At 53.7% G+C, this 142278-nt stretch overlaps 1 protein-coding gene across 1 annotated transcript; it reads left to right on the forward strand.

Annotated features, from left to right (window-relative positions):
• Nucleotides 1-20306: 20306 nt before the first annotated feature.
• Nucleotides 20307-81665, forward strand: HS3ST4 (heparan sulfate-glucosamine 3-sulfotransferase 4). The gene is made up of 2 exons (XM_065685000.1): nt 20307-21041; nt 77828-81665. The coding sequence occupies exons 1-2, from the start codon at nt 20392-20394 to the stop codon at nt 78462-78464; spliced, it is 1287 nt and encodes a 428-aa protein (XP_065541072.1). The 5' UTR covers nt 20307-20391; the 3' UTR covers nt 78465-81665.
• Nucleotides 81666-142278: the final 60613 nt, after the last annotated feature.

Consider the following 142278-nt stretch of genomic DNA (forward strand, 5'->3'; position numbering starts at 1 on the left):
ATGTCCGATATTTATATAACTAACCACTGGGCTAAGGCGCACTGAGCCCTCAGCTCAAACAAACACGTATTCAAGGCTAGAGGTTTAATAACCACCTTTGAAAACATAGCTGTTATTTGCTGGTTGTATTTCAGAGGCAGGCAGTGGCTGCAGACGGGGCCTGCTGCAGGTTTGCTCCTGTGCTGCTGGCACCCCCCGATCAGCCCCGGCCTGCAGAGCCCCCCTCAGCGCACAGGTCAGTCCTTGCTGAGCACAGGAGATGCTCCAGGGCAGTCTTCCACTGATGGGAGGTTTTGTTCCTGCTGCTGGTTTCAGAGCAGAGGCAGGCACGAGGCAGGGACGAGGCACAGGCTGGGACCTGCTCTGAACGGGTGTCAGAGTGAAGGATGCCCCAGCTCCTGATGGGATTTTGGAAGAAGCTTCTGCACCGGGGTTTGGCAGAGGCAGAGTGGCACACGAGGGTGCTCCTGCTGATGTCCAGGGCTGGCTCCTGAGCAGCCCCCAGAATATCCCTGTGAAGGTGCCCTGCGGGAGGCTCCATGGGAACGCTCACAGCCCCATTGCTGCGATGCTGGCAATGGGGCAAAGTCTGCTGCCCTGCGAGCAGGCTCCCCCTGCGCAGCTTGCAGGGCTGTCCCTGCCATCCAGCCCGGTCACCAGCTCCAGCACAGCAGCTGCAGCGCCTGGGGGCTGCTGCTGACACCAGCACCCCCCCAACGCCCCTCTCAAAGCAACAGGGCAGCGGAGCAGCTTAAATTAATTAGGCCTTAAATTGTACGACAGCACAGCCAGGAGTGCAGTTTGTTTGTGTGTAAACGGGGCACATGTCACAGTAAATGCCAGCAGTCCCAGTGCTTGGAATAATAAATGTGCAAACAGCAATTAACAGTTTGCGTCTTCTGCTCACATGCAAAGGACATAATTAGCTAGTTCCATCTGTTAATTATACCTGCCACGGATCAGATATTCATATCCCAGCCACAAACTGGAGGAGGAAGGTGAGCTCGTGCAAGCAGAACTCCTCACCCAGACATGAGCTCCAGGGAGCTTCAGTCTCTCTTTGCGGCTGCTCAGAGGCACCGTGTGGGGTGAAGAGGGTAAAGAGAACCTTCTCCTTCCGCCGTGCTCCAGCCCCTCGCAGGGTCCCTCGCAGGGTCCTTGTCCTTTCACCTCTTTGGGAAGCCCCAGCAGCGGCTGCCTGCAGGGCCCTCGGTAGGAGGTATCCAGAGATGACGTCCCCAAACCCCTTCGAGCCTGGGTTTGGATGGACCTCTGCCAGGGCAGAAGTCAGAGCTTGAGCCCAGCGCGGCAGCAGGTTCAGGCAGACCTGGGCCTTGGTGGCTGAGGAGGCTGAACCCAGCACAGGCTGAGCAGAGGCTTTAACACAGCGCCTGGTGCTTGCACCCCTCCGCTTGAATTCTTACTGCAGGAGATGAAGGACGGATGCTCCTGCCTCACCATGCACCAGCCATGGGGAGTGGTGGAGACAAGTGCACGGCACCACAGAAGGGGCTGGGGACAGTGCTGAAGGGCAGAGCATGAGGGATGCTTCCAGTTGAGGTACACCAGTCCTGCTCCTCAGCCTGGCCCAGTGCCAGTCCCTGACCCAACTGGCCCCCAGCATCCAGCCCTGCCCCTGAGTGTGCATCTGGTCCTGTTGCTCATCCTCCCCTCCTGTCCCACTGCTGCCCCTGTCTCACCCTTTGCAAACAAGGACTCATTCTACTCTCCCCACCCTGCCCGTGCCTGTTAACAGCCCTCATGGACGCCCTGGCAATCCTGCAGGGAGAAGGGCAGCACAGGCCGTGAGTGGCTCCCTCACCATTGAGGAGCAACTCCAAATCCAAGTGCGGGCGGTGAGGACTGAGCCCTGGCTGCCAGACGCATTCCTCTATGCTAATTTCAAACAGACTTTCAGGATGAGCTCTCGTGGATCTGAGCAAGCAACAGAATCTTAACTATCAGAGCTCCTCGCTGGCTGATAAAATATGGATAAAGGAGCCATCACTTTAGAACAGCAGGAAGAAAAATAATTGCCAAGGTTGGCTCTCATTTGAATATTCTTTCAAACCCTCGTAGCATGGAGATGGTTGTTGCTGTTTCATTCTGCTTGTGTGGATAATTTTGCTGGACAAGATCTGTACTCGGCGCAGCCTGAGCAGCGGTAATGAGGGGCTCTGCTAATTGCTGCACTGGACCCAGGCAACCCATCTGCTCCAGCACGGGGGGAGCCCCGGGGGTCCCACTGCAGCCTCCTGTGCAGGGCCCCGGGGGGAGCAGCAGCTGCAATAGTGTGAGCAGGAAGGAATGAGCTGCAGAGAGAGGAGCTGCATGGCAGGGCTTGGAGGGTTTGGGTTTAACAGGGCTCTTTTTGGTGCTTTCCTTTTTTCCCTCCCCGGGCTGGTGCAGAGGCTGACAAGGACGGTAAAGTGACACTGACTAATTGAATTCTGAACTAGCAGGAGCAATGCAAATATCTGACAAATTGATTTAATTGCATTCACGTACAATAAAGCTGAGATCTAAAAGGTCAGCTAGAAAATGGAAAGGGTCCCTGGAGTGCTAACAGGAGGAAGCTGACTTTAATACACATTCATCACATTTTATCATCTAATTAGTTCACACAATGCCAGGCTGATAGACAGAGGCCCAAACAAAAGTATCGATTGATTATTAGCCACATATCTATCATATTGCCTCCAGCCGGCTGTCAGGGTGCGCTGGCAACTCCTGTCCAGTGCATCAGCAGAGGGGGGGCACTTGATAAATAGTTTTTCTATAGCAGAATTTAGACTCTGGAAAATGTTTTACACAGACACTGAATGATAAAGATCCTTGCAAGAGCTCTCAGCAAACCCACGATCAAACTCCAGCCAGTCTTGGCTGCATCGGGAATATTTATGAGCCCGCGGGCAGGCGGCTCTGCTCCATTGGGAGCACCCGGCCCTGGCATCACCAACACCAGCTCTGCAGCCACGCTCACCAGCATGCTCAGCAGCTCCCCAGAGCACTGCTGCTGCTTCCCAAGACATCCACCCCTAGCTCTCGGGACACTCACCTCTGCCATGGGGGAGCCTGTTGGTGCTCATCCCACAGCTCCATGCGGAGCTGGTCCAGGACCTGCGAGATGCACAACACAGAGTGGCAGCCGAGAAGCATCTTGGCACCCCAGTCCTGGGAGATGACTGCAAGGCCTGTGCAGTCTGCGTGTCCCCTCGCAGGCAGGGATGTGCAGCCTCTCCTGGGCCACGTGGAGCAGCTACATACACAAAAGCTCTTCCATGCACACAGCTGCAGCCGCTGCACAAGGTTTGGGATGCAGCTGGATGCTGCCCCTGCCTCCCTCTATTTCCCCATGGTGCCAATATGCTCCTGAGAGACCTGAGCTCCTTGCATGTGCTGGTTCAGAGAGATTGCTTCCCCTTTCCAGGCCTTCTAGCTTGGTGTCCCCAGAAGCTGATGCTGTGGCAGAGACCTTGCTCAGCTCCCCCATGCACCTCAGCCGCTCCCAGGGAAGGCTCTGGGCGCTGACTGTGGATCTGTAGCACAGCAATGTCATGAGTGTGATTTCATCATGCAGGAAGCGGTTGTGGCTCCCCATCACCTGGCTGCAGGACCTGGCAGTGGGATGGAGCCCCTGTTAACACCCTGCCAGAGGTGAGGGGTTAGTTAACAACACACATTCCATGCATTGGCACAACCTGGCGCTGTGCAGCTTGTGCTGGAATCAGCCCGGAGCCAGCACCAGCAGGAAGGATACCCATTAGAGAGGGAGCATATTCCAGAAAGCAGCATGGGATAAACACCGGTTTAACCACGTGCCTTAAGAGTGCGTTGGTCCTCGCCACACATCCACAGCTGCATTGATTTGCATTAGTTTTGTAAGAACATATGGGATGAGACCTTGCTAAAATGGCTTGTTTTTCCTTTTCCTCAGGCTTTATTCATTTGTATTCTGGATTATCTAATCATTCGGGCTTTAAATACCTACAGTTAGAAAACAGAGAGTTGACTATGGCCTAATTCACTGGAATTGGCTTCTGTTAAGACTGACACGTTCAACAGCTGCCAAAATGCCATCAGCCTTAGAAAGAGAATGTCTTCACTTTTTTATTGTTAAAAAGTGAGCAGAGTTAATCACTGCAATGGAAGCATTTAACTGGTGCACAGGATGTGCTCAATCTATTTGGCAATTTGGCTGCAGACTGGGCTTTAGCAGCAGCGCTGTTCTCAGCGGAGGCTCTTCAGGGGCCCACAGGAATCTTGTCCAGATCCAGCTCCCCCAAACCAGTCCTAACGCAGGGAAACCTGCCCCAGAGCCTTCCTCTGCCTCCTGAAGCTCTGCAGCAACACAGGGCTGAGCTGGGAGCATCCGCAAAGCCTTCAGCACCCCTCCCCACGTTCCCCTGCCCACTGAGAGATGCAGGCAAGGACTCCCCTTCTCTGGGGTGCTTGTACTGCACTTGGCAAAATGAGACCTACCATAGTACAGGGGCAGCACCAGCTTCATCTCCCACCGTCATTCCTTCAGTATCCCCAAATGCTGCGGGAGGGGAGGAGAAGAGAAGGTCCCGAACACAGTGGGATGCACAGGCTCATGTATAGGGCTGGGGCTTCAGCTTGGCTTAGCCTCAGTTAAGTCTCTGACCTAGAGAAGGCTTCTTACATTCCGGTGGTTATCCCAACTCTAATTATCTCTCTGAACAGCCTACACATCTAATGCATTCTGAACAAAGCTAGAAATAGAAGGATAATCAGATTATCCCAAATGACAGCTGCAACATCTGTATTTTCCAGTACACAGGCACATTTGTTGTACAGAATATTGTAATGAGGCCGAAACTCGTCAGTGTTACTTCTTTTGTCCCTTTCTCAAAGGAGCAGTGGTTTGCTGTCCAAAAGAATATTAATTGGTGCAAAATGTGGGAAACTGCTTTTCTGCAGCGAGGTTTGTTTGCTCCTGCCTTTCTGCAGAGGCACCTCTCCCCGCAGCAGCCAGCACACACATCCCTGTCCCTTCCACAGCTGCTCTGGGACCCTTCACATCACTCAGTCCTGCCTCCTCCCACATCAGGACACGAGGTCCCTCCTGCTCTCCAGGTCTCTGCAGAACACCCCCTCCACCCCCCCATCAGCACGGCCACACAAAGCATTGCTCCACAGAAGACACCAAAACCACTGCATCATCTGCTGAGGCCAACCAACAGCCCGAGCATCACCCAGCCCCTGCCAGAACCCCAGCCTGGGGCTCTGCTGCAGGAAGCAGCTCCCCCATTGATATTTTCAGCAGAGACTTCTCACGAGGGGCTCAGAAGAGCTTCAAGGCAGCAAAGCTTGGAGAACAAAACCAGATTCTCTGTTTATGCTCATTTTGCTCTCAGCCTTTTAGCTCTGCTCATTCTGCAGGGGATTACACGCTACTCACCAGGCTGTGGCTCCAGTATTTTAATTTCTTTTTTAGCTATAAACCCATTTTCCACTCTCTTTCAAGGAAAGCAGCAGGTACCAGAGTGCTGCTGGCAGGTCCAGGGCAGCTCCCTGACCACGGCCAGAGCAGGACCAAACCCTGGGTGCCCCTCGGGCACTGGTATGTGCAGCTTTGCCAACTGTGGGAGTGAGAATCTTCCTTAAGCCCTGATAACACTCAAGCAGTGGTCCCCACCGATGGCTCCTGTTTGAGCATTTCCCTTTCCCCAGATCACTGCTGCTCATATCCAAGTTTTTAGTGCAGGGTTAGCTGAGCTTCCTGTTAAGACTGAAACCATCACAAGAGCAAATCTATACCTGAAGCTAGTCAAACCACTAACAGCAAAAGCTGCTGTCTTAGCAGGTACTCTCTCTTCTCCATCCAAATCCCTATATACAGTAAACCCACTAATTCAAACATTATAAAGTGCTTCAAGGAAGACCCTGGTATGGTGCAGCCTTCCCTCCCACCCCAAACACAAGAACAGTCAGCAGGAGGCAGCTCGGATGCTCTGTTCTTATCCCAATCAACAGTTACTGCTCCCACCCGAGTGCCCAGCTGCAGCTCCTTGCCCTTAATATAAATACCGCAGGTCCTGGCTGGCTATCTTCTGTTACTTGAGGAGTTCTGTTTGGTTGTGAGCTTGCATCTTGCTCTTTCTTTCCTTCCTTCTATCCTTCATACCAGCTCCCTATAGAAGGCACTGGAACCATGCTGGAGCACCTGCTATGTGCTGGGGACCCTGCCAGGTCAGCAGGACAGAGCTGGGTGCTGGTCTTGGGTAACAATCCTTAATTTGCTAATTTTCATTTAAATTGAGCTTTGTGCTGCTTTGATGAGGGAATGTATTAAAGCCAGCGTGGCTGACGTTTCTTAAATAAATTCCAAGATGAATTCCATGCATATCCTGCCTTAATGTGGAAGGTGGAGATAGAGGCCGGGGTGAGCTGAAGCAGAAAGTATACTGTAAATTGAAGCTTGGCATTGAATATAAATGGCAAAGGTTGCTGAGTGCCAATAACAGTAAATCAGGCTCAAGCAGTGCATGGTGATAAGTCTGGGGATGGATTGTCCTGCGGCCGGGGCTCTGCGGGGCCCTGCTGGCAATGGGGGTGGTTGCTCACCTCAACCAGCAGCTCCCGGTGAGCAGCCTGGAGGGCTCCGGGTTGTTTCTGTTCTACACTGGCTGATCTGCTTTGGGATGTAATGGAGATAATTAATGCTTCCCCCGGCTGGGGCTGCTCTGCCCTGTCTGCTCCAGCCCATCCCACGGCTTTGCCAGCTGTTACCAACTGGAGCCCTTCTGCAGCTCTTGGCTTGCAAGGGAGGATGCTGCTTTGCAGCAAACCCATCCATGTGCCACGGTAGGAAAGTTGAATGTCTCTCCTGAGGCTGCACCTCGTGCATGGGAAGGGGCTTCCTGCGGTAAGCTTCTAAACTTGTACCTCTCCCAGGGAAGACGCAGGGGTTAAGGAGCTCTCCCAGACAGCATGTTTAGGGAAGGGTAATTTGTATTGGCAGCATGAGGGGAGAAGGAAGATGACCACAGAGAGACAGTTTGAGAAATGAGAAGACAGACCAGAATGTTTTTATAATGAAGAAGGAACCTGTGCAAAATTGTTTTCGATTAATCTGCAGCTAACTGAGCTCATTAAATGGGAATTATTTCATACGGGACCGGAGAGAGCGCCTGCGGAGCTGCTGCTGGAGAGCAGGGAGCTGCCAACGTTGCCCTGCTCGCGAGGGCTGGCCTCAGTGGGTGAGCAGGAGGCACGAGGGGGAGATCGGTTGTGCTCCTGCAGTGGGGAGCTGCCCTTGGGAAACATGGCTCCCACTATCCCAGTGCTTGCAGGGTGCTGGGTGGACCGGTACGTGTAGAGGGAAAGGTGACCACCTGGCAGCAGCCAGATATAACAGGATGGCTCAAGAATGTAGAGGTTGTGTCGGGAGTCTCCGGGCCCTTACTGAGACCCTTTGTTCACTTGTGTCAATGCCAGCCCCAGCAGGGCTGAGTTGCCCCTGCAGGTTTTTCCTGGGGCAGCTGAAGGAGCAGCAGGAAAACACTGGAGCTCCCCACACTTGCAGAAGAGCAGGGAGGAGGGCGGCCGGCTGGGTCCCTGCTGTCCCCTGGCACTGCTCATCGTCCCCCGCTTGGGTATTGCCCAGCGTGGTTCTGCAGCCCAGGAACGGGCCTGATCGATGGCAGCTCAGCAGCATGAGAGCTTTCGCCAGCCGGAGCTGAGGACCTGAACTGGCTCCAAGCTCCTCCTGGAAATCCATCCGGAGCGGGGTGCTGCAGGTGGCGCTTGGCTGCGGCGCTCTCTCCTGAAAGGCAAAGCAGCTTCAAGGTTACACACGCGGAAACCTGCGTGGCCCAGTGCCCGTGCTAATCCCACGTCTGCTGCTCGGGAGCAAGTCCTGGTTTTGTACAAGTATCACCCGTACCATTGCTGTCTGCACTCCCTCCCCAGGCCGGGTTTTGCCCTGACAGCAACCCGATTCCTCTGACCTGAAGGATTATTCCAGATTTACGCTGGGATGTGAGAAAAGCCAGGATTGATCAGGCCTGGTTGGGAACAACAGAAGGCGAATCCCAGATGTCTTCCTAACATGTCCCTAATAATTAAAACCTTTTAACATGATAATTTTGCAAGCAGATTTGTCTCAGACAGGTCTGGCAACCACTCTGCGTGTGGAAATTATCCTCCCAACCCCAGCCTGCAGGAATCCATGGCACTGTCGGGAGGGTGAGTCCCAGCCTCCTGGTCTTGCTGGTGCCTCTCCCAGGGAAGCAGCAGGCACTTTGGATCTGTGGGGCAGAAATGGCCCCGGCCTCTCCTGGGTTTTGGGTGGGCAGCTCTCAGCTTGCAGGTGTTTTCCCCTTCTGGGAAAGGATGAGCGTTCACTGGGAGTCCATGGAGGTGCCATTGCTCTGCTACTCGAGGATCAATTTCCACCCTTATCACCACAGTAATGCTCTCTGCAAGGCAATATGATTTTCTTCTGTGTAAACAGCAATAACTTCAGAATTACTTGGGAAAGATGGAGATCTCAAGAGATGTTTAAATTACTGGCTATATCTCATTAATCAAACACAAATGCAAGACTAGCAAAGACTCCAGTTGCTGAGCTGGAAAATGCTTAAATTCATTTATTGAGGCAGCAGGGAAAAGGGGATCTCTGCCAAGTGCTGAGGGGTCTGAGTGCCAGGAGATGACTGTGCCCAAGGGCAGCTCTCGCTGCAGTTGTTCCTGGAGGCTCTGCCAGTCCAGGACCAAATCCATGCCGTGGGTTTGCTCCTGCCTCGCCTGAGCCCAGCTCGGCCCTTTGGCCACATGGAATCCGTGCCTGGGAGCCGCTCTGGTTGGGCTCTTGGCACCGTCTGCCCGGAGCAGCAGGAGCGCCGGCACGGCGGAGCGGGGCTGTCTCCAGCCGGGAGAGCTGAGCCGGCTGTGCCATGGCTCCTCCCGGGTTGCCATGCCAACCAAGAGGAGACAAGCGCCGCTTTAATTTGCAGAATCACCCTCTTGACACAAAATCCAAGCAGCTTGTGAGGAGCAGGGCGAAAGGTGTCAGGGGAACAGGGGAGATTCTCTGCGCCTCCCCACAGCCAGCGTGCGGCTGTTTCCTCTCCCATTCTTCAACACCTACGTTTCAGAACTGGAAACACAAGAGCCAGATGCAAGCCCACAGGGAGGTCCCTGGCCAGTCTTCAGAAGGCAGCAGGGAATCCACTGGATATCTCAACACAGAATACCTCAGCATGCTCTTCTGATACGGCATGGCTGGGTCACAAATGGGAAGCACTGTCCCAAGGGCATGGAAATGCCTTTGCCTCGTGCTCCTTCCCCACTGTAGCAAGGAGGAGAGACGTGGTGGAAACTGCAAAACCGTTTCTGCTCTTTATCCTCTTATTTTCATGCTTGAAGCCAGCTGGGTCTGTAGATGATGAAGATGCAGCACCATTTCTCTCTGATCAGCTTCTGGCTGGACCTGCGAGGCAAGGAGGCTCATTCACTAGAGAGATGTCCAAGGATAAGGGCCAGAAATGAGTGTGTCTGCTGTGTGTCTAGCTCAGGAGCTGACAGTGTGCATGTAGCATGATATATCATGTCTGGCCATCCCTGGAGCCCTTCAGGTCTGCCCTTCCAACTGCATGTCATGTTGGTATCATAAAAACTGACGCTGGAGACACCAAGAGCTCCACGCTGAGCTGCCAGGAGCAGGGCATGCCCCAGTGTTGTTCCATGGTCAGAACAACCCATGCAGGGCATGGGGCTTCCTGTGTTGCATATTTCCTTGTGCCCAGCTGCGGGTGGCTGCACACAGCGAGGTCACGGATGTAAAAAAGGAAAGTATCCAGTGGTGGTGCTGCATCTGCCTCTGCAGCAGCCTCTGCTCCATCCTTCTCCATGCATTCACCATCCTGCCCAGGTTAAAATCCCATTAATGAGACCCCACCACCCAGTGAGGGGCTGAGCTCCTGCCTGTGGTTCTCCCACGGCAGTGTGACAGACGTGGCAAACAGCGGTAACGGCGAGATCAGAAGCATATAGATTGTTCTGGGAGGGGGGGTTGGAGTTTGCGTGATCGTCTGGAGCACCCCGGATCACAGGATCTGGCCAGATCTCAGCATCGGCTGCCATCATCACCTATCGCTATCCCAAATTCTGTCTTTGTACCAAAGGAGCTTTGCTAATTTTCATGGATCTCCTGTGTTTCATGCCCTTGGTGTCCTGTCATGCACTGATAGTTTTAGTCCACAAGCTAGAGTGCAATATGCTTATGAGTAATAGCATCTTATTGGAGTGTAAAGATGTTCCTATTTCACTGATTTATCCTGCACTTAAACTAATTCAAAATTCACTTACTTCAAAAGTACTGGAAGCAAAATGCTTTCTGTAAATAGCTTAGCTTTTTCTGAACTGATATTGCTGAAAGGGAAGACGGAATAACTCACACTATCTATTTTCTCTTGGAGGTAGCACCACTGTATTATTTTGACTGTTTTCCATAACAAGGGCCATAGTTGATTCTTCTCTGTAAGAGAGGCTCCTGGGCTGGCAAGGACTGTTTGACCTTTATATCCGAGTCTTTAGAAACTCCGTCCAGATGAATCTGAAGTTTGTTTAAGCAGCTTGTTAGGCAGCCACTTGGGTTCCAGTTCACTGCACGGTGCATTTCTGAACCAGAGTGCAGCAGCCCAGGAGAGGCTGGTGCAGCCCTGCTGTGGTCCCTGACAGCCTTGAGAGGTGATCCCGGGAAGCAGGGGCTATTCCCCTCTGCTTCAGCTGCCGATGATGCCCTGTCCTGACACGCACTGACGGGAGCTCGCTGAAGTCGCTCAGCTGGCACTCTGCAGGGGTTTCTGCTCCCAGACATTCCACATGAGTCAGTTCTACCTAGAAATCACACCTACGGCTGGGTGAATACACTTACTGCACGTGGCAGAGGGCAAGCTTAGGCTGCCGCGTTCATCAGAGGGCTGTATGCAGCTGGTGCAAGGGTGACAGGCACCCACTCTGTTTCCTGGCCCTTTTCTTAATCCCTTGGTGTTCTGTACTCCAGAGCAGGACTGCTCCACTGTGTGCAGCTGTGGGATGTGAACCGTCATCCCTAGGGAATGCCACCTGAGTGCTTGTGAGCAATAAGGGTTTCACTGAACTAAATTCTCCCCAAAGCCCTGGCTCCCTTCTTGCTTCCTCTCTTTGTTGCCTCTGTCAAATGCTCAGATGCTTTGAGACACCCATGGGGAGGTGCAGGGATTACCTTGCCCTGCTGCCCCTGGGGGATGCTCTGGTGGGGGTGAGGGTCGTGTCCTACCCCAGTTTTGGGAAGCATTGGCAATGTCACCTCGTGCTGCTGTGGCTGGTGGTGCCCTGCCTTGGTTGGCAGCAGTGCGTGTCACAGGAGGTCTGGGGCTGCGAGCAGGCTCTGGTCCCACACCAGCAGCCGGATGGTGGCCGGGTGATGCTGAAGCTGCTCCAGGCTTGTAAAATGTAGTGTCCCAACAACATTTCTATCATGAGAGAACAAGAATTTCCCATTTGATAGGGAAGAAATGAATTCAGACTTCGCTAAGCGCCATCCCAGGGTACATTAGCGCTGACTTGCTCGGAGCCCACTGTTTAGCTGGTTGTATAAGGTGCGCAGTTCATTTCCCACTTGGAATTCAGGCATTACTTATGTCCCAGCAGTTAGGGATACACCATCAGAGGCTTCTTTTTCTAGACTACAGAGTGTATCAGGAACAAGGAAGGCAGGTGTGGCACCAAAATCTAGCAAATGAATAGTCGTGATCACTTATTAACCCTATTTCAATCCCAAGTTAAATCATTCAAAATCCTAAAAGAAGCAGTCTTGAAGCAGTCAAGAGAGCAGAGCCCCACAGAGTAGGTGGCATGGGTGTTTCTGATGAATAAATCTCAGTGGGAGCACGCTGGGTACCTCGTTACCAGGCAGAGAGTGATAAATCAGGCAGCTCACAGAAGAGCTACAGGAATGATGAGGGAGGTGGAGGATCCATCTAATGAGCAGGGATTAAATTACTGAAACTGGCAGGGCTCGGCTGAGTGACAGGGGAGGAGGAACCGTGCAGGGAAGGGAAAGGGTGAGTAAGATGGATGATTTAGAGACTCACACTGGGCATAGCTCCTGCTAGTGAAGGGCGGCTGATCCAGGGGCAGGTCCTGGGAAGCCTCATTGTCCCTGTAAAAACTGATGCTGATCCAGGGGCAGCTCCATACGGTGCAGGGTGGAAGCCTGAGCACTCGCTGACCTGGGCTGGGGTGTGGGGCAGCAGATGCAGTGAGGTCCCTGTGGCCGTCCCACACTGTGCGATCAAAGTCATCAGAAGCTGAGTCATGGCTGAGGCGACACTGGGGAGTTGCAGGTTACGGCACAGGATCAGGCTCTGATGCCAGAACAGGTTTGTCAGCTCTAATTTAACAGTTTAAACCAGCAGCATTGCTGGCTACCAGGAGGTTTTCAGCAGCGAAGGGATGAAGTGAGTGACGTGTCACTGCCCAAGCATCAGTGTGTGATGGAGAGGGAGAGGATGAGCATCTCAGCTGGTGGGGCTCTGGGCTGAGGCTCAGGAAATGTTCATCCCCTTGGACACATGGCTGCAGAGGCCCTCCAGGCAGCCCAGCCAGCCGCTGTGATAATACATGAGGAGCACCTTAGAGCACAGCACAGCTAGCTCCCTGAGGTGGGGCAGGGGGGCTGGCATGTCCATGCTGATTCAGTGGAATCTTGCCATGGACAATCACCCCTACCCCGTGAGCAAGGGCAGGAGATGTCCTGTGTCAGAGGGGGTGATGCTCTGCAAAGCTGCAACACAGTGGCCCAGCCCCCTCCTTGGGCAACCAAGCCACCCAGGCAGTGCATTCTGCTCCTGGAGTGGACCACGCAGCTGGTGAAGGGCAGCTTAGAAAGCACAGAGGATGTTGGCAGAACATCTCTAATCTGGCCTCCGGATGCAAAGCTGGCAGCAGGCTGTGCTGCAGGTGAGCTGTCTGTGAGGCCCTGGGCTCTGCCATGTTTGTGGGTACAGCCTGCTCCTTCCCAGTTGACTGCAGAGACTCTTCCAGCACCAGCAGCATCAGCTGCGGGGCTCAGGTGGCGAGGTGCAGAGCGCAGCCGGTCTCCCGGCTCCCCTGCTAATCTCTCGCCCTTGCTGGCCGGCTGCATGATGTCAGGATGGCTCGGAATGAGCTCACTGCAGCCAGCAGGGCTGTGTCTGCACCAGCAGCAGGACACGTCCGTGCCCTGGTCACAGATGCCCTGGAGGCAGCTCTGTCTGCAGAGCCGCAGCAGCCGGGGCCAGGCACAGCCAAACAGAGCTGTGCCTGCACTGGGACATGGACAGTGCCTTCTAAGAGCAAAGTCCCTTTGTGAGCATGGGTGGATCTCTTCGTCCCTGCCTCCGTTTCCCCTCCTGTAGCCAAGCAATAGTGTACTCGGCCGCCTTGCAAACATAAGACAGCATCTCTACAACTGCTGCCTTCATCTTCCCTGCCGTGGTCACTACTTGAGCACAGGACAAATGCAGCCAGCTGATGCTGTGTTCAGCCATGTCATCCTGTCACGCAACCAGCCAAGGGCTGCCTTTGCAAGCCCTGGTCCTTGTCCTGCGACAGCTGAGATTGGAACAGGAGATTATCTCCTGGTAATGTGCAGATAGAGCCACTCACTTGCCAGTAAGACCACGGGCAGCTGAGGGGGAACTGGAGGCTTCAGTCCTGAGTGATAACTGGGGCCTGCAGAGGGGGAGCAGGCTGTGGGGAGCAGTGGGAGGTTGGAGCCTCTGGCTGTGGCAGAGCATCACCTCAATGTGCAGCCCCCCCAGTGGGACACTGGTCAGACTGGACCCGTGCAGCCTTGTTGTGTGGGGCTGTGGCTCTGTGGATGCCAGCAGTGGGACCATGGGGGACCATCCAGTTTGTTCCTATGCCTGTGTCACCTGTGTTGCCCCTTGTCTAACCTCTCCTGTTGCCTCTGCCAGGAGGTAGGTCCCAGACAATGGCTTTCCCTCTGGCTACATTTTCAGAACTATTCCTTGTATAAATCATGGACCACAAGGTATTTGTGGCACATACACTTTTCCAAGTGTAAGAACTGTTCCCTCTTTTATAGCAACTGTGAACAGTGCATCAGTGCAACAGGGGATTGGTTTCTGAGCAGCTTGCCCAGAGATGCTCTTCTTCCTTCTTTTGTTAATTCTAGGCAAGGAAGATGGATGTAGGTTCCTAGGCTGTATAGTTTAGATCACAGGAGCCACTATTAAAAGCTATCAGAACAAACACTTATTCTAAACCCGAAGCTGTTTCCATGAATGAGAAAATGCTTTGACGGTGTGGAATGCTGCTGCAGAACATCTGGAGTGCCTTCTTGGGCTAGAGTTTAAATGTCATTGCACGCTCGCTGTTTATTTTCTGTCTGGTATATGTTTACAAACTTCATTCATTCCCTGAAGGAGGTAGAGCACCGTGTGAATTAATCTAGCTCTTTCCAAGGTGTTTCACTGCTTCTGATGACAAGTAAATAATGAGGAGGAATTATGGGAGATTAACCTCTGATGCTCCCTGGAAAACAGATTTGTAGTGTCTGTAAAAGTCAGGACACAAAGGTGATAATTGCTGAAGATTATTTCTTAGCCGAAGCAAATAACTGGGGCAGCAGCATGCAGCGATACACAGGCCAGAGCCTTCCCTACACGGACCCATCCCACTTCCAGCCCGGTCTGGCAGCAGGACCATTTCTTTCAAGAGACTTCCGATCGCACTGTAAAGCCTTCCAAGGCAGGAAACCTCCATATTCCTTCACAAATCACTGCAGAAGGAAATGACTGTCCCTGATAAAGTATACACTTCCCATTTCACTCAAATGTGTCTAATTCCAGCTTCCCATCAATGGATATTGTTAAGCCTTTGGTAGATTAAAGAGCCCTTTCCTGTCAGAGGTCTTCTTCTTAGACTGGTGCTTGTGAATCACAACAGGAATGTAGAACTGGAAGGGACAGCTTGGGCCATCAGATCCCATTTCCCTGCAATTGCTGGCAGCCATGTTATAAAGTCCATTTCAAACTCAATTTTAAAGCTAATTGCATGCCTTGCCCCCAATACTCCTCTCAGGAATCTGTTCCAGAACAGCATTTCTCCCAGTCAGAAACCATCTGATTTCCAGCCAAAACGTATTTGTGCCAATTCATACCTCTTTGTTTTTGTGCCAGTGCTGCCTGTTCTCTGAGGCCATTTCCCTCCTTCCTTGGTGCTCATCTGCTTCTGCTTTTAGAGCGAGGGATGAGCTCCCTCCCCAGCTCTCCTCTCACTTGGCTAAATATGCCCCAGGCCCCTCAGATGGGCTCTTCAGTCTGGAGGCTGTCCTTGGAGTCTGGCTCTGCCCCTGCTGCTCTCCCAGTTTATGTTCCTGGAGCAGAGCTGATGGGAATAGTGGGCATTCCCATGTCTAAACAGAGCCAGCCTTTACCTGTCCCTGCCTTGGACCAGAGTCCTGCTTCCCCTTCATGAGCCTTTGCATGGTCCCAGACAGACCCTTTTGCTTCTCGGAGGTGCAGCAGCATCTCCAAAAGGGCTTTCCAGTCTATTATGTGGGAAACCTGGCTCTGATTAGGGCCTTGCCTTTAGCATGTGCAGGTTCGGGCCCTACCAACTGGTGTAAGGAAAGGCTCCTTGCTGCCTGCCATGGCTTTAGAGACGAGAGCATCACAGGCATGTCCCCCAGTCCCACCAAATGATGGGGACTTAGGAGGAGCAGTCTCTGAGGAGGCTGCTCCATGGCTGCCCACTGCAGAGCTCCTCCGCCTTTCTCCAAAGCAACAGATCTCGACCCCTGCCAAAATCTGGGGCATGAACTAGATGACCCCCAGAGGGACCTGTCCTGGCAGTTCACACACAGGGCTAGCAGCACCAGTTGGCCTCTCTAGGCTGGACACTTCCTGAATGCTGGAAGTGCTGAATGCTGGGGATGCACTCTTATTGCTAATTAAGGTGAATAAAAGCGTGCAGATAGGCAGTGTAAATACATAAGCCTTTAAAAGCAGAACTGTCAAATAAAGTGTTACACTCCATCAGCTCCTATTGCCTGCACTGGCTGAACATCACCAGACGCTTGGATAACACTCCGATCTGCTCATGGATGCGTTTGACATCCATGCAGGAGAAATACACATTCTATGATGAATAAAAAGAGTCAGAGCCCAGGCAGCAGGCATTTAAAGCTAAACCATTTGTTTTAGAGGGCTTTACATTCAGGTTGTAAAATTTCCTCTGGGCTGGAAGCTGGTGCCTGAGAAGAAATAGTCTCTGTTATGTATGATTTGCCGCAAATCCTATTAGTCTTCTGTGCAGCACGTCACAGGAGAAGAGACACAGGGATGTCAGACCAGGGCATTTTGCTAAGCACTGCAGTTCAGATGTGTGCTCAGTGTAAGAAAGACCAAAGCACTGTGACTCTTCATTAAATGGTGTCTGTTTTGAGGGTTATCTTATATTTTTGGAACCAAAAACAATTTCTTGGGTTTTATTTTTATGTGATGTTGGGAAAGTTGAGAGCAGGCTTGTGGATGCCAGCAGACTCTGTGGGTTCTACAATTTGGAATACCTGTGTTTCCATATCTGAGGAGGGCTCATCTCTCTCAAGTTAGACTTAGGCATAACAATGATATGCATTGTGTATGTGAAAACTCATGTATATGTGAAAGGACAGATACATGAGCGAAGCAGAGCAAACCCATTCTATGCAGGGCTTCCCGTGGACGCCAGTCTGTCCCCACCTGAGGATGTCACCCCCAGTCCTGCACATGTGCCCCCTCCCTGCTCCATGACCCAAACTTCAGCTACTCAGGGTTTTCATTTAAGGTTCACTGCTGGCTGCTGGACCTGCAGCACCCCCTCTGCTCCCCTGTGCCCTGGTGGGCCCCACAGAGCCCCAAGGACACCTCAGGCAAATGCCTGCCAGCATCCCAGCTCTGCAGCCTCCTCTGGGCACCGAGCAGGGCAGGAAGCTTGGGAGGGGATGCGAGGATTCACTCCTGTCAGCTCGAGTTAGTCCCCAAACGTTCACATTACCGTAATGCAGTTGAAAAGGAGTTACAGGAAATGATTTAGAGGACACAAGACACTGCATTTCAGAGGTCTCATGTGTGCCATAAAAAATATATTATGAAGGAATAATCTCTCTTGGAACTGGCGCTGCACAGAGAGAACACACGTCCAGCTGAGAGCAGCATTGAGCTTTTGTTCATTATGGGAAAGCCTGTGCTCTTTCTCTCCTTCAATGAATATTTTTCCCAGCTCTGGGTATGGAGTTCATATTGGAACTTAATTTTTTTCTTCAGATGATGCTTTTGGCATGATCACAGCGCAGCTGAGACTCCAATGGCACGGTGCCCGGTGCAGTTCACAGTCCCAAGGGATGTGGGTCAGATGAAGAGTAAAGTCAGGGCCCTGCGTTTTTGCAAAGTGAACTGCCAGGAGCTGGGCAATGGAACCCCCTGGAAAACTGCCCTCAGGGACAGGGGAGCAGAGCAGAGCAGGCAGAGCCTTAAGGACACTTTCTGTAGAACAGAAGAGCTCTTGATGCTCAGGTGTAAGAAATCAGGAAGGGAAGGCGAGAGATGAACATGGAGTCAAGACTAAAAGGCAGGAAGGAAATGTACAGGCCATGGTAGCAGGGACAGGTATCCTGGGAAGAGCATAGGGACACTGGCTGGTTGTGTAGGGATGGGGTCAGGAATGCCAAGGCACTGCTGGAGCTGAACTTGGAATGGCTGCAGATAATAATAAGGGCTTCTATAGGTGTGTCAGCCAGAGAAGGAAGGTCGGAGAAAACGCATCCCCTCAATGAGCCAGCCTGGCAAACTGGTGACAATGGATGGGGAGAAGGCTGAGGTACTCACCAGCATCTTCCTGTCAGGCCTCTCCTTCCGCAGCTCTCAAGTGGATGGACAGCAAGACAGGCACTGGGGGAGCAAAGTCCTTCCTGCTGTAAGAGATCAGGTTTGAGATCCATGATCTTCCCAGAGCTGGGGGAATTGGCTGATGTATCTGCCAAGCCTCTCTCCATCATATCTGGTAAGTCCTGGCAGTCAGGTGAACTTCCCTGGGACTGGAAAGGGGGGAACACTGCGCCCCTTTTTCTAGAAGCTAGAAAGGGGGCCCCTCGGAACCTGCCATCCTCAATACTGTGCCTGGGAAGATCATGGAGCAGGTCCTCCTAGAGAATACCTTCATCAGTGACACAAACAGCAGGATCAAGTGCACCTTCTTCTCTCTCCCCCTCTGCTGTGCTCCAAGGAGACCCCGCTGCAGTCCTGATCCACTTTGGCACCCACACAAGAGGGACATGGAGCTGTTGGAGCGAGTCCAGAGGAGGCCACGGAGATGCTGCGAGGGCTGGAGCAGCTCTGCTGTGGAGGCAGGCTGAGAGAGCTGGGCTGGGGCAGCCTGGACAAGAGAAGGCTCCTGAAGGGGAGACCTTACTGCGGCCTTTCAGTATTTCCAACCCAAACCGTTGTATGATTCTGTGTTCCCCCTAAGGTTCACGCAGTAACAGCAAGATTTGGAGCAATCCCTGGACTTCCCCCATGAAATCTAGCTCATCAGCTGGGGGAGTACGATGGAGCTCTGCCAGCTTCCTCCCATCCAGCCCTTGCCCAGAGCACCTCTGCATGATGGGATGCACAGCTCTGTAGTTTCCCAAAGCAGAGAAGGGTGACAGCCTCCAAATACTCCTGCTCACAGCTCACCAGTGCTCACAGCCACGCAAGGCTGGAAATGTACTCTGCACTTTTCCAGTGCCTGCTCACAAGCCCAGCAGTGGCCCTCACACACGTCAACAGGCAGCTCTGCAGCTTCTGCCATGAGGATCAGGTGCTGGCTTTTTGGGTGATCTGCAGCATTCAGATGCTGGTGGTTTGGGGGCAGCAGTTCAGGTGCAGAAGATGAGGTTGCTGCTGGTTTAATTGAGAGGGCATTAGCAATGGCTGTGCTCCTCAATTCGTCTCTGTACTACAGCAATGCCAGCACTGGTCTGCTGCAGGGGGGACCATGGTGGCCAGGATGCCAAGAGCTGTGATGTGCCCCAGTGTCACAGGGCAAAACCTATGAGGAAGAGACTCCTGGGAGATCCCAGAATGAGGGAGAGGAGGAAGCTGAGAGACACTAAAGCATTTCTTCCCTTCATAAAAATCCTTCCAAAAGCCAAAGCTGAGAACTGGAGGTGGGAAGTGCCAAAAATGTGGAGCTGAGAAGAGGTAGTGGCTGCTCCAGAAAAACTGTGAGGAGGGAGACTCAGCCCCAGCCTGCACGCTAAGGCATGGAGCTCCTGGAAGAGCAGCTTGTGAGGGTGTAATTGGTCTCACCTACTAGTGCAGCTCCTGGCACCTAAACTATGAACCCCCCTTGCTGCAAATGGCCCTTAGCTCCACCGTACCCGCAAAGAAGTTGCTTCCTGCCCCTGCCCACGGTCTGCCACCTCTCCCCGAGCTCCCAGGAGACAGCAGGCTGCCCTGGGGAGCCTCTCCCCCCTGCTCCTGGGTCTCAGAGGGCCACAGACAGGAGACCTTGCTGCAAGGGGCTGTTCCAGAGGGCTCGTCCGGACGTTCCTCGGGGGGAGCTGGAGGATTTCGGCAGGAGCCGTGGGCGGGGGGCAGCGGGTTGGGAGGGTGGTGGTATAGAATGCACGGGGGGGAAGCGGAGGGGAGCAGGGCAGGGCAAGGGGCCGAGGAGCTGCAGCACGGCGGTTTCTGCTGAGGGAGGGGAGCAGAGTTGGCAGAGGCCGTGGGGCGCTGCCTGCCGCCCTGGCCCGCACTCTCCGCTGCCGGGAGCGCTGGCAGGGGAGGACGCGGCCCCGCGGCTGAGTCTGTGGGGCGCGGGGTCTGTCCCGGGGAGCCGGGGGGTGCCCTGCGCGGCCCGGCGCTGCCGTGCCCGGGGCCGCCCGCGGGACCCCGCGCTCCCGGCCGCCCCCGCTGCTGTCAGCGGTGCTGAACGGGCGCTGTCCGCGGTGTCGATCGGCAGCGGCGCTCGGCGGCCCCGGCGCGCTCCCCGCGCTCTCGGCGGCGGCGGGGGCGGGTCCTGCCCTCCCCTCCCCTTCCTCCCTCCCTCCTCTTCCTCCTCTCCCCGCGCCGGGAGCGCGCTCCCGCCTCGCACCCGGCACAAAGTTTAGCAGCAGGAACTCGGGCGGGAGCAGCGCGGAGCCCGCGGCCCCGGAGCGCAGCCGCGCCGAGCCCAGGCCGCCCCGGTGCCCGGCGGGGGCCGGCGGCGACCGTGCCATGCGGGGCTCCCCCTCGCCACCGGCGGCGGCGGGGCGGGAGGGCAGCGGCGCCCCATGCGGCGGGGGCGGCCAGGCGGCGGCTGACACCATGTGCGCCCGGTGCCCGGGGCGAGGAGCGGGGAGCAGCCATGGCCCCCCCCGCCGCCCAGCCGGGGGTGCCGGGCGGGCGCGGCTCTAAGGTGCCCCCGGCGCGGAAGCTCCTCTGCATGTGCAGCCTCTCCCTCTGCCTCACCTACCTGTGCTACAGCCTCATGGGGGGCACCGGCCCGGGCGCTCTGCGCTCCCCGGCCGCGCTCCCCGGCACGGCGACCCCGCGGTCTGCGGCCGCGCTCCCTGGCACGGCTCTCCCGGGGCCCCCGCGCTCCCCCGCCGGCTTCCTGGGAGGCTCCGTTGCTCCGGACCCCTCGGCGGCCCCGGCGCGGGCCGGCAACAGCAGCCAGGAACGGGCGGCGGGGGCCTGGCCGCGGACGCCGCTGGCCCCCGGGGAGGTGATCACGGCGCAGAGCGGAGCCTTCGAGAGGGACCCGCAGGAGTCGAGCACCACGGACGAGGAGCTGAGCCGGGCTGGCAGCCCGGGGAGCCGCGGCGGCGGCAGCAGCAGCAGCACCACGCCGGACTACGGGGAGAAGAGGCTGCCGCAGGCTCTCATCATCGGAGTAAAGAAGGGGGGGACGCGGGCGCTGCTGGAGGCCATCCGGGCGCACCCCGACGTGCGCGCTGTGGGCACCGAGCCCCACTTCTTCGACAGGAACTACGAGAAGGGGCTGGAGTGGTACAGGTGAGGGCGCGGGAGCTGCGGGGCAGCGCGGGGCCGCCGGGGCGCGGGGTGTGTGTGTGCGGGGTGTCCGTGCGCAGGCGGGGCCGGGGGTCCCGCAGTGCTCGGGGGGTGCCCGGTTCTGCCCCAGGCTGGCCCCGGTGGGTGGCTGGCGATGGGGCCCGGACCACGGCGCAGTGGGGCCCGGGACCGGTGCGTGGGTCCGCGGGGAATCGACGGGAGCGGAGCCGGGGCAGGCCGGGCTCTCGCGTGGATCCCTCGCCTGGGCGCGGTGGTGATTTGGAATGCGGCGTTCTCGTGTGAGGGCAGAAGATGTGCGGAAACATCCTCCTCTAAGTGCCGTGCACTGAGAGCTCGGGCAGACCCTGGCAGAGCCACTGCGCTTGGTGTAAACCGCATCTAAATGGGTCAGTGATTAATAATTACTGAAATACACAAGATCGCGAGTGGCTCGGGGATGGATGGTCGCGGCTCCGAGCGCCGGAGGAAGCCTGCCTTCATAGGAGCTGCAGGGCTCGCTTCGCAAATAAGATTTACTCTTTTATTCAACAAGTTCCGCGTCAGAAAGTTTTTTTTTCCATTGACAAGATCTGGTATTACCCGTGCAGAAGCCTCTACGGGTTCTTGTCTGACTCAGGGCAACGTTTTAAGGGAATCTTCTGCTAGAAGCCCTGATTGTTAGAAAACAGCGGGCTGCAGTAATGAAGTGTTAAGTGCCTTGGCAGGTTTAGCAAATCAATGAACTCTGAGGGCTCCGGCTTTCTCTCTGGCTTTTAAAAACGCAGGGCATCCGTGGAACCTGCAACGTACCAGCAGTTTACCGTTAAAAGCAACCCATACTAGTTTCTTTTTAAGAAACAGTCTATGGCTGGGCTGGTGAAGTTCTTTTTGCTGCACTTAGTACGGTATTTGCTCTGAAATGAAGGGAAAATAAATAGAAGCAGCAAGTTAGTTACTGCTTGAATTATCTGGTCACTCTGTATCAAATAGACTACACAGTCTTCATGTCAATGGCATTTAAATGTGAGGAACTCCAGGCGATTTTCTGTGGCAACTGTGGAAGCAAAGTCTTCATAACACTTATTTGCTCCAGTATCTGCCTGGCTGTGTTGAAATGCTAAGGGATTTTTGGGGGGGGGATTTCAACAAAGTGGACATCAGCCCTGAGAGTGTGTTTGTCTCCAGGAGTGTGCTCAGTGTGCTCTATCAGCATGGGGAAGGAATAAAGGACTGACTGTGCTGCTTGTTTTTATAGGTATCATTTCAGACACAGTATCTTATTTCACTGAATTTTCTTGCAGGAAAGGTTTGCCTTGAAAAATAAGTCTAGAAACTTGCTGGAACAGGCTAGAAAGTGGCATATAAAAAGGTTTGGGTTTATTCAAAATAGGCAGAAGATCAAGCACTGAGTATGGCAAGCAGCTGCCTTTTCATCTTCTAAGTCATGCTACAAGGAAAGGGCTGGAGAGTGGGTGTAACTCCTCTCGTGGAGTGAAAGGCACACACAGGTTTTCCTTCGCAGATGCATTGTGAAATCTTTCCTCCCTGCAGCAGCAGCTCTGGGGTTTGTTGAGCTCATTTCCAGCACAGGCACTGCGCTGCGCTGGTGGAGGCGTTGGGTCAGGGCTGGTCTGTGAAGGTCCAGGGCACAGGAGGCTGGGGTGCATTCTCCGGCTGTGTATATAGGCTGTATGATCGATTATGCTGCTGTGTATCTGCTGTTGTGGCTTGAGAACGTGCCCTGGTTGTTTCACCTGAAGCCATCTCTACACCTTCCCAACCCCAGCAGTGTTTTCCTCTCCTTGCACACGCCTGTCAGCCTCGCTGGGACAGGACACCAGGTCACCCGTGCTGGTGGCCGCACCTCCAGGAGCGACAGGTTTCCCCCAGAGCCACACCGGCACCGGGCTGCTGTCCTGGCACAGGAGGCGAGTGCGCTCGGTGCTGTACATGCACAAGGGAGGGGGAAGGTGGCCATCCCCACCGGCAGCTCTTCCTTCCTGCCCTGACTGAGCTCACCCAAGGTGCCTGCTTCCAGCTGCAGCCCAGGATTGCTAATTGGAGAGGTTTCCTACCCACAAAAATACCAATTTTCTTGAAGTAAAGAAGCAGCTCTTGACGTGTTTATAGCAGCATCTCCTTACAGCCACCTTGTTTACGTTTTGCACATAACACTTCTCTGTATGCCTTATAAACTGTTAGCTTTTAATGCTGTCAGGTTTTCCCTTATGTAGTGAAATAAGGGAAGAGCAGGCCCCTGGAGTTCCTCGTCTTGTCATTCAGTCCTGAGGATGTCTTCTGCTCCGGCAGAGCTGTAGGGAAGAGAAGCAGCTTCCCCAGCTTGGTTTCTCTGCCCGTAAGACAAAGGCAGCACCCAAACACTATCATGTCCTCTCATGTGTCCCATGCTGCGTGCTGTGGGTTCGCTGTCTTGGGACAGTCAGCTATGAGCCCGGTGCCTGGGTCTGTGTGGGGACAGTAGTCAGAGGCTGAAGTTGTGGTGCAAGCAGAGCCCCAGTGCCAGCTCTCCCCAGCCTGTGCTGCTTTCCCAGTATCCTTTAGGGAAAGCTGTGTTCTGGCTCTGCGGTCAGGGTTTATGTGGGAATTAGTGACCCGAGGTCTTCCGGCACACGTATTTATGCGCACTGGGTCGAAGGCTTGTTTCAGTTGGTTGGTGTCGTGCTGCCAGAATCATTTGTGTAATTGTAATTTGTGATTCTGCACATCCTGGTGTTGGGCTGTCTGAAGGACAAGTGCAATGATGCCGCTTTCCTTAAACCGCACTTAATACCCCCGTGTACATTAACTCTCGTTGATAAATCTCCTAGTGTGTCTATTTAACGCAGAATGTAAGCTGACTGCTGTTAAGCAGTGTGCTAAAGGCTGAGTGGGAAGTGACTTTTAACCTTTCCCTCTGTTAGCAGGCTGGCAATGCTTCTCTCTGGTGTGTTACTGGCATAGCTTCTTCGCTCTCTCGAGTTGGGGACACTGGTACCTAGCAGTAAATATTATCCCTGGTGATGAACTTTGCTGACTTCATCCCTTTCACTGTGCCTGGATGTGGTCCCACTGTGGATGAAGGTTGTGGCCAGGGGCCGGTACTGCCTTTCCTTTGGAAGTTGCTGGCTGCTCTTTTACCCGCTGTTTCCTTCTAAATGATGGGACGCACTGTCCTTCCCTGCAAGAACCGCTGCTGATTTCCAGGCAGTGCCTGAGCATCCTCCTGCTCCCTCTTGTGCCCAGGGCAGCTCTCAGTGCCCACCTACCCCAGGCATGGGGTGACCCTCACATGCAGCAGGGCTGGACCAGAGCCTTTTGCACAGGGATATGCTCTCTCCAGTGTGATGCTCGTGCCTCAGTGGGCATGTCCCATGCCATGAACTCTGCCCTGAGCTGTCCTGCAGTTGGAAATGAATTGAGAGCCTTTCTGAGCCGAATGATGGGGGGACCTGGAGGCCTCTGAGCACGGAAGGAGTTCAGTTTATATCTGTGAATATGAGAAGTGGTCGGTGCTTCAGACCTCAGGCTTCAGCATCAGAGCTCTCTGAGCACAGTAGAATAGCTCAGTGCTCCAAGTCCGCTGCTCCCACCCACAGGCTCAGCGCCGTGTGGTGCTTCAGCACTGTCCACACTTTCAAGGCTTTTTTGCCATCCTGTGGTTAGCAGAAAACTGGAGATTTGTAACAGTATTTTGAAAACAAAATTGCGGTTTTAACGAAAATATAATCCCCACAATGCAAAGAGAGCAACTGATAGTGGTGGACTTAAATTGTGGAGCTTTCAAGCTCACTTATTTGAGGATTATTCCAAATAATCGGGAGTTCAATTCTCCGTGTACCTGCACACCGCTTTACTCCTTGTTTCCCTGTCGGTGGAGCCTTCACAGAGAAGCTGCAGCAATGTCTGTAATGAGACCACGTTCTTGCTCTGCCCTAGGCCTCCGTGTGTTAAGCACTTACACAGGGGCACAGCTTTCTGCGTGGAGCAGCCCCATCGCAGGCAGTGCAGGAGCAGTCACCATGACAGGCAATGAAGTGGTTTGCATGTCTAACGCTATTTTTGCTGCCTGTCTGGGTCTTTTGGAGCGCTCTCGCTAACCGTCAGGCCTGTGCCTCGTGCTGTGAGCTGCTGCCCCCATACAAATCATGGGTAACACCGTGACAGGGAGCTCTTCTCCTGGTAACAAACACGTGCTCTGGAGCCAGCGGTTCCAAGGAGCAGCTGTGGCTGCGGAGCCAGTGCTCACACTTGTACCCCTTTGGGCACTATTGCTGGTGTTGGGAAGCGCCTGTCACACACTGCTGCGATGGGCTCAGCTCCCCCTGCACTGCCCTGGGGGCTGCGTGGTGAGGCTGTCCCTGTGCACCGCGGTTGATCCTCCTCACTGCTATTGCCGTGTCTGACAAGTGTGATGAGACCCCCCTGCAGCATCCCTTAACAGCTGTTGGACAGCGATAGCTTGGGGCCATTTCAGCTGCGGTCCCACACGGTGTGACCCTCGCTGTGAGCAGTAATTGTGTGCCTGGGTAGTGCCTGTGCCTCTGATCTGCTTGGGGTATTCAGAAAATCAACCCCCTTCCATCATGCTGCGAGGCTGTGCTGATGGGCACTACAGAACACCTGCAGCGGATGGATAGATCGGGGCTTGCTGCTAATGAGTGGCACCACTGCCGAAGGCTGGGAACTGCTGTATTTCTCTGCAAAAGGCCTCCCCAGCGCACAGTGCCCTCCGCACTCTCGTAACTTAGGGAAAGTGTATTGATTTCTTTTTATTTCTATTTTTTTTTCCCTGGGACCTGCTGTGAGTTGGCTTTTGCTGAAATGCGGTGACTCAGCTGCCCTCTCTCCTCCGGATCCGATGCATCAGGATTAATCTGGGTTGAAGACTTTACAAGCATTTCCATGTCACAGCTCTTTCAACACCTTGTCCCCTTGTGCCTGTCCTAAACCTTTCAGTCTGGGTTAGATCCTACCTGTGCGCTGGTTTTCCCAGCCCAAGACTTCCACGACTCGGAAGCGCACACCCCCCCCTACAGCGCTGGCCTCCCACTGGTGCCGAGGTCTGGCTCCCAGTGAGGCTGGTGCAGGGTCGGGGCTGACCCGGGTCCCAGGCTGGAGGCTGTGGCAGGGGCCGAGGTCTTGCCTGGGCTGTCTCTGTGCCCTACCCATCTGGGGGCTGAAGAGAGGTCAGTCCAGTATCAGGCACGGGTTTTCTTCCACATCCAGAGCTAAAGGAGTGAATTCACTGTGTGCCAGGGCTGGGGGCCTCCTGGCTGGTGGAGACCACCCTGCTCCCTGATGGGCAGCAGACTTCTCCCAGCCTTTCTGCTCGGTTTCAGCTCAGGGGATGGATGGGCTGCAGGAGTGATGCAGGCCTGTTTGCAGTGTTTTATCACCTGATGATGGTTACCCACAGGCTACTTGACTGTAGCCATGGGAATGGCAGCTCTTCACAGCGCCCGCAGCCCCTCCATGCTGTGCCTGCTCTTCTTGCAAGGAGTGAGGAGCGTGAGGGGCCGGAGAGCCTGCAGAGCTGCTCAGTGCTTCCACTGCTGTGTAAACCACTTGCAGCTGAGTGTGTAGCGTGGGGGGAGGTAGCACGGGTAGGGGACTCCATGGCCATGTCCCACCACCGCAGCCCCTGGGTCCTGCCCTGCTGTGATCAGCAGAGTTATGAACCCAGGGCTCAGAAAACCAGCCAAGGGATGCAGAGATGCTCTCAGAGCATCCCTGGAGCATGTAGGGACCTGGCATAGTGCTTGAAATGCTCCAACTGTTGCACTGTGTTTTCAAGAATGTTTTCTGTGAGATTTTGCTCAATAATCCACTAAACAGACACTGCAGTGCTTTGCTATTAATGGATTAAGTGTTATTTGTAGTGTTACAGTTTGTGAGCTTCGCTCCGTGTGTGAGTGCAGCATCCCGCAAGCATGTAGATGCTACAGAAATCCCAAAATAGGCCTGAGGAAAAACAGCTCCTTGGAAAAGAGGAAGGCAAACAGTCAGTTGGTTGTGTTCATGGGTTTAACTGACGAGCCTGACCCTGCTTGGTTCCTAATTTAGTGAGGTTCGTTCTGCTCTGCTCAAAGCCCAGACTAGCAAAGGTGTGCAACAGGTTCTCAAAGGAAGTTATTGACAAAGGCTTTTGATTTTCAAAGTGAAAATTCCAGTACAAATTGGTGACACCGTGTATCGAGAGAGGTCAGAGCCTTTTGCTTTTCATGGCTTTTTCTTGCCTCTTGTTGTCATGGGGACTTCTTTTCCCTTACTCTCTATCATGCACTTCAGCAGAAATTTTATTGCTTTGGGGGCTGGAGAGGCTCATGTGGGACATTTCTCACTGCTCATGGTGCAATACACACAGGTAATTTCTTTCAAATGATTTTTGCTTGAAGTGGTTTCAATGAATAGCGAAGGGTGCGAGTAAGAGTGGATGGCTGCCTGTTTGTACTGGGCTACGGTGAGGAGCATGAACCGTCAAACTTTCCAGAGCGTTAAGTGTGGATATTATCATTTCACTGTGGTATGTCTGCAGGCAGCAGTCCATTTTATCCTGTTTATTTACTTTTTAAAGTAACACTTAGGGTTTGAGGTAGTTTAGATTGGTGTTCCTCCCTTTTAAAAAGGTAAAAAGAAAATGGTAAGTTATAGGAGTCTTTTCTAAGCAGCAATTTCTTGCTGTGATTGAGCAAAGGGGCACAGGCATCTCTGTGGGAGCAGCTTCTCACACCTCAGCTGCACAGGTAGCAGGGCTTTGAGCTGCTTCAGGGGATACCGGTGCGTGGTCGGGGTCTTGTTCCGCCCCCCGAGCCAAGGTGAGCATCCCCCAGAGCCCCACGTGTTCAAGGCCAGGTTGGATGGGGCTTGGAGCAAGCTGCTCCAGTGGAAGGTGTCCCTGCCCATGGCAGGGGTTGGAACTGGAGGAGCTTTGAGGTCCCTTCCAACCCAAACCAGGCTGGTTCTGTGCCAGGGACCTCCTTTGCACACAGTCCCTGCCTGGCCCTCTCTTTGCTCATTCAGGCAGCTGCTGTTTCCAAGCCGAAGGAGGGCGTTTAAAACCCAGTTGTTTGAAAGATGTGGAAAGGATTCATATTTATGGGGGGGAAAAAAAGGAAGAAAAAATAAACCAAAACAACCTCAAAACCCCTCCAACGTGTTTTTTCAGATCTCCCATTTGCATCCCCAGAGTGAACACACCAATTTAGTAAATGTTGCAAGGCACACAATTTTCCCCCTTGTCATATTATACATCCAAGCATCAAGGATGGATCATAAACTTGCTCTTTATGGCTTTAACATTTCAATTGCTAGTCACATTTTATGTAAATGAAGGTATTTACCTTGACAAGCTCTCCTGTGAAGTACAGTACTTCTTTAAAGAATTTATTTGGCAACATAAACAGGCCAAATGCTGAGGGTGGATGCAAAATTCACAATTGATTTTTACAGCTAAATAATGCAGGGTCCTCTCAAAATATACCTGGGATTGCCTGCTCCAATCTTGTCAGTGCCTTGGAGAAACTGAGGCAGCAGGACCAAAGGAATGGAAATAGAATAGCAAAGGGACATCAGTTATAGGCACAGACCTACTAAACAGAACTGGCTCTGGGTAAAAATAACTCCAGCTGCCAGACTTTATTTTGTATTACTGAGATTGCTGTAACACATTTCAAGCCAAAATCTGATTTCCATTCTCTCCAGAGCCAGGCTGGAGAGGACATGGCCCCCTCCTTTAGTAGCAGGTAATCATTTTGGATCTGAGCAGAGCAACCTTGCTCTGGGAGCCTGAATTTGCAGCTCTCCTTTGTTTTAGAGCATATTTCCTTTCATCTCGCATTGAGATGGGCGCAGTAATATAATACACTTTCTATTAGTCTTCATACGCATCTGCAAATAACTTTATTTCAGCCTCAGCTCTGCCCTTTCTGTATTTGTTCTTGATGGACATTGATATCATTAAGCTGAGCAGGGAGTGCGCCCATGGAAAGTCAGCGTCAGGGCTGCGCTCAATTCACATTTGGATTCTGCTGCCAGCACAAGCTGCTATGGCCCAGCCAGGGCACAGACGAAGCCACCCAACCTGTGCGAGGCCAACGAGGAGAAGGCACCAGCCACAGAGGCTTTGGGGCTCCCTGGCTGTCCCCAGGGGGTTCAGCTGCTGCCCCTGCCCCTCCATCCCCATGGCTCCCAAAGGGTTTCCTTGCTCATCTGTGGGTGTGAGGAGCTGCACCCCTGGGGCAGGTCATTACCTGGGTATTACTGGGCTCCAGTCCTGTTTATTGCCTCCAGAGCGCTGACCTGTGAAATCCCAGTGGTGGCCCATGGATGCTGGAGCCCTTGCTGCTGGAGGGCTCAAACTGGCCTTCAGTCCATCGCCACTTGCTCTGTCCCCTGGGGAGCAGCAGCACTGATCCGGCAGCTGCTCACCTGCACCGTCAGCACTCTCCCCTCCGATCTCATTTCTGGGCTGTTTATTTGAACTGTGTTAATCCCAAACCACCACCCCTGCTGCTCCGTGGGCCAGGGGACAGCACCAGGTGGTATGGGAGGCACAGAGGTACCCCAGGAACAGGCTCTGCCTCTTTTACCCGAGCTGCTAAAATCATCCAGGAAGGCAAATAGCTGCAGCCCAGAGCTCAAGAGGCTCCAGAGGAGCTGGATGGGGTGATGGGGAGGTGTGATATCTGGTGTGGTGATTGGGGCTGGCTGTGACTTGTGCCGTGGGCAGGAGAGGATTAAACTTGCCTGTCAGTGGAGAGCAGCTCCTGTAGCATTCTTGGTTGCCATTCTTCGCTAACAGTTACCCCAGACAGATTAAACGTCTGGCCAAAAAGGAGCGATCCAAGCTAGCCAGGCATCTGCTACGATTGCTGGTATGACCGTGTACATGTGTCTCTGGGGAGCTGTCAGGGTCCGATTAGGAGAAAACCCCAGTGTCGGACCCTGTTCCAGTTCACGATCCAAGAGTGAAATTAAGGCACAAATGAGGTCAAGTACCAGAATCGACTGGTAAGTTTATTACAAATTACAGAACGAGAGTTATTATAAAAAAGGGAAATTATTGTAATAAAGGGGATAGTGATAGGATAGGCTGGAAAAAAAGGTAGAAAGTGAAGCAAGGATTCTCCCAGGGAATTGCCATTGGAGTTTTATCTCAACTCCTCCCACCCATCTCAGTCAAAAGATAGGTGGAATTCCATCTCGGCTTCTCAGACCAATCTTTGGGAAAATGGACACAGGAGTCTGATTTCAGATCAGTCTCGGCAGGAGCTGGGCCTGATGGGACAGACGGTGGGGGCTGAGGGCAGCACTGGCGCCCTGGCACCATGAGCAGGGACTCCAGACCTCCCTCATGAGGGGCAGAGACCCTGGTCCCCGCTGAGAGAGGGCTCTGGTCTTCTCTTGCATCTGCTTCTTGGGATGCTCTTCTGCCTGTGCCGCCGCATGGGAGGGAGGCTGCCGAGGCTGCTGCACATGCCTGGATCAGGAACAATAACGGCTCCTTACTCAAGTCAAAATCCTCCAGAAACCCCCCAAAAGAAATCAAAGCACTCTGGAAGAATGCCCGAGGCAATAACTTCATTGGTAAACTAAAGCACTGAGAATTTCTTAGACCCAGCAAATCATAATGCAATTTCCTATGCAAAAAGGGTTTATCTCTATCTAAATATTATTCTGCATCGTTACTCATTGTAGGGAAGCTATTGCTCTCCTAGGTTAACTGATTGAACTTTGGAAATAAAGCTGCAAGTTTATCATACAGACGAGAGCTTGACTTCTATTGCTCCTAAATTGTAGTGATATTGTTAGATGTGAGTAAATGTATACTCCATTAGAAAATATTAAAGTTTGATACTACTTTAGAATTAAGAAGATTAAAAGAAACATTTCTGCAGTCTAGCCCACCATGAAATTGGAATCTATTTGGTATGTAAAACATGTAATACAAATAGCCTAACAATTAATGGCAAAGGAAGAGCTGGTATGGATTTAAAGCTCAAACTAACCTGGAATTCTTGAGGCTGGAGTAGCACCAGGGGAAATGCGTTATCAGATCATAACAGGCTTCTGCTAGAGCCATCGCTGGTGAAGTTACACCAAAGTGTGTTACTTTTACCCTGTGCCCACATAATACTCTTAAACACTCTCTTCTTGGAATGGGGCTGTCTCTGTGGGAGCCCATCCACCATGTGGGAGCCCATCTCCGCCATGGACCGGTTCATCTGGAGAACCCGAACAGAAATTCCTCAGCCATTTTTTGCTATAGGCAATGATGTAAAAGTGCCTTCCCCTTGCCTGCGTGTGGAAGGAGCTTGTTTATTAATGCTTGAGTTCAAAGCGGCTGACTGCAGTCGGGGTAATGCATTCAGGAGCCGGGTCCCCGCATCGCCGTGGATGCGGAGCCTTCAGCCTCCCGGCCGCATCCCTCCGAGGCAGCCGCTTCCCGGCGCCGCTCCCCCCGTGCCCCCGTTAACTTCTGCTAATGCTGGAGCGCAGCGAGGCGGAGGAGAGCCTCAAGCCCCTTGCGGTGCCCAGAGGGTGAGGATGTGGGATGCTGGCGCCAGGGCTCTGCCGAGAGCTGGATTTCACCTTGCATCCTCCTGTGACCCCAGGGGCTGCTGAGCCCCGAGTTGCCCTAATGTGGGGTGTGCAGCACTCCACAGCAGCACGGGTGGGGGGACCTGAGACCAGAGTTGGGTTTTCCTAGGGGAAAGTAGTAGATTGCAGTACCACAGGCCGTTTGTGATGCCTTTGGGATGCAGATTCAGGGCCTGCAGTTGTGGTGGTGCTGCCGAATGAATGTTGTGTGAAACTTCAGAGTATAAATTGCCTTTCTAATCCAGTTTTTCTCCCAGAGAACCCCCTTGCACCTCATGTAATTTTGTATGTTGGTCCTCTGTGCTTAAACGTGCAGTGCAGAGTATGTAACTCCTTCATTAACAGGAGTTATGTCCTTGGTGTTTCTTGCTGGATGACTTAGTATTGTAATGAAGAACATGAATGCTGTCTTAATTAAAATGCAGCCTCCTACATGAATATATACGTTGTCGCTGAAAATGAAGGTTCACTGGAAACAGTGAGTTTAAAAGCTTGTGGCAGATTTAACTGGCAGCATGTGCAATGGGAAGTGATGGGATTTGGATCGCCCCAGCTCTGCAACCCAGCCGTGCAGGACTGTGCTCACAGGGACGGGGATCTCAGCTGCCTTCACAGCCTGGTCCTGCAGGAGCTGCCTGTCCCTGACTGGCAGCAGAACTGTCCTGGGGTGCCCGTTGCCCTTGAATGTGGCTCTGCAGGGCTGTTGCCCACCCGCTGGCAGGACACCGGCAGGATGCAGGCAGTGTCAGCACCGTGCCATGCCCGTCCTCACGCTGTGCTGAATTGTGCCTGGGAATTGCTCCAGCTAGAGCTCTCACTCCGGGCGGGTTTGTTGTACCAGGGAGGTGCAAAGCAGCTTTAATGAACCAGAGAATTTGTTTCATAATATTGCTTAAAAAATATATATTGTAAATGCAAACAGTGCCAGCTCCTGTGAGAACACGGTGCATGCATCGCCGTTGGCAGTATTATCAGTTATGAAGATATTTTGCATTCACGGATTTGCAGTTTCTGGGTCCATGAATATTCAGGCTCCAGTTTGCCCTTTCTGTCTGTGCACTGCACCGATCCCTTCCTTTCCTCACTCCTTTATTTTTTTTCCAGTGGATTCAATTAGTTCTATTTGCTGCTTTAGCAATAAAACAATTCCCTCTGTGGTATTAAAATGAGTTTCTTGCATTATTTCATTTGGCTTCTTGCTGTATGTTGAAGGAAGGCAAGGGGGCTCTGCTCATCCTCTGCCCTGCTTCGCAGGGGCAGGCTGCCAAGCCAGGGAGGACATGGAATGTACTTGGGGCTGCGTTAAGCATTAATGAAGGGCACTTGCTAGCGCAGAGGTGCAGGATCCTCACTGACAGAACTGTTCTCAGAGCCACAGGTAGAATTTGACTGATCCTAAAGACTTCCAATAGGACTTTGTCACCCTACTCACTGTGAGCTGGCCTTGAACGTGCCAAGCTTCTGAAGAGGTTCAAAGAGTTGGGTTGGATCAGTGCAGAGCCTTTGCATCAGCTGTTGGTAATGAAATGCACAGGCTGAGCATTGAGAGTACTGGGTTTAGCTGAGGCACAAGTTGATCTGAAAACACCAATTTAAACCCAGCAGATCAGCTCATGGAAACAGTGTGGGCAGTGCCTGGTGTGTGGCATTGGGCTGGAGCTGGTCAAAGGTCCTGGTCCTATTTTCTTCCAAAGCAGAGCCCAGCGTGGCGTACAAAAAGCACGCAGGCATCGTGAGAGCCGAATAACAGTGATTATGTGGGCAGGGTGTACAAATAATTACACGTAATGCCAGAGCCCTCTCGTCAATCTGCTCTTGGAGTGCCCTTTCGGGGGGTTGAGATGGCGTCAGGTAGCCGTGTACTGCTAACAGACCCATAAATCATTCTTGTTTCACACTGCGCTACACACAAATCATATTAGTTACAACACTGAAGAGCATCTATGTAGAGAGAAGAGAACGACAAGGTAGAAAGAGGAAACTGGATTTAGACCTGATTGCTTTTCTGTATGTGTTTGGCTGGGACAGGGTGCACGTGGCATGGGCAGAGGTGGGAGCCTCAAAAGGCCGACACGGGTGTTAAGGGTGGATGAGAGGAGACATGGCTTTGTGAATTCAAACTGAGGGGGGGTGTGTGTGTTAAATTACTTTTCCTCCTCTCTGTGTCTGGGGAAGGCTGAAACAGTTGTGCTGGTTCCAATTTCCTTTTCATTACGAGATTAAATCTAGACCCAAAAGAGAATTTCCAGGCTGGCACAGTGGCTGCGCCCCCCTGGGGCTGACAAGTGCCTGAGCTTTGGGAGGAAGAGGTTTGTGCTTTTCCTTTCCCCGTGACATAGACCCGAGCCCTGCTGTAGCGGGTCACCCGCTGCCTCCACGAAGTCTGGGATGGGATGGGTGCCCGCTGGTCCTGGCCCAGGAAACCCTTCACCAGGGGAATCAGTCAGTAACAGCGAGTTTCACTGGGACAGAGTGAAGGAGCTTAAACAGGAAATATGTCTGTCTGGCATGGAAGACCATTTTAAAAGGAAGAAAAATTAGAGTGTACAGGAGGGTAAGTAGGACCGCAAAGTCAAGTAATTAATCACACTGGTTGTAACTTGGAAAGGAAATAAACGTGATAAAAGGATTTGTCTGAGTGGATTACAGACAAATTAGAAAAAAAGGAGGGGTCATCATGGACTTGGGAATTGCGCTCCTCAGAAATCTTCAATCATCCTCACAATCAATTCTGCGTTTCCTTAATAGCGGTGTGAGACACAGCTCGCTCCGCATTGTCCTAGATTAACCGCTAACTGCAGCCCATACATTAAATGAGGTATTGAATATTTGTCTCTCAACAATACACTTGGAAATTGTTTATTTCCCTACCAGGCCTTCTGCAGTGCATCTGGGTACTGTAACCTAACAGTGCAGTGCATCTGGGTACTGTAACCTAACAGTGCAGTGCATCTGGGTACTGTAACCTAACAGTGCAGTGCATCTGGGTACTGTAACCTAGCAGTGCAGTGCAGACAGGCAGTACCTGCACTTGACACCCTCCACTGGCATCCGGGGCAAGCGATCACAGGAGCTGCTTTCTCCTAAACTGATTGTTTGTTTCTGGAGACAATTACACTGAGTTTATTATACATCGTATGTTTCTCTGCAACAAACAATCCGCTTTATGGGTTTTCCTAGTAAAATACCAAGTCGCTATGCTCACTAATATGATTCAATTGTATTGTGCTATCTGACCTTTAAGGAACTTGCAATCTATAATAACATGGTTCTACAGCCAATCCACTAGTAAAAAGCCTGGGCTTCTGGGAAATTCAGTCTGCAAATAAGTGGAGCCCAGGTATGAAAGGAATAACAAGGCACTTTAACCCCTTGGCTGCCTGCCTGCCTGTGGTGGTTTTGCCATCCCTGTGACGAGGTGCTGTGGGGATGTGCGTGCACAAGGAGGCTGGGAGCATGGTGCAGTGGATCCCATCCTGGAGCATCCAGAGCTGGTGTCCCTTGTCCCTCTACCCGGAGGCGTGGGGATGCAGAGAGGATGTGAATGGGACACAGAAGGGACCTGCTCTCTCGGCTATGCTGAGGGCAGGTCACCCGTGCCCCGGTCCAGCGCGCGGTGCTTGGCAGCGACGCAGGCTGGGCGCTGCTGCACTCGTGAGCGGTGGCACGGAAGTGATGAACACCGGGCTCCTTGCAGCCGCCCAGTGCTCCCCTCTGCCCGCTCGCCCCGGGTGCGCTGCCACGCACGGGAGCACCGTTGAGCTCCGCTGCAGCCCAGGGACCCCCTGCCCTGCCCCTTGCCCTGTGGTGGCACAGGGGTCCCATCACCACCAGTGACCCCAGGACCCCGAGTGCTGGCTGTGGGCTGCTGCTGGAGAGCACGGCACAGCCCGGCCTCCGGCTCCCCCTGCTCCCCTGAGCTGTGATTCTGAGAAAACTCCAGGAACAACCTCGCCAACAGAGTTTCAAGCTGACAAGCAGGTATTCTTTATTGCGGCGCAGGGAGACACGGGGGATAGCTCCTCCTAACGTGTGTCGCCGTATTGCTATACAGGCCGTCCTTATGGTCACTGGGCATTCATAGAGTCATAGAATCATAGAATAGTTAGGGTTGGAAAGGACCTTAAGATGATCCAGTTCCAAGCCCCCTGCCACGGGCAGGGACACCTCACACTAAACCATCCCACACAAGGCTTCATCCAACCTGGCCTTGAACACTGCCAGGGATGGAGCACTCACAACCTCCCTGGGCAACCGATTCCAGTGCCTCACCACCCTAACAGGAAAGAATTTCCTCCTTAGATCCAATCTAAACTTCCCCTGTTTAAGTTTTAACCCGTTACCCCTTGTCCTATCACTACTGTCCCTAATGAAGTGTCCCTGCCCAGCATCCTTATAGGCCCCCTTCAGACACTGGAAGGCTGCTCAGAGGTCTCCATGCAGCCTTCTCTTCTACATATGTATTTATGAAGCTACACATGAATTACATCATTTTCCAGAAAGTTTCCCGCATGCATACAACAATGTGATGGTGGTCCTTAAGGGTCCTTCTCCCAACAATCTTCATAACTTCTGGCAGTCTTTGAAGCACCAGCTTAATTGACATTATAGACATAGCGGTCATCCTGTCCTTGTACTTATCGGTTAGTGTAACTGTGCCCATCCTGGACATCTAGTCCTGCATACTCCCCAGTATATGTTTACACCAGCTTAATGGGTTCATTAACACCACAAACATAGCAATCATCCTGTCCTTCTACTTACCAGTTAGTTTAACTGTGCCCACCCTGGACATTTGCTAGTCCCGGATACTCCCCATCCCCAGGTCCTGTTTCTCTATTCTGCTTTTCTTACACCTTTTGTGCTAAGGTCCTAAGGACCTGAAGCCGTATCAACTACCTTCAAGCGGTTATTTTCCATTACAAAGCCATCAAACTTAACGTTACTTAGAACTGATTACATTGTGCTGCTGTGCCTCCTTGTCTCAGCTGGCATTGCAGCCAGTTGACCTCATGGCACAGTGGAAGCTCAGGAGCCACATCCCCAGGTGCCCACATCATTCCTTAGCCCAGACTGTTCTCCCGCCTGGAATTTATTCACAAGGTGCTTAGAAGAGGTCTGCAGGTTGTGGTCTCGGCCAGGGCTGGGGTGAGCCCCGGCTCGTAGGTCAAATAGCCCAGTCCCCCCCGGAAGGGATTTGCCATTCACCAGCTCATGCTGCTGGTCCCTCTCTGCATCTCCGCTGCCATGACCAGCAGGAGCAGGGGCCCCTGCAGGGTACAGCACTGCTGAGGAGGCCTGATGGGGACAGAAGGGTCCCAGGGCAGTGTCTTCTGCACCCAGCAGACAGCCACGGGGTCTCCATCCCTGCTCTGTTTGGATGCCTTTCCAGCCCACTAATCACTCTCTAAGCATCCTGATTGCTTTTGTCTGCCCTCCCTCCAGGGCGGCAATGCTTTTCCTAACAGGCATTGGAGTGGTTTTATTTAGCTGAGTGAAAGATGGGGATAGTTGGGAATGTGCTAGACCCGGGAATTGGCAAGAGACTGGGAAGCTGAGCAGAGAAAGAGCTACCTCCGAAGTGTTTAACGATCCCTCTCTCAGAGGCCAGCCGGTGCCTGGCTCTGGGTGCTGGGTTTTTAAGGAAGTTTTCCTGCTGCATTGACTTTTGGCAGAGATCTCTGTGAAACTTTTCCACCGAGGAACAGGAGATCAGAGAACCGCTCCCTTTAACGCTCCGGGGCGCACGAACTTGCAGGGATATCGTTTGAGGCTCTGCTCACCTTGTTAAAGGTCACCTTTTGATCCCATCAAATACCCTCTTTACCTGGAGATAAGATTTAAAAATGAAAGACGAAAGAGAAAGAGCCGAAGGAAGAGGGAGAACCTGGATGTTCACTGAGCACACCCGCGCCTGGCTTGTGGCAACGGAGAGATTAAAGCAGGCACTGGTACGGCCAAGGAAGGGCTGTATGGGGTGGGAATGGGGCAGCTGGGCCATCTCAAGGGCTGTGGGGCAGCCCCATGGCACGGCTGGGGCCAGGCACACTGACTGCCCCCTGCCACTGGTGCTCCCCTGCCCTGTCCTGCCGGAGCCTGTCACCGCCAGCGCCGCGGTGCGAAGGAAGCGGTGCCGGGCCAAGGTCGCGGCTGAGGTCAATAAATAATACATGACAATTAATCTTAGCAACCTGCAGCTGGGGGAGAAGGGCGAGGACACTGCGGCTCCTGCGCCGGGCTGGCAGGCGGTGCCTTGGCTCCGTGTCAGCCCAGGCAAGGCAACGGAACACAGGCCTCTGCCGCGATGCTGCGAGCGGGTCGGTGGCATGGCCGGCACAGCCCCGGTGCTGATGGAGCTGGGTACCACGGTGTCCCCCGGTGCGCCGGGAGGCGGGCGGCTGATGCCTGCTCCCCACAGGGCACTGGGCTGGCTCCCAGGATGTAATCCATGGGAGCCACGCAGCCTTCCTGCGTTCCAGCTAGCCGTGAGCCCTCTGTGCTGGCGGGGTTCAGCAATTGTTTGCTTTACAATCAATTCCCATTTGAGATGTTTTAATATGTATAACTGTCTCCTTGAGACTACAGCATTCCGCAGGTGGTAACACTCAAAGCTTTTTTTTTTTTAATCTGTAGTAAGGATTTACAAAGGAAACCTTGACTTTTAGATTGATTTTTAAATAAGCATATATTTAGCTGTTAGTGCTTGAAGTACATATTGGATTATATTCTTCTGCAAACAGAATATTCTAATTGATCTTGCTAATAAATAATGAAAGCCAGCCCTGCTACATATAATTCAAGGTTATACTGCATTTGTACCAGCAGCGCTGGGGAGTTTTTTAATGCTTAAAAGATTATTTCTTTTAAAAAGGGAAAAACCAGAGGGGGAGAGACTAAGTGCTGAGCTTTTCTCTAGAATTTCCTTTTGTTATTCTCTAAAATGCAATTAACAAGTGTCACCGTTGGAGACCCTGATATCCATATAGAACTGAACTTGAAAGCCTTTCTCTCTCTCTGCAGCCGCCCTCTCGGGAGCGGCTCAGCGCCGGTGCCTGGCTGGTGGGTACAGAGCAGCAGTGAGTTTGCAGAGCCATGGGGAGGAGGGCACTGGGCGCTGCTGGAACGTGGCATCGGCTGCGGAATCAATTTTAATGTTCAGCCTTGTATTGACCAGTGATGGGGCACTTGGCTGTGGCCGCCGCACTGGGATGGGCACTGTGTGCTCAAGGGATGTGGAGCTGCCAGGGCTGGCGCTGAGGTCTGGTACCGCACTGGGAGCCCGGGCTCTCTGCAGGGCCGTGGAAACCAGGCTGTGGGCCAGGGGCCAGGCAGTCAGTGCTATGCATGGCACACAGCAGGTGCTGTGCGTGGCACACTGCTGACGGTGCCGTGCATGGCATGCAGGCGGTGCTGTGCGTGGCACACAGCTGACGGTGCCGTGCATGGCATGCAGGCGGTGCTGTGCATGGTACACAGCTGACGGTGCTGTGGATGACATGCACGCAGTGCTGTGCGTGGCACACAGCTGACGGTGCCGTGCATGGCATGCAGGCGGTGCTGTGCATGGTACACAGCTGACGGTGCCGTGCATGGCATGCAGGCGGTGCTGTGCGTGGCACACAGCTGACGGTGCTGTGCATGGCATGCAGGCGGTGCAGCCCAGTGCATCACATCATGACCAGAGGTAACTCTGGGGCTAGGTGATGTCTTGGGCATAGCCACAGCTCCTGACACTGGTGCAGAACATCCTTTGTCATGAGTCCTGCTGCAGTCATGTTCTGGCACATCTGGAGCCCACCCTTCATGTTGTCTCCCCAGGCCCCAGCAGTGGTGGGCTGATGGGGACGGAGACTATGCAGAGTTTAGTGACTTGGGGAGCTGAAGTATTACGGTCTGCAAATGTGGTGCAGGCTCTCAGCGTGTAGAGCAGGCATTAATCACTCAGTGACATTGCAATTACCATAAAGGATAGGGCATTTATTTGGCATTTAACTTGTAATTAGCGGAAATAACTATTTCTTCCCCGTGCTAAGAAAGAGCAAGTTGCAAATGGGCAGATTTGACCTAGTGAGTTTGTGCAGCTCAGCTGCATTGGCTTTGCCACAGGGCAAACAGCTCTTTTGTCCAGCTGAGGTGAAGTCTGCTATTAAAGCTGACATTCGTAGCAGTCATCCCTGCTCTGTACAAAAAGTCTCCCTCGTGCTGGAGTGATGGCAGTGGCTGAGCAGCAGGGAGGGCAGGACCCCTGGTGAGTGGTCGTTATGGGGAAGGTCACTGAGCCCAGTACCCTGCTTTTGGCCACAGGCAGGTCCCCAGGGACACAGGGCAGGGCATCCCTGTAGGGGTAATGTATTGCTCCCTAATATGTGGGGTATTTCTCCCTAATAATCTCAAATATCCCCAGCCCAAGGATTAGGAGAGAGGCCAGCTCAGTACCCAGTGCAGGGCAGTGTGCGGCTGGGTGGCTTTATCCTTTGCTTCCTGATGGCTGCTGGAGGAAGGGAATGGTCTCTGGGGGCAGGGCAGCCATCCCAGCTGGGGTTCTGTGATGCAGAAGGCTATATCCAGTTCCACTACTTTGAGACCAGCAAAGCTGCTCATTTCTGAGCAAACCCCTGTATATCTTGTGGCTGGATGTGCAGTTCTGCTTCCTGTTGGGGACAGGGCAGCAATCTGTGTCTGACCCTCTAGCTGCCATCCTGCTACCCACTGCAAGAAGCCATTCTTCTGTAGAGCCAGGAGCAGTGCCCAGGGATGAGCCAATGCAGGTCTTGAGGCAAGAGAGGAAGTTGCTATCTTCCTTTTCCTGTAGGCAGCTGGCAGCCACTCTCCCTACCAGCTGGAGTGACGATCAGCCAGCAAATACTAAGGAGCTGCTGACATCTTTTGGGAAACTCACTTTTATTTAGGTGCATGTCTGTGAATTTTTCTGCTTCTTCCCCCCACCCTTGCTCCACAGAGAGCAGTGCTGGAGTGAAGACTGGGTGGGATTCTGTGGCTCTTGGTGGGGAGAGGACAGGGATGCAGAGCTGAGTGCACAGAGCATCTCGGACCTCTCCTACCTCTGCAAGGCTGCCTCATGCCCAGCATATGATGTGGAGCCGGGAACAGCCCGATGTGTTGCTGCAGGGCCCGTGGGCTGCTCAGGGCGGGTGTCCCAGGCAGGAGCAGAGGGACAGACACAGCGGGGCAGCCAGGAGAAGAGGACAGACGGACACTGCTGCCGCCGGGCAGGACCGAGAGCTGCAGCCAGCGGCTGTTTATTAGCAAAACTACTCCCGTCTTTGGTGTTCGCTCTCGGGAGTCAGGATGAGCACGGATGAGGGTGCGCAGGCGGTGGGGTGGTTAATGAGCGTGGAGTCCTGGGAGCGGGAGCCCCCGGGCTGTAATCACACCCCGGGGATGGAGCCGGTCCCGGGGCACCTGCGAGAGGTCCCGGGTCGTGCGGCGCGGGGCTGCCTTCCGCTCTCTGCAGCTTTAATTGCGCCTGCCCCGCAGGCGCTGTGCGAGCCGCAGTTAATTAACGCTCATGAAGGCGCTCGGCACCCCTGGAGAAGAGCAAAGTGTCACCGCTGCCGCTGTGATTTGCAGGCGATGCAATTAGTTCAATTTCAGGAGGTTCCCAGCCAGGCAGCCCTGCCCGCAGCCGCTGTCCCTGTCTGGGCACGCTCGCGGGGAGCCGGCTCGCAGTCTGCCGGGGAGGAGACAGCAGCACTCGGCGTCTGCTCCTGCCACCACCTCTTCCCCTCTGCGCCCTCCCTGGCTCTTGAATCATCCCCAGTTGCCACCCTTTTGTCCCATTAACGGCCTGATGTCATCGTGACCTGTGGCTGGGGTCGCAGCAGCCACCGGTGATGTCACGAACAGATGAAAAGTCACCTCGTTTATCCTCAGCTGTTTACCTCGATGTGAGCTCTGGGGGTGCCAGGCCCTGTTCTCCAGCTGCAGAGGGGTCTGGATGACACCCTCGTGCCACAGCCCAAGCTGCTGGGAGCCCGGATGAGGGATGTGAATCCAGGCTGGCCTCTGCTCTGGGCACGGTGTTCTTTTTCTGTGCTGCCTTTGCGTTGTGGGGACCAAAGAGCTCCCGGTGCTGCTTTGCAGCGATCCTGGCCAGCCCCAAATGTTCCCAGGATGGGGGTGTCCATGTGGGGTGTGTGTATGTATGTATGTGAATGTATGTACGTGACCAGCAGGGCGAAGGAGGTGATCCTGCCCCTCTACTCTGCTCTTGTGAGACCTCACCTGGAGCACTGTGTGCAGTTCTGGTGTCCTCAACATAAAAAGGACATGGAACTGCTGGAACAAGTCCAGAGGAGGCCACAAGGATGATCAGGGGCTGGAGCACCTCCCGTATGAAGACAGGCTGAGGAAGTTGGGGCTGTTCAGCCTGGAGAAGAGAAGGCTGCGTGGAGACCTCTGAGCAGCTTCCAGTACCTGAAGGGGGCCTATAGGGATGCTGGGGAGGGACTCTTCGTCAGCGACTGCAGTGACAGGACAAGGGGTAACGGGTTCAAACTGAAACAGGGGAAGTTTAGATTGGATCTAAGGAGGAAATTCTTTCCTGTGAGGGTGCTGAGGCACTGGAATGGGTTGCCCAGGGATGTTGTGAGTGCTCCATCCCTGACAGAGTTCAAGGCCAGGTTGGACAGAGCCTTCGGTGCCATGGTTTAGTGTGAGGTGTCCCTGCCCGTGGCAGGGGGCTTGGAACTGGATCATCTTAAGGTCCTTTCCAACCCTAACTATTCTATGATTCTATGTGTGTGTGTGTATGTACATGTTTAATAGGTAAGAAACTCAAGGACCATCTCTTCCAGCTTTTGGGGACACTAAAAGCCATTTCTGGCATATGCTGAGGCTGTAGGTAATAAATCACTGTGCGCTCAGTGATTTCCCTCTGCAGGGGTTCTGCTCCATGATGGCTCTGATACCCCATGATCTGGGGTCCTGTGCAGCCCCCAGCCCCGAGGCAGCGCTGGGCTCAGGCCCTTCCTGGACAGCCTGGAATAATTGGATTGCTTGGTTCTCTCTGGGCTGCCGGGGAAAGAATACCTGGCCTTTCCCTTTGTGGCCCATCTCTTCACAAACCCTTCCTTTGTTACTGGTTCTTTTTTCCTCCCAAGACATGAAAACTGGGGCCTGTCATCCTTCCCTCTATCTTTGCAATAGATGAAGATGTCAGGGAGCTTGATTAGCTGCTTAAGAGACCTGCCATTACCTTTTTCCTCCTCCAATTCTTGAAATCATTTCATAGGGATCCAATCTTCTCTTTCGTATTCACTCCTGCAAACAGATTTGAAAAACTCTTTGTTAGTTGAAATAGCCTCTGAAATGTGCTGCTGTATTTCTTTTTGCTATTCTAATTAGCCTTTTAACTCAGTGCTGCTTGTATTTATAGACGGCTAATCCTCCCTCTGCAATCCTCCTCCTCCATAGCAGAACATTTCCACTGTTTAAAAGCCGTTTGCTCTTTCCTGTTTTCTGTTTCCCAGTTCCTCTGCTGTTGCTGTTTAAACGCTCCAGCTCTTGACTGAGCTTCCTGATCAGACGCAGGGTCCCCTTTGCTGCGGCACCTCTCCCTGAGCGAGATTCAGCTCCAGGCTGGCACAAGCCTTTGAGCAGCTGCCTCGCTTCTCTCCTTCAGGATTATTTCAAGACCGCCTGTTTTTGCTGTTCAGCTCCTACCACCGGCTCCTGCGGGGACGGCCACCCGGGGTGGTGAGACAAGGAGGCACAACAGCACAATGTAATCAGTTCTAAGTGATGTTAAGTTTGATGGCTTTGTAATGGAAAATAACTGCGGTGCTTGAAGGTAGTTGATATGGCTTCAGGTCCTGAGGACCTTAGCACAAAAGGTGTAAGAAAAGCAGAATAGAGAAACAGGACCTGGGGATGGGGAGTATCCGGGACTAGCAGATGTGGGCACAGTTAAACTAACTGGTAAGTAGAAGGACCGGATGATTGCTATGTCTGTAATGTTAATTAAGCTGGTTATGAAGATTGTTGGGAAAAGTAAAGGACCCTTAAAGACCACCATCACATTGCGGGAAACTGTCTGGAAAATGGTGTAATATGCCCAGTGACCACGTAAGGACGGCCACTATAGCAATCCGGGGACACACGTTAGGAGGAGCTATCCCCCGTGTCTCCCGGCACCGCAATAAGGAATAGCTGCTTGTCAGCTTGAAACTGTTGGAGTTTGTTCCTGGAGTTTTCTCCGAATCAGTGGCCATGGGCACAGCTCTGGTGCCCTCGCACCTTCCCGCTGCACTGCGGCATGCTGGAGCCTCTTGCCCTTTGCTGGTAGCCCCAGCCTCAAGTCCTGCTGCTCTCCAGGGCTGTGCAGGCTGTGGCCGTTCAGAGCAGCACCTTGCTCTGAGCATCTCGGCTTCTCGTGCTCAGAGCAGCTTCAGCGTCTGTGTGTAACCAGATTTGTGTCCCCATCCATCATCTAATTAAATCCGAGTTTAAAATACGTTTTTACTTGTTGATGCTTTTATGTACTTAGGAGCTTGGCCGAAGTGCTCTGCTGTAGTTTTTCAGTAAGCCCTTCAGCTTAGCACTGGGGAGCACGTTGTGGTTTCCCAGGATGGGGGGGTGCAAATGTGCACTTATCCCCCAAAGCCGGTGGGAGAGTCCCCCATAAGAGCCCTTTTTGCTGTGCGCCTCTAACCCTTGACTTAAGAGCAATTCCTCTGCTAATGCTTTAGCTCTGCATTTATGAAGCTTAAGATAACTCAGAGCTCTTCTGGAGAAATGCCAAATTCTAGCATAAAATATCAAAATGTCTTGTATGGTGCAAAGCTTTATCTGTAGGCTGGAGATGTAGGGCTTTCCCTTTATGTGGCCCTCCTGCCAGAGCTTTTCATAGCATGGTTTCAAAGAGCAAATATGCAGGAGATCTGCTGGCTTAGCGCAATTCCTAAATGCAGATAAGGCTTACAGCCCTTGCGCCAGGTAGGAAGATTCCAGTGACAGCTAAATGTGCTCAATTGTGCAAATCCCTGGCTGTGGCAAGGAGAGATGGGGAGCAGAGGCAGATGGTCTGGCACAGAATGCGTGCTGGGAGCCTGCAGAAGCACACTTCCTAAAAGGCGTCCTGGCTGCCTGGTGGCAGAGTCCTTTATAGACATGGAGGTGAGGATAACGAATCCCAGCTCCCAGCCCCACTGTGGATGGGTCCCACCACCATAGGTCCCTGCTCCTCAGCATGTCATCTTCCTCTGGGTTGGACTCAAGCAGCCGCAGTGAGCAGGTGGCCACACAAGCCCAAATCACCAACACTGCTGAGCTGAAGAGCATCTCCTGTGCTCCAAGTGATGCCCAATGCAGGGATCAGCGGCAGGATGTGACCAGAGCATGCAGGCTGGGCTCTGCAACATGGGAGTCTACACACAGCGTTGTGTGTCGGTCATGGGGAGAAAGTGCTGCCCCACACAGAGAGCTGGAGCAGCGATCCCAACCCAGCTCCAGTGGGGAGAGGAGAGCTGCTGGGGAAAGAGAGGGGCAGGGAGGATGAGAGTGATTAAATACAATGCCGAGTGCAGGGTGAGGAGGTTGTGCTTGTCAGGGGCTCTGACGAAAAGCAGGGGCAACCAGGACTTTCTTCTAATATCACATTTTAAAATGTGCATATCTGTTACCAGTGAGTTATTTGCTCTACATAAAATATTAGTCCTTGTCAAGATATATCTTTCCAGTGCATAAACCGCATATTTTGTTGCCTTGTTTCTTTATTCAATCTCTTTGCTCCCAAAAGTTCATCTCCATTTTCGCATTTGCTCAATTCTCTTCATGTTTACATGGCATTTATGAGATGCCCACGGCATGAATCCTCTGCTGTGGGCATCTCAAGATGCCCCAGCTGAGGAGAGGGCTCGCAGTGTCCCAGGTCACGATGCCGCCAGCACTGGGTTCCACGTGGCAGGATCCAGTACCGATAGAGGAGAAGCAGATGTAGGTGGGTGGCAGCTTCCCAGGGACCCTCAGGTTTGTTCCAGCAGTGGTGCTGAGAGGCTCAAACACTGGCTGCAGCCGGGGGCACGCAGACCAGCGCGCTCCAGCCCACCAGGGCAGTGACCTGCCATTTGCTTCTCAGCAGCCATGAGCCAAGGACAAAGCACCAAAAGAGTTAGCCTGAATGAGCACAGAAAGCGTAGGTGGTGCCAGCATCTCTCTTGCTGCTGTGGCAAGGAAACCCTGGCACACACCGGGAATGGCCCCGAGTTTCACAGATGTTTGCTAAGGAGAATCTCAGCAGCTTCCAAAGGACGGAGCTCCAGGAGTCGCAGTGTGAGCGGTCCGTAGAGCTGCCTCCTGCAGCCGATGTGCGAGGGACCTCTGCAGCTCGTGCTCCACGAGGCTTTGCAGAGTGCGGCCTCTTTAATCCCAGAGGGAAGGAGTGGCCAGAGACCTCAGGGAAGGCTTCAGGATGAAAAAGAACTTTATTCCATTTGACACCACGTCAAGGCATAGGGACAAAAAATCAAAAGATAAAGCAGGAAAGCCCACTAAGAGCATAGTTGGCTGCCAGGTTTAGCCTTGGCTGCCTTCATGTTTCAGCTATCACAGGAGTCTTAACTTCACCTCCCCATGTGCATGTGATGTCCCAACCTCCCCATGAGATCTGGGGTCTCAGCACCTTGCACTTTGGCAGTGTCCTATGGACCTGGAGGAGATGGGATAAACCTCTGCCCCTCTTCCGTGGGCTCAGGCTGCTCCCAGCCCTTCCCCAGCCTCCCCAAATTTGCCTTTCAGTCCTTCCCCAAAACTGGCATCCCCTCAGCTGGTGTTCCGTGCTCACAGCCTCCTTCAGACCTTGCAGTAAAACTTTACACATCATTTATCATGAGATGTATTAAGGGTACAAACAATCTCTTAGCTTCCTTTTATCTCAGCATGCCCACCATGTGGTCTACTCATGACTATTAGCAGCACAGATGACAGACTAGGCAGTGAAAGGATGTTTTCTAATTTGCTTTCCTCACCCCCTTATGCTAGGGGGGGTTCTGCCACCAGTCTAAATTGAGAATAGACTGGGAAGGAGTTTATAGTACGCAAGGGGTTAAAGTTGTGGGTGTCATTATGCACGGACCAAGATTTCTGTCCGTTTCCCGGTCCAGCCAGTATTTTTTAAGCATCATAAATCTGTCTCCTTGCTGCTAAAGCCAGCAAGAAATCACGCCTCACTGTGTCAGTCTCTTGGCCTGATTTAAGCAAAACCATGCAACTGGTTGCTACTGTATGGGAATGCAAAAGTAAACGCCTCATCTGCTATGCTGCTGGTGGTTCCGCAATCATTAATCTAATGAAACCGATAATAACTCTTGGGGATGTGGTTCTGGGTGAAATCTCAGCTCAACCAGAGACAGGCTGAGCAGCCCGCACATTCAGGGAGTGATTTGTCATCTGCAGGATGGAGGCACCTGTAATGAGCAAAACGACTCCTGGCAAAACCAGACTCTGCTGTTTGGTGGGGGCAGGCAGGAGGGGTTTGCTGTGGGTGCTGTGTGTGCAGCGCTGATCCACATGGCCTGTGCCAGCCTGCTCAAGCAGGACATTGCAAGAGCAATGAAGAACCTGAAGTCCAACTGTGACACCAGGGAGCCCAGGCCTGTGCACGCCATTACCCTCTCCCAGCAGTGTGAGATCACAGAATGGTGGAAGAGTTTGTGTTGGAAGGGACCCTCAAACCGTCACAGGCCAAGGGAAAATGCAAGTGCTCATCTTCATTATGAAGACCTGAGAAAGAGCAGCCAGAGCGGAAGCAGGTTTGTGCTGCCAGGGAAGGGGCTTTCATTGATTTGCCCACACGGACAGGTCTGCTTGCTGCCTGGGGATGATGCACACACGTGTCCACGGTGGCATCTTCTGCTGCTCATCCAGAGATTTCCTCCCACACCAGGGGTACCTGGAGCGACAGAGGCCCGCACTGGCCCAACCGGCTGATGCATAACCCCAAGGACACAGAGCCATGGCCAGGACACCACATTCTGTTAAACATTACACCATTTTGTCTTCTTTATGGCTGGAGGCTTTTACAAGAACATGCAGTTTTTGTCTGCACTCCAGCAAGAGGAAGAAGGATGCTTATAATCCGGTGCTGGAGAAATTGGCTGAGGATCAGAGATCTGTGCCAGCCCCCTTTGCTCTCCCAGAATCTGCAGCAGAGATGCCTGGGAGCGTTTCTGAACCGTTCTTTTTGCCACAAAAAAGAAGCTGCTAAGTCAAACCCTAAACAGTCGCAAACTAAAGTTGGTTCCGAAGAGCCTCCAGGTTTTAAAGTGCTGGGGGAGAAGTTCCCTTGTTGACAGAGCACCTTCTTTCAGCTGCTGCAGTGAACAGGTTTGACAATGAGTCAGAGTTTGAAGGCTTAATTAATTCAGCCTTAGCCTGTGAAAAAGCACCCAGTTAATAGGGCTGAAATCAGGGAAGGCTGTGTTCGCACAGACCCCAAATAATTCACTGCGAGATCATAACGTTTCCAAGACACTGACCTTTCATCCACGTGGGAAGAGCTGTTAACGTTTTAGAATCTCTCAGGAGGTGAAGACCATGCCAGGCTGGTCCGTGAGCAGGAACTCCTTCCTGATAGCCCCATGATAACCGGGCAGGCCCTGCGACAGGGGAGCCTGGGGTAGGGTTTTGAGGCAGCCAGCCCTCGGTACGCAGGGGTCCCTGCTCCCCAGCACGTGCCCAGGCAACAGCACTGCCCATGGAGGCATCCCCAGGGGCGATGGTGCCGGTTTTGGGGGGCTCCCCCAGAGACCTGCCTGGCTGCAGCTGCCCCGTTTTAGCTGGTGCCTCCTCAGATGTTTCCCAGGATGATGCCGGTTTTCCTGCAGGTTTTATGCACTTCCAAGGGGGCAGAGGGAGGAAAGTTTATGGCTGTGTTTATGAGGAGCAGGAGATTATCTGCATATGCTGGGAAAATCACAGAGGCTGTATAAAGAGGGGACAGTACCATCCTCCGGTGAGCGGAGTGAATTGGTATTAGCCTGCAGTCAAAGAGGATCTTAAATTATTGTTGTCTTTTTTGTATTGCTGTACAGTAATTTAAAGATAAAAGCCGCCTGGGAAGCGTTCAGATAAGTTGTGGGGGGAGCCAGACAAGCTTAGATGCTCTTGACTGCAACGTGCTGAAATGAGCCTGATGCCTCTGAGTGCTTCTGCTTCTCCTCCCTGGGTCCAGGCTGATAAACCTGAGGTACCCAGGGCAGGGTACGACAAATCCTGCCTGGATCAGTCAGCCTCTTCCCCTGTGGCACATCCCCTGTCCCAGCACCTGCCTTTGCAAAGGAGCATCGCCTCTGCAGACCCTGCTGACCGAAGCTGTTTGCTGGAAGCAGGCTCATTACTGCTGATGGCTGTAAATCCACTTTCTTCCCTCGGTGTGCATTATCAGGGAACTTTCTCCAAAACAGGAGCCGCAGGCCCTGACGCGGGGGCTGACAGCTTGTATCCCTCTCCGTGTTGACCAGGACATCTCCCCCATCACTGGCACAGACCAGATGGGGATTTGCTCCTGGAGCCCCAGAGCTGAGGTGTGTGTTCAGGTGCATGGTGATCCCCTTTGGAGCATCCCCAGGCACCGAGAGGTGGCAAGCTCCTCAGCTGCGAGAGGCCAGAGGAAGGAGAGCCCCACTCCTGCCGATGCAGGGGTGCAGTTGAGGTCTTTGCCTAACTGCAGTACAGCTAATGGAGTATAAGTAGGCCCTCAAATCAGCTGGCCCCTGCCTGGCTCTGCAATTTAAACACAGGTTAATTAGGAATAATGAATTTAGCCTGGGGTGGGCTGGCACAGGGAGACCAGTGGATGCAAGGGGAGTTGGTGTGCTCCTGCTCCTGCTCCTGCTCCTGCTCCTGCTCCTGCTCCTGCTCCTCAGCTCCATCCCATGGGAATGGCCCAGGAGCATCGCTCCAGCCGGGCAGTGTGGCTGCGGTCATTGCCTGAAGGTGTAAGTGGTATTTTGGGCCTTTCCTGGGAGGATGGGGCTTTCGGCAGCTGCTTCCCAAGCATTTTTCCACCACTCCAGTGGAGCAGTGACAGACGTGTTCAGCCTTACAAATGCCAGAACAGTTTTAGTCAGCAGCATGGGGCACAGTGGTTGCCTGCAGCAAGGGGTGAGCAGGGACACAACCGGGATGCAGTTAGAGCAGCCACTCTCCTGGCACAGCAGGGAAGCAGCTGAGGAAACGCTGAAGGCTCCTCTGCCAGGAAGCAGACCCCGAATGAAAGCAGTGAGGGGTGCAGTGAGGGGTGCAGTGATAGCGCAGGGCCCCGCTGCACTTTGCAGCTCAGGTGATGGGGGCACTAATTGTGTGGAGCCCTCATTAAGGCGGGTGACCTGGAGTAATCTTCTTAGCAGACCTTTCCAAGAGGGAGAACCCCTGGGAGCAGCCTTGGTGCAAGGCACTCGGCTGACAGTGCTCACGCTTCGTGGGGCTGTGGCACTGCCCTGCGGGGCCCCGAGCTGGTAATCAGCGTCCTGGCAAGCTGGAAGCTGCAAGGCATTACTGTAATCTAGGCTGCAGGAGATAACAGTGAACAAGCTTTGCGGAGTCAGACAAGGATAAGCACTGGCAAAGTCTGGAATTTTTTCAGATGATAATGGCTCTCCTTAATAAAACACCTAATGCAACAGCAAGGGCTGCGTGTCCATCCCCGCTGGGCAGGCTGGCCATGTGGCTGATTGCAGCAGCGTGCGGCTGGTCACAGGGCTGGTTTGGCCCTCAGCATCCCACCAGGAGCCAGCTCCCGCAGCAAGGAGCCAGCCCAGGCAGGCACAGTGCTGGTGGGCAGCCCATGTGCCCCACTGCAGGTACTGCAAAGACTTACCCTGCACGAGCCACTGAGCAGGAAGTGCCATGAGGGATGTTCAGCCTGCACTGGAGATGCTGGGACGAAGTCATTGCCTTGGGACTCGTGGTGCTGGAACACAGGCTTAAATCAGGCAGGACAGGCGCAGGGCGAGCGAGTCTTTGAGAAACTATTGCCGATTCCCCGGTGGCTTTAAAATCTGCCTTTGTGTGGTGCTGCTTTTGAATCGCTTGTGTTCACACAGCAGCTTGAGGGGAGTGATAAGACTCATGAATATGGAGATATTTCTCAGGGGGTGGAAGGGGGTTTGCTGCGACTTGGGGTGTTTTCCTGAGTCGCTCACATCCCAGCCTTCTGCAGGGGCCGTGTGCTGAAGTGATGGGCGGCTCTGGTCCGAAAGAGCCCCCAGGGCAGCGCTCCTGGGTCTGGGCATTGAGCGACGCTGGAGCAGGGGCTGGGAAGCAGCCGGGCAGGTCCCCTCTCAGGAGGAGGAGAGCAGGGGCCCAAGGATGGGCCTGGGGAGCTGTGTGAAGGTGACGAGGCCTTTCCTGTGCCTGTGCAAAGGCACCAAGTTCTCGGCAGCCGCTGGGACCGGGATGCTCCATGCGGTCTGCGGAAGCAGGCACGCCGCATTCAGCATGCCTCGTCCCCGCCAGCAGCGCAGCCCAGCATCGCGCCGTTTGCCCGGTGAAGTGGTTTTCCGGTTCCCCGGCACTGAGCACCGCTCCCTGCTGGTCTGCCTGCGAGCCTGAAGCTCGGTTCCTTGCTCCTCACAGGCGTCTGTGTGCCTGCATCCGGCCCAGGCAGCAGCCCCAGCCTGTGCTCACAACGGGAATGTGGTAACCCCGGAGCAGCGGGGGCTCGGTGAGCCCTGTGCCCACAGGAGTGGTGTGCTCTGGGAAACCCCCACCGCCGCTGGCCTGGCTCCGTGCTGCCGGGGTCACCTGAGGGCCCCAGGCTCAGTGTCGGGAGCCCCCAGTGCCACGGGGCTTAGTGCCCCAGTCCCTGCCCAGCCCGGTGCCGTGGTGACCCCAATCCCAAGCTGCAGGGGCAGCCACACCGCCCTGCACGCTGCTCGGCGTGGGAGGCTCTCTGGATGTCGCTGCAGACAGCTCTGCATACATCCACTTGTTATCGATCTCTCTAAAAATCTTTAAAGATTAACTTCTGGGGACAAATATAACATCTTTATGGAGCGCCGGGAACAAACTGCTTTCGCATTCGGGTGGCTGCTTGGCGGCACAGAGACATCTGTTTGCAACAGGACGCGCTGAGCAGATGATCTGTCAGTGTGCGAGGGGACGTGTCCTACAAGCGGGTGCCCCCCCCGCGCTGGCAGGTAGAGGACACCTTGCCATGGCTGCAGCCGCGCAGGCCGTGCTCCAGGACTGTGTCGGTGACATTTGTTACTGCACCAAGCTCTGGCGTGTGCTGTGGAACCGGCCTGTGTCTCCTCTGACTTCGACCTCCGGCATCACGGCAGGTGGGGAGCAGCCTGCAGAGGAGTGGAGCGGAGCCGGCAGCGGGCGGGTGCATCCCACCCTTCAGGCTGATGCCTTTGCCACAGCTACAGAGAGCGGTTTTGGTGTCCAGGATCACACAGCACACCCAGGACGGGGGCTCTGGCTCCACTGTGTATGAGTGCCACAGCACGGCTCCGTGGTCAGAGAGGGCTGGGAGAGCTCTGGGCACATTTGCCACCTTGGGGAGTGCTCAGAGCACCCGGCGGTGTGTCACAAGTCGGGGAGAGCACGGTCAGAGCTGTGCGGAGAAGGGGTGGGTTTGAGCCTCAGCCCAGGTCTGTGCTCACAGGGGCGCGCTGTGCCTGCGGAGGGGCTCGGTGGGCTCCAGCAGTGCTCTTGCACTCGCTGCAGCGTGCCCAAACCCCTGGCAAAGCTGCTGTAAAACCAGAATTTATGACTGGGGCACTTTCGTTCCTTCACCTTGAAGTTTTTGCTCCTTCAAAGGCTGGCTGGAGCCCAGTGCTCCTGCGCACAGCTCCCCTGCAGGATCGGGTCTCTGATGTGGAGCTGCGGGATGCTCTGGGGAGCTGTCAGGCAGACACACGTTTGCCTGGAACCATTCCTGTCCTGCTGCATGTTCTGTGAACCTCTGCTCCTAGGCAAGGCCGCAGCAGTAACTACTCCACAGAGTTGCAATTACTCCTGTTTCTGCCTCAAACTACTGACGTGTGCCAAGAGCTATCCTGACTACGAAGCTGGCTTTATTCAGAGGGACTGGCAATTCCCAGTACAGCTGGTTCCATTGCCCTCCCAGGCAGCACTGCTCATTGCATCTGCGCAGTGCTGCATCCCTGGGACCAGGGGGCTGCAGTGGGTGCAGGCGCTACCCCTCAGCTACAGACAGTGCTTGCCATGGCCAGCCTGGGAGCAGCAAGTCCATCAGAAACCAGCCCTGGTGGTGCTGGGGTTGGGCAAAGAGTGGCCAACACACTCAGGACTGCTCCTGCCTGCCTGGGAGCCTGCAGTTGATGGCACGTGCACAGGGACTGTGAGCTGCACAGGAACAACCTGCGGCAAAGCCCAGCCTGCGGCACGGCAGCAGAATGAGCATGGGGAGACCTGGGCAGCAAATGCTCTCACCAAGAGAGGAGACCTTGGTGAGTTTCTGCCTTGTCAGGCAGCTGTGAATGAATGTGCCTTTTCCCAGAGCAGTGAATCATCGTTAGAAATCACTCAGTGATTGATAGTAGAAGCAGTCAGTATTGGGCCATCCTGTCCATCTCACAGCGTTTGTGCATCCCCTGGGATATTTGCCAGGAATCTCTGACCTGCACCATGCTGTGGAGTTTCCCCCTTTCCCTGGCATGGCAATTCCTTGATTACCATGGTTTGCTGCCAGAAAACTTTCTCCAGTATTCAGCCTGTGTTTTCCTTATGTTAATTTCTTGCCATTACAGCACCCTGATTAATTACTCTGTTTATGCCTCTAGAATATTTGCAGGCTGTTGCCATTGATGCGGGAACACTTTATAGAAGAGGAATGTCTGTAGATCAGTAATTGCTTAATGAAGTGCTGATAGCGGGAATCAAGGATACTCACTGTAACCCTGGGCTTTGTAGGACCAGTGAATGTCTTCTTGGCCTGCAAAAGACCAATCTGTGCCCCAGTTTATGGCGACCTCATTGCCAGGCTGGGCTAGCTCAGGCCTTCTGCTCACCTTTGAGAGCCCTTCCTCAGCTGGTTGACTTTGCAGCCATCGCCTGGCACAGTGATGTTCATAACAACTCATGCCACAGATTCCTTGTCCCAGGGAATGCTGCAATCCAGGAATGGGACAGGGCTTCTGTGTGGCTTCACTGACTTGCAAGTCAGGGTAACAAATCCCTGGGAAGGTGCCTAGCACTGAATGCTTTGGGATCTGGGTTCCCTGGCCCCCTACCCCAGCGTGCCTGCATTTTGCACTTCCTACCTGTCCGTTCTGCCTGTGTTTCCCAGCTCTGGATGCTGGGTTTGCTCCCTGGCACTTGGCAGCTCCTCATCCACAGGCACACAGGGCTGAGCATCCCCAGGCAGGGGCTGAAACCCAGCCCACTGTGCGGTTCCCACATTGTCCCAGTTTTCCCTGTGGCATCGCTGAAGCCAGGCACCCTGCGCGTGCTGGGCAGCAGATGGATGATGGTGAGACCGGTGTCCACCGTGAGGTCCGTGTCCCTTCGTGCCATCTCCTTCACAGCAGCAGCTCACAGGGCAGGTGCTGCCTCGGCTGGTACTGCCACTGCTTCACCATACAAAGACGCTCCGAAAGGTCTCCTGAGTCCCCAGCAGGGCTCCCCTGCCTCCTAATGTGAGAAGAGAAGGACCCATTAATGGCTCTTCATTTCTGTTTATCAAAGAAAAGAAAGCTTTTGTGAAGCATCAAAGCTGGGATTTAGGACACAAAGCAAACGGCTTTGCTGTGGGCTTCTGAGGAACCTCAGGAAGAAAAGCAGTTGTTTGAAATTCCGGACTCAACCAGTGGCTCCGAAACCCACCCTTTGTCTTCAGCTGAGCAGAAGAGGATCAAGAAATTACCTGTCTGCTGTGAACCTCTCTGAGGTCAGGAGCTCCATCCGGGTCCGGAATCCAGGGCAGTGAGGATGCACTGAGGGGGGGTCTGGGCGCAGGCTGAGGCTGCAGCAGCCCTGTGCCTTGTGAGGGCTCGCAGCAGGCGGCCTCAGAAAGCCTCAGAAAACCCAGGACAGGGTGAAGCAACTGGCAGGAAAATGCAGACTAAACATGTGGCCTGGAGTGCGGATGTGCAGTTTATTTTAAAACCTAATAACTCGAGATAATTGATAGTGGAGTGCAGTGTTTCCAGCACGTTGGATTACGAGCGTCTGTCGCTCACAAGAAGCTGTAACCCTGAGCTATGAGACATTATTGGCAGTATTTAACACAAATCTTTTTTCCATCATTGTCAAATCCCACTTTAACGTGCACCACAGGAAGAAAGCCGAATACTAAATTGATTTCCTTAATGGGAAGTGTTCTTCAGGAGAGACCAACCTGTGTGGAGATGCATTAATAGGATTACAATGGAACCTTTTTATTTTGCTTTATTTTTATAGAGATCTTTTATGGAGATCCCGTGCTGACACGCAGGACCCTGTGCTCACACACTGCGCTGCGTGGCTGTGGTGCGGCCGGGACGAGAGCATCCTCCTCTGGGGACACAGATCGGGAGCTCAAAACTGTTCTTGTAGAGGCTCTGCCAAGCCCCTGCTGCTGGGAGCAGCCTGGGGACCAGCGACGTTTGCCACACACCGAAGATCTCCCTCCCTGGGCGCTGCATCTGCTGGGATCTAAGAGCACCCAATGCTTGTCCTCACCCAGAGCCCGGTACCCGCAGGCCTGGGGAGGAAAAGCAGGAGAGAAACCAGCAGGGGCACAGGGCAGAACCAGCGTGGGGCTGAGCATGGTGTGCCCAGGGCTGCCCCTGACCTGCAGGGAGCCCCCAGCAGCCCCAGCAGGCGCTCACATCACAGCCCTGGTTTCACTCTTTTCCCGACTGCTGGAAGCCTGCTGGGCGGCATCAGTGCGGGTTGGGGTGTGCTGGTGCTGTGCCCGGGCAGCCTGGGGCACCGAAACAGGCAGCACTGGCCATCACCCATGGGCAGCGGGGCTGGTGGGTCAGTGCAGGATCGTGTGTGCCAGGCAGGAGGAGCACCGCTCCCTCCTCTGGGAGCGCAGGAGCCTGTGAGTGATAAGGTAATTGTTCTTCAGCACCAGCCAATTGACAGAGAACTGATTGACTTTCTAGAAGTTGCCGTTCCCCTCCCCTGGGCAGGGTGACAGCACCTGGAGCTTCTCTCAGCTGCTGCTGCTGCTGCGGCCGAGCTCCTGCAGGAGCACAGGGCAGGTCTGGCGCTGCACCGGGGTGTCCGGCAGGCAGAGCTCAGCCTGTGCCCAGCGCGGGGTTCATGCGGCAGCTGCTGACTCAGTGCGCAGCGGTGCCACACTGGAAGGTCTGTGCCAGTCCCGGGGCGCTGTGAAGTGGTTCACAAGTGTGGCTGGCAAAGCTGACCCTTTCCTTGTGGTACTCCGGGGATTTGTGTCTGTGAATAGAGGAAGCAACCGGTGGCTGGGCTGCGAGGGGGGATCAGTCACAGGACAGTTTGCTCCTCACAGCCCCGCAGGTTGCTGCTGCCCCAGTGAGGGTCGTTGCAGGGAGCTGAGGCCGTGAGGATGGTGTCAAGGTGGGGAAGAGCCACTGGGCCCTTCCTGTAGAGCCGGGGACGTTCACTGTGTGTGTGCATCTCCTGTCAACTGCCACTGCTGAGCTGTGTGCTCTCTCATCAGAGGCAGAGGAGTAGCAAACACACAGAGGAACACCTTCCCCCACAGTAAAATGAGGATTCTGAAACTTCAGCCCAATACTGAAGCCAGTGACTGCTCCTTTGTGGTGACACATCACCCCACATGTATCTCCCGGAGTCTGACAGTCTGTTTGGCATCCCCAGGCCCCGCAGGCATCCCAGGATCCAAGCTCAGCTCCTCAGACCTTGGCCAGCATGCACCATTTCCCAAGCTCAACATGACAGTTTAACCCCTCAGGAGATGTGATGGAGATAGCACAGGCACTGGCAGCAGATGAGCACAGACTCAGCGTTCCTGGTCACAGCACGAGGTAACGAACAGGAATTTGTAGACTTACAGGAAAACACTGCACATTCCCAAAGGCTCGGTACCCTCGGGAGCTGGCCCAGAGCGTGGCACTGAATTCAGAGATGTGGTGCCCTAGGTTTGACTGCCAAAGAAGGGAAGAATCGTGGTGGTTTCATTTACGTGCTCAGGGTGCAGTGGGGCCACGCAGTGGTGCAGACCCCCTTTGGCCTCACCTGCCCCCTGCTCTGGCTGGGAGCAGAGGATACCCATCAGGTGCTCCCACTTCTTCCCTGCCACCCCACTTCCCCACTTCTGGAGCAGTAACAAGTCCCAGGCAGGTAGAAATAAGCTGCCACTGTGATGGATAACAAAATCACAGCAGCAGTTAGGGCGGATTATGGCTTTTTTCTTCTCTAACAGGATGGAGACGTCTCTCCATATGAGCCTCAGGTTGCTCAGGGCAGCTATCACCACCATCCATCACTGCTGGTCCCCAAGCGCTCCCAAACTGGAGATGTGTTTGGTCTGAAATGTGTCCACACGGCATGAGGCTGCCGAGCAGGTCGGAGCTGATGGAGGCTGCTCTGCTCCAGCTCAGGCAGGGAGGTTATGCCACTGCCTCTAGATTGGCTCTGGCCCCAAAGGCTGTTGTTTTCCTGGGCACAGGGTGTTCACAGGGCAGGAGCTGGGGTCTGACAGGGCCCCACTTGGCTGGGTACTGGGGCTGGGACCTGCAGCTCTGCACCCAGTCAGACCCAGTCACTTAGTCTGGTGCTGCGGTGGCTTTGGGAAGGATGCCTGCCCTGCTGTGTGTCTGGTGGCCCATTGGCCAGCACAGGTGCTGAGCCTGGCCACTGCTCCCTGGCCCTCTCCTGCGACACAGTGCGAACCCCTGCCCACAGGCTCTGGGGACCAGACTGGAACTGAGCATCGCTAGCTGGAGCCTGCAGAGCTGGCTCTTCCTTACAGCAAGGTATTTGTGACCAGTCAGGTATCACAGAAACATCTTAACAGGGTTACCTGCGATGCCATAGGTGTTAAATGTGCAGGTGGTTTTGTCCCATGCTGGTGCAGCAGCAAAAGGACAGAGCTGTCAGGACCCCTTGGTGACAAAGCCTCTGGAGAGCAGGGAGTCAAACAGGAGCAATGGCCTTTCTGGAAGGGCCAGGGCAGTGTCAGGGTTTGTTGTTCCTGGCACCATGAACAGGTTTCCCCAGGAGGCTGGAGCCTTCCCAGCAGAAGCTGTGTGGGGTGAGCGCTGTAGATCAGTGGGGTCGGCAGCACAGAGCCGCCTGGCCCTGCCACGCTTAGCACATCCCTTCCTGCTCTGGGACGTTTGGGTCATTCAGGCCCAGGAAGGCACCCTCCATGCCTGGAGCAATGCCCAGGGCACACACCATGCGTGTTCCCTGCTCAGGGGCCAGCAGCACCCCATGCACTGGCTGGCTGGGAGCACATCGCCTGTCAAACAGCATTGATCCAGGCTCTGTCTTATCTGAAACGACCGCAGCCCCGAGCAAGTGCAAGGAAGACACTCCTCTTAACAAGCACAATTAGGGCGTCAGGGCTGTGACACAGTGGCAGGAAAGGAGCTTAGCCATGGTGATTAATTTCCTGGTGCCGCAGCGGGGCTGCACGTCTGCCTCTGGCGCAGGACGGGCTGACCTCGGCTCGGCTTCGCTGTAACCCCAATTTGATGGAAACTGTCAGGAAACATTCAAGTACAGAAGGAGAAATGTTTCCTCTGGGAAACTCCATGGGGATGAGGTGTTTGGCTTTTGGAACCAGACCCGCTGATGTTGTCCCTGGCAGCCAGAACCAGAGCGTGCACCAGCTCAGGTCAGGGCAGGGGTGGCACGATGCTGCCCTGTGCTAGCAACATGAGAGCCATGCTGGGACGCGGTGCCTGGGGCGGCTGCCTCGGCCAGGACAGCGCACAGGCAGGCACTGCAGCAGCACTGCTGGGTGGAATGGAGCTGCTCATGGCACAGACCCATTTGCAGCCGGGGTCGTGGTCATTTCCCTTCCACGCACCTTGGGGCTTCTCCAGCTCCTTCCCGGCCATGCCCCAGCAGCACCGTGCTCGTGCTCCCAGAGCCAGGGCCCCTGCTTTCTGCAGAGGTTCTGGGTTTATTCACCGGCTCCCTCCCCTGCTGACAGCCAGCCCTCTGCTCTGCTTGTAATGTCTGGGTGTAGCAGCTTTCATCAGGTGATAAACCTGGCTCAGTGAAGCCAGACCTTGTGTCAAACACACTCTAATATTCTCAAAACACAGCCCCAGCAGCGCACATCCAAATGCCAGACGTGCACATCGGGATTAGGCGGCAGAGCCCCTGATGTTCTGTCAGTCAGGATACAGCAAATCCCGTACGTGCACAGGGGAAGGTTCTGATGGAGCCGTGGTTGGAGCCTTCCTCCATGCTCTCTCTGCTGCAGACATTTACCTTTGAACCAATGAGCTGGGAAGGTTTTCGTGCTGATTAGAAGCCCGGCATTAGTATGCAGATGAAAATGCAAATCAGCCCAGACGAGACTTCCTGGATGGCAGTGCAAGTCAAGGATTTAATCCAGTCTGATCCTGGAAATAGTTTAAGCTCCACAAAACAAGAACACACAACCTGATGCAAAGATCTCATCTCAATAAACCTCCCTGCCAGCAAGCTCCTGGAGCCTCTGTTTGCCTTAGCAATGATGTTTGGGCAGAGGTGAAGTGCTTGGCACTGGTGCCTGCTGTGATACCTCTGCCCTGGTGTCCCCCTGTGCTCCTGGGCTGTGCCGCTTCACCCCAGCCAGGCCATCAGTGACTGTGCTTGCTGCTGTCCTTCAGAGACCTGGGGCAGCACCTTCCTCTCCCCTCTGCCTGCCTCTGGCTCTGCCCCATTCCATGCTCTCCAGGTCCCCCCAGGAATGCTCAGCTCTCTGCTGTGGACCAGGACGGTTACTCTGGGCATGCTGGAGTCCTGACTTGAGCAAATTAACTGCATCCCTCTGAGCTTTATTTCATCATAAGAAACTGTCATCTCCATGCCAGGTTCTGGGATTTCTTCTGCCAATCCCTGCCCAATTCTCTTCAATATATAGAGGCCAAAGCTGCAGAAGGGCCAACCAAGCCCCAGATTCTGGTCAGAGCTTGCAGTGGCTCAGTTTGCCAGCTACGAGTCTCCAAATCCAAACAGAATTAATGGGCTGCAAAGTCCATGAACTGCACATCCTGAGTGCGCATGTGGCAGACCCAGCGGCACTGCCGAGCCTGGTGGCTGCAGGGTCAATGCTCCCATGGGATTGCTGCAGCTCGCACCCAGTGCAGAGCAGGGAGCCGGGAGCCCATGTCCTCACTGCTCAATCGGCTCCTCTGCCAGGGTGCCAAGGGGCCACATTCCTGCTCCTATCCTAATGGAAGCACAGGGAGAGCAGCAGGCGAAGGGATGCTGAGAGGGAAAGGTGCAGGCATGGCAAAGCAGTGGACCAGTCTGCTTAGTGAGTATTTAATAAGCCTCTATGTTAAAGGTCTGGTCCCCAGATGTACATAGGAGATGTGGGGACAGGAAAACTTCTCCAGCAAGAACAAGCAGGGGGACTGTGGGCTTCCCAGCTGTTCCTTTCCAGAGCTGGAAAGCCTTCACACCAGGAGCAGGAGCCAAGGAATGCTGGCAGTGCCAGGCGGCTGAGCACAGCCCTCACTGCTCCATCCTTGCGCATAAATTACCTCCAGGCTCTGAGCTAAACAAAGGGCCCTGAAATAATTCTGCATTTTAATAGAGTCGGGGCTCATGCCACTGTTGTCCTTACAGAAAGGGAATTTGCATTTCTTTCTGCCTGCTCCCCCTGCACAGCCTGCTGGCGCCAGAGACCTGCCGCGCTCCCTCCACGCCCCACCACAGACTGATGGGTTCTGTAGCTTCATCACTGTGACACAGAAATGCAGAGCTGCTCCAGCCCCCCGGATTGGGGAGCACACCAGTGCCTCAACAGCCTCCAGTGTGCAGGCTCCTCTGAAAGCATCACGCTCCAAATCGCTGCTGCTGGTGACCAGGCATCTCCCACAGCCTCTGCCCACTGCTGTCCTGCAACACCCCATGGCAGGGCCCGGAGCTATCGGAGCCAAGGGAGGAGGAGCTGGCACGTGCAGTTCTGGTTTATGTTTCTGTGAAATCAGGAATGAAACAAACTGCAGCTTCTGCCTCCCCAGGGAAAGGCATTCCCCTGGGCTTGGAGCCTGCCGTTAGCTATGCCTCCTGCAGAGAGCACACCATGAGCCGGTGAGCAACATATGTGACAAACATAACATATAACATAACAAAACAAAACATAACATAACATATAACATATAACATACAGCATAACATATAGCGTAACATAACATAACAACACAACATACCATGTTTCCCCTGCCTGGGACCATCTGCAGTCCCAGGGCAGGCGGCAGCACATCCCTGGAGTGCTCTTCTCCTGGGACAATCCCTTCAGTCCTGACATTCTTCAGCCCCTGTGCTGGACACAGGGGCCATGGTGGGGATGTCCAGGCTGGAGGATGCTGCCGTTCCTGAGGGAGCACTAAAGCACAAGCATCTCACCTCCATCCTGCTCCCTCCGCCGCAGCAGCCGCAACAGGGCCTCCCGCTGTGGGGAAAGCCGTGATCGCAGCTTTCAGCATGTTCAATTACTGTCAGTTAATGATGATTAATTTACAATTAAGGGCCTCTAAAGGGTAGTGTGTGTGTGTGTGTGTGTTAAATAAATATTGATCTTTCATTTGTGGCCACAGATATATTACCCCAGTTACAGGAAGCACAGCAGCAGCAGGAGCTGGGCTCCCAGCACAGAGACCTGCCCCAGATCTCGGCCTGGAGACCAGGGTCTGCCCGGGGCAGGAGGGTTGTGCTTGGCCGCATCCTGCCAGGAGCTCTGGCTGCTCAGGGCTGGGTGAGGATCTCTTCACCCGGGCTGTTTCAGTATCAATGGCAGCTGCTCGGTCCTGTTCTCACTTGCAGGAGTCGGGTGAGGGCAGGGGGGTGCTGGCTGCTGGCAGTTTTCCTCTTGCACAGCCCCTAATTGGCCTTGTAAAATAAGCAAACTGTCCAGAGCCTGTTGCGGTTTCATTAGCAGCTCCGACAGCTCACGGCTCCTCACTGAATGCACAATGTGGTCTTCAACCCAGCTCTGGAGTGCTTCTGGCTGGCGTGGTCCCACCACAGCCCGCACACCCGTGCCACATCGTGTGCTGGGGGATGAGGTGCCCTCAGCATCCTCCGCAAGGACACCGTCAGAGGACGTGGCCCAATGCCTGTCGGGGTTCCTGGCGGGGTTTGGCCAGGGCGGCTGGGAGGAGCCGTGTCCCCACAGGATGCTCCACACCGGCGATGAGCAGTGCGGGCTCAGGGCTTCAGCTTTCCGTGTGCCCCATCCCTGTGTCACCATCTCCCTTGCCCAGCCAAACCACCCCGGTTACTGTCACCTGGCCACAGCTCCTCTGCCCCGGAAGCACGACCCTCGCTCAGCAGAGGTGGCCACGGTGCACAGCTCCCTGTTTCAGGCCTCGAGGCACAAGAGCTGCCGCCAGCCCAGATGACCATCATTATCTCATCCTGTCATGCACGTCGATCAAGTTCTCTTTATGTCGGAGCAGTGCCTGACAGCTGCCTGACGTTCCTGCCTGTAATGAGCACATTCTCCGAGATGTATTTCTCTAAAAACCTTGTAGTTAGTTATGCAGCTCTCCACATTTCCCCATTTTAGCGCTGTTTTTAGCTTGCACTGGCAACTGCTTTGTCGGGCTCGCAGTGGCTATCTGTGCTTATCAATATCCACAGCAAGATCCAGACTAAGCTCATGAAGAGCCCTTCGTGCAATGTACGACAGGGCCCTGCCCAGGCCACTGCCACTTAAAAGCACATCTGGAAATGACAGGTAAGGCAGCAGGAAGGATCCCAAACTGAGGAATATGCTCAAGCCGCCTTCATCCATGCTTGCTGTGGCCATCAGCCCCTGGAACCACCGCGGTGTGTTACAGTGGCAGGAGGCAAGGAAAACAGCACAGTCAGAGGTAGAGCATGAAGACCAGGGACCAGCAGTGGCTGGAAACAGCTGCAAGGAGCAGTCATCTCCTCTGTATTATGTTTCTCCAGACACAAATTCAGTGTAGCTGCTGCCGTATCATACATCCTGCATCCCCTACTATGGCTGTGTGTGTACAGCCATCCATGCAGATGCTCTTGCATCCTCGCAAATCCATGTGGAGGGACATTCAGAGGCTCCGTGCATTCTCCCACACATGGGTGAGTGATGCCCACAGCCCTGGGATTGCTTTTTTCTTTAAATTCATTATGGTCTCCCAATACCTGGTGTTCGGGATTCTAGAGAAATGCCTAAACATGGTGCAATCCAGCCCAGAGGAGCAAAAGCCATTTCAACAGGCACCAGAGCCAGCAGGTCCTGAACACTGGAGCTCAGGGCTGCTTCCACAGCCCCACAGCCCTGTTCTTCCCCATCTGAGATTCTTTTCCACATATAGATGATTTGGAAGGGGGCAAGGGGAAGGAATACCATCCCACCCCACCTCCAGCCGTGTCCCAGACAGCTTCTGAGTGATCTCTGCTCCTTTTCCCCATCACTTTCACAGTCAGCATCCCCTCGCCAGGAGCTTGTTTCCCTTCTCTGCAGTGCATTTCTTGGAAGCAGGCTCATGAGAAGAATATTGTCTCTGGCTTTCTCTTTTATTTGAAGCATGTATTTAAAATGATGCTTTTGTTCCAAATGAATGAGTCGATTCATTCAGAAGTGCAGTTTCTGTTTTTGAATCAGCAGAGCTGTTTATGCTCATAGTGTCCATAAAACTGTTATTTTAGTCCTGACACTGATGCTTATGAATAAAATTTAGATCTCATTCAGAAGTACATTAGCTGTAGCTATTTGGCTTCTTGTTAAAGCATTAATTTTTATTGAGAAGACCACATTGCCAAACAGCTCCTTCTGCATCTTGCAGCAAACCAAGTACCTCAAAGTACAGAGGCCATATTACAGCACATGTTCCCCTGGTACCCTAGGGTCCAAACGTTCAGTTTCTGTCTGGTTTTGTTCTGCTTCTGCATCCTGGTGGGAGCTTCCCAGTTACCCTGGGTGAACAGGGAGACTGGAGTAGATGCACCATTGCTCGGGCAGCCAGGGTCTGCAGGAGTCACTGGTGAGCTAGCACCGCATTGCTTATTCATGACGGGCTGGGTGCTGGGTGCACTGGAGCCAATTAGCTCTCCCATGTATTTATTGCACTTTTTTGCTTAAAGCAAGCTGTTAAACGTCAGAAATACTTTAGCATTTTAGCAGAAAGATAATTTTTTAATAGATTCCACCTACAAAAAGGAGCTGACTGGCAGAATATTAAACTCAGGAAGATTTATTTTTAATCCGTGCCTCCAAACAGCTTGAGATAACCATTTTTTGCATCACTCCTGGCTGGTTAATACTGCTGGTCCTTGTCTGTCCTCCTCACTTGGTGCTGTGGCAGCTGTGGGCTCTCACATCCCATTAACCTTGCCTGCAGAAGGGCCAAAGCCAGAATGAGCTCTTGTAATCGGGAATGTAAACACCACCCACCCCCTATCCCTGCCTGCTCCCGGTACTCCTCAGGGCAGGATGCTGCCAGCCGGGCTCTTCCCATCATCGACTTCCCACACACCAGCTTCCAATAGTCCCTAAATTAACAGGCATATAAACCCCCAGTGAAGGCAAAGCAGCTTTGGTTCCTCGGGACTGAGGCTGGTGCTCTGTCAGTGTTGGCTGTGCTCTAGGAAGTGGCACCAGCATCATGGAGCATTTGACAGGACTGTGGTGAGTCTCATCCTCCTCCTTAGAGGAGCTAATGGATGCCCAGGACTGGTGTCTGGCACCAGCAATAGTGTTCTTCCTAGGGGTCATGTTTGTATCTCGGCTCTTGGAGCTGATGGCACAGCACTGGGGGCATGATGAGTGTCTCCACAGTGAGGCTGCCATGGGTGGCACAGGGGTGTCCTCTTGTCCCCTCTGCCTCTGGTCCTACCTGGTTTCATTTTCAAGCCAAGTAGTATCAGGCTCTCCTCAGTATCAGCACTAAGTCCCTGGTGCTGGATGGAGCAATTAAGTCATTGTTCATAATACAGTAGGTTCTGAAAATTAAGGTGACTTTATTTGTTTCTCAGTAATATAATGAGCTATTTTGAGTGATGCTGGATTTAATGGCTAAATCAATACGTGTATTTAGTGTTAGGCTTTATTTTAGCACTAAGTGACATGAGATAAGCAGACTTAGAGAGTGTTAATTGGTTTGTGTTTAGCATTTACACTAATCGGAGGGTGCAGTGCTGCCCAGGGCTCTGAAGCACTAGTAATTCTGTTTATCCAAACCAGGAGTTGTTTACTCTATTGACTGGGATGGCAGCAGTCTGTTTTTTCACTTACTTGAATGTTATACTGCATATGTGAATTTAGCAGACTCCTGGCCTAATCTAAGCTGTGCTGCACATAGTGTGTATGTGTATGGGGAGAAGATCGCTAAACAAACCTTGAAGAAAACAGAACATTAGCAGGCACCTGTACTGACCTCCGCAAATGCAAGAAAACAGCCTTTCTTTTCCTTTGCTGGTGGGCCTGTTTCTCTGCCTCTGTATTGAGGGTGTGCACAGTGAAAGCTGCCCTCCCCTGCTGCAGTCGAAACAGAGCCCCCATCACCCCAGTTATTCCACCAACCCTGCTGAGCCTCCTGCTCGGGTCGTGGTGCTCTCTTGTCATGAGCCAGACCTAGGAGATGGGGTTTATCATGGGGGTGCTTGGGCTGTGGTGCCCAGGGAGAGATCCTGCTTGGCTCTGTGCGTGATGTGGAGTAGCCTCCAGGGTCCCTCCAGGCACAAAAGCACTCCATGTACCAGAAGCCTCATGCGCTGCTGCCACTGAGCTGTCTGGCCTGGGCTTGTGTCCATCCGGCACTGACAGGAGCAGATGCCTAGGGAAGAGCCCACCGCAACGTCTCGGAAGCCGAGGCCAGCACACCACAGCCAGCCTGCAGTGCCTGGCATGGCTGCCTGCAAACGGCTTGGAAGCAGCCCCGCCACCACTGTGCTCCCATCACCTGGCTGCTCTTAATGGAGTTGCTTTTGGATCATTTAATTTTTATCTAAACATTTGCTTCCCAGCTGAGGTCTTGGAGAGCCCAGCTCCGGCTCCCTGGACCGGCGCTGAGCCGCTGGAAATAGAGCTGTCTGCTGCGAGCACTGACAACACTTCCTGCTGCTGGAAGCTGCCTCCTGAGCCATTCGTAGGCCCTTCCCTGCTGCAGACCCGGGACTCGCTCCATCCCCAGCCCCTTCCACTCGCAGCGGGGCAGGTGACCTGGGCGCTGGAGGCTTGTGCAGGATCTGCGATGCTGTTCCCCAAGCAAGGATGCTCCATGTAGGAAAGGTCAGACACGCCACAGGCTACGCCGTCTGGCTGCCCTAAGCTGTACTGAGAGGTAAAACAAGATGAAATCCCTTTTATTTGGCAATTGCTATTTTATTGATTTCTGCCAAGCAGCCCCTGGCTGGGTGGGAGGGGAGCGGGCGGCTGCGTGCGGTGAAGAGAGGGGAGAAGCCTGGAGCTGCCGTTATCTGGAGCTGCAGCAGCTTCTGACAGCTCCCGAGATGGACGTTAAATCACTGCTGCGAGGGAGAGTGAAGGGATGTCAGCTGGGCTCGGAGAGGAAGCTCTGCTGTACCGATTGCACAGACTGTGTGATCCAAGTCAGAATGAGAATCATAAATCTTGATTATTCTCTGTCTCAGCTGATTTGAACCAAATGCCTTGGACAGGGATATAGTTCACATCTCGCTGAAAACTGCAAAAAAACTGATTAAATGTACAAACTGATATAAATAGCACTCGATCTGTGTTAATGCCCAAACTGTCACTGCCGAGGGTGAGGATCCTGCTCGGCCGGGCTCTGTCCCAGCCTGGAGCAGCTTCCTGGGTGTTTTCAGAGGCGCCTTTCTCCGCTGCTGTTTATTTTGGTACTTTGTTCCTGCAATGCTCACTGTTATTATGATGCTGTCAATTACAGATGGCATCTCTGATTCTGATTGCACTTTGCTTACAATTAAGCATCCTATAGAAAAATGGAAATGCTGGGTCATTAACATAAAGTAATAATAAGGTAAACCATTCAATTATGGAGGAAAAAACATTTTGAATAATAAGGATATTGTATGCCTAAAAGACATTCAGATGCCAGTATATTACCATTTTTGCATACATAATAAATGAACTTAAACCCCAAAATAATCGGCAGAAGCAAATAATAAATAGCTTGCCCTCGGCAGTGAAGAGCAGCTCCAGGGTGGGAAAAGGGAGTCTCAGACCCGTGCGGTGCTTGGCGGTCATGCGGGGTTTGCCTTGGCTGCCGTGGGGCTTGTCTGAGGCTGGGACCAAGGTGATGCAGTGCCCCGTCCCAATGCCTCCGGGTTGCTCTGGGGACCTGGGAGCTGATACAGCCAGGATGGCTATAGCGCAGAGTGGGACACATCAGGAGCTGCAGGAAGAGGCAGTGAAGAGGGATGGGGCAGTGGTGCTCACCACTGCTTGGTGATGGCGAGGGAGGGCAATGGAGCTCTGCCCAGGGCAAGTGCGGAGCCCCAGGATGCAGACCTGCGCCACTGTAGATTAAAAAGTGGGATGTTGTGTTTCGGTCCCCGGAGGTTGGTGCAGTTGGGAAGATCTGGCCACCTGGTGTGTATGTGGAGGGACTTGGGACTGGCTTTGCTACCTCCAGCATCTGCTGTCCCCTCCCTGTGGGATCCTGTCCTCCTTGTCCCTGTCCCCCTGCATTCAGCCACTCTGTCTGCGGCACCAGTGGCCCTGCATGGACCCATCTTGTCTACAGCTGAGTTTGAACAAGGACTCATGGGGGTTTGAAGCTGCAGAAGGGCTGAGCTCAGGGGTGGCTGCTGGTCCCTACCCTGCCGGGACCAGTGGCTTCATATCAGACCTTTCTGTGCCACTCGGGGGAGAGTCCATCTCCTTTCCCCAGCTGCCAGCGCTGCAAGAAGTCAGCAGCGGGATGTGCACAATTACTTCTGTTATTCAACTATTCTGCAGGTACTGCTCTTCTGCTGTCCCTCCATAACAATTCCCAGCCTTTTAGCTGTTGATGGCTCACCTATTACTCTGGCACTGTGTTAGGATAACATCCAGATATATCTGAAGAGTGGAATTTATTTACTGTTTTTCCCTGAAAAGCTTTTAGCATGATACAGCAGCAGTGCTTTCACTTAGGCAGCCATTATTGTCAGCGTGTTTTTCCTGGTAGAAGTAAATTCTCCAGAAGATGAAAAAGAACTCCTCATGATGTGTAGCTCCAGACTAATACATTTTAATAGTGTAGTTTCATGGTGTTCCTTCTCAGGATGGGACTGCCTTTGGGAAGCAGGAATGGTTTGAAACACCCAGTTGAGTCAAATCGGTATTTAAAGTGGACTGGACTGTTTGTAACACCCTTCCTCAGCTGTATCTTTTCCATATCAAACTGGCTTTTCCAGGAACCATAGCCTGTAACATCAATGGCATGTATTATTAACAGTCCTGAGACTTCCACAGCATTAGCAGCCGGCAGGGGCTGGCAGTGCTGGATGGAAGCATTTCTGCAGGGGTGCCAGGCAGTCGAACCGGTGTGCTCAGGGCAGAGGGGCCTGGCTGGTGCATGTCTGAGGCCAGCTCCACCTTGGGAAAAGCTCTTCCCAAGCGAGTGGGAATGGCAGCTCTGTCATGGGCTGCTGCCAGAAGGTGCACTGGGCCTGCTGTTTTGGAGAGGACTTGTGTCCTGCAGGCACCATCCACCACGTGTGTCAGCATTCCACGTACTTGATGCCTCTTTTACCTGTGGGTGTGCTGGGAGAACGGGAGCATCCCCAGTCTTTAGAGCAAGCTGCCTGTGACTGAGACGCAGGTATTGGGACACCCCAGTTTTTCAGTGAGTTTGTGTTTGCTCATTAAATACCTGCTGTTTGCTCCCCAAACTGCCTGAACTTCTTCTGCAAGACCTGTCTCGAGTGTGGAGCTCAGTGTGGTTCACGCAGTCCTTGGGGCGGGTGGGCTGCTTTCTGGGTTGGCTGCTTGCTCAGCCCTAGGATTTACACGCAGTCACGGGCATCCAGGTCCTTTCCCTTCTTCTGTGACAGTAGAAAATGCATGAGCTCACTCAAGGGACTTGTACCCATACGCTGAAGGGAAGCCTGGTCTTAGAACAGACCTCTTTGACTTGCACATCCTCAATCAGAGGAGGCAGGCTCTGCCAGGGAGTCCCTGTTCCAGCATGTGCGAGGCAGGGCACTCACTAGTGCTGCTTAGCTGTAACTGTGATTAATACAGCAATTAAACCTGGGAGATGACACTGAGAGATTCCCAGAGAATAGGATCACAGTGCTGCTGCAGAGAACAGTAGCGAGGCTTAGTCAAAACAGTGTTGACTGCAGTGGGGTTAGGAACAGGCATTTCCAGCCTTTTTCACAAGCTGTTTCATGGCTCAGCACTGACCAGCAATAAATCATACGCTAAAATTGGAGAGTCTGGGCCACATTTATCCCTGGTAGAACAATGTGACACTGAACACACGTCTTCATCCTCGGCGCTGAGATGGCTTTGCACAGCCAAAGCCAAGTGGTGCTGAGGGCCATGGCTGTGAGCCCCTGAGGTGGTGAGTGCCAGTGCAGATGTGCTGAGTGCCGCCAGCTGTGCCAAGAGCTTGCAGAGCTCCGGGGGCTGCTCCTAGGAGAGCTGCTAGGCCAGGCCAGGGCAGCGAGCACAGCCCCGTGCATTCGCCGTGGCTGCTGGGGAGGAGGGGGCTGGTTAAGGGCACCCCCATTGAGAAGGCAGTAAAATCACAGCAGCACTGTCTAATCTGAGACACTCCAATTTGTGTGTGAGCTGTGCAGTCAGATGGGCAAAGGGATTTCAGCACAAGGCAACAGCCGTATCCCAGAGGAGATCCACTTGAGGAAAGAACAGAAGAAAGCAAGATTTAGCATTAAGATCATAATTTCAGATTGCATTGTGTGAGCATCAACACTCTATATACGTGAGAGCCTTTGGGGAGCATAGTGCCGTAATAGCTATCCAAGCCAGCCTGAACAGCCAGGGTTATTTTTAATTGCAACTGAATGGATCTAACCTTGTGATGTTTGTTCACAAAGCATTGCTGGATTAATACAGGTTCCATAGTTGCTTCAGCTAAAAGACTTTAATGGATCAGCTTAGTTCTCTGCTCCATGATTATAGCATTCTTACCCGCCTATCATGCATGAGCCAGATGGTCCCAGTGAAATCAGAGCATATTTATATTTTTGTCTGCTACTCAGCCACCTGCCCACTGATTTAGTTGCAGAGTGGTAGGAGGAGAGGAGCCTTCCTGAGTTAGGTTCACCCGCCTTGGTCCCTAGCCCAGGTATCACCTCCATCAGAGGAACCATGGACGTGTTCCGTGCCCAGGGCTGCTGGGACACTTGCCTGCTGGCCATGGATGGTGGCCACGCTCCAGTGGCAGTAGCTCTGCCTCCTGGCATGGATTCAGCCACTTTCCAGTGAGCAGGGGGATGTTTTCAGTCCTATTGGCAATGAGAGCCATTAAGAAGGTACAAGTACTAAAGAGATCCTGAGCGATGCCTATAAAACCTTTGAATCCCTGACAGAATCAATAGTGGGCTCTCAGGAGCAACTTTTTTTCCAGGCCAACCTAAAAACATGCCAATGTGCTGTTAAAGATTTTACATTTTGTGGAGACACAGAATCCCTTTCACCACCATTGCTGGACTCCAGACTGGGTGAGATGATGAAAAATCAGATTAGAAATAGACTGTGCTCCAAGGGCATTTTCCTCAGTGTCTGGGAGAGCGGCTCAGATGATGCTCGCAGGCGGCATCCTTCCTCCAGGTGGAAGCCCCATTGGGATTTGTTGCAATGAGAGGCACAGACCCCTCTGGCCATGTCTGTGAGGGAAGCAGGGGTGGAGGAGCAGGAGAGCAAAGCAGGGAGCAGGGGAGCCCAATGGAATGGAAGTCCTGGGATGCAGCCAAGGCTCCACAGTGTCCCAAGCTGTGCAGCTGCCCAGGAGCAGCCTCAGCAGGGCTGGGGCCAGGCCCCTGCTGCACACACTTGCCTCTGTTTGGATAACTTTGCTATTGGCACCATCTCCAATTTGGCATCTCGGTTACCATAGCAACTCGATGCTTCCGTTGGGATCAGATCAGCCTGCAGTTAGTCAGCACCGTTAGCACCTGCGTTGGTATGGCAACACTGGGCCCTTCTCCATCCATCCTGATGCTGCTGTCCAGGGATGGTCCAGGCGGCCCCGGAGGAACCCTGCGACCCCGAAGGACAGTGCAGCCCCATGCTTGGCCCTGCTACAGGGCAGTGAGATGCTCCCAAGCCCTGGCTGATCCTTGTTCCCTGGCTGCAGTGAGAGCTGGGGCTGCTCCTGCTCTGGCCGCAGTGTCCTGAGCTCCTGAGTCCTGCACTGAAGGAGCTCAGCAGGGATGTGGCTGGCATGGAGCAAGGCAGTGCTCTTGGATCTCAACCTGCCCCTCATGAGAGTGTTCTGCATGGACTCCAAATGGCTTTGCAGCCTCTGGGGGTGGGGAAAGCTGCTTGTGTTGGTGATGGAAACCAAGAGCTCCAGGCAGCCCTCAATTTGGGGTATTAAGTCCCGCAAGAGTAGAGCTCAAGGCACAGAGAAGGGTGGTTCATCCCCTTCTCCCACAGCCACCAGCTTCCAAACCACTAAACTCTCTCAGTCAGTCCCGCGGGGGAGATTTGTTTTGCTTTAGCCCCAGTCTGATCTGGTACCCGCTTTTCTGAAAGTGCTTTACAATTTGTTTAATGATTTTTAACAGACGTGTGCAAGCCATTTGAATTAGAGCAGTATGAATCTATTAGGCAGTGACAGATGCAGGTTTTGTGTCTCTTATTAGAAGGGATTGGATTCTGAGGTTTAGTGATGTGCAAAGGATTGGACTTTGGAGAGATTAAAATTATTTTCAGCGTTAAGCACAATATTTCTAAGCTAATGCACTCAGTCTTGAATATAGATTCACAGAGCAAAAAGATTATAAAACATTAAACCTATGTAAATTCAGCTGTAAATTTATGTTTGAACAAATTCAACAAGAGATTTGACTTGGGGGCTTACAGCAAATAGGTTCTGCTTTTAATGCGCGCTGCAGCGTGCGGCTGCAATGCCACTCTCCCCTTCAGCGTCCCAAGGCGGCTGAATTACTGGCAGGTCACAGCTGACAGCTCAAGCAGCTACACTGGAATGTGTTAATAATAAAAGGGAAAATGACTTCATGTTTGCCTTCTGAGAAGACAAAAGCAGATGTTTGCTCCACCCCGCGGAGCCGAGCTCCGTGGGCAGTGACACCGTCTCAGTGCTTGGCCATCGCCTCTTTCGGGCAGCAGTTGTGCAAAGCAGAGTCCTCCTCCGCTCCTCCCGGCCCTGGGAGTTGCTGAGAACTTTTTTCTCTTGTGGAGAAGATGAAAATCCAGCCAACAAAGGCTCCTTTAGAGTGGGATTGCGGGAAACCTGCAGCACCGTGAGCAGGCTGCCTACACAGAGATAAATGACAGCTGTGACTGGAGGAATAAACAAGATAATCTGGATTTAAATAAAGCACAAGGGGATTTTGGCAACATGCAAATTCACAGATTTATAAGACGTATCCTTTGAAAATAAAGAGCTTTTCTGAAGCCGGCGGTTAAGAACAATTACTGCAGCACTTCCCCCAGTGAGCGCTCCGAGCTGGCCCTTGCCACCAGCCATGGGAGGCCGGGAGCCGTGGGGTTGCTCTTACGTGCCGAAGCAGTGAGTCCCCATCCTGCTGCAGGGGCTGGGGCACACAGGGCCCCATCCTGACCCTGCTCTGCTCCAGCTCACAGCACCAGGGGATGTACAGGAAAGGAGTGAAATATCAAAAGCCCACACAAGCACCCAATAATGCATATTTGATCACTGCTTGGAGGACCGGGTAGTTCTAGATCCAAGCCCAGGAACGGCCATGAAAGTTTCATTTTGACATGGCACAGCGCAGGGATGCTGCTACCAACATGAAGAAATGAGGCCCGTCCCCACAAATGAGTGATGGAGCTGTTGATGCCGGAGGGTGGTGGAGCTCCTTCCAGGGGCTTGTTGTCATTGTCCCCTTTTTTCAGGTGGGAGGTGATGGAGGGGGTGGAATGTAAGTAGAGACCAGAGGCGGAGCATGAGCAGATGTGTCCCATTCCGGCACTGCTCTGCAGAGGTGCATCAGGCATGGTCAGCAGCGTGTCCATGCCTCTTCACCAACCAGCCTAGCATCAGAAGGGGAAGAAATGCTGCAAGAAAACCCAAAGTGTGTCCAAGAGGCTATGGAGTCCACTCGAGGAGCAAAGCCTTGTCCCAGCACTGCAATTGCTCTGCAGCAGCCACCAGAGGAGAGCAATAGGAGCACTGCATGCTGCAGGAGTGCTTGGAGCTGGTTGGCATTCTGTCAGCACATGTGCGATTAGGGCAGAGCACATGCAAGCAGCTCTGTGAAGGTTAACTGCTCTGAGGAGCATTCCTGCCCTTCCAGGGTCTCGGCCGCTCCAGGTTTAACACCCTTGTTACCCTCAGCAACAGATGCTGTGCATTGTTCTCTGCTGTGCAGTTGGCAACAGCTACTGTGTGCAGCAGGATGGGTGCGTGTGGTGGGATGTACACGTGCAGCAGGGTGTGTGCAGTGGGATGGTTGCATGCCGCAGGATGCGTGCAGTGGCATGGTGCATGCAGCAGGATGGATGCAGCAGGATGTGTGTGGGGCTCACTGGCTCTTGGTGCTGATCGGCTCCAGCTGCCAGTGCCTGGTGGGAGCTCAGCAAGGCACCCGCATGCCTGCCCAGGAAGGGCAGCACCTAGAAGTAACTCTGAAACAGGCAGAGCTTGGGGAAAAAGCTTTTCTGCGCATCCCAGAGCCGCAGCAGTTGTGGTGCTCTGCAGGGCCAGGGGTGTCTCGAGGACACATTGCAGCTCCCAGTGTGCAGCAAGAGCTGAATTTGCTTTTCCTCCTCTTTTCCTTGATCGCTCCTTCCCTGCTGTCTCTCCTCAGTGCCAGCCTCTCCGTCCATTTGTCTTTATTGTGCATGGAGTTAAACGGGGTCTGTAAATGTGGCAACACTTTCAGGTTATTAGCTCTGCAATTCCTTGGCTCCTGTTTGTTGTGATAACATCATCTGAAGGGGCTGTTGTAATTAATAGTTTGTTCGTGCTTCTTTTATAAACCCCTGGTGTGTTTGTTTTATACTTCAACACCAGCCACTACAACTTGCTTCCAGTGTCTTGTCTGAAGCATCCCCACTACAGGGAAAGGGCTTAGAGGTTTGGGGCTTTTTTGCAGTAGTTTATTGAAACCATAATTTAAAGGCAAAGCTCAGTAAGTACAATATTAAAGGCAAGACAATCATCTTGCCCTGACCATAGAGCAGAGGGGACCAAAATCCTTGTTTACAGACGTGCCTGTGAAGGGGCAGCTGGAGCACGGCAGTGCCTGCAGGACAGGACCCTCCTCCTGTCACCCAGCCTGGCCAGCGCTGGGATGGGCTGGAGCAGCAGCAGGGGTAAGGAGAGAGCAGAACTGCCTCTGAACTCTGAGTGATTTCGTCTCTTTTGAAGCACTGTCATCTAAAACCCCGCAGACCACAGACACAATCCATGACGCAGAGCAAATGAAGGCTTGCGTAGGTAAAGTACCACATCTCTGGGCACCAAGAGGCTCCGAGTGCCAGGGAGGTGCTGGTCAGGGGCAGTAGGAGCAAATGAAGCACAAACGCCATCAGTACCACCCTCTGATTGCGCAGCCAGAGCATGGGCACAAGGGGCACGGCCCAGCCAGTCCCCGTTGGCTCTGAGCTTTTAGTTTTAGAGCCCCCAGGCACTTACTTGCAGAGCAGCATCTTGTCAGCTGGGAGAGAGGCCAGGCTCAAGGCTGTGTTACAGAAACCCATCAGGCAGCGGCTGCGGCCAGCCCGGTTCACGCTGCAGCAGAGGTGCTGGGTACCGGGGAGAGGTGTCAACCAACCCAGAGCCCCCTTTCCCCCAGCTCCCGGAGCAGAGCAGTTGTGCTGGTGGAGGCAGCGCTGCGAGGCTGGGGCAGAGGAGCTGGTGAGAGCCACGGACCCCTCGAGCCCTCTTGGCTGGGAGCCCCTCGCTCCTAATCCCACAGAGCTTTTAGCATCAGGTAATTGCCCCATTTTGACACTTGACAGCCTGTGTCCGACTCAGAGGAGCACACACCAGCCACTCCTGCCTCTGCTGGTCCCTCCTTCTGCTTAGAGAACTGCACAGGAAAACAGCTTATCCTGCCTGAGGCAGCACAAACAGTGTGCGGGTGTCCGGGTGATTGAACACCACGGGGGACTGGTGCTTGGTGCTCGCCTTGCAAGGTAGAAGAACTTTGCAAACTGCTCCTTCTGCTTTACCCGGCTGCTGCTGGTTCAGCTGATGCCCTCTTCGCGCAAAAATCGGAGCTGCCTCTTCCCATTGCCCACGGTGCCACCTGCCACAAGCTCAGTGATCCCACTGCACCCATTTGACCCTCATGGGCCGCGGTGCTGATTCAAGCTCCCAGCAGCAGCAGTAGGGACAGCCCCAGGTGCCCAGAGTTTCACCCCCATTATCAGCTCATGATCAAACATGCCTCTGGTCTGGAAGAACCTGCTGTGAACCCAGACCCTCAGTATTCCTGTTGTCAAAGGGAGCGTCAGAGCTGGTCCAGCCCTGTCAGGCTTTACTGTGGTGTAAAATGAAGACTGGGGTAAAGAGAGAAGGCGGAAAGCTCTATTCTCCCATCCTCTCAGAGCAGGCCAGCAGTGAATACAGAGCACAGAGGAGAAACACTGCCTGAGCCCTGCAGGATGAATTAATGGACCCTGTTGCTGCTTGATGTCTTCGAGCAGTGATGGGTCCGGCGGGACTGGACACCTTTGTGCATGTTAATGTGCCTGTTAACTGCATCTAGAGTTGCCACTAACTACAGAGATTGGGAAGCAATGTTAACACTTTCTGCTTTGGAACTTCATTAGATCTTCAGTGTCAGAAATCAGGAGGAAAGGAGCACAGGCAGAGTAATCCACTGAGATTGAGAGATCCTTGGTCCTTTCTTAGGAGCTCCCATTACTGACGGGTGTCAAGGACAGGCACCTGGCCAGAAAACCCGCAGCCACTACATAGGATGTGGTACCTGTGTCCCCGCAGACTGGCAGCACCGGCACTAGGGATGTGCTCTGGCTGTTGGCACGGAACAGCAAGCAGCAGCGTAAAGTGTGGTCTGCAGCTTGTGATAGAACCCGTTAAGAAGGAAATGCACACAAATTGCTAGCTATAACTGATGATAAAATAACTATTTTGTGGAGCAAGGAACACATTGATTTTGGTAATTAATGGTTCAATAGAAACCTGTTCTTGGAGCGCCCTGGGCAAAGTCACTGGATTAGAAGCATCTTTATTCCCTGGCCTCAGTTCTCTGCCTCACTCCTTCACATGTTCTCCCAGCCCCAGGGACAGCCGCAGGCACCGGCTGCTGCTCCCCGCAGGCTCCCACTGTCCTGGCAGCTCGTCAGGGCAGGGACTGGGGCTCAGGCTGTGGCAGTGCTCACCCGGAGCACAGACACCCGCCCGCCACATCCAGAGGGCAGCTCCGATGGGACACGATGCTGGACGGCCTGGCCGTGGGTGTGCTGGAAGGGGTGAGCCGGGGGCCTGCAGCCCTGCTCCCAGCACAGCCCCATTGCCAGGACCCAGAGAGAGGAATTTTAACAGGGAGGGGGTGACTGCAGGATGCCAGGACCCCGCTGGCATCTTCACTCCAGAATGCTGGTGGCACGAGCAGCCCTGTGGCAGCACCAAGCCCCTTCACTTGGGCAGCAGTCACACACAGGAGGCAAGGCTGGCAGTCAGACCCACCTGGGCCTGGCCTCACTCGAGCTGTGTAATTCCTGAAATGGCTGCTTCCCGGGGCTCGGCAGTTTGACGTCAGCATCACCGCGGCCGCCGGTGCCCAAGGTGCTCTCACAGAACCATTTCCAGCCTATTCACATTGTTCCCTCACCGTATGTTTGCACTAAAAATAGTTGCAATGTGAAGGGATAATCCTGTAAGACCCCGAGCATCGCCATCCTCTGCCTGCTGCAAGAGCTGGCCAGCGCTACCAGCGCTTCCCAGAGCAGTGACACCGCTCCTCCTCCTGCCTCCCAGGCACCCCATCTGCAGGGCAAACCAGCCAACGAGAGGTTAAACAAACAGGGGCTGTGGGGCTGCGCCTACGCAGGAGCACTTGGAGAGCTCAAGATGAAAGTACTGCTATAACTCAGTTAAGAAGCAGTCAGTGCATGGCCATGGCACATGCAAAGCCGGAGCTTGGCTCCTGGCACAGCTCTTCAGCATCTCCAGCACCCTGAGGAGGTGTGAAAGAGGCTCTAATGCTCTTGCCAGGGACATCACTTAATACCTTCCTGCTTGCTATGATAATCTTTAACTGGGGGCAGCGCGGATGAGCATTTACCTCTTCATTTTCTTAGATATAAATGCTATCTCGCTGCAGTTTCATTTTACAGTATGGTAATATGCTATCCAGGAAAGTCTTGCTATGCTAATTTATCCAGTAGGCAAATTCCTTTTGGCTAATAAAAGTGCTTGCACAGGAAGCTCAAAACCCAGCAGCAATTAATTATTGACAGAGCATGTGAATTAGAGATAAAAGAAAAGTCATTCTTTCTCACATACAAGATAGTAAATAAATTTAATTATTGTACTAGAAGCAAGGGATCTTATTCTGTATTAAGTTTTATTAGCTGAGACATTTAAAAGCATGTCATCATAACAAAAAGGTCTTGTGTAATCCTAACTGCACCACTCTGGTACAAGGCTCAGAAGTGAATAGGCTTAATTGAGCAAATGGAAGCAGATGGCTTGCTGAACAGACAGGTATTGTACAGGTTTATTGTCAATTAACTTTTGTCTACATACGCCTATGGCGAATTGACTGTATAATGTGTTACTGAGGCTGATTTAATGCTTCAGGTGCCCACTATGTCCAGGGTCCAAGAGGAAGCCAAGCCAGAAGTGCTTTGGTCACTGGGGCCCGCAGGCAGGCAGCATGCCCCCTCCTGACAGCCCCAGCAGCGCCTGCACAGGGCAGGAGGGACACGAGGTGTCCCCCCATGCCTGGCCCCTCGCTAACATCCCTCCTCTGCTTCCGCACAGGAACGTGATGCCCAAGACGCTGGACGGGCAGATCACCATGGAGAAGACCCCCAGCTACTTCGTGACCAACGAGGCCCCCAGGCGCATTCACTCCATGGCCAAGGACACGAAGCTGATCGTGGTGGTGCGGAACCCGGTCACCCGCGCCATCTCAGACTACACGCAGACGCTCTCCAAGAAGCCGGAGATCCCCACCTTCGAGGTGCTGGCCTTCAAGAACCGGACCCTGGGGCTGATCGATGCCTCCTGGAGCGCCATCCGCATCGGGATCTATGCCCTGCACTTGGAGAACTGGCTCCAGTACTTCCCCCTCTCCCAGATCCTTTTTGTCAGTGGCGAGAGGCTCATCACTGACCCGGCTGGGGAAATGGCCAAGGTCCAGGACTTCTTAGGCCTCAAGAGGATTGTGACAGAGAAACATTTTTATTTTAATAAAACCAAGGGGTTCCCCTGCCTAAAGAAGCCAGAGGACAGCAGTGCTCCCCGCTGCTTGGGCAAGTCCAAGGGTCGAACTCACCCCAAAATAGACCCAGACGTCATCCACAGACTGCGGAAGTTTTACAAACCCTTCAATGTCATGTTTTACCAAATGACAGGCCAGGATTTCCAGTGGGAGCAGGAAGAGAGTGATAAGTAGACCCACAAAATCAGGACAAAAAAAATGCTCTTTTCTTTTGAGATGTAAATCATCATTAGAGACCCAAACCTCACCCAGGGCTGGAGGCTCAGCATCTTGAGCGCAGGGCTCTTGCGCTGTCAGGGTTGCTGCCAAAGAAACCCTGTGTTTCCAGCCCTGAAACCTTAGTGGCACCAAACCTCGGGTTGCACTTGGGCTCTCCCCACTGTGACCATGAGAAGCCAGGGGCTGGTGGGAGGAAGGAGGCAGAGGGCACGGGACTCCTTGGGATGCTGGGATGCTTGGTGCCCACATTTTGCTGCTGGCTCCCCCTCGCAGCCAGGCAAGGCAGGACCAGCTCCTGTGGGGCTGCCTGAGCAGGAGGTGGCCCAAAACCCAGCAGCATGGGGTCAGACTCATAGATCTGATTTCTTCTGTCCTGGCTTCTAGTTTTGCACAAACGGCAGCATCAGGTCTGTTGAAGTCCGGGCTCGTGCATTCACGTGCCCACTGGTGTTTATGTGTGGAAGGAATAAAGCCAGTTATGCTGCAGGGGAACTATGTACAGAAACTTCATTTGCACCAGATGTTCCAATTACCTGTTGCACTAAAACTAGTGTTTACCAAGTGCCACAAAACGCCTGGGCCTGATTCTCCTCCAACTGATGGGTGCATGCCCGCTGCTGGAAGGGAGCCCTTCCTTTTTGCTGGGATGCTCAGTGAGATCAGACCCGGGTCCTCCCCAAGCCCCTCCTCCTCTGTGCTGTGCCCTGCTCCGAGGGCTGGAGCCGGGGGTCCCAGGTGGGAGCAGCGGGGTGCCCGCAGGCACAGCCCCGGGGCCAGCCGCAGCACAGGGCCTGGGCAGGGCTGGTGTGCGGCCTCTGGCACTGCCCTTTGCACCTTGAAAAGGAGAGCTCTCCTGCTTGTCGGTGACAGAGGGGCTTGCACAGTGGGGAAGCAGCGCTCAGCTTTAGTCACAATTACGGAGGAGCAGTGGATTCCCAGGGGGAGCACTGCTCTGCACGGAAAATGCGTGTTTTCCACTGGAAATGACCAAGTCGACCAAATTTGCAGTCCTATTCTACCGAAGCCGTAGAATAAACCTGGATCCCAGCTGGATCCGCCAGCGACGTGGTGAGTGCTGCACGCTGGAACCAGTGGAGAGCAGCCAGCAGCCCTCTGACACAGCAGCACTGCTCCCATCCCCATCACTGAGGGAAAACAGAGAGGGAGCAACAGGGAAAATGCGGAGCTGCTGTTGCTGAATGCTCCCCTAGTCGGGGTGATTTCTAAGGGCACTCCAATACCGCTGGCTGCTTGCTTTGTTTTAAGAAGTGGTGAGGATGCCTCCTGGGCTGTGTGTGAGTCCTGTCCCCTTGCGAGAGGCTGCTCCCTCAGGAGCAGGGAACAGCCTCCCAACAGGGAAGCAGCAGAGATGCTGTGCACGATCACCGCGGGAGGACAAAGGCTCAGTTTTGATTAAGGTGGCAAGAAATCCCTCCTGAGCAGCTAACCAAATGAAATCACTGTTTTCTGGGTAACAAGCTGAACCTGCTTGGGTTTCGTGGCCTGTCGCGTGGTTCATTACGCCATGAAGTGGTGCTGGTGCCTTGGATTGGATGAAAGGCAGAGCTGAAGCCATTTGGACAATTTAGCCCGTGGGCCATGCTGGAGGGGCACTGCGAGGTCCCTGCTCACATCACGTCAGTTCCCGTTAGCATGATTAGATTTAAAACCAGCTCCTGACACAACACAGTTTTTCACAGACCCACAATCCCTGAATTATTACCTGAAAACTGGAAGTCTGTAACAGGCATCATTTTACAGTGTTTCACATGTTATTAAAATGTCAGATCAGCTCCAAAGTGAAAACCATTGTTACACAGTTCGGTGCGAGCTGCTCGATGCGTTCAGTGGAGGGCAAGGGAGGGGATGACCGAGGACCAGTGTCCAGGCTCCTCACCGGGGGGTATCCGGAGATCTTTGCCTGCTCCCAGCGTGCTGCAGCCCCGACACCCGGCTGAGCAGGACCTGCCAGTGCAGAGGGGGGGTTGGCCCTGGGTGACTGCCGCAGCTCATGGCATGGTGGGGGCCTGGCAGGTTGCTGGCTGCCCATGACCGTGCCCATGGCACTGTGCATCACCTCATGGCCAGAGCTGGGACTGCCTCAGCCCCCATCCCCAGCTGAACCAGGAGCAGTTTTTCTCCGAGCAAGGTCTCCTTGAGCTTGAAGAGCCCCCGAGAAGCCCCATCGCCACCCTGCAGGTCTCCCTGCATGCCCCGGCCTTGGTGTGGTCTGGTCCAGGAGCTGCCCTGTGTCTCCCTGGGCAGCTCAGGCTGGCTTCTCCCGGGAAGAGCCTCTGGTCCCCAGCTGCCATCCAGCCACTGTCACTGTTCCCATCGGACCCCTCACTTGGAGGGACAGGAGATCTGAAACCACATTCTTGTCTGAGAACTACGACCCGATGAAGCATCCCAGTAGGAAGGTCACGGCGCGCGGCTGGACCCGGAGCATCTGTCCTGCACTGGGGTGAAGCACAGTCACATCTGGGGCACAGTCCTGCCGCTGGGACAAGGCCCTGGAGCAGGGTGCGCCGCAGCCCCCAAGAGGGGTCACCGCATGGTTTACAGCGGCGCGGGGTGCAGGGGGTGCTGGGCCCGCCCATGCCCGTCTCTCGCTCCCGTTCTTTCTGCCATATGTTCAGAGGTTTATTTTTTATACCGGCTGCAGCCTCCATCCCCGGAGGAGCCGCCGAGCGCCCCATCCCGGTGGGACGCGGTGCCACCGGCCCCTTCTGCTTCCCTGACACGCGCCCCGCGTCTGCCGCGCCGATGCTGGGGATTGACAGGGGAATTATTTTCTATCTGGCCGAGAGTGGCCTGCGAATGAGAGTCAGGTTAATAACACGGTTTTTTTAGACTATTCAAATGTCAGCATTAGAGTACACAGGAAATTGAATTTTGTATTTGATTTCAATTAGCAGAGCATAAATTATATTTAATTTTATACACAGACTGGGTGATTCATTGTTCTGGAAAAGCTGGTACTTTATGGTTCAGAGACTGGAAATGGAGAGTTAAGTCTTTTCTGAAACCAAACCGCTGTGATGTCGCCTCCTCCCAAACGCGTCTCTGTCTGTCACCGTACCTGAACAATATGAAAACCCCGAACTGAACACTTGAACCCACAGCACTAAACAATAAAACATTGTAGCAGCTGCATTTCTCTGCTCCATTTCTCCCACCAACACCCCGCCAACCGCAGAGCCACGATGGGTGCTGGCCATGACCCACCACCAGCCAGCCCAGTCCCAAGCAGCCACCTGAGCCTGCTATGGGACATGGCCCCACTGGTACCAGAGGGGCTGGGGGAAGGTGCGGGCCATAGTGGGACCAGGACCTGAACCAGGACCAGGTCCAGGACCACCTGGGCCAGCTCCAGCCCACAGGCATCCTGAGATGTCCTTCATGGGATCCAGTCAGGGACCCATGGAGAGCACAAACCCTGCTTTCCCCTGCAGGCAGGGACCAGTCACTGTCCCCAGAGACCCAGAGCTGCCCCAGCTGGGGACAGCAGGACTGTCCCTGTGGTGGGGGACAACTTTCCTCACTGGCCTCACAGCCTGGGCTGCAATTCCAAGGTCACAAAGAACAAATCCCTGAGCAGTGCCTGAGACGTTTCAGTAGCTGTTCATCAAGGACAGGTCAGTGCATAATAAGTGGAGGGAGGGGGCTGGCTGCAGGCAGTGAGATGAGGGGGATTTTTTTCTCTTATTTTGTGTGCACAATTTCCTGCTAGTCTGCAAAACGCCACTTCACAGCACAGCCCTATTGTGTCATCTGATAAAAACCACTGAAAAACTTTTATCAACAAAATGAGGAAGTAGTCAACTATAAAATTGCTAATTATTTTCTAGTAAATTTACTTTTAAATAACTTTGGACACCAATTACAGGCACCATTAAGCCCCATTAACACTGGGTATATTTGCTAAACAAGGATGGAATACTTATTCAAATCAAGATCATTTGTGTGTAGATCTTGCTGTTTGGAAAGCAGTCCCCTCTTACCAGATGCTTAGAAAGTCAGCAGAAGATCAATTACACCTCGCACATAATCAGATTTCTAATATTTAAGTTGTGGTATGATATAATTTAACCCTGAACCAAACACCCCCATGAGCAGGGACTGTCACCCTGAGGAGCTGCCCTGGCAGCACTGGCACTTGATGGATGCAGGGCCAGGGCTCCTGAGCAACTTCCTCTCTTGCGAGATGCAGGTGAGCCCCACATTAAGCTGCTCCAGCTGCCTCTTACAGTTATCTCCTTCCCTGATCCATGCAAGGCTTCACCACCCTCTGCAGACCTCTCCTTGTCTGGCCAGCGAGCATCACTCATCCCTGCAATCCGCTGCCCTTTGGCTCTTCAGCACCTTTTGCTGCTTACAGGGATTTGCTCCCGGAAGACCCGGGCGGCTCCCTGCTCCCTCCACATGCTGCACATGTGCGGGATGCCCTGCTGCTGGCATCACCAGAGCCCCGGTGCTGGTACTGGCCTCACCAGAGCCCAGTGCCAGTACTGGCATCAGCAGACCCTGGTGCTGGCGCCAAATGTGCTCCATGTGGGGCTGAGCACCAGTGTGCACCTCTTAATTGGCCGTTGCCAGGCGGCTGTCAGAACGCCGGCTGCAAAGCTGCTGCCTGCTCTGACTTTCCTGCTGTTATCTTTGACATCCTCATTATTTATTAACTGCCCTGTACCCAACAGGCTGCCACTGATGCGGAGATGCTCTTATTATGCAGGTTCAATATTCCGCCTGCCTTCCAAGGTCACATCCTCCAGGATGTCTTGCAAACCAGATTGAAGAGGTACCAGTAAAGATTCAACATGTTCTGTATGTGCCGATGCCAGGTTTCAAACAGAGCCCCTTGAAGAAGGATGACATACTAGATAGAGTCATGGAATTGTTTGGGGTAGAAAAGACCTTTAAGATCATCAAGTCCAGCCACTAACCCAGCACTGCCAAGGCCACCACTAACCCATGTCCCCAAACACCGCATTTACACATCTTTTAAATCCCTCCAGGGATGGTGACTCAACCCCTTCCCTGGCAGCCTGTTCCAACCTTTGCAGTTAAGAAATCTTCCCTAATATCCAATCTAAACCTTGATGCAACTTGAGGCCATTTCCTCTTATCCTATTGCTTGTTGAAGAAGAAATGGACCCCACATCCAGTGAAGGATGGAGATTTTCCTTAGCCTTCCTTTTGCTGCTGATGTATTTATGGAAGCATGTCAATTGCCTTTTACAGCAGTTGCTGTATTAAATTCTCGTTGGGCTTTGGCCCTTTTAATTTTCCCCCTGCAGAACCTCACAACACCCCTGTGGTCCTGAATTTCTTGCCCCTTCTTCCAAAGGTTATAAACTCTTGTTTTGTCCTGAGCTCCAGCCAAAGCCCGTTCAGCAATGTTCAGCCAGGCTTGGCTTCTTTCTGCCCTGCTGGCCTCTGCACCTTTAGGATTTCCATCTCGAGGCATGTCCACTCATCCTGGACCCCTTTGCCTCCACGACTGCCCCCTGAGGGACTCTGCCAACCAGACTCCTGCTCAGTTCAAAGTCTGGCCTCAGGGAGTCCAAGGGAGCCGTTCTGCTGACCCCCTCTTTACTTCTGCAAGAACTGGAGCCATCACTTCATGATCATTGTGCCCAAGACGGCCTCCAGCCAGGTGGTGATACGAGACCCTGTGGCTTACTGCCCTTCCCTGTCCTGTGTGCAGCACTGGGCTTTCTGCACCTGCATCAGCAAAACCAGGAAACCAGAGCAGCCGGAAAGTGCTCCCGCCATCGGGTTTCACACATGGAACAGAGATGAGCTGGAGAAGAGCAGCGTGGGGTCATTCAGCTGCCCAGGTCCAAACCACCATGATCTGCTGCAGCTTCGTCAGCAAGAACAAACTCCCTTCCCCAGCACCCTGCCCTCTGCCACCACCTCCCTGGCACGGAGCCGGCGACCCTGCGTGGTGCAGCCTGGTGGCTCCTGCCTCCGCGCCAGCAGGCTGTGACCTCCCAGATGTTCCAGGCAGGAACACCAAAGGAAGCGATGCTCTTGCTTCAACAGCTTTAGTGGTGCCTTTTGCTCAGGGTTTTGCTTTGCTTTGCTGACCTCAAAAACGATCCCTCTATGAGTCACTCGCTGGAAAAACAATCTGATTAGAAAAGCCTTGATGCCTTTTGAGAAGCTCTTCTGACTTCAGGTGAAAGGCTTGAAATCAGAAGAAATAATTTGAGGGACACTCTGCTATTGCTTTATACCACCAGCAGGAATATTTTGGAATATTATAGGTGTAACACAAGGTCTAACAGCCCAATAGATGTGAGCACTTGCCTGCATGCACCCCATGCAAGGAGAGGGGCTCCCAGACCAGAAGATTTCTCCAGGGAAGGTTTTACCTACAGATTAAGAGGAATTTCTGCTCTAAGCTAGTGATGCTCTAGGATGCCAGAGGAGAAAGACACTGGGGCTTTGCAGACTCGTGCAGAGAGCTCCCTGTGCTGCCATCACCAGCCCCACGGCTGCTCTGGATGGGGTAGGACACATCCCACCAGTGTCAGAGGCACCCTGGCAAAGAAGCGGTGTGGATCCTGCACCCTCTGAGGGCCGGGGCTTTGTGTGGAGTGAGGCTGAGCCTGGGCAGCCAAGGGACCTCGGCCCAAGGTGCAGGCACTGAGGAAATGGGATTGAGAGGACCCAGGATCATTTCAACAACTTGCTTTGTGTCTAAAGTCATTACAAGCACAGAGGTGTACAGGGAGCTGAAGGACAGAATTAATATAGTAAGTAATCCCTCCCTTTAGCAATATCTTTCTGCATGAAATAATGATTTAATTTCTAGCTTCTTCCAGCATACACATTTCCTCATAACAAACGCTTAGACGATGTGCAGCTCTTTATGTTTCAAGGCAAAAAGCGTGGAGTGTAATGGACTCTACTCTGACTATCTTTCCATGAAGAAATTTCACTGTATCATGGGAAATGAGGAAAAACATTTTATTTGGAGGCAATTTCTCCCTATTTAAGGCATTCTTTTCTTACGCCTTTGCTCTGTGTCTGAAGGGGGATGTACCTGACTCCGAGCTCCTGCCCCACACATCGGGTGTCTGTGCTCCCCAGGAGCCCCTGCCCACAGGACTCCCTTGCTTCCCTGAGCACTTCCCACACGACCTGGCCCAAGGGGCAGGGATCTGCTTTCTGAGGCTGCAGAACCCAGCCCAGGCAGCCCTGGCTGCTCTGAAGCCCCCCTTAGGAGGCTCTCAGCTCTGCTGCTTCCTTTTCCTCCCACAGGATTACTGTGCAGAGCAGCAGAGGACAGAGCTCTGTCCCGTAAGCACGCTTGCCTCCAGGGTGCTGCTCTCCACGCTCTCTAAGGCAGATCCCACAAACATCAACACCAGGAAGAAGAAATGAGCTTTCCCCTGCTGGTGACACACCGCTTAAAAGCCCTGATGCAGATAACACGAGACATGTCTGTGTAATGAAGGCAAACGACACATCTGGCAATTTTCCACCCAACTGACAGAGATAAACAGCTACAAATATACCCCGTTAATAGCGTGAGCATCCTTCAAAGTTTGTCTTTGAGCGCCCATGGGCGGGTGGCTGCGGACACCTCTCCCACTGCATCCTACATGGATGGACAGGCCCTGCAGGAGCCGAGGAAGCACCAGCAGCTACACTGCCTCCGGCTGTTCCTGCTCCACGGGCTCGGAGCCGGGGCAAGACTCAGGACAGGGATCGGACTTCAGCCTGCTTGAGCCGCAGCTGGCTGATGTGCCTGTGTTGGGAATCTCTCCCCTGGTCCAGCACCGTGGTAGAGGGTAGAGAAGTGCTCCGTTCCCTCAGAGTTCCCAGTTTACTTGGGCAGAAGTGTCTCGTCACAGCTAACTCCTGCTAATCTAATCCCTCAGCACTGTGACGTCTGCTCCACCCTGTGCGACGCCTCTGAAAGCACTCTGGGGTGATGGACGCTGATGGAGTACCACGAGTACACGGTGAAGAGGAGCCACTCTTGGCAGATGATCTTCCTGAAGGCGGTCGAGCAGTTTATGGGGTTTTGCCCAAGCACTGGTGATTTTGGATGCCTTTTGTGTGCTGACCTGATTGCCTACCAGCGGTTTACTGCTTAGACGTATACTTTGGCTTAAAAGCCCACGGCATTGCCTGAGCCAACTGCAGCAATATCTTAATCCTAAACACTGGGACCACAACAGCCTCTGCCTGCGTGACACCAGTCTGCAGAGGCAGTTCATTAGTGACAGTGCAAAGAGGCTCTCTCTATCGGGGCTGCATTTGGCCACCTTCCCGCTCACACAATCTGTCAGAGTTCACACAAGAGGAGGTCCCGCTGCGAGGGACCCTGCAGGGTCTGCAGGGCTGGAGAGCACACACTCAGCAGACACCCGGCACAGCCATTTGGTGGGGGCCATCTCTGCAGTGTAAGACAGAAGATACTTTAACGTTTCCTTCCTGTAATGCTTACAGCAGAAAGTCTGGCGTGTTCCTCGCAGGTACGACGGCTCGCGTGGCAAAGCAGATTTGTCGATTTACAATATGAGCACTACTCTCTGAAATTAAAAGCAAACCCCAAACCCGAGCCTGTATTCCCAGACGTACATTAGAGACACTCGAATGCCCTGAGAACTGTGAGCGTTATCCCCGTTCTATCATGGAAAACGTCTTTTCACACAGCTCAGAGAGGGAATGGCATATGCCACCGGCTTGTCCATCTGTCTTGCTCTGTTTGCAGCAGCAGAGCTCTCAAACCAGAGAATGAGTCCCTGGCCCTGCCAAAACCTGCACCATCCGCTTTGTTCTTTTAAACACAAGGCACAAGAGCTGCAGCGAGAGGAGCTGGAGGCATGACCGCAGCACACGCAGGCCAGGCGTTCCTACGGGCACTGGGTACAAACCAGCCCCAAAGAGACAGACCCCGTGCTGGCTCAAACCCTGCAGTGGAGGAGACTCTTCCTCCTGTGCCATGGGGTGAACAACCCAAACTGCACCTTCCTGGAGGACGTTAGGCACAGAGACACAGCCCATCCATTACAGCCCATGCGTCTGCAGGAGGTTCCTGTGTGCCCCTGCACATGGGTGCAGTGCAGGCAGGTGGGAACCGCAGCTTCCCACCACCCTTCCATGCAGAGTTGCACCCGGGGCCTCCGTCACGCGGAATTCCCATTTTCAGGTGGGGCGGGCTTTGTGCCTTTGAATATCCGAGCCAGGAGCCAGGCCATACAACAGACCCCGGCCCTGCCTCCTGCCGGCCCCATGATCCCCGCAGGAGCACAGGGCTCTGCGGCCGTGGACGTGTGTGCTCCTGCAGAGGGTACCGTAGGAGCTGTGCGCTGCCGGCTGCCGTCCCTCCCCACCCAACTGCATCTTTCTTTCCTCAGCTCCTTCAGCTCCTGCCCTGATTGCAGCTGTCAAATCGTTTCAGCTAAAGCCTTTTTCTCCCTGCTTTTGAAGCAGCATCTTCATCTCTTCCCAGCTGTGCCCAGGTGATAGCAAACACTCCTGCTGTGGGTTTTACTGTTCTGTGTTCTGGACGGCACCCCGTCAGTCATTCCAGTACAGCTCTTGGGTGATATTTGGATTCCCTTGGCAAGCACTGGATGCTCTGAGTCCAGTCAGACCAGTGTGCAATGGTGGTGTCAGCTCCTACTCCAGCGCAGAAGGAGAAGGAGCCACTCGTCTGGAAGGCTGCAGGGAGCAGCAGCGCTCAGGGATGGTGCTGGCACTATTAACAAAGACACACAACTCCTGTCTCACATTAAGGGCTACTTTATCCCTGCTAAATCACAGAGCAGCCCAGACCGACACAATTCAGGGCTGGGTTTCATTTCAGATCTGTGTACTTCACCTTGACACGTACTTTACAAGCAGCTGTTAAAGCCTCCTGCAGAAGGGCAGCTCAGTCACCTGCACAAGCACACGGAAACGTGGCTCCTGCCCCATGAGGTGCTAGCCCTAGGGAGCCTGACTCTGCTGGTCTACGCCATCCACACTGCAGGTTTCTCACGGGTCACACATAAAATGCTGTTTGCACGTTTCAGTATCACCGGGCAGACACTGGAGCCTGCTCTCCCCATGGGCATGGCTGCTCGGGTTGAGCCCACACAGCACCAGCAGCTTCTCTGGCATTCACCTTCTTGTCAAGGGTTCAGTAAGTTTGTGTAGCTTTCTGTTAAGCAGCAAGGAAATGTTTTCCGGGGAAGCCAATTCCAGCACATCCTCTCTGTGTAGGCTCCACGTTGTGGAGCACTGGGCCTGTGGAATTCATCAGCACACCGCTCTTCACTTAGCTAATCTGCATATTCTGCTCCAGGATGAGGGAAACCTCTGGGCGCTGGTAGGATGCTCGGGCTGTCTCAGCTCCAGCCGCAGGCAAAGGCAATGCTGGCACTGCCCCATGCAGGGCTTCCCAATGGCCTGGGCACTGCCTGACCGTGTCCTGCAGCCAGTTTGGCTGAGTGGGACCTGTGTGAGGCAGGGCTGCCTCCTGCCAGGATGTGCACTGATTCCCTCCCCATCCCATGCCCAGAGCAGGCACTGCCCTTTGCGGACCATGCGGCCTGTGGGGCAGGACGGGCAGAGCTGCCCCTCAGCTCCTGCCTAGGCTGTGCTCACAGAAAGGCACAAAGATGCCTCTGGGATCTGGGCATTTGTTCATCTCGGCACAAAATTCTTCCAGAGATGATTATTTGAAAGATGAGTCACCAAATACAATAGCAAAGGCACATCCTTGACTTACTGGCAGAGAAGAGAGATGTGACCAGCATTAAGTCTCTGTGCAATGTCTCCATCACACAGTGTCTGGCGTTTATTCTAAACAGCTCTCAGTCTTGGGAAGAATTGTTTTTTCAGATCAGAAATCCAGCTACTTTTCCATAAGAAATGTTTCTTAATGAAAGACAGACCATGTGTGCAGATGTAAAAATCATTGTAGTGCAGCTCTGCCCTATACAGCTGCTGTCTTTCAAAGCCTATTTCTGTGAACACACACGCACATGTGGAGATGCACATTAGCATCTCTGCATTGAGGGTGTGCTCTGAAATGGGGCATAAATTCCAGCTACCTTTGGGGAGCTTCCGCTTATGGAATTTTCTCCCTCATTCTGCCTGTTTCTCCTCACAAGGAGCCTGAGCGTCCCTGCGGGTCCATCACCCTGCCCATGGCTGTGCCCACTGAGGCACTGCAGGGTGGGTTGGTCCAAGTGAGAGCAGCCCTAGAGGAGAAACCTCCCTGGCCAGAGCAGGGATGGGAAGGGCAGCACAGGGGTGATGGGACTGGAGGGTGACACATGTGCTGCAGCGAGCGCAGAGCCCTGCAGAGGGGATGCTGGAGCAGCCGCCCTTGCCCAGGCGAGAGCCGGGCAGCCTGGCCCTTGGTGCCTCATCACCCCCTGGTCCCCATGCACCCTGTGCAGTTGGACCCCTGAGCCAGGGCGCAGGCTCCGAGCTGTGCCTGGTGCCTGCCTGTGAGTGACCCAGAGCACATGAAGCACAGCAGCCCCTGCTCACACCCCACCCCAGCCCCAGGGCAGAGCCCCCCTTGTCTTTGCTGGGTGAGGAGGGGTGAAGCTGGGAGTAGAGGTCTGGTTTCTGCACTGCCATGTGCTGTGAGGGAGGGTGCTGTCTTGTAGCCTATTCCAATTCAACAGTGTGCTCTGACCTTGATTATGTTGGTTTAACTAGGATATGAAATGCAAATATAGCCTAAGCTCAACAATTCTGGCACCTAGCAAAGAGACTGAAGGGTGGAACACTTCCCAGAAGGGTCAGAAAGAGCAAGAAAAATTATATAGAGCAAATAAACAGAATAAAAGGCTTCTCTATTATTCTGGCGCACAGGGCTGCAGCTCCAGGGGACTGCGGGAGATTGTGCTGCTCTGAGGCTTATCCTCAGGGACAAGCTGCTGATCAGGAAACAGAGAAAAGGCTAAGGGCAAGCAGACAATTTGGTTTTAAATAACTACGAGCCAGGAGGGAGTCACCCTCATTCTGCTCCTTGGCTGATTCTGCATCATCAGCACCCACCCCGCAGCCAGGGCACTCGCCCCTGTGATTTCCCTGGGATCTGGGCACAGGCCTCAGGGGAGGGTTTAAAAGGCTGTCAGGATGGGGAAGGGGAATTGTTTCCTGTCCTGTAGCCAAGCAGACACCCTGCAGGGGAGGGCAGCCCCTGCTTTGGAGGAGCTGCTGTCACCAGCCTTGTAGGAGGCTGAATACACACAAGTTACTGCTGCAGGCTTTGAATGCTACGAGACATGTGAACGCTGTAACAGGCACAAACCCCTTCTTCCACATCAGGGTGGGATTTGCACGTTGCCAGTAACTTGCAGTGAAACCACGAGGATGCCAGTCCTGGCTCCGCGTCCCTGCACAGCAGCTCGTGCTCGGGGCAGGGGTCCTGCATGCCGCGGCTGCCAGGGTCGGAGGGAGCTCAGGTGCCGGCTCCATGGGGATGGATGGGAGACACCGGAGCACGCAGACCAGCCTCTCCCACGGGAGCCCCAGACAGTGCCTGTGAAGGGTGATGTGAGCCAGGGTGAGGATGTCTCCCTTCTCCTTGTGCTTTAAGGAGCTGATTCCCTTGTCTGCACAGAAGCAACTTGTAGCTCAGATTCAGCTCAGACTCAGACAAGCTTCTCACCTCAGGGGAATGCAGTGATTTCTCCAAGGGCTGCTGCATCCAAATCACTGCAGGAGGATCTCATTGCCCGCTCTGCTGCGTGGCACAACACCCACGTGTGCAAAGCTGGAAGGTGCTGTAAGAAGCTCTGCCAGCCCTTGGAGCAACCCAGAGAGCACAGTTACGATGCTGGGATGGATCCTGCACCAGGGTGCCAGAGCACAGGCTCCCCGTGCGAGGGGCAGCAGCCTGCCCTCAGCCAGGGCTGGAGCTTACCACGGCCTTGGCACCCTCGACGCCTCCCGATGCTCACCCCGGACAGACCCACCAGCCACAGGTCGTGGGATGCAGACCTGCAGCACTTCACTCCCATGCAGCCCATCCCACCCTGCGCTGCGACTCCTCACAGCAGGAGCACGTCGGGATTCTGACAAGACTGAGCTGATGGGAGATCCCCATGAGGGGTACCGAGGGCTGGGGGCAGAGCTGAGGGGTGCTGGATGCTGCGGGGCAGCCCCACCATGCTCCTGAGGTCCATGCTGTGGGCAGCACCTCCTTTGGGCCCCTGCAGTGCCATCATGACTGCATCCAAACCTTAAAACTCAAATTACAACATTCACCAGGGAAGAATTGCTTTCCTACCAATTACAGTTAATAGGGTAAAATTAATGTACCAATTAATATGGCTGTTTCCAAACCTCAGTCTAATATGTTAAATACTGCTCCTGCCTCTGTAAATGCAGCAAAATAAAGTGATGATCAGGATGGGAGCTAATAAAGTTTTGCTTCTCTGTACTTAAACTACTTGGCATCACTGACTTAAGGCACAGGAAAAAGGAGATTATTTAACATTTTAAGGTTTGTAAGACCCATAAATCATTTCATACATGCCATATTTGTTGAAAAGGATAGAATACATTCAATTTTACAGTATATTAAACTTCATCTAATTTGAACGTAAGAACAGACCAGCAAAATAAATGACCAATTTCTGAAGCAGAAATTACCATTTGGCTGCTGCCATTATGAAGCTACTGGTATTTTATCATGTTCTTAACATAATATTGCTTGTCTATTGATGCATAGTTATAGTGCTAGTCCAAATTGGAAGGCGGTGAAAGAGGACAGTGCAGAGGGTTTTTTTAATAGGCATCATTTGTCAGATGTTATTTCAGAGGTCTTTGCACTGATGATAATATGCAGATTAAAGCAGAAGTAAATAGGGGAGGAAAAAAAGAAGAGAAAGAAAAGAAAAGAAAGAAGGGGACTGAGAATTTGAGCACATTCTGGCCGCAGCGGACAAGCAGGTGGGCCCGGCCCCAGCGGGTACAGAGCACAGTAATTAATCTGGGTTGAAGGGTTTCTTCTGCACCCCCTCAGTGTTTGACAGAAGGAGCATCCTCTGAATCTCAATGCTGCCGGGACCTGCGGGCACAGAGAGCAGGGTCCCTGGGCAGGAGCGGGGCTGCAGCACCAGCACTGCCCGGCGCTGTCCCTCCTCCCGCCCCATGCACCCCCCTGCAGCAGCCACAAATCTGAGCACGAAAATTATGTTTAGTTTGCAAAAGAGGAGGAAGGTATCTGCATCCTCCAGAGTTCATTGTTCTGCTCCACTTGGTATTATAGTGGCAATATATTACAGAGGAGAAAAATCAGCTGGCTGCCTTGCCTCCAGAATGACAATGGGAAGGCACAAAACATGACGGAAGTGTGGCTGGAGGAGATCTCTGCTGGGGCACTGCTGGGTGCTTGTGGGCACAGCATCCTATGGGGCACAGCCCACTGCCCCACAGCAGACACCTTCTGTGCAGAGGGGACAGAGACGCTCTGGCAGCAGCACAGCTCTGACCCCAGTGATGCGCTGTGGGCATGGCTGCAGAGCTGGGATTGCCTTCCTACCAAACAATCCCAAACAAACTCAGCAAGATGCTTCATTCGTATTAAGGATAATCCCTGTTCCCAAACCCCCGGGTTTCCTCTGCTGAAGGGTTCCTGCTGGTGGCAGGCAGGGGGGAAAACAGGGACGTGCATGGGCAGCAACACCGCTGCCGCCACGCAACCCGCGCGTGCTCCTCACTGATGCTTGATAAGAACAGCTCAGAGCCCACGTCTGCTTAAACCAAACGAATCGCTCAGATATTAGAGCTGAAATCGGGTCTCACAACTGCAAATCAGCGCAGGGATGTGTTGTGCTATAACATAGATTTCAATTACTTCCCAACCTTCAGCGTGATGATGCGACATTACGCTCCGCTGTCGGGGTTTGCCAGCATGCTCTTACTTTTATTTCTCTGTTAAATATGGTCTTTGTTGCGCTTCATTGATCTCTGAGCATATTCTGCTGTTTACAACTTTGATAATCTTTGTGTAATCTTCAGGGGTAATTGAATTCCAGCAAACATAGCTGAATTTTAAACACCAAGCAGATGTAAGTACATTAAAAAGCCATGATATGAAAGTCAAACCTGGAGACAGGGACAAGCCCTTGCTCTCAGCTTCTTTCCTGAAAAACAGGAGCTGAGCCAGGCCCAGAGCCCCAGGGATGCCACGAGTGAGTCAGGAGACACAGCAGGTGACGGGAGCAGCCTCACCCCAGCATTTACTCTTAAGCAGTAAATACCACATCATTTTTGAATATGCAAACCCCAAACACATCTGCATTTGCACAAAGTCCCAGGGAATTCCACTGGGTCTCACTCTGCTAGGATGGGATATAGTCAGCAGCTATCAATCTTTGTTTAAATATCATGGGGATTGCCCTTGCACCGATAAATTATCATTTTTATGGGCATATTTTGTGAATTAGACAAGGGGGAAAACGCTGGGTTGGCTTTTGATGTAAAAGTTTTCCTGCAGAGCCCTGGGGGCACATGCACACAGCTTTCACAATCGTTATCATTTGCCAGCACCAGGAACGTGCCCAGCACGGGCACAGCACAACGCAGCTCCTGCGCCAGCACCACGCTCCCACTGCCAACAGACCACGGGCACTGACCAAACCCACCCCTGTTGAGACACCAGCACCGCACCCCCTGCCCCAAGTCCCCCCCTCCTCTCGCCGCTGACCCCCGAGTAGCTGCAGTTGGTTATTGCCTCCTTTCTGGCAGCTGGAAAAACAGATCTCTAGCTTGAGGACATCAGACTTTTGATGCATTTCCTACAAACTTTAATTTCCCAAACGATCCTCGCTCAGGATGTAGGGGGACTGCTCAAGTATGCTATAAATTAGTATGCTAGCAGAGCTGCTCCTGGAAAGCGGATAAGCTCAGCCAGACAAGAAGGAGCCTCCAGAAATCTCAGTGCTGGAAGGGAAAACTCACTGGTCTCCTGCTATTTGTGCTGGAGCTCCGTGTCTCCGGTTTATTGCAGCGGCAGCACACAACAGCCTCTGTGCAGCAAAGATTTCCTGCCGAAGGGTGCAAGATGCAAGGAAGGGTCCCCATGCAATCGAAAGAAAAGGAGTTAAAGGCTTGTCTGGCTGGAAAAAGGGATATTGAATCTAATCTGAGCTGGTGTAATTTGGAAATCCAATTGCGCTTGTCCATCAGCAAAGGCAGAGACCGGCAACAGGAGCCAGGAGGCTGCGGGCAATGCAAGCCCACAGCACCAGGGCAGGGGAGCGAGAGCTCAACCCCGCAGGACCCCGGCCTGTGCGGGGCAGGAGGAGCCCCAGGACAGTCAAAGCCTCTGTGCTCTGCCACAGTCCATAAAGCCCCTTTTCAGAAGAGCTTTATAATAGAGCAGCACTGACATGGGACGGAGCCACGCGCAGGACAAGCTGCAGGTTGGAGAGAAGCAGGAGGGGGAAAAGCAGCTCAGCCCAAGCCCTCCCCACCTTGCCCCAGAGATGCAGGGAGGGAATCACAGGCTGCCCTACAGCCCTTACAGCTCATCCCCATTGAGGCTGCTGGGGCCCAGCCCAAATACCCCATCCCCAGGGAACAGCACAGCACTCCCTGCAGCTCCCAGCCTGGAGGGTTTCCAGGAGAGACCAGACACTGACTGCAATCGATTTAAATGGTTCTGCTCAGGTTTTAACCTGGGCTCAGGCACCTCCTTGTATGTCACTTGCCCTGAGTCACTGCTTGATTTTACCAGAGCCAGGCAGTTTAAGGTCTCTGCTGGACCCCAGTGACCCAGCTGAGACTCGAGGCTCCTGCTGCATGGCTCCAGCTCAGCCCTTTGCCGAAAGGCTCCTGAGCACCACTTGCAGCCGTTTCCCGCTGGGCTTCCCCCAAGGCAGGAGCCTCAGAGGGCCCATCAGTATTTCAGATGCCAAATGGAAGTCACCTTGTACCCAGGCTTTGGCAGCAAGGAAATGATCCAACTCTGATGGCAGAGCCCACATTGGGCTGCTCCCAGGCTGCTGCCCTGTGCCTGGGGAGCCCCTTCCAAGTCCCCTGCGCTGGGAAGGTGCCAGCTCGGCAGCACTGCCCCTCACCAGCCTGCAGGGAATCACAAGGCAAGCAGGCAGGAGGCACACGAAGGTGCTTCAGGACCACAGGGCAGCCCCTGGCACCTTCACTGGCAGGAAAAGAGAGCAGAGAAGAATGGAGCCAGGTTCTCAGGCTCAGGAGCGTCTCCTGGAGGACTGGGGACCCTGAGGGAGCCCTGGGGGGTCTGCCCTGGCCGGGAGCTGGGGAGGAGATCCAGAGGCAGCGCAGTTTGGATGTCACATCCCCACCACCGGTGCTCCCACCAGCAGGAGAGCTGGAGCAGAGCCACCCACAGCCATTATCCACACACACGTGCTTCATTTCCTGAATTAAAGAGCAGAATTATAATGAGACTCGACATTAAATTCCATAAAAAGTCAAGCTAATCAGTGACCAAACCTGTAATTGATTCTTTTGCTGGTTCAATACTTAATGCTACATGTTAAGCAATAGGATTTTACAATTTGCTACCACTTCACTTACAGAGAATTAAGCAATAAAAATCCATTCTGAGCACAAACAGCAGGAAGGGAGCCACATCTGCTAATAAGTGAATGAGCCAACAAAGTGGCTCAACACTTGCATCGATAGCTTGTTTTTCAAATGCCTCCCTGTATGACACATGGAGCGTCTTTAACACACGCAGGCACGGTTTGAAACCCCCCTGGAGGGAATGCCGCTGTGGGGATGCCATAGACGAAGTCTACGATGGATCCTCGCCAGGGAGCTGCAGACCGCATCACAGCAAGGGGAGAACCCCGCTCCTGGGAAAGCTCTGGGGTGCTCAGCCCCACAGAGCCCCTCTGGACACAGACCTGGGGCACGGCCATTCCCCAGTGCAGATGTTCCGTGGCCGACGGAGCCGGTCCCAGCCAACCTGCACAGGAGCAGCACTGGAGGGGGTCACAAACTCCTTTTTAGAGGAGGTTGCTTGGTTTGGAACTTCCTGCAATGTTATTTAAGGAAAATTCATAACAAGGAAGCAGTTTCTATGGGCATTTTTCACAGACAGGTATCAGTTAAAACCTGGGGTTTTTTAATGTAAAATTGTCAGCTTTTTTCTCTGCCTCCTGTCTCAAAGATGTTTTCCTCCACCGGCCTCTTACTGTTTTTCAGCACAAGTCAAACCTTTGTCTCAGAGCAGCAAGGTGCTGCTGCTGAAAGATTAACCCACGGCAGCGACAGAAGAGCCAGCAGCAGCAGGTCTCATGTATCCCCAGGAAGGGAACGCTGCCCATTCATTTCCCAACTCATCTGCTGACCCCCAGCAAAACAAGGGCGCTTTTGTGCCATGACTCGCTGCTTCCAGGGCACCGGTACCCGCGCCGAGAGAGGCAGCACACAGCAGCCTCACCATCACCTTCACAGGCTGACAGCATTTTGCAGATCTCCACAAAGGCTGATTCCTGCTCCAGGAGGGATGGGTTAAGGGCTTTTCTCTGCTTCACAGGATGCGGCAGCCAGCGCAGGAGCCTGTTGCAGAGACAGCCCCAGTGTGCTCACTGACCTGTCAGCTCTGGCAGGCGGCTGGGGAGGGGGTGCCAGGAAAGGACCCACTTGCACACGGGAACCACAGCTCCTACCTCTTCCCATCACCCCGTGTCCTGGTTTGGCTGCACCATCCTGCCCCAGGACCACAGGCAGCTGCCCTAGGTCAAGGGGTGCTCCACAGCCCTGGTCACCCCAAGCCCTGCTCCCCACGAGCTCAGTGGGTGCCCATCCACGCACGGGGTGCAGCGGGTGCAGCACGGGCCTCAGCAGATCTTACTCCGGATGCTGTCTCGTGGCAGGAGACACACTTCAGAAATACAATTATGATTGTGAAGGGAATGCCTGCGCTCCCGGTCTCCACGGGGGTTCGGCATCCTGCTGCAATGATTCAGGGAATCTGTCGAGGCACATTTTATGAATTCCACTGAAGCTGTGGAATTGCTGCATTAGGCAAATACCTCAATGGTTGTCAAGTCAGCCACATGCTGTCAGAGCTGCTTTACATTGCCCAGACCAGAGACAGCAGATGCTCATAAATAGCAGTCATTTTCTCCACTGCTTTCAGCACTAACCCTGCACTGCCTGCGCATCTCACCCAAAGCCCACAGCAACACGTTGCAGATCCAGGTCCATTTTCCCTGGCCTCTCTTTAGGGGCACTTGCTAATGGCTGCAGAGGTGCTGCAAAGGTGCCCCTGGAGCTGCATTACAATCACTTAGTGCTGGACCCAGCCCGAAGAGACCCTTCCCAGCACAGAGCCAGGCCAGCCTGTGCATCACACAGCACTGCTCCATGGGGAAGGAAGTGCCGAGCATGGAGAGTCTGATTAGAACTAAGTCTGCCCTAAGCACAGATGCACAGCGTCAAAGTCTTCCCACAACAGCCCCGAGCCAGGCGCACTGTGCTGTAGGATCGAGGCGCTGAGGCACAGCAAGGAAACAGAGCTACAGCCCTAGAAAAAGCTCCCGAATTGAAGCTTTAAGCAGCAGTAGAATCATAGAATCATAGAATAGTTTGGGTTGGAAAGGGCCTCAAGATCATCCAGTTCCAACCCCCTGCTATGGGCAGGGACACCTCACACTAAACCATCCCACACAAAGCTTCATCCAACCTGGCCTTGAACACCGCCAGGGATGGAGCACTCACAACCTCCCTGGGCAACCCATTCCAGTGCCTCACCACCCTAACAGGAAAGAATTTCCTCCTTAGATCCAATCTAAACTTCCCCTGTTTAAGTTTTAACCTGTTCCCCCTTGTCCTGTCACTACAGTCCCTGATGAAGAGTCCCTCCCCAGCATCCCTATAGGCCCCCTTCAGGTACTGGAAGCTGCTATGAGGTCTCCACGCAGCTTCTCTTCTCCAGGCTGAACAGCCCCAACTTCCTCAGCCTGTCTTCATATGGGAGGTGCTCCAGTCCCCTGATCATCCTCGTGGCCTCCTCTGGACTTGTTCCAGCAGTTCCATGTCCTTTTTATGTAGAGGACACCAGTAAGTCTCAGTTTCCATAATGCAGATTAACGCAAATGTGACAGAGCAAATCGAGCTCTGCTGAGCTGGGGGAGAAAGCACAGAAATCAAACCCCATCACAAGGCAACAGCCCTGGGCTGGAGTGGGGCAGGGGGGAGCAGCTGCTGTGCAGGAGCTGGCGGGCAAAGGGGGTACAATGGTAGAGACTTGCAGAGCCAGCGCTGCCGGGAGCTCCCATCTCCAGCACATACCTGGCTAATGAATTTGTGTCTGACAGCTTCAAGCATTAGACAATTTGTACAGTACAAGGACGTGCCTGAACGCTTGTCACCGAGGCTTGTAAAGGAGCGCTGTGCCCAGACACTGGTCATGCCCCACATCTATTCCAGGCACATCCATCACGTCCTGCAGGCGCGCTATGTAAACACGAGGTGCTTGGGGACGTGCTGCTGCCCCCGGAGCCGCCGCGCTGAGGACGCCCACCCCGGGCAGCCCGTGTGCCGCCCCAGCCCCGGTCCCGCTGCGCACAGCCAGCTGGTGGGTGACGGGAGAGGCAGGGAGCGACAGCCTCGGTGAAAAGGCGTCTGCTGTCTCCTGGGGAAGCAGAGGAAGCAACTGGAGACGCAGGTGCCCGCACAGATGGGAGGGAGGCAGGCGCTGTCTGTGCCAGCTCAGGAGCTCTCGCAGGCAGACAGGAGCTACAGGAGAGCAGAACAGGCCCTGACAGGGGAAGGAAAGGGAGATCACAGCTTTCTGGTGACAAATTCCAGCAACAGCAGGTCCTGTTCCTAGGGGGATCGCAAAGATGCCTGTTTGTACGTACCTTTTCCCCATACACTCAACAGGCACTTTTGTTCTGCACTCGGAAGCATTGTGCCCATTTGTCACACACAGGTAAGTGCTCTCAATCAGTGAGTAGCTGAGGATATCACAACAACAGCGACTGTAACGATTCTCAGCGTCCCACGCCTCAAAAAGTCTTGTCTGTGAACTCTGGGAAGAGGCAGAAGGACAAAGCCTCCGGTGCATTGCTTGTTTCTGTTCAGCCATGGGGCTGGGGGGACTGCAGGGCTCTGGAAAACTCAAAGGGGACAGACAAGGAACTTGACAAAGGCTGAAGAGAGGAGCAACCCACAGGGCAGTTAGAGGCTGCTGGGGGGTGCCTGCAGTCTCAGGGAAAACCAGCAGGACAGCGTGTGGCAGGACCCATAAGGATTTAGCAGCAAGAGGGTTAAATCCAGCTGGCATGGAGCAATGGAAAACAAGTCTTGTCAAAACATCCCACCTCCTCCTCCAACGAGATTACAAGGTGGCCTGATGAAGGCAATTACACTGATGTGATGGGTTTCTGTGAGGTGCTTGGCACTACATCCCATGCCAGTGAGTGACATAACACACACCACACCAGAGCCCTGCTAAAGGGATTGGGACACTGAAATGTCTGTCAGTGAGGAATGACCTTTTTTGCCTGACCAATTTGGTGGCCTTCTATAATGGGGCTACAGAACTGATGGACAAGGGTAAAGCAGTTGATGTCATCTGCCTGGACTTGTGCAAAGCGTTTGACACTGTCCCACACAACATCCTTCTCTCTAAATTGGAGAAATATCAGTTTGATGGATGGACCACTCGGTGGATAAAGAACTGGCTGGATGGCCGCACACAAGGAGTTGTGGTCAATGGCTCGATGTCCGGCTGGAGACTGGTAACGAGTGGTGTCCCTCAGGGATCGGTGTTGGGACCGGTCTTGTTAAAGATCTTCATCGCTGACATGGACAGTGGGATTGAGTGCGCCCTCAGCAAGTCTGCCGATGACACCAAGCTGTGTGGTCCGGTTGATACGCTGGAGGGAAGGGATGCCATCCAGAGGGACCTTGACACGCTTGTGAGGTGGGCTGATGCCAGCCTTATGAAGTTCAACCATGACAAGTGCAAGGTCCTACACATGGGTCGGAGCAATCCCAGGCACAGCTACAGACTGGGCAAAGAAGAGATTCAGAGCGGCCCTGCAGAGAAGGACTTGGGGGTGCTGATCGATGAGAAAATGAACATGAGCCGGCTCCAGTGTGCGCTCGCAGCCCAGAAACCAACCGTATCCTGGGCTGCATCCAAAGGAGCATGGCCAGCAGGGCGAAGGAGGTGATCCTGCCCCTCTGCTCTGCTCTTGTGAGACCTCACCTGGAGCATTGTGTGCAGTTCTGGTGTCCTCAACATAAAAAGGACATGGAACTGCTGGAACAAGTCCAGAGGAGGCCACGAGGATGATCAGGGGACTGGAGCACCTCCCATATGAAGACAGGCTGAGGAAGTTGGGGCTGTTCAGCCTGGAGAAGAGAAGGCTGCGTGGAGACCTCATAGCAGCCTTCCAGTACCTGAAGGCGGCCTATAGGGATGCTGGGGAGGGACTCTTCGTCAGGGACTGTAGTGACAGGACAAGGGGGAACAGGTTAAAACTGAAACAGGGGAAGTTTAGATTGGATCTAAGGAGGAAATTCTTTGCTGTTAGGGTGCTGAGGCACTGGAATGGGTTGCCCAGGGAGGTTGTGAGTGCTCCATCCCTGGCAGTGTTCAAGGCCAGGTTGGATGAAGCCTTGTGTGGGATGGTTTAGCGTGAGGTGTCCCTGGCCATGGCAGGGGGGCTGGAACTGGATGATCTTGAGGCCCTTTCCAACCCTGACTATTCTGTGATTCTATGAGGAATCCCCACACAGGTCAGATGCTGCTGAGCCTTGTCACCAACACACACGGGGCATCCATGCAGGACCCGGGCACTGACCTTGCAGAGCACCGAGATGCACTGACAAGCACCACAGGTCACAGGCCCCGCATGAGGCCAATGGGCTGACAGGGAAACAGGCACCAGCTCAGAGCGGGGAGGAGCTGCTTTTTGGGGACACAGAGCAGCAATGTCGCAGCTGCTCCCCTCCCCTGCTGTGACAAGGTGTGAAAGAGGGAGCAGGAGCCACAAAGCGCAGTTGAAAGTCTTGAGAAGACTCCTGCTATTGAACAGCAAAGCCTGGACCAGATCTGCAGAGCTGCAAACAGCAGCCGCAGCCCTGGAAGCCAGTTCATGGCCTCAGGTCCATCCTGGTGGGCACTTGGAGATTCGGCGCAGCTTCAGCAGCATCCTCTGCCCAGGCTGGGAGCAAGGGCACAACGGCCCAGGGGCTGGCATCACCCCGCATTGGCCAGCCCAGACACACAGAGCTGTGAGATCCCCAGGGCATCCCCCAGACGGGACCCTTGGAGCAGGGGCAGGTCCAGCCCTGCCACTCAGGACACGCACCCGGGTGCCTGGGCTGAGGCTTTGCCCAAGCACATTCACCCTCTCCCAGCAGTATCTCCCCACCACACCAAACACCTTCCCAGTAAGGGGCCTGCTGCAGCCCAGAGTCTTCAACCATGACGTTACCTGACTTACCTTGACCTCAGTTAACATCTTACCCCACAGTTAACATCTCCTACAGAATACACACCGATGCTCAAGGACATTTCTCCGGCTCAGATGCAGTCTCAAAGTGTGGCTCTTTGGTAATTCCTTGTGGTTCCCTCCCCCCTTCTCAGAGCAGCCTCAGCACAAGATCAGAAGCTGGCTTGCTACAGCAGGGGCTCCAACACAGGTCCTCTCCTGCACCTGACAAAGGCCTGTTTGCACGCCTTGGAGAACATGATGTGGCTGACACCTCCCTGCCCAGCTCCCCCTGCCCCCTCGCACCCTCTGGGGCTGTCTCCCCCAGCCTATCTATGCACTGATGCTCTATCAAAGCCTGTGCCTGCCCCAGAGGAACACTGTGCTGGCTCTGGGGACAGGACAGCACTTGCAGAAAAAGGACAAGAGACTGCAGTATTCACAGGCTGCCCTGGGGAGTCCTGCTCCTTACAGAGATCCCCAGGCCTTGTAGCACAAGCCCTGGGTGATGCTGCAGGCATCACACCGTGTGCTCAGCCCCAGATGGCTCCAGTGAAGGTTGTTCCCTCGCTCCCAGTTCACACCAACATCCCTCTGGCTCCATACACTGCTCTTCCTCCTCCTGTGCCCAAACAGGAGCCACAGACCCCATTCAAACACAGGCTGGGCATCAGCAAGGAGCCCAAGCAGCCGCTTTCACTTGGCCACCTTCTGCCACGGATTCATGTCCTAGAACTACCAAAACCCTCTACCTGGGTGCGTTGTAGAGCAAGGGGAGGAGAGGTCCTGGAGCCTTGTGCAGGGATGAGGCTTGGGAGGGCTCTCAGGAAGCTCTGAGGCTGCTGCACACCGGTGTGCCCAGCTGCGGGTGCCAGGGCAGGCAGGGACCAGCTCATCTCTGGTGTGCACGTTTCCACCCTGACCCGGGCATGCTAAAGCCACGCACAGCTCCAAAAGCAGCGCTCTGGCCTCCTGGGGAGAGGCAAAGAACCCCTTGGCTCTCCTGCCACCCTTGAAACTGCTGTAACAATGGAGAAACATCTGATCCTCCAGGAGATGATGGAGGGAGGATGCTGGTGTCATTAGCAAGTTAATTAGAAAAACTCAAATGAAGCTTTAAACATTTTTATAATACATTTGGGCCTTTTTGGCAGGATTATTGCATCTTTCGGGTTTTCATTTCCCATTAAAGCATTCTCAGTAGTGCATATATAAAAGCCATGTGATCTTGGCTCCTTGCTGCCTTTTTTTTTTTTATTTTTTAAAGATGCCTTTTTTCTGGTAAGATTTATTAAATATTGTAATCACTTAAATTCTGGCAGCTTAAACACTTCCTTTAATAGCCTTGTTAAATGTGGATTAGATTTAAAATCCCTGCCTCTGAACTCTGGAGCACCACTATTTATATGCAACGTTAAAACAACTGAAAGCTTTACAAAGGGGTAATTACTGCTCTGCCGCAGGAGGACAGACACTGCCTTGCTAAGCTATTTCAAGGCAGGTTTTCCAGCCTCGCCCTTCTTGGGCAATACTACACAAGCACAAGTTGCTCTTCCTGAAGTACCCCTCAGGTCAGGGTTTGGGAAGCATCACTTGTAGAGCCCACGCCACTTAAAGCACTGCCAGCTTTGGCTGTGTTTTGTGACACCAAGAGCAGCCAGCGGCTCTTGCAGGACACTGAGCACCCCAGCAGTGGGACCCCATCACCCCAAACACCAGCAGCATCCTACCTGGCAGGAGAGTCCCCAGCAGCACCTACCTCCAGAGCAAGCAGGAACCTGAGCCTTACACTCCCCCTTTATAAGCTGAGCTCTGCAAACACACCTGCAGCCCATGAGCTGCTCTGATTAGTGCTGATGGGCAGCACCTGCAGCTCCTGCAGCCTCTGCATCCCTGCAGCTCTGCCTCCCCTTCGCACCCAATTACCTCCAGAAACTGGGGGCGCTGGGCTGGATGCTCGGACCACTCTGCTAATGACACCTGTGAGACTTCTGCAGCACCTGAAGGCTGCACACCCTGCTCATCCTCACAACCTGCCGTGCGTGCAGGCAGCACTGCGCACAGACCTGATTTAGTGTCACTTGAACCCCAGGAAAACTTTGAGGTGCCTTTAAGAGCAGCCAAAGCAGAGGAGAAATCTGCTTTCCCAGTTCCCCTTCTCTTCTCACATGCAGCAGCTCCAGGCTGAGATGTGGGGGGGGCATGCAGGAGCTTTCTACCCCAGCCTGGAGCTGCCCTGGCTCCATCCCCACCAGCCCCACACATCACCACTCCCCACGGATCTCCTCCTTCGTGCCGAAAATCCCCTCTGCTGCACCAGGCAGCTGCCCTGCAAGCCCAGTGAGGTTTGCCGGACACAAGGCAGGCCTCAAGAGTCAAAGCGCAAAGCCCAGCACCAGAGATGTGCTCTCCGTGCCCGCTGGTACCACTGATGTTTTGCACCGCTGTGGACAAGTTTCTTCTGCTTCCCATGCGGAATGCACTGGCAGTGGCCCCCACTGATGCCATCAGCCTGGTTAACTGGTGCTGGTGAGGAGCCAGAAGGCAGCACTGCCCTGCCTGCCCTGTGCCCACCCCATGGCTTCCTAGGAAGCCTACAGACCGGCTGCAGCAGACGGCAGCATCTCTTTCCCTGTCACTGCGCGTTAGCAGCAGTGGTGTCAAGGCTCTGCAGTCGGTCCTGTTTGCTAACAAACGTGCTAATGAGCTGGAAAGGGCAGGAGGGGAGCAGTGAGGTACAAATCGTGTCTTTGACACCAGTCCAGGTGAGCAGCGGAGCAGCACCTCAGGGGCACGCGGGCATCGCAAATGCAAAGCCACGGATGGAGGGAGGCCTGAGACATCCTGCAAGGGGCTGAAGAAGCTGCCCTGGCTCCTGGAGGGGGCTCAAGGGGCCTCTGCACCCCACAGCATGAGCACGGGCAGGGTGAGCCCCGCACTGGCCTGCAAGGGGCAGAGGAGCCCACTGCTGTGGCAGCCTCGCCTGGGCAGCACAAAACGCCTCAGTCCACGTTGTTGGAGGTATGAGTTTTGCTGAATACTTCTGAGGAGCAGAAGGTACCTTTGGGAACCCTAACTGCGTTTTAATGAAGATTTTTGCCATTGAATGTAAGTCAATTTTCTTGGAGTGATTACCCGATCTCTAGAGGGTATTGTAGGAACAGAGGAGAACTGGAGAGGGACAAGAACAATACCAAAGACTGGAAAAATTCTCAAAGAAGGAGAGACATTAAAACAAGACAGAAACAGAGAGAATAAATAATAAATGGTCTTGAAGAAACAGGCTGGGAGCTCGTCTCATCCCACTCCCATAGCAAAAGAAGAGAAAACACCATGTTGAATTAAAAGGTGGAATAAAGAGGAAATACCTTTCTCACGCAGGCTGTAACGAGTCTCAGCACCGCACAGGCCCAGGCATGGACAGAAAGTCAGAGTGAGGGCTTTAGGGCTGAGGTCCCTGCAGCCGAACACCGGTGAGGGGTGCTCCAGGACACCCCAACCTGCGGATGCTGTGCTCCCACCCCTGGGTGCCAATTTTCCATCCTCTGGATCTGCAGGTGGCACCCGCAGGGACGGCCACAGGTAAAACACGGGAATAAATCGGTTTACTATGTGCTAACGCAGAAAGAGGTCCAGGAGTGCTTCTTTCCTGTCCAAGTCAGTCCTGTGAAGCTGGCTACTGGGGATGGGACTTCAGGGAATGAGAAACACTTCGGCTCTGCACTAGAAACTGAAGGCTTTGTCCATTTAAAACTCATAAACCAACACAGACTGCAAGTTAAAAACTGGGGAGCCCTGTTCATGTGGAGCACTGCAACAGCCACCCTGCTCGCTGTGAATTGTTTAGCTCGATGCACTTTCACACCGGCCCCGCTTGCTCAGTGCCCTCCTCTCGATTACGCGTTCATGGCAGAGGGGTCAGGAGGAACGGGTCACTTAAAATGTAAATAAAAGTGGCCCTGGGAGATGTGCTGGGGCATTTATTTATGCTGTTTATTACTGTAAAAGTGTGACCATGAAGACAAGCCCCTATCACGGTAACTTGTGCAAATGGACGTGTTTAGGAAAGCATGCGTTAACCACAGCTCACCCGCGCGGTGGTGCCGGGCCCGGCTGTCTGTGTGCGGTGGCAGAGCCCCGTGGCCCTGCACTGCTGAGGGAGGAGGAGCTGCTCCAAAGCCATGGCAGTGGGCAGCACACGAGGCGGTGCTGGCCCCGCACACCGCGGCTGCGCTCGGGACAGCGTGGGCCCAGCAAGCACCGAGCACAGGGATGCGCAGAGGCGCGGGGAAGCAGCCAGGAGACGCTCTCCAAATGAGATGCTTTGTGGCAAAGAAGCGAACTGGTGACACCGAAACCTCCCTGAGTCTGGGTTTGCCAATTCAGGTGTCTTTAAAACGGACACTATTTTAAGCAGAAGTTTTGGGGCTTCTTCATCTGACGCCATTTAACGTTCTCAAGTACGAATTCAGTGTGGAAATTAGGTTCTTCATTCTGGACCAAATTAAGCACTGCAGCCACACAGAAGGGTTGGCCTTTGTTTTGTGCTTTACAGAGCTTTTTGCTGCGCTGACGTTTTTTGGAAGCTGTTTAATGTCAAGCCAGTGCTCTGGACAGCAAACACCAGGTTCCTGCCGCTCTCCCCTGGAAGCTCTCCCAGCAGCTTCTCCTCCTCTGTGAACAGCAGCCGTCATTCCCGGCCCATGGATCTCGGCCAGCTCAGCTCTGCTCCAGCTGCCCCGCGCACACAGGCAGGGCCAGGCGCCCAGGGGACCATGGACATCGGCCACCACCGTGTCCTCGGGCCAGGCAGGGATCCCACCTGCCACAGGCCACATGGGATCAGCGTGCATGGAAGCCCAAACTGCGGGGAGCGGAGCTGCTCGCGAGCAGGTGAGAGCCCAGGGCAGTGCACAGGGAAGGGGTGCAGAGCAGCGTGCAGGTCCCCACCACCCAGCACACCCTGTGCGAGTGCATCCCTGTTCCCTTTGACCTGGGGCATGCGGCCAGCCCAGCCTCGCTTCTCGCCGTGGGATGGGGATGTGGGCAGGGACAGGGACGGGGGGGTCCAGCATTACCGCTGGGCTCAGGAGCAGCTTTTCCTATGAACTGTTATTAGCCCTGTATGGAGGGTGATAATAACAAGCCATTAATGGGAATCTGTTTGAGTGCCACTGTGTGGCAAGATCGTAAATTAATGGCCGTTTCATTTATTGTCATTTTACCTATAACAAGATGCTGATTTTCCCCCTGGGATAATGAAATTGGCCTGCAAGAACCATAAATCCTCACCGTGGTGTGAGGCTGGCACAAGGTGTTGGATTAACGGGCTAATGACAGAGATGTGAAAGCTCATGAATCGTGTGGCCGCAGGAGGAGCAGGGGGGTCGGTGCCAGCACCCGCACCCAGGCATTGCTAAGGCTGATGGCGAGTGATGTCAGATGTCAGACCAGGAAGATCCAAACCTCGCCCTCCTCCCTGCATGCCCTCGGCAGCTTCATTTTCTGCTCATGGAAAATCAGTTTTTAAAGGCAAACCTGTCAGACCCGAGCAGCCCGGGATCCCCACTGACCCTCATCCCCACCAGGGCTGTCCCAGGCAGATGCCTGGCCTGCCTGCACGTGAGCAGTTCAGGGTCAGCCAGGAGGGAGAGTTGATGACTTCTGCTCCCTTCACCTGCAGCATAAACCAAAAACACGTACCGGACATAGGCTCTATCAAGCCGAAAGGCTTCCTTTGCCACATGCTCCCTGCCATTGCCAGTACTATCAGCCAAGGACTTTCCATCTGTGGACAAACACGACTTCAAAACAATGCCCAAAATTAAAGTTAGAAAGTAAAAGTTTCTCATAATGAGGTCTTTCAGTGGAAAAAAGAGTTAGAGCTCTTGGGATGATGACGACCCGCTCCATCCTGCTGCAGAGGTACCAGGAAGGATGGGAAGGAACACTTCCCTCCTCATGCCCATCCCTGCAGTGGTGCAGGGCCACCAGGACAGTGATCCAGGTATGAGAAGGGCTGCAGGGGGTCACTGATGGAGCACCCCCAGCGCCGGTCACACCAGCGTGACACCAACTTCCTGCACCCCTCGAGGGCTCCAGCCGCCCGCCAGGGTCTGCGGGAGCACTCGCTCCTTCCCCATTTCTCTTCTCCCAACAACCCAACCAGGTTTCAGCTTCACCCAGTGCGAGGCAGGAAATCGCTCCAGGGCACAACACTGTCACTGTCACCTTGCCCCGGGACAGCCAAGGGGCCCTGCAGCAGAGGAGGGTGATGGGGAGGAGGCCCCCGAGACCCTCCACTGCTCCCGGGAGCCCTCTGTAATCCTGCCCCTCCTGCAGCCCAGCCTCAGGAAGGGCTCACAGCTCGGGGGTTTTTCCTTGCATAATTCATCACAGATATCACTTTAAATATTGCTATTTTCCTCACTCGGATATGAGAAATATTAACTGGCCAAACTTTGCTGTGGCTGTCACCATCCTTTTAGCAGTGTGATTGCCAGGGGGGGATTTATGGTCCTCCCCGCACCTGGGTTATTTGAGTTTTGCTTTGCTGCAGGGCCAGGGCAACAATAAATTTCCCTCTCCTCTGGAACATGCTCTAACCTCTCATTTTCTAATAAAGCGTTAAACCTTGGAGCAACCCACACTGGCCTCAGTGCTTGCAGGGAGAGGAGCATCCGCTGAGCCAAGGAGCTGCTTGCGGGGTGCTGGAGGGCACTGCTGTGGGCTCTTCCCCAGTGGGGCTCTTCCTGTGGTAGCTCTGATGAATCCTGGCTTCCCTCCCCAGGCAGAGGCTGCATCCTGCCCAGCCCTGGGAGCACTGCACCCAGTGGGCTCTCAGTGGTGCTGGGGTGGGGTTTAGGGCCAGGGGCCAGGCCCTTCAGCTCTGCTTTGGTCAGCGAGGGGCTGGGACAGTAAAAACAGTCCAAGTGGAGCTGAGGACGCTGTCGAGCGGGAGGCATCCCGTGATGCCGGCCAGGAACAGGCCACCTGCAAGCTGGAGGAGCCCCTGAGGGGAAATGCAGGAGAAACCCAGAGGTGCTCAACGGGATGTGACCAGGACAGAGTGACGAGCGGGAAGCAGCCCGGGACCCCCCGCACCCCATGGATGGGGCATCCCCAGTGTGTCCTCACGCTCCAGCCCGTGCTCCTGCAGTGCACAGCAGAGGCTCAGGGACTGCAGGACCCAGCCAGCAGCACAGTGCCCAGCATCAGCACGGGGTTATTGTGTTAGAAGGGTCCTAGCCGGGGTCTGCCACCCGCTGTGCCACCTGCAGACCTTCCCCAAGCCAAGCAGCACCTTAGGAGAGGCTGATGGGCCTGAAGGATGGATGGGTGGATGGATGGTGCTGGTCTCGTTACAGCACCGGAGGCAGCCGCAGCATCAGGCTTTTACCGGCTGAGCTGCTGGGTGAATTACGGCAAGGTTCTGCATTGTGGTAATATGATTTTTTCAATATATTCTGTTTGGATTGGCAGGTTGGTCTCACTCTTTCTCAACTGACTGATAAAGCACTAGACAGGGGATTAGTCCTCTTGGAAGCTAAAGAAAGAGGTAATTTGGGTTGTTTATAGCCTGCAGGGGTAGAATCAAAATGTACAATACTGAGAGAGTCAAACTTTTACAGCGTACGGCACAGCTATAACTCAGAGCAAGTATCAAACATTACAGTCCTGTGAAATGCATCCCTGTGACAAAAGGCTGGAGAGGCAGAAAGAATGAGAGGAATTAATCTGTCCTTGGGACAAATATTATAATGAAGACAAGAAGTGCCGAGAAAATTAACCCCTGCTTGGGCTGGTTTTAGCATCTCCTGGTTAGCCCCGAAGCCTCATCTCTGCACTTTGCGTGATGTCGGAAATGACCCATACCCTGAGAGGATCCTGGGTAGGCGTAGGGGCCTATCAGACCCAGTCTGACCTTGGCTTTTCCGCATTAAAAGAGTAACAGCTTTCCATCAACTGGGCTTTGCTGGATTTTCATAGCTATTAAATCTAATTGCTCAGATAGAGTTATAAAATTATAATTTTAACCATGCAATTTAGATGGAGTAACCGGTCGTCTGTTTCTGTGATTATCCCTGATTATTAAATGAACAGCTGCCTCCAAATATGTTTGCAACAAACTAATTCAATGAGTGCATGTGCCTGAATATTCATGCCCCCGACCAGCGGCACAGGCTTCCTCGAGTTTTTCACTGTGGCCTTAAAAGTTAATGTATGCCGGCAATTTAAATAAACACACTTCCATCAGCTGCTGCGGCTGCTCCAGGATCCAGCACCCCTCTGCCAGCACCCAAGGTGCCCCAGCCCCTGCTGCGCCAGCGGAGCGCGGCCAGTGCCGGCTTCTCCCGCACCCTGTTTGCGGCTCGACAGCCGCGCTCCGGAGCACCACCACCGTGTGACGCTGCACAGGCCCTTCGGTTTAGCTTTGCCACCACGGTCTGCAGCCACACCAAGGAGCCGGGGGTAACCTGCCCTCCCCGGGCGCTGACACACGGGTGATGCTGCCCGGCACGACAGCAGCGGGCGGCTGCCCTGGCCTGCCGGGCCGTGCCGCTGGGGAGCGGCTCCTCCCAGCCCCGCAGCCACCGCTTCATCAGGAATTCCACTTCCCTCCTTCCAAAGGAGCTGCCGCCACGCTGCCAGCCGGGGGATCCACCCACTCCCTGCACGGACTGGGGCAAAGCTGCGCCAGGGCCGCTCTGCGCGGAATAAAACCTGCTCTCGCATCCTTAGCTAACACAGCGTGCGCGTTGTCCTTCCATCCCTGCGAACTCTGCGGGGGAAGCTGCGCTTTTACTGACGAGTAGAACATTTTAGTCGTATTCATGGCGTGATACAGATTGCTTAGAGAAAAGCATCGCCTTGTAACACAAGCAGGTGCCCAAGCGTGGTTATTTCACCTGGTGCTGCTCAGATGCACCAGAGTTTGCCCAAGGGTCTCCCAGCCTCCGCAGCACTGTGCAGCCTCTAGAGCCTCACAGAAACCCCTGCACTTGGGAATGTGCTGGGATTTACATACTTACTGGAGAGAAACAGCTGCCATGCAGGAAAGAGGCTCCCAGGATGCATTTCCAAGGCACCTATTAGGCAAATGCTGGGTTCTCCAGGAGATCCCTCCTGAACACAGCAGCCGCTCAGCTGGAACAGCCGAGCACCAGCCCGGAAAGTGGAGCCTAGTTTAGGGCAGTGACTTGTGCAGCCTCTGACTGCGATGTCTTCCTCACATCCCCATGGACACGTCCCTTGGCAAAGGGATCACCATTCAAAAGAATGTATTTTTAAAAGCTTTTATTAAAGATCCAAGATAAAAAAAAAAATCTATTAAAGTATTTGAAATGTAAAGTAGGGCTTTCATTTTAACAGCATCCCTGATGCCTTTTGTCTCTTTCTGCATAGAGGTTTCACAAGAACATACACAGCTTGACAGACTTTCAGATGGTGTTAAAGAAGGTAACATCTGATTGAGGGGGGAAAGAAACAGTTTGCCTGAGACGGGCCAGAGCTGGACTCTGATTCACTGCTTTGTGGAACCAGGGGCACGGGGGGGAAAGGGAGGACCACGAGGGCACCAGTGCTGGAGCTGCCACCTCTGCTCGAGGACAGGCACACGTGGCACTGCCAGGTCCCCGAGCACAGCCCTCAGCCAGCGCTGCCGGAGCTGCTGCCGGCCACGCTCCCTGTGCCGCAGGGACGGTAGGAGACAGGCGCAGGGAAGGAGCAGGGCACTAAGGCAGGACAGTGCCAAAGGCAGTGAGAGCTGTGAGCATTGGCCCTTTCACCTCCCCACCACCTCTCCCAGTGCCCACCCTCCATCAGGGTGTCCTGGCCCCACAGCAGTGGTGTGTCTGGCTCTGACTGGGGGTCCCCCACCTCTGCAGTGTCCCATGGCTGAGGCAGAGCCCTCTCTCCAGTGTTTCCAAGGGGAGGGTTTGCTTTCAGCTTCCCCCCTGAAGTCTGCAGGGAGGGGAAGGGGGGTCTCTGAGCATCTGGCTGGAGTCCCCTTAACAAAGCCCTTCCCCTCCTCTTGAAAACGTGCTGCTTGTTTCGGCCTCCACTGATCCCGCAGCCCTCAAACACCAGCTTCTCAGCACTGAATTTCCAGCAGGACCCCTCAGGCAGGCTCTGCATTCGGTCACGCTGCAGGCTGGGGTGCAGCTCTCCGGGAGATGGGTGACTGCTGAGCTGAGGGCTGAGCCCACCTCTGCTCCCGATGCTGCTGGGGAGCTGCAGCTGGAGCCGGCCCACTGCCCACGCCGCATCTCGCCATAGCCCGGCCCGTGACAGAGGCCACGGGCCCGCAGTGGCTGCCAGACGGGCCCCATGAGCTGGAGCATCTCCCAGTCCTGCGACCCTCCTGCCTTCAGCAGGAGCCACCGGCTCTGTGGGGTGATCCTGGCCAGGCAGGAGCCGGTCCCTGCCCTGGGGCTTGATGGGGATGCTGCTCTCCTGGAGCCGGGATGACAGGAGCAGGCACCAAGGAATGCTGCTGCTGCTGTAACAAGAAGCGATAGATTAAAAAGCTAGTTAAAAATTCATGCAAGAGAGCAGAGTTTCCCAAGCATATCAGAGTTAATATTTATAAAGGGGATTGTTGCTCAGTCTCAATTATCCTAAAAGCTTGGTACAATTGATGCATTGGAGAAACCACGAACACAGGCATGTCAAGGGAAAACCATTCCCTGTGACCGCTAACAAAATGCAATCAGATCTGCAACATGTGGAGCCAATTGATTTTCAACAAGTTATACCATGTAAACAAATGATTGATTCTCAGGCTCCTTTTATTTCTGAGCAAGCAGCCAGAAACCTCTCCAGCTACTCTGAGCAGGTGAGGCTGGTGGTAAACAAGGGCTGCAGAGGGGCAGCATGCAGTCCTTTCATCAACCTGCGAACAGCAGGAGCTTTGATTTCTTTTTTCCCCCAGCCCCTTAAGCAGCCACTAAATAATCAACAATTCCTCAAGTAAGCAACCCCCTGATCATGTGAAATCTTTGTTGCCAGTGGTCATGTCGGACCAGCTCCTGCCTTCAATGAGAATCAGGAGGATTTTATTGCATTTTGCCTCCTCTGATGTTTCCAGCCTTCCTCTGATTTACCCGAGACAGATGAGGCAGGAGTATCTCCAAGAGCTTTATCACTTCTCCCTGTCAGCGGCTGCTGCTAAGTCAACAGTGCAGTGGTGTGTGTCTGCACTGCCCGTGCAGAGGTTGCTCAAACCGCTCTCTGCTCCCGGTGAAACCAATAAGCCGCACTCCACTGCACTGCCTGTGCCCACGGCAAATTACACCTCGGCCCATCCCTGGCACACTGCAGGGTCAGCGCGCAGAGGTGGGTGCCCCAAGAGCTGCACCTCCCGGTGCCCCATGCACAGCCCCTCCTTGGCTTTGCCTGGGCACCTCATGCCTGCACTGGTTCCCTGGCCTGTGAGCAAGGACTGGCCCATCCTCCCCAGCCTGTGAGCACAGCCTGCCATGTTGCACTCTGTGTTTTACTTGTCCATCACTCTACTTGCCTTCTCCCCCTTACTTATGCTGCTGGTCACATCCTCTTTGGCACTGGGTTGGTTCTGGCAACACAGAGGCATCAGCAGTGGGCAGAGCATGCTCCTGGTGCAGCTTGGTGACAGGTAGTGTGCTCCCGGTGCAGCTCTCGCCCTCCCTCCCAGCCTTCAGAGCCTCACTGGAGTGCTGCTGAGAGTGCTGATTGCATATCTGAGGAGGGGAGAGCCACATTTCCCTGAACTGTGATAATTAGTTCAACAACAGCAATGAAAACACATTTCCAGAGCTCCACCGCTGCTCAATCCCGCCTTGTTCGCAGGGTGATGTGCAGTTGGGTGATTCTGCAGCGCAGGGTCCCGAGGGCCCCAGGGGACGGTGGCTCCCAGGGCTGGGGGCACTCTGCTCTTCCAAGGATGCCAGCTTGTGCGGGGACTGGGCAGTGCAGAGCTGCTGTCAGGGCAGGGGGGGCCAGGCAGCCCCTTCCCACAGAGCAGGGCTGTGCCCCAGGACCCTGTAGGGTCCCTGTGGCTGCAGCAGGGACCCAAGTCCTTCCCAGAGCAGCAGCCTCCTCTGCCAGGGCCTCTCGTGCCAGGACCCTCACGGTGGGGATCCCCAGGGGTGGCAGGGCTGGGGTCCCCCCGCTGCCACCCCGCGGTGTCCCCGGTCGCACATGAGCCGCGCAGGGATGCGCTGCCCGTGGTGTGCCGCTCGGCTGCCGGCCCCATGCCTGCTCCCGGTGCCAGCGTCTGGCTCGATGCCCTGCACGTGGGCACAAATTCATCCTGAAACACAAACAACGGAGGAGGCAGCGAAGCCGCCGCGTGCGTGGGCACCGAGATTCCGGCACAGCAGAGACTTCCCAGGGCCAGGAGTGTTTCTGTTTAAAATTAAAATGGTCTTTTTAAAGCAGATTAAAACCCGTTTGAAAGCAACCGTGAACATCTGTGATCTCACAGCAAAGGCTTTCCTGCCTCTTTCAGAAATTGCCCCGTTCCCGTTATAATATCAGCATAATTCTGCCTCCTTATTTCAAGCTTGCAAGATATTTATATTTCAAATAATTTTTATAGAGCTCAACTGTGAATTGCAAGCTGTGTTTTCTGCTTATGTATTAATTGTATGTGTGTGTCCAGTGCTAAGCCTTATTGCCATGTAATTCGTGCAACGTAATTAACCATGTAGAAACCGTAATACATTGTGTTTGGAAGAGTTACATCCAGTTAATCTAATTGGCTAATAACATCTTTTCATTTAGCAGCACGTACAGTATTTCCAGTGATTGAATTAATGTCATGTTAACGGCTGCTTTTTGCAACAACATTTGGCATAAATTGCATTAAAAATTGATGTTCGTACAAATGTATTTTGAATACAGCTCAGCATGCGGCCTGGGAAAACACTCCTGGTGTTTATTCAATCAGCTCAGCGCGCAGGAGCGCTCGGAGGAGCAGCACCCAAGAGCCCTGCCCTGACGGCTGGGGGACGGGGGGATCCCCGTGGGGCGCTGCCCCCCGTCCTGCCGCGGGCCCCGACAGGCTCTGCCCTGCCGCAGGAAGCAAACCCAGCCACACAGACGGGCCCCCCCCCTGCAGCACAGCCCCAGGAGAGCGGAGCCACAGGGCCGAGCCTGCGGACCACAGCCACGGGCGTGATGGAGGAGCCGCTGCTCTGCCTTGCTCCGGCGTTGCTCCAGAAGCTGCTGGATCTCGGAGGGCAGAGTGCAGTCAAAAGGAGCGCTTGAAAATGAGACCTCAGGTGCCCAGGTGAGACCTGTGCGCAGGTGAGGTCTCCGGCGGGGCTGCAAGTGTCTGTGCAGGTGCCTCGTTTGTTTCCATGTGCATCACCAACCCCCAGCTTCAGCCTGAGCCTAGAGCAACGCTGCGGAAATAGAGGGGCAGAGGTGCATTGGCAGCACCGCAGCCTGCCCACCCGGAGCCCTCGGGAGCCTGCTGGCAGCGAAGGGGACAGGACGTGCCCATCACAGCAGCGCAGGTGCCACCCCAGCGGGAGCGGGCGAGGGCAGTGCCCTGCAGGGGGCACAAGTGCCCCGCACACGCCCACGGCCGGGCAGTGTCCCGGCTTGTCTTGGCACAGGCAGAGCCCCAGTGCACAGGCGCCAGCCTGCCACAGTGCCTCAGGTCTGGGGCTGTCCTGTGTGCGCATTGCACACGCACTTAAACGCGGACTCAGCTCCTCAGGCTGGAGCACAGGCTGCTCAGGAGAGAAAGGCACCGCTCCCAGGCTCCTGGGCTGCCCAGGGCTGCCTGGGCGTGCTCATGGACTGACACGTGAGGGTCCTGCTTGGCAGCAGGGCTGGGGGTGCCTCCACTTCTCGTGCACACACACACACCCCCCCCCCAACCCCTTTCTTCCTCCTCACAGTGCTTCAGGAGTTCTTTTTGCTCTGCAGTGAATAAATAACAAGAACTGGGTTTTGATTCTGCATGGCAAAGATGCTGCTTTGAGGGCTGCCTGTGATCCCTCAGAGCCGGCTCACTCTGCCTTTGTTGTGCATCGCTACTAGAGAGGAAAATAATGGCTTGTGAAATTCAAGGTGCAAAGTGGAGACTGTCAAGGAAAACGGTTGAGCCCATACAGACTTTTTGCTTTTGTGCTTAAATTTACATAGAGTGTCTCGGGCTTCATTATTTACAGACTGTGTCTTTCCCAATTCCTCTGGCAGGGCCTGGAGCGGTGGTGAGGACATGGCAGCCTGGGAATAGCCCGGGAGGTGGCACAAACACAACCCCACCATTTCAGATCCACTGTCCCTCTGTCCCTCCCTCTCCTCTCTGCACTGAACCATCTGCAATGCACACATTTCACACGTAGAAGCAGAATGCTGGTGCTGGTGCCAGTCCTCTGCCCAGGCTGCTGTTACCTCTTGGATGGTGGTGAGGTTTCTGCCTTTGTCATCTTCAGAGCATCTCTTCCTTGGCCACCCCAGCACCCGGCTGTGCCCTGAGCGCTGCTGCCCTGGCTCACGGTGCTTTGGCACAGCCAGACAGGACACCTGGCTCCTCCATGGCCTGAGCTACCTGGTAAACAGAGCAGAGGGGCAGAGGCTGTTTCTGGGGGGCTACAGAAGTGCCCAGGCCATGGTGCTGCTGTGCTGGTGGATAGCAAGAGCCCTTTCCCTGGAACAGAAGCCGCCTCCTCTCTTCCCCTGGTCCTGCTGCTCCAGGCCGGGTGATAACAGCCATTCACATGTCCCAGCTCCATTTCATCTCCAGCTTGTTCTTCACTGATCATCTGCGTGCATTCAGCAGATGTGGGCAAAGAGGGCAATGTTACCATGGGGAGTCTGCCCAAGGGGGGGTTGCCACAAGCACCTCAGTGAGAAGAGACCCCCAAGAGCCGATACCTGAACTTCAGGCCTCTACAGTGCTGCCAGAGGACTAGAAACAAGCCTTTGGGATGATGATCCAGAGAGCCAGGAGGAACCTGGCAAGCTCACAGGACAAGCATCCTGGAGCGGGAAGGTGGGAAGCCCCGACCTGCTGCCTGCACCCTCTTCAGCCTCAGCCCCACAGGTTCTGCTCACACTCACCCTGAATCCCTGATTTCAGCTGCAGCAGGGTCCTCCCTGGGCATCTTTCCAAAGTCAGAGCCTCTGACCAAGCCTGGCAGCACTGTGGCCTCACTGGCTCTCATACTCTGCATTTCCCACTCTGGAGGAACAGTGAGAGACCTTCTGTGACTTTTCAGCAATACACAGCTCCATCTTTAAGAACGGAGACAAGAAAAGCTTCTCGCAAAGCCTCAGTGTTTCCGGAGTCAGCAGCAAAGGCAGTGCCTGCTTCCCGAGAGCACCTTTGTGAGGACCACAGCTCCACCACCCATCGTGGCCTCTTAACAATTTTCAATCAATTACAGAGGAACGCCTGCACATCGCCAGAATGCTGAACATTTCCCACAGCCAGGGCAAACCACATCCCCTGGGAAGATGGGTCTGAGGTGGAACAACACAGCAAACAGCAGGACCTGGGGCTCAGGCTAAGCTCAGGGCTGGGGAAGGAGACTCATGGATCTGCACGTGGCACTTCCACTGAACAACTAGAGGACCTCTGGAAGATGTGACCACTGGTTACCAGCCCTGCAGGTGCACAATTTACTTAATTTAAAGCAACAGCTAAAATGAGATTTATTGGAGAATATTGTATCCAACATCAAAGTGAGTGAACTACGTGCTTAAAGGTCATTTCTTAAAGTAAGTTCAAAGAGAATACGTACTACAGAACTTGTGAATGGCATTTTTAAAAGAGCAGCTTTTGTTTCCTTTCAGATTTGTGAACAAATTTAGCGCTCCTAAACAGGGGCATAATAGAACCAGACTTAAACATCTGCAGCGCAGCCAGGCAGCAGGCAAGGCTCCCAGCAGCTCTGCTGATGCGCCTGCACCCCAACAGGCAGCCCTCAGCCTGGTCACTTTGTCCTCTCCTGCTGCCCCTTGTCGCTGCCTGCGCCCACCCCTGCCAGGGGCACGATGCCAGCCCTGGTGGGCCTGTCCCTCGTGCTCCACCGGCTCTGGCGGCAGAAGCTGCCAGCCTGGGAGGTCAGGGGCTCTTCAGCACCAGGCTCACCCCACAGAGATGGGGGTCACCCAGGGTGGGGCACCCCAGTGCCCTTGCACCGTTGTTCCTGGGCAGGCACCACGGGTGGCTCCTCGGCTGCGCCCGGTGCCAGCCAGTGCTGGCTCCACCTCGCTGCCACTGAGCATGGGGGCTGCAAGACTGTGAAATAAAACCACCCTGTTCTGTTTCTTCCTCCTTCCCCTGTAAAACTGCTTAAAACTCGAGTTTCTTTTCCCTTCCCTCTCTGAAATGTGTATTTTATTCCAATGAAATACTATAACTTTCCTACAGGGAAAACCCGCAGGAGCACCGGCACACTTTTACCTCCCTTCCAGAACAGAGCGGCTCCTGACACACAGCACGACAAGGGAACCTGCTGCCTCTGGTGCCACCTTCAGCACACATGGCTTTCCCCATCTTTGCCCAGAGCATGGCATGATGGAGCTGGGATCAGCTGGACACAGTGCTGGAGGTCCAGCGTGCTCAGAGCAACTTCTGCAGGGCAAGGGGGAGCAGCCACCCCCAGCCCACTGCATGGCCGGGGACACAGGTTGCTCCATGGGCACTGGCTGGGTTCACATCCAGCACAAACTTTTTCCCTCGTTTCTCCTTGATGGAGTCAAAATCCTGATGTATTTTTTTTACTCCATGCCCGGCAGTGCATTCTGCTCCTGCTGGGAAGGAGGGGTTTGGTTTAAGACACTTGTACAAGCAAAGGCAAAAAGGACAGGAAAATTGTTGGTTGTAGTGGCACTTGTCCGGGAGCCCAGAAAACACCAGGAAAACAATGCACAGATACATTTGTGCTGATGACAGCCTGGTATCTTGTCTTCTCACAGACATTTTCCATGCCTGTAGAAAAACACACCTTCTGCTGTCTGTGAGAGCACCATTCCTGTGCTGCAGCAAAACCCACACAGCTGTGAAGGGCACCACGAGTGGCCTAGGAGCGTTTCACAGCTCGGGGGGGGGATGTTTCCTGTCCTTGCCCTGTTGCCTTCTTTGCAGCTTGTACAGGCTTGATTTTCCACCTCACTCAGTTGTTGCTCATCAGCTCCATGGGCAAACACCCCCATACACAGCCTGTGCTATGACAGGGGGTGGAGGAGCTGAGTTACTACTGCAGCATCACCAGCTGGAACCCCACGGCACCCACAGCCTGCGAGGGAGCAACAAGGAGCTGCCTATGGCACACGTGCACCCAGCGCAGCCCCGGCCCGTGCCGCCTCTGACGTGGCTCACACGCGGCGAGGGAAGGAGCCTCGTCCTGCAGAGTGCACCTGCAGCGGCGGGGAGTGGTTGGAAAGGCCATGCCCCTGCAAGGCAGGCGGTGCAGCAGAGAACAGCCTCTGCCTCGGTGGGCAGGAAAGAAGCAAACCCCCATCACACGGGGAAGCGGCAGTGAGCAGGGAGGCAGAGTGTGGGCTGCAGCCGCCAGCCAGGACTGCGGCTGCTTAGAGGCCTTGGCATGCTGCAAAGAGCCGATCCCCACAGCCTTCAAAGGCAAATCAGGGGTCCTAGTTCCAGCCAAGCACCAGCACAAACAGGACTGACAGCCCAGCTCACTGGAATACGTGTCACTGCAGTCAGCATCCCACTGGAATCCCTGGAACACACAAGCACACCCAGAAAAAGACTTAAATCACAGAACCACAAAGCAGTTAGAAGTCATGTTCATAACAGTCATTAGTGCTGATTCTCACACTCTTTACATAGGAGCAGCACGTAATAATAATTTCCAATTATATTACGCTTCTCCAAGGTGCATTAACCACTTTTATCCATCCGATTAATTGGAGCCATCTCTGCTGCATGGAGCAGAGTTACATCCCTCCAGAGGGAAAGCAGACAGTTAATAAAAACTGTTGCTGTGGTACTAATGCAGGAACACACAGCTCTCACACACCAACACTCACAAGCACACTCACTGCAAACAGGCTCCTCAAACCCGGATGTGTGGCATTACCTGCACACGTGCCATCAAACACACCTTGCAGGCAAACACATACCTGCTCTTGCACAGCGCCAATTAGAATCATGGAATCCCAGAGTGGTTTGGGTTGAAGGGACCTTAAAGCTCATCCAGCTCCAACCCCTGCCCCGGGCAGGGACCCCTTCCACTGGAGCAGCTTGCTCCAAGCCCCTGTGTCCAACCTGGCCTTGAGCACTGCCAGGGATGGGGCAGCCACAGCTTCTCTGGGCACCCTGTGCCAGCGCCTCAGCACCCTCACAGGGAAGAGCTCCTGCCTTACATCCAACCTCAACCTCCCCCGTAGGCTTGCGCATTTTCTAGCACTGCCTCCAGAACACGTCCTCCAAGCCCAGCGCTGCCATCCGGTTTTCCTGGCTTCCTGGGAATCCTCTCCCACCCCCCGCTACCAGCCCACCTGCTCCGCTGGGAAAGCAGCACCCAGAGACCCGGTGCCCTCCATCCACCCCGTCTGGATGCGCCGTCCCTCTGCCTGCTGACTGCCGCTGTGCGCTGCGAGCCTCGCCAGGGCCACGCCAGCACGCGCCAATCCTCCTCTCCCTCCGCCCGGGACACGCAGCCAGGAAGTTCTGCTGAAAGCAACAGCTTCAGTGAAGGCAGGTGCACGGGGCCCAATCTGTGCAGGCAGAGCTGACCTGCTGCCATGACCTGGGGTGAGATGTTATGTGCTTGAGAGGGGTGAACGTTTCCGTGCAAATTCTTCAGGCACTCGGTTCTTCAGATTCTTCTTGGCAAGAGACGAAGGGAGATTCCTCTCGTGCAGAAAAGCAGACATTGGCGCACAACGGCAGAAACGGAGGGCAGCATGTGTTTAAAATACAGTGCCTGGGACATCTGGACGTGTGCAGGCAGCACACAGACCTGGTGTCAGCTGCACATCGGATGGAGCCCCAAGGTGCGGCTCCAACAAGAGATAAGGAGAGGTCTTCAAAAAGACTGCCTGCTGACCCTGCTCTGAGGCCGGAACACATCCCCTTTGGTGCCATTAAAGATTGTTTTCCTGTATCCAAGCCTCCAGGGAAGACCCTCCTAACTGTGAGGTACAGCCGGCAAGGCTGTGGATCAGCCCAGGACTGTCTTGCTGTTTGGGGAAGGAGGCAGCTCCAGGTCTATTCAGCTCACACCACAAGAATTATGTCTGTTACACTGGTTTTGTGCAAAGCAAAGGGATATTTCTCCTAACCCGCATTTAATTTCTGCACATAAACCCCTCTAAACCTAAAGTTCCCATTTATTTTATGTGCTTAGATATTTCCTCATGAGTTGCAGGTGAAATCCATGTCCTGGCACACACATAAAAGCAAATGCAGAAGGAATGTGTCCTGGCAATATATGCATCATCCCTGGGGATTAATCTTTTCTTGCTGGGAAGGAAGCCCTCTCAGCTCACACACATCCCAGCTATTCATTTCTCTCAAAATAAGTACATTTCAGGACAAAAATAGACATGTAAATACAGAACGTGCTCCTCTGGCTCTGCTCTGGAGGCAAGGTGACAACTGGCAGTTAGCAGGAAACTTGCGTACAACTTACAAGCAGCTTATTAAGAACGCATCAACCATCCAGCACTGGGGAACAGTCAGGACCCCGGGAACAGGCACAGATCCCGGCTGTGTCACACTCAGCAGATACACGTGCTGCTGCGCTCTGGTCTAGGAAAGCATGGCAAAAACCAGTGAAATGCAGGGCAGGGCCACCGGAGCATGGGACAGGCAGGGCAGAGCACGGGGACCAGCACAGCCCGGCAGTGGGATCCGGCACCACGTCCTCTGCAGCCCTGTCCCAGAGCGTCCTCTCCTCCTGCAGAACAGAGCCCGCGCCTCTGCCATGGGTGGCTGCTGCGGTCCCCTCTGGTGTGGGGCAGGCAGGAGCAGGGGCAGGACTCCCCTGTCTGCTACCTCTACATCCACATTTCTCACAGGAAACACCACCCGGAGCTTTGTGGGACTGTGAATATGAATTGCTTTGACCTCACTTAGTCTGATATGGTGGAGTACTAAATCTCTATTTTTCAAGCATTAAGCCTGTGTAATAGAAGGATGCTGCGAGCAATTTGCAATAAGATGAAGGGATATTACTGTCCTGGGAGACAGACAATCCAACCACATCCACAAATTGATAACAGAGATAGTGGCTTAGGTTCATGCTAGCTATTAATTAAGGGCATGTTTTATGTGGAAGACAATACCGGCTTACAGCGGCAGGTACTTGCTGGGCTCCCCTTCCCCGCGGTGAGCAGCGTGCGGCAGCTGGAGCGCAGCCAGCCGGGTTAGCTCGCCCCGCCGAGCCCTGGTTCGTGCCCTTACGTTTGAGTCCCTGACAGGCAGAATTAATTTCTCAAGCCTGCAGCAGAGCAGCTTCAGTGCTGGTGCCCTGCGCCCCGGAGCAGTCAGCGCCTGCTGGGAGCCTTGCCGCAGGGAGCAGCGCGCAGGGCCTCTTCCCAGGGACAGCCAAAGGCTTGGCCAGAGCACAGAGCTACCGTGCTGAGAGCTTGTGCATCTCCGGCTGCTAATGAGCAGCTAAGCATGTCCTGAGCTCTTCCTTCGCCCTCAGAACTGGCTGCCTCATTATCTGGCTGATCCCCAGCTCTCAGGCAAAGAAATCCAGACCTGGGTTGCATTTCTTCTTGCCTTGGCTTCTCTTGTCTCAGCTGCTGGCAACATCCCACTCAGCTAAGGGATGCAATCCCTCTCCCAGTCAATGCCCTCTGCAGGCTTTCATTTCCCATCCCCTGCAGTGAGACTCTCAGCATCTCACATCCATTAATTGACTTGGGCTGGTTACAGGGACACTAACTTGTGTCCTCAGTACCAACGGAATACTAGCCTTTGATAACCTTTTGCTGTTCACCCTAGAACTCAGCAGCCAGCCTGCACCGTGCCCTGACAACTGACCCCTGCACCGGTGTGAAAGACCCTGCGTCACACAAGAGAACCTCCCGCAGCTCACCCCTGGCCTGTGAGCAGGGCCAGCCCGTGCAGGGGGAGCCGCAGCCGCCCGCAGCAGCCGCAAGGTGAAGCATCACAGAGAGCAAGAACCACAAGCCAGGGAGAGCGCGACAACTCCGGGAGCCAGGACACCAACCGGTGCCCCCCAAGTCTGGTGGGCTGAGGGAGCCGAGGCCCACGGCAAACCCAAGCACCAGCAATACCACGGTGCTCTTCTGGAGAGCATCTTCCCTGCTCCGTGTTGCCCAAAAGGTTGCGTAGAGCCAAAGAACGCAGGTCAGCAGTGGAAGTACATATATAAAACTCGAGGAAATGGCAAAAAAGCCCTGTGTGATGAATAGATTGGAGCATCTCTTCTTAAGGACAGGCACCTATGGAGGATAAGTCTGTGAGCTAGACAGGATCGGACTGTCACCTGCTCAAACACATACATCCCTCACAGAGCAGAGGCAAGGACTGGAAGGCAGGGACCTGGGCACAGGCTGCTGAAGAACGGTGAGAAATGGAAAAGTGTACAAAACAAAGGGAAAGAAAGGACAAGCTGGAAGTCAGGCCCCTGAGAGCAGAAGGAGCATCCTTCCGGGAGCGCACATCTGCAGCCTGCAGACCACATCTGGCCGCAGCCTCGCCCCCTGCCTGCAGTGCCTCCATTAAAAGCCTGGCACAAACATCCTCGTGAAGCCAAAACTTGTCCCGGGCTGGAAGCGATCATTACCCCAGCAAGTCTGGAAACCTCTTGTGCTTTCGCATGCTCCACATCCACACTCACGTCCTAGCCCACTCTGAAGCCAGGACGTGTACTGCACCTTGGCAGATTGTGGATTACAACGTTTCAGGCTGCCTGCTGCAGCTCAGCTGTATGTCTGATCTTGGGTGAGGAATTTCTCCTTATACCAAACTGTCGATTCAAGTCATAAAAATAGGCTTTTTTTCCTTCTGTAAGTGCAACACTTTTCATATTTTTACTTCCAGCTGTCTAGATAGTATTTCACTTTTTTCATTTCTAGTGCTCTCTCTCAGTTATTTAATGTGAATTTCTAGGGCATGGTGCCCTTAGCAGACATCAGAGCAATATAACACAAGAAATCAGATATGTACTGTTCCAGGAGAAGGCAGGAACAAAAAGACAAACTAGGCTCTTAATACATATGGTGCTTTTGATTCATGGAATATGGAAAATTGTATTTGATTATATCTGTAATGGATCCTCGTAACTTTAGATTAGGGTTATGCTGATGGCCTAACTAATGGACAGTTTATTGCAGGAATAGATTTCATCCTCTCATATTTTTTTTTCCTAGTATCAATTACTTTGAATGTTTAAATGTCTCATTTCTCTGGATGCTTATTGCTCAATTTACCTTACTAAAAAACCCTACACACACACACACAATGCCCCTGGTGTTCCTCTGCCACGTTGCAAGGAACTGCAGTTTGTGTGTGCCTGAGGTCCCAAAGCTTCTGCCACCTCCAGCTGCGTAGGTCGAAGATCCACATTTGCGATGTAGAGTTGCTGAAGTCACGGCAGCACGTACGCCGTGAGGTAACAAAGTTCTCTTAGCAGACATGTGGATGCTACTGGGGAAAAAAGGAAAATGATTAAAAGGCTTATGAAATTAATCTGTCCAAAAAGGAAAAGGAGCATGTGGGATTGCTGCCTATGAGATTAACAGCAGATCTGATGATAAAAGAGATAGGGAGCAAAGACAGTTTGGTGGAGAGCATCTAATTTTCAGTCAACTTGTATTAGTAAAGCCCAGAAGAACAGAATCATTAAAATATTACTCTCTGAAACAGTGCAGAAGGACCTTGAAGGAAACGCCTGTGTGGCAGTAATGAGTTTATGAGTCTGTGGAGGCACTGTGGATGCTGCCTATTGATCTGAGGGCCAGGGGGCAAAGAGGCTGCTGGACTTCTACTTGTTTGTACTTCACCGAGCTGTAACCATGCCTGGAATTGTCTCTAGGAAAAAACAAATGAACGAACACCCGAAAAACCACACACAAAAGAAACCCCAAAACAAGCCCAAAACACACCTTGTACAGAAAAAAGCCACCTTCGTCCCATTTACGTTCTAGCCAAGCTGCTCGACACCAGGGGTTTGAGAGCGGTCTTTGCTGGTCCCTATATAAAAGAATGCTCTGCCTCCCTCCAGAACTGGTACCTGCCACCCCAAGGGGTGTCAGGACATTGGTCTCCCTGAAGAGCACTGTCCCCAGTGAGGAACAGGAGCTGTTTTGAGGGTGTTTGTCGGGGCTGGCGGCTGACACACGAGGGAGCGCTGGGTGCTCATGTCAGAGAGTGCCCGCCAGTGAGATTATTCATTTACTTTTCTGACTTTCAGGCGAATTCTCCAGTTTGCCCAGCAGCAGAGGAGGGGATGCAGGGGCTCCTCAGTCCTGAGGCATTTTACTGTCACAGCCCTTATCTCTTGGAGAAGAGCTTGACTGTAGGGATGCATAACGGCTCTGTTGTGGACAAGGCTGTCCACTGGCCACAGTGAGAGGCATTTTCCATGGTGAGACAGGATCATTGCATCCTGCTCCTGCATTTCCCTACAGCCTTTTACCTTGTGCTTTGTTGCAGGCCTTGCTCTGCATTACAGCCCCCTGCACATGCCCCTGCAAAGCAGTTTCCTCAAGGACACACAGAAGATAGGGAATGCCTGGCACTGGGAGCTCCCAGGAATGCTGCGCTGCTCGGCCTCTGCTGGGGCACGTCACCCACCCATGGGCTGCACGTTACTGCTGCTCCAAGATGAGAGCTGGAGACACCTCAGGTTTGTTTCATTAAAATGCAAATTAATTTAATAAAAACCGGAACTGTAAATTAATGAAGCACTTTAAAATTCCACACAACCCAAGGCTAGCGCTCGCCCTGTACGACTTCCTCCAGTTAATGTCAGCACTAACTCTCCTGAGTGGGACCAGCCTGGCAGCTCCACTGATCTAAATCATTCTCTCCGACACGATGGGACCAGAGCCTTGGGAGCAGGCTCGCTCCCTTTGTGCTGCTCCCCGTTTCCCGGGGCGGCTGGGAGGTTTGTCTCTTCTGCAGGATGCCTGCAGCCCCTCACGGTTGATGCGGTCAGGAGCAGGGATGCTTCCTCTCACTTTAAAATAGTGATGGAATCTGGTAATTCACTGCAACCCAGCAGCCCACGAGGGCTCCGGGGCTGCTGCCCTGCACATTGCTCCAGTGATGAGCTGCCCTCCCACCGTGTTCAGCTGTAATAACATCACAGCTGCCCCCGGCACCGTGCTCCCACCCAGGCTTCTATTTGAGCCACAACGTCTATTTTTTCCCCTTTTTGCTGCAATACAAAGTGCCAGATTCAGATGCCGACTCCAAAGCCATGTTCTGCACACAAGCTGTGGGGCTGTCTCTAAGGAAGGGCTGGCAGAGGGTCACGTATTGCTCAGGTCTAGCCACCTTCAGGGCAAATCTGGCTCAAAAAACCCCCAAAATCACCTTGAATACACAAGTGCAAGGCTTGTTCTCCGCACCATCCCTTTCTAACTTACACTTCTATGGAAACACTGTAGAAAATTCATCCTTAGAATAAAGTAGAACCAGAGAAGCACAGTGAGAAAATGTTGGGTGAAATAAGAGAGGTATTTCCAGCAGGACCAACCCCTCCTGTCTTGCAGGTCCACATCTGAGCTCACCACCTCCTGCTTTTTATAGCAAATGGAGAGAAAAGGCAATCCTGAGGACAATTCAATTCATCCTAGAGCAGGCATCTAAGGTGGCTCAGGTAACCCACACAGAGCCTTGCCCTGCCCTCTCTGCTAGCTATGAAGAGACCCCGGGCAGGCACCTCGCACCGGCACGTGTCAGGAGACACAAATCCCCGCCACCCCTCTCCCGACGAGACCTGTGTGCATCCATCCACCTCTGCGCTCCCAGCACCAGCCCCGTGTCACACCTGGAGCCCCAGGAGCCCACAGCTGTACATGGAGCTCCACAGCTGTACGCAGAGCCCCATGCCTCTACATGCAGCCTCCTGCCACCCTCAGGCTGCATGTGGAGCCCCACCAGACACACGGGCCCTCCTGGCCACTGAGGGGCCTTCTGGGCTCCTTCTCCTCTGTCCACTCAGCAGGGACCCCACGGGCTCTGTGTGGTGTTAATCACCCGCCACACTCATTTATTGCCATGTATACACCAGTGCCAGGAACATTATCCCTTAAATAAAGCTCACCCACCCTATTATTGTAATGTCAACTCTGAACCTCTCAGATAAGCCCGGCAGACAATTTATAATTACACAGAAGTAGCTCTTGTACACTGCGCCGAGGGGCCATCAGGAGAGGATTTAGGTCTTTCACAGAGCCAGCGTTTGACAGGCCTTTTTGCTGTTATTTCATCTTGACAGCTCCTTTCCACCCAGCTCCTCCTGTGACTCTACACTCGGGCTCTGTTGTGTGATCTCAGGTGAAGAGAGCACGTAATGGGCAATAATTGTGGGCGATTACTGTTTACTTGTTAACTTTGCTTGGCAGAGCAGTCGTGATGGATGCAAGGACTGGAATATTCCCTTTATCCCCTGTAGCACTGAAAGCGAACTGGTGCTTAATTCAAAGTCTGAAATCCATAAAAAAGAGAACGAAACCCATCATTAAATTTCTCTTAGTGGTTATGTGCATAATTCATCCAAACACCATCAAATATGAATGGCCTCGTGTCAGGATGAGCAGTATGGGCACTGCAAAGCCAGCCTGCTCCGGGACACAGAGCACATGGCAGCCTCCCACCAAGCTGCGACCTGGCACCAAGCGGCTTCCAGAGCTTCGCAGTCAGGGCCTGACACCGGGACCGAGTGGCTGGTGGGAACGGCCATGGGATGAGGGCACACTGGCCAGAGCCTTGTCCCTTGTCCTGTGCCCGCAGATCCCAGATGCAGACAGAGCCTGAGCCGAGCCCTGCATCCCTGGTGCGGTCCCTGGCTCGTCCCGGTACCTCTGCCCTGCAGCAAAGCTGTTTGCTTGCACTAATCCAGTATTTACTGCTTCCCCCCTTACACTGGAAAAGCACTTGTACAGATTATGAGATCTGAATCCTTTCCTGCTCCCTGCTCATGGCTGAACTTTGATTAGGAGCTCAATGACCTTGGTTTCACAGGCAGCAGCCACGTACCCATAGACACCCCAGGTTCCACACAGGCGGGTGCTCATCCACGGTGCTGTGGCAAAGGCCCCCAACAAGTTTTCCGGAAAGTTTTTTTCCAATTATTTGAAAAACACCGAGTTATTTAATAAATCGCAGCAAGTTGTTTTGCAAAAGTATCCTTTGAACCATTAGATATTATTGTGAATGCCAATTTTTCTTCCCACCTTATGGCAGGATAAAGATACCCCACTCAATTTTCATCAAAAGCACATGAAAGCAATCAAGGCTCCTGTAGTTTCTATGGAAATAAGGGATGCAAATTGGGATTGTGTGGTGCCTTTTTTCTTGAATTTATCCATAAAAATGCAAATACTCTTCAACAGATACTGAAATATTTGCCTTGTTCTAGCAGAGGCAAAATATATAGATGAGGCTCTTTTGTCCACTGGCTCTGCCACCAATGAGATTTGACAGCTCATGGAGCACGAGCCCGTCGAAGCTGAACAAGCCCTGCTGGAGCACGGAACAGTGGCAAAGCCGGCTCCCAGAGGCACGTGCCTGGCCCAAGGGGCTGCAGCCTGCTCCTGGCAGGTCCCACGGCCACCAGCATTAGCAAACAGGTTCTCCTGCCCTTCACCACAACATGAGCTACCTCACAGGTACGGTGTAGACCTCTGCCCGCAGCGCGAGGTTGTGCCAGCCACTCTGGTGCCGAGTCAGTACAGCACCATCACCCCTTTGGTGTGGAAAACAGCTGAGGGAAAGGAGCGGCACAAACAAATCACATTGTGATGCATCTGCTTTGCTTTCCTGGCAGCTGTTTCAGAGAACAGCACACAACAGAGGGCATCCTGCTCCTCTGCTAGGGCTCAGCTTGTCCTGCAGCAGGGACTGATCACAACCCTGCAGCAGGAGGTTTAATTAATTCCCTTTCAAACTCAGGGATACAGAATAGTTAATGCTAGCGAAGGTCTTTGGGCTATTCTGCTAAGCGCTCTCCTGCTCTCTCCTCTTTTCCTGGGAGCTGCATTGTGTGCTTCACACCGCACTTACCAATAAATAATCAAAGAGCATCAGGAATCTCTGATCCACAGCCCGGGTGCTGCAGCCCCAGCAGGAAGCTGGAGCTCGTCCCTGGTGCATACACTGTGCTCGTGGACTTGGGGAAATCTAAAAGGTCAAGGAACAGTATTTTGGATCACTGTTGTTTGCCAGAATTAATGACAAACCCGGGCAGCTCAACCAGTGAAACTCCAAGTGTGAACTAGAGCATGCTGCAGCTGCACAATCATAAAGTTGCAATTATTTGTGCTGTCACTATGTGCACCTGAGAACAACAGCTAGATCAAAGAACTGAGCAGAGATCAGAATGATTAGTAGATAACTTCACTTAGAGTTGAAAGTGCCAATTAGATACAGCAAGGAAGTAGTCTGGCTTAGGTGCCTCCAGTGACAGCTCTGGAAGAGAAAAGTCACTCAACAGACTGCAGAAAAACACTCCGGAAAGCCCAGCTGCTAACAGTGCGGACAGGGAGAGGAGTCGTGATGGTCCGTCCACAGGCTTTTCCTTTCCGAGGTGCTCAACCCCTCCCTTACACCCCGTAAGGATTCACACCTTGGGCTGTGCTGAAAGGAGCCAGGTGAGTCCCACCTGCCTGCCTGGCCCTGCAGACCCGAAGTTCACCCCAGGCAGGTCTCAGAGCCCCAGGAGCCCCTGCAGCAGGAGCCCCAGTGCTGGCGGCCGGGGTGGCCCCCCCTGCCCATGCCCTGTACCAGAGCCAGCAGCAGCACATTGCTGAGCACGGGGGCTGCAGGTACCCCCCGCGCTGATGGGGCTCGTGTCCTGCATGTGGAGATGTGTGAGTGAAAGAAGAGAGGCCAGAGCAGGAGGCAGCGTCTCCCGAGACGTGGGTTCGGAGCGGCTCCAGCCACCAGCAGCACCATGAGACCATTCCCACTCTCCAGCGAGATGGAGTCAAGGACCCAGGGAAGGCACCGCAGCACGGTGGGCAGGCACCGGCTGCATATGTGGACCTGGTGTCCTTCCTTAGGTGTACTTCAGCAGCGAGCTCTGGCTCCACTGTCTCGTGCTTGTCACATTGTCTAATTTCTATTTTTAATTGACTCAAACATTGTTTAATTTCTCTGCTTAACTGGCTCAGACAGAGCGGCTGCAGGCAATGTCATTCTCACATCATCTCCCAGAAACCTCGCAGCCACGAGGGTGACATTAGTGGTCATATGCAGCACCCCTACAGACACACCCCCAGCTGGGACCAGAAAAGCAGGATCAGAGAGAGCAGATAGAGGTCCTAGATGTTTGCAGGACAAAGGCTAGCAGCAGGATGCTATTCCAGGGTGAATGGGAACAGCTTTCATTTAACATACATGCCAACAAGTGAGGCAGGAGCTGGAACGAGAATTCAGCACAGCACACAGATTTACATCACGGAAACATTACAGAGAGACACCACTATTTACATCATTCACATCCAGAAGTGCATCTCCCAAGGTGATGTGAAAACAGGTAAAGACAGTGAGCAACAAAATCTTGCCACATCCGTGCAGCCTTAGAGCAGCCACTGCAAGGTCTGTGTAAGCCACATGATTTTCTTTACTGATACAGGTTCAACCTGAAAAAAACATTGAACAAATGTTCCTTTGCATTTTAAAATGTCTTGCATCCAGCATGACCTGTAGCTTTCCAGGCACATGAATTACTTTAGCAGATGTTGTCATCTCTCGAGGTTCAACAGGTACCGTACAAGAGGTATTTCATCAAGCCTGGGTTGGCAGACACGGGTGCCTCAGACAGCTGTTTTCCACACTGGTTTCTTTGGTGGGTACTGGATGGGTAACAGCTACAGGTGAAAAATGCAAGTTCAGACTCTCCCTGAAGAGCTGCAACTGTTTGGAATCTGCAGCACTGCTCACTGAAAAGACTGTTAATGGCTTTGACCTTGGTGGGGTCAGTTCAGTCCCCTTTAGTCAAAAGCGTATGTGGGAGAATTATGGAGAAGAGCTGAAGGAGATACACGAGTCCTGTAGCTGCCTGAGGGAGTTACAGCCTGCTCTTCACTTCTTGGATTATAGCTCTACAGTTCAGACCATCAGCATCCGCTGCTGCAGGTGCAGTTTATAATCAGGAAGGGCAAATAATTACTGGTCAGGAGGGAATATCAATATTTGTTACTGCAGATGACTTATAAATAAATCATTTGAAACGACAAAATTAACCAGACAATTCAAAATAAGCATCCGACCAGCTCTGCTGGAAGCACAGCGGCCAGCCAGGCACCCCATGCAGAACCCCTGGGATTTGTGGGAAGAAACACCTCTGTGCCCCACATCCCATGGCAGGACCATAAACAGGGACCAGGTGGGTTGCAGGAGGCTGTGGGGCAGAGGCAGCCCCAGGGGCAGGAACAGGAGCAGGCACAGCTCTGTCCCTCAGGGCACTTGGGAGCAGCCCTGGGGTCACAGCCAGTGAAGGCACTGCTCCTGGCCAGGATCCCACATCGTCTTCCAGGGGCCCCACATGCACCAGGACAGCCTGATCAGGGGGTTATTATCTTTTCCGAAACCCGCAAAATGAGCGTGTGTCAGTCTAACAGCGCTGTGTGCACTGTGTCTCATCTGTATTCAGCACATCACCAAAATGTGAAGAAGAAAATAGCCCTTGAAAATAAAAGTATGAGAGAGAGGAGGAGACACGAGCCATGAAACAAGCAAACAGCTCCCTGCCTGTATTCGACTTCCCAGCACCTCTGTCACTCCCACACCCTCTGAGCTGCTGTGAACAGCTCTTAGTGCCTTTGGACTCATCAATGCTCAGAAACATTAATATAATCTGCTCTGAGGTGTGCACATATTATCCAAACTGAAATGTAAAACAGGCAAGAAGCAGCACATTTTTGGTGATTTTTTTTCTCTGTGCATTTTAGCTCAGAAGAATCCAATATAAAAAAAACCAGTTCTTGCCTCCAATAGCTTAAATGTCAGTTTTCTATTATTTTTACAGTCTGGTCTCAAAGGGATATAAAGGGCACCACACTGCACTCAACAGTGGAGAATCACAGAGCTTTTTTCTTTGCGTGATGGCACAACGAGAAGCATCATCCAAGGGAGCTGAAGTAACGCCTTACCCACCCTTTCCCCATGGCCACAGACTGGAGGAAGGACACAGCTTAGTAAGGAGGGGATGATGAAGATCCCCCAACACACGCAGATGAGGTTTCCCATCAGAAAGCCTCTTTGTTAAACCAGAGTGACTGGAAGACTTGTAAGTGCCGCGGACGAGGGAAGCATCCATAGCAAAAGGGGCGACCTGCTGTGAGAGCATTCGAGCTTGGCGGTGAGATCACCGGGAATGGGGTCCTACTTGTTCATATTTCACCTCTCTCCACCAGAAACAGCAACTCCCTGAACTCCTCCTGGGCTGTGGGGCTTGCGAGGGAGGGAGGATCCCTGACCAAAAAAGATGTTAATGCTTCATTTGAATATTTTAGGAGGAAGCTCCCTAAGAAACCACATAAGTGCAGTTTTCCTGCAGTCTCCAAAGCCCCAGCCACTTCCAGCTGATGCAAATAAAATCTCGTTATTCAGCTTACGCCAGAAGAGTCTGGCACCTCCTCCCAGGACGGGAGGATTATCTGAAGCCAGGAGGAGAAATTGGCAGGTCAAACTTCTCCTCATATCCAGCAATTCCATGGTTTGATTGTTATCAAGAAGGAGGTTTAATGTCACAAACAACAGCAGCATCCCTGCCAACAGCAGCACCTCTGTGGTCCCCACGGCTCCTGTGACCAGGGATGTAGGCGCTGGCAATGATGGCTGACCCTGGTGCGGGTGGGGACCAGCGACGCAGCCCCAGGGGAGGGGCCCATCCATCCAGGGTGATGCGCAGGACCATGGGTCTGCTTCAGCCCAGCAGAGCTCAGCAGAGGTGGGCCTGGAGGCGAGGAGCTGCTCGGCGCTGCTCTGCTCCTCTGGCAGGTCCAGGTTGGCGAGAGAATATTCAGGTCTGCTGTGAATATTGTCTACTCTGTCAACCCTGTATTTAAATGACATTTGGCTGCAGTGCTAAAAGTACCATATTGAAAATCAATAAGTGGAAAGTGTTTGAAAGCCAATCTAAATCAAATATTACAATATGGTGAAGTTAATCATCTGAAATTAACCTTATAACTGCTTGGATCACTCTAATCTATAAAGAAAATCAATACAGGCATATCAAACCCTACTCCAAGCTGCTGTCTGTTCCAGCTGACCATGCAAATGGAAAATAATAGCCAGTGGATGCTTATTGCTCCTTATTATACATTAACACTTCACATGGGGGCAGAGATGGTCAGACACTGATTCCCCGTGAAGACTTGGCCATGAGATGCAGGCAAAGGCTCCTGCTCTGAAGAGGCACAACAGCAGCACAACCCCTCTGAGTCGCTGTCATGCAGTTAATCTCAGAGCACCAGTCAGAGCTGTGAGCGGCTAACAGGCGCTTTCATGAGGAGAATTGATTGTCCCTGGGTGAAAAACAGCTGCTCGAGCACAGCACCCTGCACCCTGCCAGGGCCCAGCGCAGTCCCAGCCTACACCAAGGTGCCTGAGGCATCCTGCCAGTGACGGGACCCAGCTCAGGGCACCAGGCACGGATGCAGGCACATGGGTCCCCCCCAGCACTGTAGGCACAGCCCCCAAAGCTACCCACAGCGGCACCCTGGGCACCAGCACAGTGCCTGCACCGCACCATGTGCCTGCACTGCATGCCCACAATGCATGCCTGCACCATGCACCTGCACCACAACAGCGGTCGCAAACATAACCACCATGGATGTGGCAGTGATGCCTCTCGGAATTCACCTCCCCTGCTGCACCACCACTGGCTGCATCCCTGCTGCCCACAAGCTGCTCTGAAGGGAAGGGCATCGCCAACCCACACAGTGGCAAGGGGCACAGAGCGATTACCCTCCCTGTCTAACCACATCTCCAAAGTGGCCATCAGCACGGCATTTGCTAGGAGGCTCTGGGACATGACAGTGATAAGTGCTTTGATAGCAGATAGAAATCTATAAATAACAATAGCTCCTCTCAAAACCCTCATTTTAAAATAACGAAGACATTTCATAAAGTGACAAGTGTCTCAAATGCTGATAGTGAAAGCTGGGGGAGGCTCTTTTTGAAGTCTTGGGAACAGATGCAGGGAACGAGATCTCAGCAGCATCCTGCACAGCCTCTGGAGCCCAGATTAGTCAGAGCCAAGCAGAGTGATCACAGGCTTCTTCAGATGCTCCTCGCGGGCCCCACATTCAGAAATGAATGAAGATTCCTGAGCAGATGCCATTGCCAGGGAGGGTAGCCACCTCAAACCAGTCCTGCCCGTGCTCAGAATGGAGTGTGCGACCTGACCCAAGCTCCCCTCGCTGGCAGACTCTCAACCATGCAGATACCCCCAGGTCAAGAGCTTCTGCATTACAATGGAAGAAAATAGCACCAATTTTATAGCTGCCAATGTGGCTGTGTCAGCTCCCTGACTGCCCACCCCGGCCAGTCCCTGAGGGTGCAGCACCCGCACAGTCCCACCACCACCAGGAGGATTTCAGTGGCCATCTCCAAGCACACAGACAGCCAGCTCACAGACAGACAGACAGCTCACAGACAGACAGACAGCTCACAGACAGCTCACAGACAGCCAGACAGCTCACAGACAGCTCACAGCCAGCTCACAGACAGACAGCCAGCTCACAGACAGCTCACAGACAGCTCACAGACAGACAGCTCACAGACAGCTCACAGACAGCTCACAGACAGACAGACAGCTCACAGACAGACAGACAGCTCACAGACAGACAGCCAGCTCACAGACAGCTCACAGACAGACAGACAGCTCACAGACAGCTCACAGCAGCAGGCACGTCCGCGCACAGAGGTGCCGCTGCTCCCGTGCAGCCGGCGGCAGCGGCTCCCCTACTGCTCCCAATTAGCCTTGTGCTCAGCATCTCCCCCTGAAGCTTTCCCCGTGGTTCATATCAAGATGTAAACGCTGCATCACCCCACAGTGAGAGGGAACACGCACCGAGCTGGGCGGGAGCCATCCCAGAGGGGACCCGGCATCCGGGAACCTGGAAACGCTGTTGGAAGCAGCAGGTTGCCGCGGAGTGATTAAGAACAGCCCTTTGATACTGGGAACACGTTTTAATGAGTTCCCTGCAATAGCTGTATCTATCCCTTGGGCTCCTGTGGAAAGGCCTTAACCAATCCCCCCTGCCCTCACCCACAGGGACACCAAGATGTATAAAAAATGCTTCATTTTTAACACTTTAAGTTGAAAGGGCTTTAAATAACTGGGAGCTGTCTCAGTGCTGAAGCATCTCCTCTCCTCATCTCTTTACGTTACAAGGAGGAGCAGCGTTTTCAGAACAATACTCGGAATTTACAAACACCTCTCAGGTAAAGAGCCTCAGCAGCAGAGCTTGGCTCTCAAGGGGGGCAGCAGGAGCTTCCTGCCCAAGCTGCGGGTCTGGCTGTGACTGCAGCAGACCCCGGCTCTCCACAGCACAGGGGTCTGTTATTTTGCGTTACAATTTACTTGAGACTTCGAGCTACCCAGGAAAGGGTCTGTCTAATTTAGTAGAGCACACAGCAGCCGGGACAGAAGATCTGTGCCTGCTGAAGCCATGAGCTCCTGCCACAGTGCAGAGAGCGAAGAAATAATCACTAGAGCAAAGGCAGGTATCACCGCGAGGGGCTCTCACAGCAGCAGCTCGGGGCAGGGAGTGCTGCACTAACAAGAAGGGGTCCCGTGGTGGGGAGAAGGGGTTTGCTGCCCCAGTCCTGCCCGAGCTTCAGCATCTCCTCCACAGACCCTCAGAAACAGGAGCTGGGATGAAAGCCGCATGAGCTCATCCCCCAGCAGCACCAGTGTCTCCCAGGGCCCCGTGGGGAACAGTTCAGCTTGGCAGCACTCCCCAGCGCACCAAGAGGTGATGCTGTGATGAGCTGGGCGTGCGGCAATTCCACAGCTGTGAAACAGACGGCAGGCTCCTGCCCAATGTCACTACAACCATTTACAGCCTATCGGAGGGGACAGTTGTCCCATTAAGAAACCAAAAGACATTCTGCCTTTCTCCAGCCTCGGGGCTTGGAAGCACGAAGCATTTACTGCGTAATTAAATTTTAATATACTGGCAGAGCACAGCTCCTCTCGTGGATCTGCACCGGACACTGTGCCAGACTGTGCAGAGAAAGAGCAGGCTGGAGCTGCCCACAGCACTGCATCCATACTGTGACACCAGTGGCTGGTGGCACAGTGGAGGGATGGTGCTTTCCTGGGGGATCTGAAGCACACAGAAATGGAGCCAGGGACCTGGCTGGTGTTTAGCAGGGCACTGATCTACCATGTGCACACACATGCAGTAGGTTTGCATTTGAGTCCGTTACCTGTTCTCTGGCGCTTGCTAATAGGCTACATCTGGGCCAAGTGGCTTTCTCATGCCAGTAGTGGTTCTCTTTTTCACTTGTGAGGATCCTCTGCTTGTTTTTAACAGGCAAACAGCTGTCACAAGGCTTGGCCCTGCTCCAGGGAGAGGTTAACACCTTGCACCAGCTTGCAGCATCCTGCACACACCAGGCATTTGCTCTCCTCATGGTCCCTTTCTGTCCCCAGCAGCATCTGCTGTGCAGGATGGGGCCTCGCTCCACCATGACCCACAGAGCCAAGCGGTCCCTGCCCTGCTCCTACCCTTGGTGATCCTCTACACAACCCACTCCTGCCTCTCCCGGTGTCCGCTCTGCTGCTCTGCCCACCGGATGAGCCCAGGGGACAAGCTCACTGCTCCCGGGTGCCCCTTGTTTCTGCCACCACCCAGCCCTTGTCTGCGTGCCCTCATTCCTTATGACATGATGGGGACCAGGAGCCATGCCAGCCCCTGTGCAGCCCCCTGCGCAGCCCCAGCACAGCGAGCGGCTGCGGCCACTCACACATTGCCCAGGGGTCCCAGCTGTTATTTCCTTGGACAATAACTGCCCAAGAGGCACCCTGGTGGGAGCAGTCACTGACAGCGGGCCTGGCCCTCGCTGCTGCTAAACCCACTATGATTCTTAAATGGGTGACTCAGATGTTTTCATTGTGCCACAGCTCTCCCACCGTGAAGCTGCCTGCAAGAAATGTTCACACAAGCCTTGCCGAGCACTGTGCTGAAATAAGGTGCTGTCAAAACAGCCTATATTTGTGCAGCTGCCACAAGGAGTTGTTATTATTGTATTTTTCTTTAATAGAGAGACAAGCGTGCTCTGGTGCACACACTGGTAGCAATCGTCTGTGGCAGTGCTGGGAAGCAGGAGGGAGCTCCGAGACAACAGGCACCAGACAAGCAAAGGGCTGAGTTCCAGGTCTAACAGAGCCAGGCAGAGCATTCCTGCTGGCCAGGTCACAGGTCCAAATGCCTTTGGAAAGGCATGGCTCCACTCACGGCGCACTGCTGAGCTACAGACACCCCATCCCCTGCTCCGAAACACGGGACAGCATTCCCACAAACACACAGGAGCCTCCTTCCCTCCTCTGGCCACAGCAGCCACCGGCCCAGGAGCCTGGGCTGGATGCCTGGGAAAACCTGCCCCACACAAAGGGATCAGACCCCCTCCAGGAGAGCTGCTGCTGGGAGCCGGGCAGGTCACACAGAGACGGCAGCAGCCAGCACACACCACGCACACGCTTGCACACGTGTACACACGTGCACACGCACTCTCCATAGCTGCCTGCACACGAACTGCCGAGCACTTGAGTAACCGCAACACTCAGTTTGAGTCCAGCCAGGGAACAGCCGGTGTTTGATCAATATTTTCCACAACAGCCACTTCCATGTGATAAATGCACTTATGGGGAAGAGGAACAAATTAACCTTCTGGTGCAGATGGCAGCTACTGCCTGGGAGAAAAGATGTCTCAATTCAGCGGGGAAACAAGGGAAGGGCCACAGCCAGGATTCCTGCAACGCTGACCAGGCGAGGCAGCATCTGGGAAGCATTAATGAAAATCAGCCCCTGTCCTGCCCCCCACCTACACATGGGGAAGCTGAAACCAAGCTGCAAGCATCATCCACATGTCTTGGAGCAGTGGGGAGCAAGAGAGGGAGCTGGAGCAGCTGAACCTGTGGATAATATACATGTACTTGGGGCAGCTGATAGATGAAGACAACAGAGAAATTGTGCTGCAGCCCCATGCATGTGGGAAGATAAAAGGCATCTTGAAAAGAGCTTCCCAACATCAATCCTTCCACTGGTGACGAATCACTGGGAGTCAGGGTAATTCAGCAGCTGGCTGGCTCAGAGATTACACCAGAGATTTCTCACCCACAAGGCAACTGGATGCAAATGACAGTGTGTGGAGAGGTGCCGAGGGCACAAGAGTGAAGGATGCCATGCACGGGAGCAGGGAAACACAAGTGAGGACCCAGAAGACTGGAAGATGGAAAGGCGATTGCCTTTGCGAGGAGAGAAAAGGCAGACAGACCTGGCACATAGCTAGTCCCTTCTTTGGGCTGGCTGTCCATAACCTGTACCTCAGGACTGGAGGAGGCAAGGCATGCTTCCCAAGCACAGGAAAACAAAGAAAGAAGTAACAGACACCATGGGGGATGAAGACATCCATTTCCCCCTGACTGTATCTCTGATCACTCAGGCTGTTCTTACTCTTCTCCCAGCTGCAAACATGGGGTGAAAATAAACTCTTATTTCACCACTCTGTAATCCATCATGAACCTGAATTTGTCTGTACCCGAAGCTAAACTTGTGCTACATCAGAGCACAGCAAAATTCAGTACAGACCCTGGTCCATAAGCTGTCCAGGAGCTCTATTTTCCTTCTGAACCCCATCCTGCTTCTCTGTCACTGCCAGGTTGCATAGCTCCCTGTTCCCATCACTCACTGTGGAGGCAACACGCTCAGGGGCCAGGTCCTGTGCAGCAATTCCCTACTGGAGGCAGCTTTTCTGTAGGATCTAAGCAGACTTTGGCTCCTGGAATGAGTGACAAATGGAGCTGTATTCTCACATCCCATAAACGCTTCTATGCCACGAGCAAAGAGCAGTCCCAGGTGCTCCGCAAAACATCCAGACCCATGTTTATTGTCAAGTGCTGCTGGGAGAGGCCCCAGCCCAGCCTGAGGGGGCTCCCGTTGCAGAGCAGGGATGCTCTGTGCCTCCATGGTGGCCTGGGCAGGAGGAGGTGCTGCCCAGTGCTGCTCTGCCCTCACACAGCAGCCCCCGACCTGCAGGGTCTGAAACTGCTCTGGAAAAGGTGACGAAGAAAACAGTGGAATAATGGTGAGCTGCGAGGAAGAGGGGTCAAAAAATCCTTTTGGAAGAAGATGAAAGCCTGTTGCTCCTGTTCGGGCTTCCTGCTGAAACAAACACGCAGGGCACGATCCTGCTGGAAATTCATTCATTTTCTGCGTATTCCTAGGAAGTTAATCTATCAACAAGTAACTGCATAAATAGAACAGGCAAATAAGCAGGAAGCAGATGAAGCACTGATGTAAGTGTGTATTGATTTGAACATTCCTGTGCCTTTGCTTGTGACACATCAATAAAATGAAATAATATCTTAATAAAATGCCTTGGTAATCACGCCCTTTCCCGTGGGTGAGCATGCCCTCCAGCAGCGCAATTAAATCCAAAATTAGGTTAACCCTCCAGTGACCGTTACAAAAACTGGGAGCCCGGAGGGTTCTCGGAGCTCTCGCTCCAGCCAGACCACTCTCGGGGTGCTCGAGCCAGCTCTCACACACGCCTGCACCCCCACTTGCATCCAGACATGGATGAAGATTGTCCTCATTAACAGCATCCAAACACCAAGAATGTCAGGTCCCTGCTCTGCCTGCGAAAACAAAGTCAGGTGCAGGGTTGGTTCTTCTGGTGCTGGGAGGACCCGGCTCAGCCCTGGTGACTGTCCCCAGCACGAGCATTCCCGCAGTGCTCCAGCAGCGACAGGCACAAAGCAGGATACAGCCCATCTGTACAGCCCTTCAGCCAAAGGGTGGCTCTGCCATTGCCACAGCACAATGCTACTGACAGACCTCTGCCATGAGGCCACCAAGCTGACGTCTCCTCCCCTGGGCCCAGGGAACCCCAGGACTGCAGAGCAAGCAGCGCTGAGCAGAGTGATGCCTGGTGATCACCTTGCACTAGCATGGCACTGGTACCTCCCAAGAGAAAATCAGTGTCCCAGTGGGATGAACGGGTCAGATGGGGTGGAAGTGAACACCTTCCAAAAAATACTGACAACCGTTCTCATCCAAAGTCCAAACCACACCACTATGCCAGCTACTAGGAAGAGAATCAACTCTATCCCAGCTGAGAGCAGGACAATCATTTGAAAATCAAAGCAAACTCAGTCTAACTTTGGGTCTTGTGGGCTGTGCAGTGAAGGGACATGGAGCCAGGCTTCCCCAGGATACTGCATGGTCCTTAGAGACCCAAGTACAGCCCAGGAACGCTGGGGAGGCTCCCAAGCAGCATCTCAGAAAGCCACTGTTTTTGTAACTGCTTCCTGCCTACAGGTCATTATTCCACTCCCTGGTTGCACTGTTTCTGAAGGGTGGCTGGACTGTTGTCCTCTCTTGATTCCCAGTCAAAACCAGCCACAAGGTGCCAGATAACCAAGGCATTGCATCTGCCTCTTTCTGAGGACTTTGGCCATGCTTCAAATCCTGGCCTCCAGGACCTTATTCTTCACGAACCATTCTTGTTTCCAAATAGCCTCCCCTGGTTCCCTCTGCTCTGCCAGCACCAGCACAACTCCCTCCTGCTCCCATGCCCATCACCTGCTCCCTCTGTGATGCCATCCAGGCACTGGGGCTCCTGCCTGGCTGCTCCCAGCCAGCCCTGCAGCATGAACAAGCAGCAGCAGCCACCGGCACCATGCAGAGAGAAGCAGCTGAAGGCACGTGTGAGAAGGCACTCACCAAGCGCTGCAGAAACCCTCCCTCATCCCCACAGGGCTGGCGGGCACAATGCCTGGCATGCAGCAGGAGCCCCCTCCTCACGCCAGCACAGGCACCCGCCGCAGCTCTGACCCACGAGCAGCCTTTGGGAAATGCCACCAAACTCTGCCCTTCACACAAGCATGTCAGATCCCACCAGCAGCACTGGGGCAGCGAAGCCCCTCGTCATTCCCGCTTGGCAGCGATGAACGGCCGCTGACAGGGACACTGACAACATGACCTTTCAGGAGCCACTGAGTAATCTGTTTGCTCTGACTGTGCTGGGTCATGCTGTCAGCTTGTCACCAAAACTTGCCACTCACATAACATATTAGTTGTCCAATTTGTCTTTCTGTCATAGCCCTTGATGCTCAGCCCAGTGACTCTGTGCATTTTTAATGCTCGTTAGTTAGTAAAGCACCACTTTGGAATCTGAACAGCTGAGCCATCGTGTCTGCCTCAGCACATCATCCTCCTCAGCACCCAGCGGGTCCCACCATGCTGTGGCACCTCACCAGTGCTACTCCGCGGGACTGGAACGCAGTGGCCGCAGCCTTGATGGGGCTGCCATGCAATAACCATCTTCCAGCCTGCTCAAGAGACCTGCTGAGCAGACACAAAGGCACCTCCTCTGCCTCAGCCAGAGCTGGGCATGGTCTCCACCACCTTCAGGGCAGAGGAGAAGGGTCAGAGCTAGGCAGAGCCCAGCTTGGCTTTTGTACCTTTTGCATCACCTCAGAGCTGCAAAGAGAAGGGGCTGTGCAGGGGAGTCCTGCCTGAGGAACACAAGCGCAGCCGAGCACTGTAGCTGCATGGATGGAGGGAGGCAGTGCGGCACGGAGCAGCTCCGGTGACAGCTTTGGCAGGAGAAGAGGCAAACAGGTCTCGGAGGGTGCATTATGTCTGATCAGAGGCTTCTCCTCCTGTCCTGACACTGTAATGAAGGGTGAAGATTTGTGTCACATTGGCACATCTGTGTCCCAGGCACCATGTCCAAGACCTCAGTGTAACTTCATCAGCTGCTAAACCCGTAACTTCCAGGAGTGGAAAGCAGAACCTTGTCTCACCCCCGGGAGATGATCACAGCTCCAGATCTCACTGAATCCAACAGAGCAAAGCCTTTACGTCTTGGCTCATACCACGCAGCATGCTTTGAGGGGCGACTGTACCCTGTGCTGTGCTGCCGTGGGTGTTTTCATCTGAAGCCCTTGTAGAACTCTGCAGCCATTCAT

The sequence above is a fragment of the Lathamus discolor genome, chromosome 6 (genome assembly GCF_037157495.1).
Source record: "Lathamus discolor isolate bLatDis1 chromosome 6, bLatDis1.hap1, whole genome shotgun sequence".
NCBI lineage: Eukaryota > Metazoa > Chordata > Aves > Psittaciformes > Psittacidae > Lathamus > Lathamus discolor.

What these genes read in the sequence shown, in the direction of transcription:
- HS3ST4 (XM_065685000.1), top strand. Translation starts at nt 20,392, where the DNA reads ATGGCCCCCCCCGCCGCCCAGCCGGGGGTGCCGGGCGGGCGCGGCTCT. An exon ending in AAGGGGCTGGAGTGGTACAG is followed by an intron (nt 21,042 to 77,827) that starts GTGAGGGCGCGG and finishes GCTTCCGCACAG; the next exon opens with GAACGTGATGCCCAAGACGC.